The sequence below is a fragment of the Heliconius melpomene genome, chromosome 1 (assembly GCF_056956725.1).
Source record: "Heliconius melpomene rosina isolate 202511_hmr_F chromosome 1, ASM5695672v1, whole genome shotgun sequence".
Taxonomy (NCBI): Eukaryota; Metazoa; Arthropoda; class Insecta; order Lepidoptera; family Nymphalidae; genus Heliconius; species Heliconius melpomene.
The window spans coordinates 2,727,107-2,871,285 of NC_140389.1; the positions used below are offsets into that span (position 1 = coordinate 2,727,107).

Sequence of the window (144,179 nt, forward strand, 5' to 3'; positions counted from 1 at the left end):
TATTACCCGACCAAACTTAATAGTTGTAGGTGAAGTTAAAGTTTGTATAAACATATACATACAGTAACCGTTATAGTCGTGTTGAATTAAGTTGGCTGTTGAAGTTACGAACTTGGGGTTAACTTAGATTTATGCTACTTCGTTCAGTAGGTATTCGGAGCTTAATATAAGTAATTTTTTTTGGAGGATGGATGTTCAGATCAGATTCTGGTTCTCGTAAATCCTGTCGACCATACGAGACAATCTTGGTACGACTGCTCATATTGTAAAAGCGACTGGTGTCAAAGTCAAATTCCACGACCGCCCCCAAAGTCGTGGAATGATTTTTAGTTGAAATTATTTTTATTTTGAAACTAATAAGGCAATCCGCGACCTCCGCGTTCTCTAATTTGGGCGGAAAGCGGAGAACGTTGTCTTGAGATCAGGTTTTGTATGTCTTGTTATATGGAATAAAGCATGTTATTGAAACTTTTCCCCATGATATCACAAAGAAAGGTGTAACTTTGAAGTTAACTTAGATTTATGATGCTGGGGTGGATTCGTTTAATACTTTTTTTTATAGAGGTAGGTACTAGGTGAAATAGTTTGTTGAAATTTATTGGTAGGTACCTGTACGGTGTAGGTTTGAAATATTGTTGAGGTTGGTTTTCATGCTGTTAAAGTGTATTATGACATAAAAGTAAGAGTCTTTTTATATTATTTCAAGAAACTTATATATACAGAAGAAATAATATTCAAAAGTTGGAACATTCTCCAGAATTCAGCGGAAAATGAGTACAATATCTCGAAGGTTTGAGGGTACGTAGGAATGGAGTGTCTTAACACTAGGTTACCTCTGCCTACCCTATTCAATGTAGGGTTAAGCGTGAAACATAAGATATACATAATTCCTTTATAAATGAAGGTGATATGACCCCTTACTCGCAAAATGCTAGCAATCTGTTTAAATAAAAAAAATAACATAATTACTTAATTGTATCATAAAATATTTTATGTTAAAATGTCTATTAAGTTTATTATATATAAATACTCTTAGTGAGCAAATTATCCCTCTTATACCGATTTTACGGTAAAGGCGGGATGGACTGGTTCTCATATAAAGGTATGTATTGCGGTCCTGTCGATATATTTCATAAGTTTTATATATACAATTTATTATTTTGAAATATATTTTTTCTAGTATACGGAGCTTCACAATTTTCCTAAATTTTGGACAGTGAGTAGAATATTAAAAGCAACGACCGGATTTTGTCCACCATTTTCAAATCCTGCACATATCAGAGAAGGTAGAGGGAACCTAAGAACCCATTGTTAAGACATTCTGTTCGCCATTAATATATTTCCGTCCCATAATTTCCATTGAATTCTTGAAGGATTACGTATTGTGTGAAACTAACGCTGCATTTTGTCTCATTGAAGGAGCGAAGAAATTAAAATATTTAATATCCTCGAGTGGCCCAACCCGCACATTTGCGTTTATAGTCGCATGTTTGTGTCTATCTTGTTTCTAATTATTGTTATAATTGTTAATTTATTTCACTTAATCCAATTTATCGATACAAACAACAAACATCTCTACTATTTATATTCTACTTTATCGTAGGTAAATTAGGTTAGACCGTCGGATCGTTGCTCGTGGTAAGCTTTGTATTAAAACATTAAAATAGTTAATACTTTTACTGTTATTATTAACGGTCTTCCGTCTAAAGCTTCTAGCACTTAATTTGTTTTCTTGGAAAATCTTTTCCTTTAGTTTCTTAGGTATGTATTTATGTAGTCTTTTACACTTAGATCTTATATGGATTTATGTATATTGGGGAGACTGTAAGGTTGGACTACTTACGGATATCATGTTGAGATGTTATCAGGGGGGTCTAGAGCAAAAGCGTCTCATCGCATCTCATCGGAACTGGGTACCCCTGGGTACCCCTGGGTAACCCAGAGCAGTTATCAAGAAGAGTAATTTCAAATTTTAGTCTACGAAATCCATTTTCATTGTTTTAGATAATTTCAAATGTATATTTCATTAAGTTTTCATATTTTTTGCATGGAACAAGTAGAAAAAGGCGTGGAGTCGTACTTCATACAAATAGATGTTTCAACGCCCCTCGTATTTCACATACATACAGATTTCAATAATCCTGCCAAATGCAAGTTTACATTGCCTTAGAACTTTTAGATATGATTCTACAGACAAAATAAATAAATAATAAAACTGAACTTATTTTTGACATTTTTCAAGTGTTATTCCACACTCAGAATAGAAAAATACTTATTTAGAAAACGTATAAAATTTTGAACGTAGCGGGATTTGAACCCGGGCCTCTTGGAAACCGTCCAAGCGCTCTGACTACTAAGCCATACGTTCTCATCAGGCTACGTCGAAATTCTTATTCTAATCAAATTCTGGTGAAAATGGAAAACGGAATGTCTTAACACTAAGTTCCTCCTGCTTACCCTTCTATATGCGGGATACAGCGTGAAACTGAAAAAAAAAAACAATCCCAGTTAAAACCATAGCATGTTAAAACGAAACTTATCTCTTGTAAAAATCTATAATGTAACTTTAAAACAGAAGACGGTAGTTAATATATTTTACGGTTCTTCCAGCTTCTGTTTGTGGGCGTAAATTAAATCGTAAAATTCGAATTTTATGTAGGTATAGAGAAGAACATCAAACGCCAAGTCATTTATGGTAGCGCCCGTATAACCCGCACCCAAATTTCCTAAAGACTAAAAGCTCTTGAACTGGACAATATAGGGTTCAAAACCAATGTATTTAGAACTATGTTAGAACTATTTTGAACTTTAGTTCTTAAGGTTTTAGCGCTCATATTTAATGTTAGACAGTTCATACAAATCTAGTATTTCTTTTAGTAATGTGATTGCAATTGAACGTTTTATTTTCGAATTTGTATAGCGTGGGTTAGGAGTTTTCAAAAACTCTTAATTAATATTAAATAATGCGTTAGCAATTTGTGTATTCCCAGGTCCAACTTTTTGCTATATGAAAAGATTTGGTTGATTTTTAATTAGAGTTTTAGGAACATTTTAAAATTTTAACAACTTGAGATAAAAACAAAAAAAACGGACAAGTGCGAGTTGGACTTGCCTGTGTATTTGTGGGCAGGATATTTTATTTTTCTTCATAAAACCTATATAATATAAAATAATTTTTGTTGTTTTTTATACAGGCTCTACTTTTAAACCTTATAATATTTAAAAGGGCTATAACAAAGCTATAATCTTGATAATAATCAGAGAAATCGAAACAGTAAAATCGATATAAATCGTATAAGCACCAATTGTTATCGATAACGTATCAATATGAGAGTATTAAGTTTCATTTATGCTCTTACAAGAGATTGGTAGATAGATATTAAGGAATATTATTAGTATGGGTTTTGTAAGAGTTTGATCTTAACTGCATTCTATAAGAAAAATTTGTAAACATATCTTTTCTTAATAACAATTTTGTTTTTATAGACATAAAAAAGTTAGAGATTATATAAATTTCATTCGATTCTATTGAAATTTAACCTTATAAATTCCTATTTCTTTCAATTCCAAATTTTTTCACGCATAGCAGGCTAAGCAGACGGGAACTTAGTGCTAAGACGAATTTCAATAATTTGAAGCCGTCTTGCCGCAGCGGCACACGGGTGAGACTGCACCGCGATAGTTGTGGGTTCGATGCCCACTCGAGGAAGTGAAATATTTATTTACGTTTATATATCCATTTCTTCGCTCTGGTGTCGAGGCAAAGCGCGGCGAGAAGCGAGAAGCCACTCAACACGCAATGCCTACAGAATTCGGCAAAAAGTGAGGAACAGAGTATCTTAACATTAGGTTCCCTCTGCCTACCCTGCTGTGTGCGAGATACAGCGTGAAGCTGATTTGATTTTTTGATCTCTATTGGTGCTCCCTTATACTTCCCAACCTACTTACCCAATTTAAACTTTCTTAATCCATTAGTTTGGCTTTGCATTTCCTTTTAGTAAGAAAGAAAGAATTTATACATATAAATTATTTCAACAAAACAACAACTTATAATATCCTTATTTACTCTACAAAACACAATAATCTGAGCAAAAAGTTATTTCATATATTAAGTTAATTAGAGTAAATAATAAAAAACTTGGCTCTCACCAAAATCCGTTTTCGTACAAAAGCTCAAAAAGCTCTTGAACAAAAAGACTTCCAAACCACAAATAAACACTAATAAAGACGCAAATGAACTGTCAGTCGTGTCAGTAATGTTATATGACGTAATCGTTTGTTTCGAAATTTTAATACAAAGCTCGACGAACCGCGAATACGGGGCGAAATTAATTAATATTGAATTATGAAAACAAATGAATAAATTACTTAATAAAACGTCGTCATCGTGTAGTGTGATGGCGATGATGGTAGTGGGTTTGATTTTTACTCGGGAGAAGGTATTTATTTCTATTGTGACAAATGGCAGCGTTGAGTTAAGTAGCGACTCCATACGCAATGTCTTAGATTTGGTTATAAAGTGTAGAAGGGAATGAAAATGAAAAAAAATATGATGAGTAATGCAAGGTCGTCTGTTCTTAAGTAAAATAATAAAATTACATTTTAGCTTCCTTTTTCCATGTAAATTAAAATCTAATTAATAATTAAATAAATACATTTCTTTTTACACGTATATTTTTTTAAGAATGAATGAAGCCTACGATATCTAATTTGACTATGTATTTTTAAAAAACCGATAAGGTGCGAGTCAAACTCTCCGAGTGTAAATTTCCATTTTTCTCTCTCAAGTTCTCATTTCTTGCCAAATTTTATAATTATAGATCTTAGGGAAATAATAGGCTTTGATTGTATCGTTTTCTACCTTAAAATATTTACAAATTTGCATATTTCTATTTCTAATTTTTTCTTTTATTTGTATTATAAATTTTCTCTGCTTGCAAAATTTCATAACTGTTGGTCCACAGGTCCTCGGTCCTATACGTTTCGACGCGCGATGTATTCCATACAAAATGCAGCAAAAAGGATGCAAAATAGTCGTGTTCTAATGGACCGTAAACCTAACTATTTGATATTAATTTCAGCTTCCTACATCCCCTTGCTTTCGAGATAATTGGTATAATTTCCTTTGTAGCCTTTTGAGGTAAGGAACCCCAAAAAAAGTAAGAAATATTAACATCCTGATGCAAACTAATAAAAAAAAACAAAAAAATTGAGACAAAAGTGCTAAAAATCAAAACGCCCGATATAACTTTCAGGGGTAGTATAGCATTTAACGTAAATTAATTTGTAAACGGGGCTTTCGCTTTGTGCTAGTTTCCGTAGAGGAGAATTTTACACTCGAATTATCTTTGGAAATTAGTATGTAATAGCTTTCCTGTTCCCGTCCGAGCCCTAATTGTGTAACTGAATAGTGTATTTTAACGTTCCAGTGAATCTCTGCTCTGGAACCAGGTCTCATATATTTCATATAGTTTCATATAAAGTCTGACTGGTGGTGGGTCACTCGTCAATTTTTATTTACTGGTTCTGGTAATAAGACAAATGTACGAAGAGTGGTGAACGGAGAGTTTTCTTGTTAGGTTCTCTCTGCTAACCCTGCAATATGTCGGCTTAAAGTTTAAAGTGCCTAAAATACCTTTAAGTAAATTATGAGGACAGATTAAAAACGTCTTTAAAAATTATGAATATATTTTATGTATTTTTAGAAGATTCTTACAATTTTGATATTTGATTTGTGTCCTCAAATATTATAATTCTGATTCTACTATATGAGGATTTGACCTCCTGTATTTAGGATTGGTGTTATTTTAAAAATATTTTTCTTGAGAATTGAACCTATGACCCTTAATAATATTTAGAACTGAACTGAGAACTGAGTTATCTATTAAATCTTGTTTCCACAATATATTATAAGCTACTGCGCTCGTTATACAATTTGTTCTTTAATACAATTTTAATATAGTCCCAAATGAAATTTACATAATAATTATAAAACGCGGCACTGTCGAAAATGACAATAAGATTATAAATATTAATTAACGTTCCTACGTAATATAATAATATAAACGGATTACAAAATTATGTATTGAAATGTAGGTAATATTACTCGTATGTATTTACCGTGTTTTTTAATTTTTTGTATATTTGAATACTGGTAAAAATGTTTTTTTTTGAATAATAAAATATATTATTTTTCACAAGACATCCTACACTGACTACTTACAATATTTAGTTTTGAAAATTTTAGCTTTGGCTTACATTTGTTTTGTTTTCTTTATCTTGTCATCGCTTCGAATTAAATTTAAATCTTTCGAGACCACAGTAATCACTCTGTTCCTCACATTCCGCCAAAGTTTTTGAGATATTGCGTGTTGAATGGCGGAGCTCAACGCCGCGCATTGTCTGGACACCAGAGCGAAGAAATGAATAACAGGCTCTGTAGTAATATACTACAGTCACAATGAATGTAATTTAAAAATAATATGATTTATACTCAGTATATCCATACCTATATTATAAATTCGAAAGTAACTCTGTCTGTCTGTCTGTCTGTCTGTCTTTTCCGCAATCAGGCCCAAACCGTTAATTTAATTGTGATAAAATACTCATATAGAGATACTTGAGGGTCTCGGGATGAACATAGGATACTTTTTTTTTCTCATATTTGTAATATTTTCGATATATACCAATAAATTAAAATAATTAATTTGACAAGGAATTTATTCCGCCATGTTAATAACAATCATCGCTACGCGTTGCTAAGCAACGGCTTACAAAGTTTGTTGTTTTAAGAAAACGTCACCCAAAGTGAGTTTGCTTAATGCATACATGGCGCGCGCCGATATAGATTTGTTTAATGTATATTAACAAAAATTAGATGATTTCTATAATTTGATATTCATCCTTATGAAAATAAATATAATAGTCACTTTTAGCATTTCATGTAGATGGAAATTATAGTTTACTGTATAACATTCTAATAAATAATTAAGATGTCACTGATTCCAAATGACCTAGCCTACGAGTGGTATTGTATGACCGACGCGAACGGGCAGATGACTTTGATGATTTTGTAAATTTTTATATATTTTCGAATTACTATTATTTTTTATGTAATTATTTGCTGCTTATAATTAATTTATCTCAGTTCGGTTATCTATACCGATGTTATACACTTAAAATATCGTAATTATAATCATTTGAGATTTTATTTAATAATGTTCGCAAAAATTAATAATTATTTAATATAGAAAAATGTTTAGTACGCGCGCACGGCAAACTTTAGGTACTTTTTCTAATATTAAGAATTTCCTTTAGTTACTTTTTTTGTTTGTTCATTTCGGTTACTCAGATATTTTTTCTAATAATAAATCTCCACTTATTTTATTATTTTTTAACTTATTTTAATTATTTAGGCTTAAATTTTCGCGAGCGTAGCCGCGTCCGGGCCCACTAGTTGTAGAATAAAGTGTAAAGCAATATTTAAATTGTGCAAGCAGTGCTGAAAGTTCATAGTTTGAGGAAGAAATTTAATACATACATTAAATTTAAAATGAACCAAGGAGACATCTTTACCAAAATTATTAAATTTTTGATGCCTTCGTGGCGCAGCGGCACAAGGGTGTGACTGCTACGCGACGGTTATGGGTTCGATCCCCACTCGAGGAAGTGAAATATTTATTTACGTTTATATTTCCATTTCTTCGCTCTGGTGTCGAGGCAAAGCGCGTTGTTGAGATCCGATTCCGCCAATGTCTCGACATTTAGGTGGTGTGAGGGGAACGGAGTGTCTAGGCACTACTTTCCCTCTGCCTTCCCTCCTACATTAGGGATATAGCGGGAAGCTAAATAAAAAGTTATGAAATGAACTATTTTTCACCTGCACTCTCTCCCCTTTCTTTATTTCAAATGTCAATAAATATCGTTGAAATTGAGTAACAAAGAAAAAGTGCCCTAGAATAACTTCAAATAGATCCATACAGCTATTAAAATAATTGAAAAGGTCAAACTTTCACGTTTCCCAGACAGGTGTGTTTAATTTATCAATTATCCTGGCAGTTCCCCTGGCAGGGTAGCAGACATAATCCTATTAACACTGGATTCCCCTTTATGAGAGAATGTATAATTTTTGAAACTGCATGACGAATAGCGGAACTCAACCCTGCGCTTTGTCTTGTTAGCAGGGAGAGGAAATTAATTCCCTCGATTGGCAATCGAATGCAGAATCAATGGTTATTATAATGTTTATATTGTATCTTAACTTACTACTTACAGTATCTTCCAAAATTGTTAATAGAAAATGACTTAATTAATTTTCACCAATTTTAAATACAATTTAGAAATAGGTCCCTAGGTGTTGTAAAAAAAATCTAGACAATATAAGGACTAATACTCACATACATATATATATACAAATGTTTAATAATATCGATAGTACAAATAAGGCATTCATTTTTTGTGGACGGGTGAAAGGTTAGTAGTCGTCGGTGTCAAGTGACATTTCTGAGGGTGTCGCATGTTGCAGGTTAAGTGTCGCGACACTTTTGCCTTATATTGATATATTTTTAGGTTTTTTTATTTTAACGATTATGCATATTTTTCTATAGCCTTTATAAAAAAATAATTTAGCTGATACCTAATATTCCTTAAAAAATACTTTAATAACAATTTGAAGCTAATTTTCTATTCAGTTTCATTCTTTTGCATAGTATATTCATTTGTAAAGCGCTGCTTATAACGACTTTGATGTTACGTAGAATGAAAGTAGCACAAAGGAGTAGAATTATAAAACGTAATAGAAATCTTTTAAATTTTCAAACTTCATAATTAATTTATATTATAACAAGATTCAGTATTAAAGGTTCTTGACGCTGTCGTAGAGCTAGGGAATTATTTTCTTTTCCTTAGCTCTCGAAAAGAAACAAAATAAAGCATGACGTTAAGTTCCTACACTAAACACAAAATAATATAAAATTCTGCGAAAAGTGAGTAACGGAGTTTTTACCATTAGGTTTCTCATGTTTCATGCCTACTTTGCTATACACGGAATACAGCGCCAAGCTAATAATAAAACGAAGCGTAATCCAAGAAATTATTTAGAATTTAATGGCTGAATCCATGGAGAGCTAAATGGCTCCTTCTGTAAGTAACCATCACCTCGCAGTGTGCGGATCCCAGAGTGGAGGGATTTGCGACCGAAGTGTAGGTTTGAAATGTGCAATAACGGTGGCCTCCTTTGTCCAAGATCCCCAGAGTAAGTGACAGTAACTGCTCATGGTTTCCTTCCAATTGTTCTGTTCCATTGTTTTATTCCTTAGAAATGGAAAATACTGTTAAAGCGAAATGTTGCTAATATTCCTATATAAAGAAGCTGAGAGCACTTTTCTTTTTTAGACAGCTCCATTAAAATACAGCTATTATTACTTTTACATATTTTTCTTTAAAAATACGCATTTTTTTTGAGCATTACGTGGTATCCTGCATGTAGCAGTTTCCAATTTTCTAGACTTTGCGTATTCGATCGCGAAGCTCAACCCCGCTCTATATCTTATTATCTGAACTTGGAAATATAAAATAATTCATTCCTCAGAGTGTCGAATGAAAAAAATCGAATCTACAACCATTGCGTTGACAGTTAGACGGTGTTCCACTTCACCACGATAGCCTCTATTATTTTCTAGTGTAAAATGTCTTTGGGGAGTTTTACAAAAGAACATAATTGCTTGAACGACGACAACAAGTTACCCTCTAGACAGATAGGCTTTGGGGTTGAATTTTTCATTATATATGTAACGTGATGGTGGAATTTGAAGGGCCTACCTCAACCTTAAAAGTGTTTCAAATTATTTTCGTCGTCTCTTTGGTGTACTCGTATATGAAAAAAACATTATACGTATTTTCTTTTTGAAATATGTCTGTCATCTATACTTTTGTTTTGAATTTATCCGACGGACGATTTCTTGCTTCTAGTATCAAGTAAATGTTTTTTTATTATATTAATATTTTATATTGAGCCTGTTATGGCAGAACGGTAACGTATAACACCAACACGTTCGGTATGGATACGATCCCACTCGGGGGAGTTTTTTTTTATTTCCTCACATTATTTGATTTTACAAACAGTGGTGTTGAGTTTTGCTACTTTTTTATCTTCACCTTAAGTTTTTAAAGGATACGCTTTTACTAAGCAGAGTAAGCAAAAGGAACCTAGAAGCCTAGTGTTAAGATACTTCCTTCCCATTAAGCTTCTTCCATTCTCCACGATGAATTCTAAAGGCATTTTATGTTGAGTGACGGAATTCAAAACCGGCTCGCTCCCAGAGGGAGGAAAAGGAGGTAATAAATATTCCATTTAAAGAAATCGAACCCACGACCTATTACGTTTACAGTCACACGTAGCTCCATGACTGGTCTATTCAAAAATAGTAAAATATATTTAAAAAAATGTTCGTATTTTACTGTTTTTATTATATTTAGACGAGTTTTATATTTTGCAATGGCTTTAACTTTAATAAAATAAAAAGATTTATTCCATACGTTATTAAAATATTTATACAGCAATTTTTTAATAAAAAGTTTATTTTAAAGCTTTCACATTCACAATTCATGTAAAACAGTTTCGCTGAGCTATATTCAAATTTATAAACTTCGAAACTCTACACTGGAACTCTACTATCAATCATAGGGATGTAACATCCTAGACAGATGCAGACAAAGTATTGGTTATCATTCACTTTATTATATTGGTAGTGCTACTGTGAGCGTGGCCTGTTATAGGTTCCCACTTGAGGAAACAAAATATTTTATATTTTAATTTCCTTACTCTAGTAACGAGGCAAGATGTGGAGAAAATGTGAGATCCGCCACTCATCCCTCAGCCTTCAGAATTCAGCAGAAAGTGGGTACCGGAAGTGTCATTATAGGAGCAGAGTATCTTAGCGCTAGGTTTCCCAGTCCCAGTCCCAGGTTCCCTTTGCCCACACTGACACGAGTATACTGAGTAAAGCAAATACTACATAACAGAGTTAAAACAATTCGTTCGTTATATATAACACAATTTTGAAGATATTGCGTGACGAGTGAAACCACTCCAATAAAAAAAACCCGAACTGAAATTCGAATCCACAATTAACGTATTTAAACGCTGCGCTATACTAGTACACCACAAAAGCTTATTATAACATAAATAAGCCTTACTACTTTTAGTGAACCACGGAAGCTGTGAAGATCAACAAATAATAGAAGCTTATCAAAATAGTAATTTCGAAGTAAAAAAACTAAATTCTTGGCCACCTGCCCACCTACCGTGACGTACGACGTGATGTAAGAACTTTGCGCTTGTGCAAGGTCAGTTGCTGTAGTGCGGTTAAGTTGGTAGATGAAGTTGAAATTAAGTGTTAATTCGTGTTTAATATTCATTATATATTTTATTACGTTAGCAAAATTTTACTTGGCTAATTTGAAATAATAAATATTTGAATTTCTATGAATAACAAAATGTAATAATAATAAAATAATCTTGACGTTTTACAATAATAACTTGGATTTCTAAAGAATTCGAGGCCAGTCGGAGCACAAGCGTGCGATTGTAAGCGTGACAGGTTGTGGATTCGATTCCTATTCGAAAAGGTGTTCTCATATCCTTGCTCTGGTGACGAGGCAACATGCGCTTGAGTTTCGCCACTCCACACAATGCTTCCAAAAAAAGTGAGGAACGAAAGTGTCTTAATCGGAACGGAGTGTCTTTACATTAGGTTCCCAGGTACCCTCTGCCTACCCTGCTATGGCAAGATAAAAAAATATAAAACAAAAATTCTACATCTCAATTTTCAACCTATACTGTAATTGCACCTGGGATGAGTTGAAAAAAGCTTGATCGGCAAGTGACAACTGTGGGACAGAGACAACTAACGTCTTCCATATGTTAGACAAGGATAGGTAGATGGTCAATCATGCTCCCATTACTTGTTGCAGGATCCAGCATCCTAACAATAGTTATTATAGTTTTCTTAGAATATCTTTTGATAGTTGTATTGTGAGCTTTCGTGTTTGTTTATCTTCTTGGTGTTGAAATTATACGTTAAGTGTGGTAGCATTGTGGTAGAGTTAGAATATTTTTTTATTAGGATTTTTTTTATTTGTCAGAAAGTGGGGAACGGAGTGTTAAGACACTAGGTTCCTTCTGCCTACCCTGCTGTGTGCGGGATACAGCGTGTAGCTGCAATAAGTATATAGAAAATGAAGAATGGAATGACTCAGAATAATATTTTCTTAAGAAAAATAGAAATAATTATAGAGACTAACTCTTACTCTTTTTCTCTTTTACTCTTTTTCTTAATATGTAATCAGATATATTATTAACAAATAAATAATTTAAATATTATTGTTTGGAATCCCACCCAGGTAAATGTATTCTTTATTAAAAGCTTCCTTTTCTTTCTTTGGTCCAGATAAAGCGCTAATACTACGATTATGTTATCAATAACAAACAAATCAAACAATTTAAAAAAACAAAAAAATAAATAAACATTTTAATAACTTCCCCTATTCAAAACAAAATATATACGTAGCGTGCCTAATCAGTTTATTTAGTCAGACGAAAGCTCGATAGGGCGTCTTTTGCCGAAGCCCTACAAACTAAGATTAGGGCACAGACTGAAACGTGTGTATTGCGTTACAATATATCGCCGTATGTATGCATGTAGGCGGTGTGCTTAATTGTAGAGCTATTGTGACCCGCCCTTGCGTCGCCTGGAGCTTTTTCTATAATCGATTTTGCATTTCTTTTTTGATATTCGCTTTATTTCACATATAGCACCTAGCAAAGTATGAGAACCTACTTTTAAAACACTCTATTCTCTACTTTCCGCTTTCGAGACACTGTGGGTTGAGTAATGGAGTTCAACGCCGCGCTTTGTCGCCTCACTAGAGCGAAGAAATAAAAAAAAATTACTCCCCCGGGTGGATATGGAATTTACAACCACGTATACAATTTCATAGAGCGTTAATCATGATTTTAGGTTATCTTCATATAATAAGTATACCTGTTGTAGAACTTACTGTTTATAATAATTAATAACAAATCTATGGTGATTAAAATACATAAATAAACAACAGTAATACGTTTTTTTTAGCAGGGTAGGCAGAAAGTATATGGTGTCCAGACACTCCGTTCTGCATTTTCTACTCTAACTTAAAAGACTGTAAAAAGTAACTGCAATTACGCCTTGTCAAGTAAAATAATGAAATAAAAATACTTAATTTCTCTTCATTCCTAGTAGTCTACGAACCATCGCATTTAAAGTCGAATATATAATAATATAAAACATTCCGTTGTAAAAAATGTTTTAACACTATCTTCTGCTGCTTTTAGCCATTTATCCACTAAAAACATAACACTAAAAGAAAAATCCATAACACTTTTACAAGAAAAACACGTAAAAAAGTCTTAAATTTCCTCTAAAGTTCACAGCATCCGATACTTGAGATGAGTGTGCAAAAAAATATTATTAAAATCTTCTCCCTTCTAATCACCTTTGACCTTTAAATACTATTATTTCCACTCCAGCGGGGCTTTGGCAAAAAAGTTGTGACGAACATTCATTAATTTGAGCATCCGTAGTAAAAAGTAATTATTTTCAACGTTTTATATAATTACTTCGCTTCGCTTCGAAGTGAAAATGTTTTTTTTTTTCTGTAAATATTTTAAGTGTGACTGGTGTGTTTCTTTTTTGTTAAAATAACGTGGTTTTTTTTTTGTAGCAGAAAAAATATTGTACTTTCAATACTCTTGCAATATCCATAGAGAAGACATTATTAATAAAATAGGTAATTTAAACAATCTTCTCATTTTAACACTCTGGCATTACAAAGAAAGCGTTGAGTTTTGCCATTCGACAAACAGTATTTTAAATAAAGAAACCAGTGAGGACACTACGCATTATAATATAAAATCTATAAATAAGTTAACAAAGTAAAGTAGAAGTGTCAAAAATTAATAAAAAAATTGTTATTGTATTGTGGGTTCGATTACCACTCTTTAACGATTTAATATTTTCATTACTTCGTTCTGGTAACGAGGTAGAAAGATTCGTTGAGGTGAGTCATCACACAATGCCATCAGAATTCTGCGAAAATTAGGGAACGGAAGTGTCTTAATAGGAACGGAGTGTCTCAACACTAGCTTCTCAGATTCCCTCTATCCAACAAAAAAATGTGTTATTTAAATTTAGAAAATAGACGATAGGACATCGTCAGATTGTAAACATGATAGCTATGGATTCCCTATCAGAAGATTAATTATTTTAGACTCGATGACGATATCATTTCCTCGCCCCTGTAAGACAAGGCGCAGCGTTAAGTACCGCCACGCAATATGCAATATCACGAAATCGGATGTCAAGTGGAGACTGAAGTGTCTTTCCATTACCTCGTGTACAAAGATACTACAGTAATATTACACATATATCTAGTAATAATATTAATTCAGAAGATAAACCATTTTAATAAGCAAAAAATATCTTCCAATATTCTGTATTTCTTTCTTTTCTTTGTATTTTATTTAATAAAGCGCTAAGTATATATTACTCGAAACTAATTAACAAATTGATAAAGTAAATTAATCAGACGTAAAATTAAACTTAAACGAGTTGAAGTCAACGGTATTCGTAAGAAATGTCACTTTGAGACGACTTTTGACTTATGTCTTATTTAAATATTGTGATATTATAGAGTTTGAAAGGTATTCTATCTAATAATTTTTAAGAGTTAGATTACGACTGTTTGCATATACTGGCAGTACTACTAACGCAATAAGCTATAGTATTTTTATTCTTAAATGTATTCTTGTAAATGTAAAGTGATGTGACTCGAAGAAATCTAATATTTAATATTTTCCTTTTGGTAGCTCTAGTGGTGAGGGAAAGCGCGGAGTTAAGTTCCGCCATGCAACACACAATGACTTTTCGTTTCGGCGGAATTCGGCGGAAAGTGGGGAAGGGAGTGTCTTAGCACTAGGTTCGTTTTGCCTGCTCTGCTCTGATACGGGATACAGCGTGAAGCTGAAAAAATATCTATATTGAAAAAGCAACTGTCTTTCTTGGCGGCCTTTCGAATTGACGGTAGCTTTATGCTCATTCGACAATGCAGAAGTGCTTACAAAAGTCTAGTTAAATAAAGAATATTTTGAATTTGAATTAGTTTTTGATTTTGATAAGCATAAAATATATAAATTCAACATTGAAAAACATGAACGGTATTCGCCCGACATCAAGATATATTTTTTGAGCTACCTGTCATATTTTTTGCTACTAAGTGCTAAATCTCATTAAGAATGATTAATTATACGGTAGCAACGTTACTTTGAGAAATTTTCACGAGAATCATTACGAAGACCTTTCATATACCTGAATAATAAGTCGCTAACTTGTTTTTGTGTGATATTGCCAAAAATTACACGAAATCCGTTGAAAATCATAGAATAGTATCAAAATTTAAAGATTCTTCTTTGAAAATTATATGTTTTGTCAATATTATTAGGCTTTAGCTTGTAGTTGTATTAGGTATATAACAGAGTAGACAAAGGGAACCTAGTATTAGGACACTCCGTTCCCACTTAAATTTTACTGCCAAATATACGAGACATTGCGTATTGAGCGGAACTAAACCCCGCGTTTTGTCTTAACAGAGCGGGAAAAAGACAATTCAAACGCTGTCCTATTGGATCACAGAAACCTCTACATACAAATAAACATTCCCACCAACAAAATAGCTACGTGAAATGAAAAATTCATACAAAAAACATAGAGTAAGGTATATTCGAGCCCCTCATGTACCTGAGTGCCAATTAGGCAGGTTTGTTATTGGGAATACCGGCGTGGATGCGATGATACCCATTTTGAATACTTGCTTCTGGAGATATATGTCGATGGTGTAATATATCACTATTCTCTCCATTTATTATTGTGATTTTTGTAAGATAGAAATTATTTAATAGTTTTGTTTTTAGATTTATGTTTTTCCGAGTTCGAACACGATTTGAACCAGCACTTCTGGCTACTATGCCACACGTTCTTATGAAGCTACGTTGAGATTCTTATACGTTTGTTACAATTTACTTATATGTTTAATATAATATGTATAAAACTTGGGCAATGCGTGGGGTTCGTACTATCTTAATGCATTAGCATCAGTTTCTCGCTGTATTCCGCACATATAGGCAGATAGCCTAGGAAGCTAGTGTAAAAACACTGAAAACTGAGAACCGCTCATCAAAGCAATCCGTTCCCGACTTTCCACGGAATTCCCACAAATTTGAAGAGTGAAAAAATGAATATATTAAATATTTCATTCCTCGAGTGGAAGTGGAACCCACAACTGTCGCACTTACGCACCCTTTTGCCACCGAGCCACGACGTCAAACAAACGTCAAATAGACGGCTTTAAAATAAATTACAAAAATGTTAAGAATCTCTTCCACCAAAGAAAGTCATTAAGCCGGTGATATTCAAGACTAAACTAGAAAGAAAACTCTTTATACAGCAAAGTACAGTATTTCTAATTTTCAAACTCAGTCGGACAAAGTGCAAAAACAAATAATTACGTTTTGCCAAGTTCACTGCGTCGAGTATTAATAGAGTGTTGGGCCAACTTTGGTTTATACTGGCCTATACAGTTTATAGTACGGTCGACGAGTTGTACGGCTGTCTTGAAATTAGCTACAAATTACTGCGCAGATTTGATTTTAGGATTTTTCTTACTTTTGATTATTTTCTTACGAAGGATGAATGCGCAAAACTTCAGAAAACATATCTTCTAAGCGATCACGATTCGTCAATTGTACTGTACAATGTATATGTCTGTATAAATTAAACAGTTAGAGCTATACTTGAGTTTAAAATTATATTTCGGGAAAGCATCTATCATTTCATCAACAGTAAACGCGAAGGTCGTGGGTTTGATCCCGTCTGAGGAGAATGAATTCATTTTATTTTTTTAAATTTCGCAGCTCCGTTCGACGAACCGCGGCATTAAGTTCCACCACTCAACACATTGTCCCGAAAATTATGCGTTACGTGGGGACGGAGTGTCTTAACACTAGGGCCTCTCCGCTTATCTTGCTGTAAGTGCGATACATTGGGACGCTAAATAAAAAACAAATAAAATAATTAATTTTCGAAATTCCATAGAATAGATAAAATAAACTAAAGCTTTCATAAGTTCAAACACCTCATTGGTCAATATTGGCACATTGGGCCAACGTTTAAAATTATTATGGAAGTACTGCAGTGCGTGAGCGAGATAGATATACTTTTTACATGTACTAGAAAGAGATAGCACACACGGCATAGAGTAAGTGCACATTGCATGCGTAAATAATGTAATGTATATTGATGTTTGCTTAACGATTTGGTTTGGTTTGCTTTTTATTTGCTCTAAAATGTAATAGAAGTTTTAATTTATCTGTGCATTTTAGCCAATTGCTTAAAAAACATATTTATATAGAGAATGGTTGATAAAATATGAAAAATTGAATGATATGATAACCTGGGCGTGGAAATGGGGGTGCGGGGCCTGCCCATCCCTGAATAGTTTGGTGCCCACCCCAGAATTTTTATTAAAAAATAAGCCTGTAAAATAAAAAAAAGACCTCAATATGAAAATATCAGTACAAAGCTGAAGTCAAGGCTCCCTCTGGAAAATATCTCTAGATACATCCATGTATTATAGTATTACATCAATATTGTAAAAAAATTGCAACTATAATTTATCAGACTTTTTTTTCTCAAGCGTAGTGATGGCACTTCGTTTTTTACTTTTCGTCGAATTTAGAAATCCTTATTTTTATTATAACCTAATCCACAATGGCGAAAAACAACACCGTTATGTGCATCACAGTAACAAGATTTATTTTTAAATTTCTTGTTGAATATATATTCCCCTGAGTGAAGATCGAACCCACAATCATCACGTTTACACCCAGACATTGAACAATGCGTCACCATAGCGTCAATATTATTGTATTTTTACTCTGTGTGATATAACGGCGGGAAACCGTTCCCACTCAGTACTTGCCCGAACATCGCTGTATACGGTTGTTACGTCAATTGAATTTTGAAATTCGAATGTCGTATTTGACAGATTAGCTTTTTAAAACTTTTTTGCTCTGATAAAATACGTGACACAAGTTCAACTTGTTTTGACACTGTGTGAAATGTGATTGTTTTTTTTAATTGGATTTGAATAAATATGCTGGTGAGTTAAATTTTTCATAAATAAGATCAATTAATTATTTTTTCCTTTTTATTTTAATTTAAAATATGTATATATACCTAAACGAATATTTTAATGGTTCCTATTTATTTTGATAAGGCATATCAGTTTTTATAATTTAATTATTTCTGTTTCCGTGAATTTTGGCTATAATTATAAAAAGGTGCGTGACAAAAACTATTTATTAATGTGTAATTATATAGGAACTTACAAAGATATAACCTTAAGCTTAGAAACTTTTAATATTTGTTTTTATTTATATTATTTCTTTTGAATAGTTAATAAAGTAATAAATTAAAAATGCTAGCATTTATGTCAATAAATGTTAAAATAATTTAATATGCTTTATACAATTCAAGAGAACTAAGCGAAATAAGTAACAGAGTAATGTAGATTTTCTAAATAAATCTAATATTTTATTTTCTCTAGTAATAAATAATCAAAGCAACGAACAGCTTAAGATGAAGAACAGAGTGTCTTAATAGTAGGTTCACTATGCGTGAATATTTTATTCCCCGAGTGGGAATCAAACCCACAACCGTCGCGCTACAGAAGATAGATCTCTACCTTTACTTTTTCTTGCATAACCTACCCGGCTGGTAAGTAATGTTAGGATACCATCGATTCATATAATAATAATAATAACTCTTTATTGTACACCCAAAAAAGGTACAGAAATACAATCAAAATGAAACAGGATAAAGCCCAAATACCTATTATCAATATTTGTTCTAGATAATAAAATAAACTGAAAATGGGATTAAATAAATATATCTAAGCCTTATTCTGGTTATAATTTTGTTAGTCTGGACAAAAAATATTTTATTTTTATTATTTCGTGTTTTAGGCATATTGGCGGGGTAGGCAGAGAGGAATTAGTGAATAAGACACTCTTTTCTCCGGTAAAATGTTTTGAAATCTCGATGGCTTTGTATTAAAGCAATTATGTTACAATATATATTGTAGACGCTAATGTAAAATTCTAATTGTGGGTTCGATTCCCATTCGAGGAAATATCATATTTAATATTTTAAATTAGTTCTGGTAATGAACTTTTGCAAAATTTGCAATGCCTCAAAAAGCAGAAGAAGCTATGTGCGAGATAAAACGTTAAGTTAAAACACATATAACAAGGTAGGTAGAGAGAACTTAGTGTTAAGACACTCTGATAAGATGTATTACAATCTTTGCGGCTCTATATTCAAGCTAAAGTTAAAATATCAATACAAGTATTATATTTATAACATAATACAATTATAATTCCATATTGATTTACATCATATCAGTGACTGTCAGTTGCAAAATTACTTAATGAACTCTAGACGTTACTTTGGATATTAGTTTACAGTTTGAAATGTAAACCGATATGTGTCGTCATGTAATTTAGTTGCAATTTTAGATTAATGCTAGAATGTGCTATAAATTATGCTAAATATTTACGATTTCAATTAAAAATTTACAAAATCACTTAAAAATATTTTTATTTCTTTTTTTACACGTATTTTCGTGTACAATCTTTTACAATTTGTACTTAAAAAAAGACAAGACAAATGCGAGTCAAGCTCGCCCACCGAGGGTTCCGTATAAAAATTGGAGGTGTCGAGCTTTTTCTGAAATTCAAGCTTAGTTTAGCCAGAGCCCTTTCATCTGATACTTCACTTGAACTAGTGGCTGTAATACCAAATTTTGTCGCTCCTTTTAGGGTATTATATAAGTATTAAAATTTATCAGATGAAGCCGCGCGTGGGCCGCTAGTTAGAGATAAATAGATAAGGTAGTGACAAGTCACTATCACGACACTAGAAATATATTCAACAAGAAAAAAACAAAAGTCTACGCTCGTTATAAACCTTATTAAGCTTAACATATTTTTATGGTGCTATTTGTATAGACTTGCTCAGTCGGTTATTACGGAAGCCTGTTACTTCTAGAACCATTATTAACTGTTTACTGAAGTTAACTCGTTTCTAGTTCAATGTAGAGATGAAGTACAGAATGTTATTATTATTAATAATATGGTATCATTGCTATGTGAAAGACACTGAATTAAACGGTCGTTTTAGGTTTGAGTCCTAAGTTTCTATAAACACGAATAACGAATAATAACGAAATAAGAAAAATTAAAATAATTCTATAATAACTCCAGTAAAATAAGAACCCAATTACAATAGACGTAGACGTAGACATGGTCCAACTGAGCCACAACGGTGTCAATAATAGTTTCTAAATAAAATACTAATATCTGTTGACATATCAAACTATTAATATTTAAATATACATATATACATAGCCTCACGCTTTATTCCTAGCATAGTCAGAGAGAACGGAGTGCCAAATGCTACCGTCTCTACATACCTCTTTCGCCTCGTCCACTATCATCAACCTCTTCATACAAGCCCTTCAGGGGATCCTCATGCTTTTTACGCGACCTTCCTCCAGTATCTTTCCGAAGGTCAACCGAGATCTCCCCCTACCTCTCTTACCGCTTTTAATATTTAAAGTTAAGGAGTAAAAAGCAAACGTACAATCAAAAACGTGGATTAACACACGAGTTCTATAGAAAATCAATTGACTTCACCGTAAATAGCTTAACAAAAAATATAAAGAAGCACCTGTTGTATAACAAAACCTTTCCCATGGTGACCGAAACGAGTTTTGATGGTAAAATTAAAAAAAAAACAAGTGAAACGCCTCAATGAAGGATTTGGGTAACCTTTTTATAGTAAAAAATGGGTTCCACGATTTATTGTATGAATGCACCTGTTTTTGAGTTTTACGAAGTTAATATATTTGTAGATTTTTTATTTTTCTTGAGTTAATGTAGATTATATAAATATTTTTTTTTATTATAATATAAAGGATTTTATTCTTTTGCATCTGTATTTTGTTAGTTTTATGAGCGTAAGTTTTTGGGAATCTTTTTTATTAAAAAAGTTAGATAATGATCTGGGAAGCTCGTTTTAAAATAATAAATTGCATTTAATGAGTATCGCAGGAATTCTGATTCGAAGGAATGAATTATTTTTATGTAAAAAAGCAAAAAAAGTAAGAAGTGTCTGACTTCCTGTGCCTATTTTGGGAAAAAACCTGAACCTATAGTTTTTTTCAGTATAACATGCAAAGTAAAGCATATTTCTATCAGATTATACTGCATTTATTTATTTATGTAGGTACATATATTTATGTAGAAGCTTAAATATTTATTACTAAAGAGATTGATATACAGATTTTGATTAAAATTTTAAAATTGGACAGTCCGTACGTATTGTGCTGTCATGTTTAAGCATCATTCAATGTATGAAACATTTTATTGATGAAATTTGAATGGAATAATGTGACATAATCGATATATCTGAATGAATTGAACATCAATTGTTTATAAACGACTGTAAATAAATATAATTTTATATATCTTATTTTTGTGCACTACGAGGGATTTTTGACAATTGATGGTTTATGTCTAAAGTTACCTGTTAAGCATCACTAGTAGTGATAAGTCATACTCGTAAAAAACGTAATTACTTCGATGGAGAATCGAACCCCTAGCCGTTTCATTAACAGTCATAGTGCTGCTTTGCCACGACTGCATCGCCCGATATTGATATATACAAATTCATGGGAAAAAGTACATAGAAATGGAAATTATCGAAAGCTTCTATCACAAAACATGATAAGAAAGCTATTGAGATATCCAAACATTCAATACATTTTATCTTATCTATATTTATCTAATAAACTTAAAATAAAATAAAAAAGTAATGTCTGGATTGGGAAGTGTCAGATTCCGCTCAAGAATACGTTTATATATTATATGTTTTTTTATGTATTCGGTGTAGTTTGAAAACGCGGCGTTAAGCTCCGCCACTCAACAAACAATATATTTATGAAGGCCAAGAAATGAAGACCAGGATATTTTTTAACAATTTTTTTTTAATCTTTTAAATAAAAGAAACTAAGAAAAGGTAATAAAAGTTTTTTTTACCTGTTCTATCTCAGTATCCGAACATTTGTCTGTAAATGGAAGATTTATCGATTACCGTCGAATCGTAAAAAGTATGTGAAGTCAGCTACAATTCTCGGTAGACGCATACAAAATGCACTGCAGCATCTTAATTTAAGGCTTGTTGCTTCCAGACTGCGCTATCGTGGTGCATCTGGCGTATTATTAATTTATTTGGATAAGTGTAGGTTCGAAGGAAAAGTTATTATTATTATAGGTGCACCTTCACCCTTTGTTCTGTATAAGAGAGTAGGTGGAACCTATTGTTATGGTACTCTCAATGTCCACGTTGCGAGTGAGAGTGACGTAACTGAACACCGCGTTTTTTTATTACTAAAACGAGAAAATTCTTTAATAACAAATAATAATGAATTGTATCTGAGTGAAAGGTAAAAGGCATTCCAAATATTTTTTTTCAACTAGTGTTATAAAAATATTTTTTGCTTAGTTGTTGAATGGTCAAATTAAAAACAAATTGATTTATACTATAGAAAATTTCTTTTACCTGCCTGAATCAGGCTCAGAGGAATTAAGATAAACATAATGTCGATTGTAGAGAAAAAATGGAACTGTAGACCTGGCCATATGATATTAATTTCAGCTTGAGATTTGTACCAGTTCTTGAGAAAAAAAAGGTTTTAACAGATGGGCGGACAGACATACAGACAACAAAGTAGTCCTATATATATACCCCAAAAAATATTAAAATTTCCAGCCATATCCTAGAAAACCCTAAAAAAGTAATGGAAGAGATATTTAATGAAGATAAAAATGTGATTAGTAACAATTAGCGCACTTGTCTCGTCCAATTTGTTTAATGGTGGCAATTTGAACTCATTCACAAGATTTACGTAAAAGGTTTTTTATTTTACTTTTTCACACAAAAAAACGTATTTATTAATTTATAGGAATGAGAGAAGAAAATAAAATGAATTTCGTACTCTATACTATACTAGTGACATGCCCTGGCTTCTAGACCTGTTTTTTTTAATTTACTTAACAGTAGTAAATATATTTTTACTTGTAGTTATCAAAGAGGACATTATTCCGTTAGTTTGTGAATGACAGTTATTAATCAGAGTGCAAAAGCTCTATTGCCTTTGGCGAGATCAAAATGGGGAGCACTGAATATGTCCCAGAATATCTAGTATGAGAATTTGATGGCAATATTAGTGGCCTAACCTATACGTACGTACCTTATGTATACTTATATATGAAAACAGATTTAACTAGATATAGGTATGAAAGGCCAACTTGTACCTGCAAATCGAAACATGCTGCTCTCGACAAATGGACTGTATAATTCTACAGTTAGAATCTACAGTTCCTGAGATTACAGTGTTCAGCCAAACAAAATATTTAGCTTTACTAAATTTTATAATAATTAAGTAACTAAAAGAAATAGATTTCAGTACATGTTATTAAATGATAATAATTAGGTAGAATATTTGGAAGGTATTTAAGAAGCGCAGGTTCGATTCTCGCTACGATCAACTTATTTAACTAAAGTAAAAAAAATCCTTATTATGAAATAACATTTTGAAATATGATCAAATATTAAACATTATAGATTTCAACCCACCATACCCCATTTTAATAAATCAAACATAATTTAAATTTCTAATTCCTCCATACAAATTACCTATATCCAGTCTAAGTAAGGCACCGTGTGAATTCCGGTTATGAATATATTAACCTCAAAATACGTAATAAACGCTGAAACATGGACGCCAACATTTTATGCTAATATGAATCGCTTAACATGACTGACGGACGGATGTTTTACTAATAAATGTATTATATACTCATAAGGCTAACACTACATAGTCGTTTAAGCATGGTGGTTCTGGGTTTGACCTCTAAGAGGGGAAATTAATCATTTCTTTCTCAAACCACGGCGTTGAGTTCCTCCATACAGTATACAATGTCTGGAATTCTGGTGAAAAGCAAGAACGGAGTGTCTCAACGCTATGTTCCCTCTGCCTTTATTATACGCGAGACAAAGCGTAAAAATATATTAATATCTCAAATAATATACAACTAGGACCAATTATCATGCATATCGTACAAATTTACAGAATTTATTACCTACCTACAAATCAAAGTTTAAGATTTTTTAAATAAAAGAAGTTTAAAATAGGAAGCGATGGTAAAATTATAAAGTCGAGAGTCAAACTAAGAAATAACAGACAACGGTAATACAATGACTTATTATAAAGTTTTTTAAAGTAATATATTTAAATCATCTTCAATATTATTCAGTAGTCAGTGCAGTAATATTTAAATGGTACTTATAAATAATTTTCTATGATTTTAATAGAAAAATACACATTAAGATTTCAGTTGCACTTAGAATGCTCTTCTAAGAAAATAAATAACATTAAGAGATAACTACTAAATATACATTTTTTACGTTTCAATTTTAATTTAAAATTATTGTTTGTTTTTGTTGTTGTTTGTGTCGTTAGAAAGACTACTTTAAAAATAGGTATTAAAATTAGACTGTTCTTGGCCACATATCTACTTAATAATTATATTTTTTTTGTTAATTTTTACAAAATCCATTGGATAAATAGAATCATTCCTCCGAATGGGAATCTAACTCACAAATAATAGCCTCGTTAGAAGAAATTATTTAAAAGAAATTCAAACAAAAAACACAATTCTCTTGAAAACTATTAAAAAAAGTAGCATTTCTCTAATAGTTTATGAAATTGGGATTGCTACCTGCGAGCTGCGGCTACATCCAATATGTAGATATTACATTTGATTTACAAAAACAATTTTAAAGATGCTTACATACGGTCGACGTCTGTGGCGTAGTTTAAGTTTAGCTGAACTAATGATTGTGGGTACTAATCTTATTTGTAGTAAAAGTATATAAAATACTAGCGGCCCGCCCGCGGCTTCGCCTGCGTGAACTACGTTATTATTAAAATCTGTCTCCATGAGTAAGTACCTACTTAACGTCCTATAAGTAACGTCCATGCAAAATTTGAGACTCCTAGCATTTGTAGTAACGAAGTTTCAACCCCAAAAACAATCCCTTAGAAGTCGAATATAGCAAATTCCCGTCTTAGCGAGCACCTACGTCCTATAAATAACTCCTATGCAAAATTTGAGATTCCTAGCACATGTAGTTTCTGAGATTTTGTGATGAATGAGTGATCTTTCGATTTTATATCTATAGAAGATTTAATTATTGTTCTAGACGAAAAGCTTTGTTTAATAATTTTTGTATTGTATCCACTGTACTTCACCCACTTGTACTATAAACAATATTCATTATCTTTAGATTTTCTTATACAGTTTCCGCATTAAAAACGTAATTTAAATTATTTCAGATTTTATTTTTCCTAAGCACGCAAAAAAATAACGTATTAGAAAAATCTAGTAATTTCGTGTCTATCTAGGTGGGCAGTAGAAACAAGGGCGTGTCAAACGCAGATTTATCCTCCCTCTTTTAGTGTTACTCTTATTAAAATAAATTCAGCAGTGCTTGCTTGCATCACAGACATATTTATTAAAAACAATTCATAGGTGGCCCTAACAACATTCTATGCTAATTGCTAATTAAGCTTTCCTTCGTTATTAGATACGTTAGTGCACCTGTTAGTGCTTATGCTGAATGTGCCATACATATATAAAATATATGTAACATTATACCTTGTAAATTGTCACGTTTTAGATTAGACTCGCAGGGTAGTCAAAGGGAACCTAGTTTTAAGATACCCGTTCTCAACTTTAGGTCCAATTTTCGGGATATTGTGCGTTGAGTGGCGAAACTCAGCACTACACTTTTTCTTGTTGCGAGAGAAAAGAAATGAAAATAATTCATTATTCCGAGTAGGAATCAAATTCACAACCGTCGCGTTTACAGACACTCTTTGTGCCGCTGCGCCACCACGACGTTATCTATCTATTATTAATAACCTATATGAAAATTCAATTTTATTAACTTTTTAAAATAAAATATTATAATATAAGTAATAGGTTCACTTTTAATAACAACAAGTATATTTTAACTATAAATATAACTACCTGTTACAACAAAACCGCATTTCTATTAAGAAAATGGGGACCATTCAAATTTTACCCCTTTATTGTAGTATAACCTTAAAAAAAATTCTAAGTATACGAGCAATTACTTATATCGCTTTCCTTCGTTATTCATAAAACGTGTTTTGTCAATAACCCTAACATGTCTTTCAACTTCCATTGAACGTCCTTCCTATTGTTATTTATAAACGATAGGGTTTGTGGTATTTAGATAGCAATTGACTATAGTAGACACCGTCGTAGCGCAGTGGTAGTGTCTGATTGTAAACGTGATGGTCGTAGGTTCGATTTAAACTTGGAAGAATATTTTGTTTTCGTTTCGCTCTCCAAAGGTAAAGCGTGGTGTTCTGATTCGCCACTCGATGAAGGTAGACAATGGAATGTGTTGACACTACGTTCTCCTAGTTATATACAGAATGAAGGTGTGACTGTAACGCGACGGTTGTGGATTCGATCCCCACTCGAGGAAGTGAAATATTTACATTTATATTTCCATTTCTTCGCTCTGATGTCGAGGCAAAGCGCGGCGTTGAGTTCTGCCACTCAACACGCAATGCTTCCAGAAACCGCCAGAAAGTGGGGAACGGAGTGTCTTAACATTAGGTTTAACAATTATTTATTTATATTTTTATCTATTTGTATATTACTACTTTTATTAATAATACAACATTTTATATCGTAATTTTGTTAAAAAACTTTTAATTTTACACGATTTTATAGTAATGTATGTGTTAATTCGGGCTTTCAGTTCGGTTCGTAGGGCAGACCTTTGGGAGTTAACAACTAATTGACAAATTGTAAAGGATTCGCTTAAAATGCTACGAATGTATGTAAAATTTTATTTCATATTAAATTTGTTGTTGAAATTGTTAAATTAGAGCTTTTTGTCTAGTTTTCTTTAGTAATAATACTGACTACGGTTCCTAGTTTTGTCTGTGGAAAGGGAAATACTCGGTTTTCCATTTTACATCTTAAGGACCACGTAAAAAAAAGCAAAATATATCGTTGTCTTTTAAAGATATCTATTTTATTTGACCACATATAATAATATAATAAAGCTTTGAACCTAGCGGGATTTGAATATGCGCTTCCTGGAAACTGTGCTAGTGCTATATTTAACCACTAAACCACACCAAGTTTACCACTTAGTACAAAAATAAATTCACCAAATCCTAGCTATTATAATTTAAATTTGAAAACAATAATAAAACATGGCATTCTCATGTAAATGTATTCTGGAGCTACCTTGTAAATTACGTGCAGCTATTAAGGAAACATAAAGGAGACCTAAATGTTCTTAGTGTTGCCAGCCCGCGGGCTCTACTTGGTATTAACACATTAAATACTAGTTGGTGGATGGTAGCTTTTGATTAATATTTTAATAAGTGTTTTCATATAAAAAAAATGTTAAGTAAAATGTAGTTTTTTTTATTGTTAATCAAAGTACAAAAGTGATCTATTTGGACAGAAATGGAGAGATTTTCAATATAAAAGTTTAATTTGATAAGTCTAGTATCAAAAAATAATAATTTCCCGTAGTGGGAATCGAATCTACAATCATCTCATTTAGATAGATAGTTTACATAAAAATAAAAATCATCATATTTTAGTTTTTTTAAAACTCAGCACCGTTATATATATAACATAATCTACGGATGTAATATCACCTTTAAATAGATATCTCTAACCACACCGCAGTTAGTATATAAGACATAACCGCGTCAGTGTGGCTGCAGTAAAATAACTGTTATAGCCTTACTGCAGTATAAGTTTTTTCATAATATTTATCTAAATATCAACTATGAGATCGACATAGTGAAATTAATTATCTATACTGGATGAATGTAGGTTCGATTTCCGTTTAAGGAGTCTTTAGGTATATGAGTAACTAGGGAACTTACCTCCAGCTATACCTTAACTTCTATAATCACAGCCACCCTAGAGCCTACCCTAGGCAGGAGAAACCTGTGAACCTAATGACACCCATTTGCCATTGAGATACTTTCGATCACCACTTTCCCTCGAATTCTGGAGGGATTCGGCTCTCATTTCACGTTTATATCTTTCAAGAAATATGTACATGTGAAAATAAATAAAGATTATATATAACTAACTACATATAATATGAAGTTTCTCTTAAACACAGTTATAAGTACTTAGTTTGAGAAGATAATTCTATAGAAGATCTCATTACGAGGTTCTGAGGTTTAAGCAAAAAATGTAAAAGTCGACAAAAATTGGCTCAGTTAAAATATTAAAGCATTTAAATAAAATTTAAGTTACAAGACATGATTATACATAATGATGTATTTAGCAATGACACCTTTTCGTGTTTTTCTTGACAATGTCCATTTTAAAAACTACTATATCTTTTTGATATTTTATCTTTTTTAGCTTTAGTGTGAATGTGATGTCGCATATAGCAGTGCAGGCAGAGGAACCTGGGAACCTAGTGTTAGGATAATCCGTTCCCCGTTAGAATACGATTTATGTTCCTAACATTCCGCCGAATTCTTGGGGCATTACGTGTTGAGAGCGGAGTTCAACGCCACGTTTTGCCTTTTCACCAGAGTCAGGAGATGAAAATGTCTAATATTTCATTCCCCCGTATCAGAATTGACCCAACCAGGAACTGTTCGACCTGTTACCTGCCGCCGAATTTTCCAACCGCACTGTACGTCACAAACTTAAATACCATCCACACCACCTGGATACGTGGCACTCCACTACTGTGCGGTTTCGTAGAAATTTCCTTCCACGCGCCACCGAACTGTGGAATGGCCTACCCGCGGCAGTGTTTCCAGGTCAAAGGCCGGCAACGCACCTGTAGCTCCTCCGGTGCTGCACGGGGTCGTGGGCGGCGGTGATCATCATCAGGTGACCCGAACGCTCGTTTGCCTTGTCCTTTTTCCATAAAAAAAAAAAAAAAAAACAACCGACAGACTCCCTGGAATTTCATCTATTTGATAGTTATTAAAACATAATGATTATTACAATTATATCTTTACTTATAACACCTTTAGCTTGTAAACTTCCTTATCTCTGTGAAATTACTGTCTGAAATTATTATACGAACTGCTATTTTTACGTCCAGTCGTAAAACAGCACCGTATCGAGTAATTACTCGAGCAATGAAATTAGTGTTTGAACATTATCGTTTTATTCGTGAGAGTAAAGAAATTGATGCGAGAAAAAAGATAAAGGCAGAATGTTTTGTCACTAGATTATTTTCGGTTTCACGCTGTATCCCGCATGTAGCAGGATAAAAGTAAATGCATGAAGTAAATTGCAACAATCGTGTAAGAATTTTGACATAGCTTGAAAAGAGCGTATGGCCTAGTGGTCAAAGCACTTGGACGTTTTTAAGAGATAACTCTTAGTTCTATTTACGCTAGGATAAAAATATATACTTTTTCTGAATAAATGATAAGCAAATATTAGAAAATTAGATATTTAAGGTTACATAGAGTTTTACTGAATGAAATTTTTGTTCTATTATATAACAAAAAATCATTGAATGGTTCAAAATTCACCAACGTCGAATGTAGTATTCTTCAGATATGGGTGAAGAAAAGTCATTTCGGGTCAAGAGTTTAAAAGCTTTAAATTTGAGCTACTCTCAGAGGATTACAGTGATTACGTTCTATATTTGAAAAAGTTATATTATATAAATATATTATTATAACTAGATTTTTTGTTTACACTGGAGAAAAAAGAGAAATGTATACAAAGAAAAACAAATTCTTTCACTTTTTTTTCAGCTTTACATTGTATCCCACAAATCCTGTGTAGCCAGAAGAAACCTAGTGTTGAGACACTCCATCTCCACTTTTCGTCGATTTTTTAAAGCATTGTTTGTTAAGTGGGGGAACCTAACGCCACGCCACTTTACCTTGTTACCAGAGCGAACAATAGAAAATATTAATAAATCACAATTAATTTCCTCGACTGGGAATCGAACCCACAATCTTTTTGTACTCACAAGGTAACTTTTGAGGCCATCATAACGCAACAGCATTGCGTGTGACTGTAAATATATCGGCTATGGATTCAATCTCTACACGAAGGAAATAATTAATTTGATTTCGTCGCTCTGATAACAAGACAAATCGCGGTGTTCTGTTCCGCGTTTCTTAACACTCTGCCTATTCAAATACGCGGGAAAAGCGTGAAACTGGCTGCTGTGCTTAAACAAAAACTTTTTTACTTAGCAATCCTATTTCTGTTTCAACTTAACTTCAAACTTGAACCTGGCCATGAAATAATTTTCTATATTTACTACATAGCGATGCGTCTCATAAACCACAAACCGCCGGATAAAAAGTTGTCCGTCCATCCGCTTTCGTAATTCCTTTACTAGATACCTATACTAAACTTGAATGTCGATAGGGAATACGTTAGTTATTTAATATATTAATAAAATCTTTATATTAATATAATATACGAATAAAAACTTCCTTTTGAAACGGGAAAAATAAAAGAATTCTTCAATTTGTAGTTCCTGAGGTTAGAGCGTACAAATACTATCATACAAACTTTAAAGCTTTATTATATTAGTATAGATAATATTAGTTTCAAAAGAACATTGTCAGACATAAATACTCGCTATTTATTGAAATTTTCAAGTATACTTTTGTAAAAATTATTCTATATAGATGCTAACAAAGAAAAATATTAAAATAATATTTAATTAATTGTTAATGAATAAAATATATATTTGCCGACAAAATGGCAGTAATCGATTAATTTATAGAGAGAAATAAAAAACTCTCACAAACTCGTTTCTTAAGAAGACGACGACGCTAGCGACAGTAGTAAAAAAGTTTAATTTGCTATACTTACTCTTATTATCCATAGTAATGTCGATATGTTATTACAAGTACAGTTAAGATCGAGTTATTGTATGCTTTTTCTCTATTATTGTTCAATAGAAATAATGCAATATGAACTAAAGTGTTAATAGATTCTTTTTAATTTTTTATGTAGACATTTTTTTTAGGCAGAGGGACTAACCTATCAGGACACTATTTGGCTATTAAGATATTTTTCGTTCCCAATTCAACACTGCGTTGCTTGCCTAGTTACCAGGACGGGGAAATGAAAATATTAACGATTTCATTCTCTGTAGTGGGAATTGAACCCGCAACCGTCGCTTCACGTTTACAGTCGCACACATGTGTACTTGCGCCATAACGGCCTCAAATAATATTTGTTTCAATAATCTTGCATGTTCCATCGACCGGAAACTCTTACATTTTAAAAATATAAATATAGCTTTGAGTGAGATTTAGTTGCATGGGGTCCATGGTCCCGACATTAACTACGTATTAAGTTTAGCATCGCTCTAATCATGGATTATAACGTCAACAAAACCTAGACCTTAGACACTCCTTTCTCCACTTTTATCAATTTTTAGAGAATTCGTTTTAATATACATGGAAAATAATAACTAAATATTAATTGACAAAAATAAAAAATATATATTTCTTGCCTTTGGTTAATTACCCATGTGCTTACTGCAATAGTAAAAGGAGGTTGTTGCGGCGCAGCGCTAGTGTCTAATTGTAAGCGCGATATTTATGGGTTCGATTGCCACTTGAGGTTATCAATTATTTTTATTTCTTTGCTCTGGTAACAAGACAAATCGCGGCGTTAACTTCCGCCATTCGATATCCAATATCTCGAAAATTGGGGAACGGAGAAATAATTTTTCTTTTACTTTTGAATATTTAATATACAAAAAAAAGACAAAATTATTAATTTATAATACATATTAGTATAAGTAAAAATAATATATAAACAACTATAAGAGGTAAATGAAAACAATGCTAAGTAGCTTCATTATTCATGGTAGCGTCCCTCCGTCCTGAGGAATGAGGAATAAGGTCGTCTCATGACTTAATTATGAATAGAACTACTATTTACTTTTACAATAACAGAGAGTATTAGGTTCGATAACCCGTCCTTAAATATACCTCCTGATTTTTCATTATATGTCAAAAATATATTACATACTATTTTATTTTATCAACATTACAAATAAAAGAAAACTATACTAATAAATAAATACACAATAATTTAACTGATAATCCCTTTTCTTAAAAGCGGTTAATTATTTTTTTATAACTTGCAATTATTGTACTGTAACACCCATTTCACATAATAAAAAAAAATAGCTTACATTGAAAGGTCTTCAAAGGTGGCTCCATTGGATGAGTGAAAGATGGTTTTATAGAGTTCAATATACTGTGCTATGAACTTATCAAATACAGTAGACACGTTATATACAGTGTGTTATAAAATAATTAAGTAGGAACGCCAACGTGGCGCCGTGCCGTGCCGTTTGGAATAATATACATACGTGTTTGATGGTTGTGGATTTGATTCCTATTCGGGGGTGTATATATACATTTAAAATTTAATTTTCAGTATTGGTGAAATAAAATGTTGCATAATATTTAACTAGAGTCGGTTAAAAATAAAAATATATGATACTGAATGTTACTGATAAATATTAATAGTTACTTACTTTTTATAGGTTTATAGGATCATTTTCTTACCAAAATAAATAAATAAAACAGCTTCACTCTGTATCCCGCACACAGCAGGGTAGGCAGAGGGACCTAGTAGTAAGACACTCCGTCCCTCGCTTTTCTCCTAATTCAGAGCGAAGAAATTATCTTATTCTAGAAATAAGCAAATTAAGCCCTTATATTAATCTAATAGAGGAAAAAACAAACATAATTTATATTTCCCGATAATGACACAGAAAATATTCTCACTTCGCTATTCTGTTCGGTTAAATTTAATTCCACCCATAAATAGTTTCAAACTACATAATTCAACGCAACATCGATAGCAAATCTCAACGAAACGATCCTTAATCGATAGTCTATTTGTGAACATCCTGTACCTGTAGTGGCTTAGCGGTCCACATCCGTTACATATACACCTGCTGTGGAGCTTTCGAGTTTAAATATTAACTAACATAAAACTATATAACTAGACTTTAGTTTAATATTTAACTATGTTCGCCGATAAAGGTTTATATAATCTGGGATTATGTTGTTGTTTATCGGTTATTAGAAAAGATTTACATTTATTTAGTGATATACTTATTTTTTTTAGTACTTAGTTATTTGCAGTAGACTAGAGAGAACTAGTGGTTAGACACTCCGTTTGAAGAAGTATTAAACGTGGAGCAGTGCATTCAATGCCTTCCACTGCCACTTCTACCAAAATGGAAAATGAAAATAATTTCAATACATTGACTCCCTCGAGTCAAACTGAAATGTATCTGCTTAAAGTCAAAACTCCTCTTATCTCTAAGGGAATGAAAATTTTCATATATTATTAAAATCTCTCCATTTCTTCAAAATGACATTAGTAAATATTCTAAAAACCATAAGAACTGCCATACTATAGAAAAATAAACATAAACAAATTATTAAATATTTCATATATAAACAATTACTGAGCTATAATTGTATAAACATACATACATACGAGCCTCGTGAGTGCGTCTCAAGTATTTTATGCGCGGGGATAAATCTGTGACTCGCCACCTGGCTATTCGGAATGCGACCCTATATGTATAGTACAAGTGACAAGCTTACAGGGATATTATTATAAGATTTTTAAAGAAAAATATTTCTTAATTTTAAAAAATGTGTTAAGCTTTTGATTTTTGGTAGATTTATTTATTTAATAGAAACAAATTGCATTTTTATGAAATATTTATATTATTATCTATATAAAGTATCGTTGAGGCCGTGATGGCATGCGACGAGGAATTTGGCGAGAAGTGGGGAATGGAAGTGTCTTCATGTGATTAGAGTGTTAACAGGAGAGTTACGCAAGATGTCTTATCAAATATGCGATGCGTTGGGAACGGAGCGTATTAATAATGGGGACCCTAATACCCTAATAATGGGACCCCCATACCCTGTTATATGTAAAAAAGCAGCACTTTTAAGTTATAAATAATTTTAGTTGATTTACTAAAATTGTTATTATATACTGACCCGCTTAGGCTGTTGTAAATTTAGTTTTAAAAAAATAAAATGAAATTGTAATGTATTTTATGTTAAAATATAATTATTATAGATACTTATTTATTTATTCACCCGAAAAAAAACAGTTTGTCTTTAAAAATCCATAATAAATTATCATTCTTACGCTTTAAATGTCATTAGCAATTACAATAAGTCTACCAAAAAAGAAAATCACGCACCATCATATAGTAAATCTAGAAATCGCTTTCGCTTACATTTTATATCCATTTCGTTCGCACGAAGCAGGTGTTACTCTATCGAAAGTTTGATTAAAACAAGGCTACAGTCGCAATATTACCACCTTTTTTTCCATAGAAGCACTCTAATAAATTAAATTGGCCTTCGAGCGTCAACTATTATGAAGAAATTGAGATTTTTTAATTAAAGCACAAAACGTGTATGGAGCAATTTTTTATGCAAAATTACTTTATCATTTAATTAAATTTTAACAAATAGTCTTTTTTGATTAATTACTTGGAAAATATATTATAGTTGAGTTATTCTGATATTTTCTTTATGCAATCTTTTTTCATTCATAATATATGCATTTAGTGTTTTTGAGTCCAGTGGTTTGAATGCGACGGTTGTGGATTCAATTCTGGGAACTAATGACGATTCGGTGGAAAGTGGGGAATGGAAGTGTATTAATGGAAACGGAGTGTCTTAACACTAGGTTCCCAGGGTCTCTTTGCCTACTCTGCTAGGCGTGGGATACAGTGAGAAACTAAAATAAATGGCTATTAAGTTTATTTAAAAATTTTAGTTGCAAGTAGATAATACGTACGTTGTAATTCTTAATATCGTTGAACCAAGATCCATGAGTCGGGATTTATTTTACTCTAAAGGAATTGCACGTACGAACAGCGCAGAGCAATAACTTATTACATGAAATCTTATTACTTTTTACATTTACAATTATTTGTATCTTCTTACATTTTAGAATTTTAGGTAAAGATTTACCTACTGTTAAGATAATTTCCTATTTTTGCGAAATGAAATATTTTCTACCATAAAAACATAATCTCTAGGAAGAATCGAACCCACAACTATCGCGTGTGAAAAAATATTCCCACGCTTTGATAAGATAAAGTGCGGTGTTAAGTTTTCGCTCTCCGTTTATGTTTAAGGCATGTTAAGTTGCGGAATTAAACGCCGCTAATGAAAAGGATATGTTAAAAATTTAACTATTTGCTATTAACTTACTAAGTATTTAAATAAGTTAATCTCACGATAAATATACCATAAATCTCTTGACAACAGCTTCCTAATTAATTGAAAACAAGATAAGAATTTTTATCTTAAGTCAATCTTATCTTAATAGATCCAATGTAATTTAATATTAATATTGTAATTATCTAATTATATGTAGAATGTTGAGTGTATTTTCATTGGATTATAACTTTTTTATTTATTATATACTTACATTATTGAGGCTGACGTGGCGCAGTGGAACATCGGCTGACTGTAAACGTGATGGTTATGGATTCAATGCCCATTTGAGGAAATAAATTATTTTCATATCTTCGCTCTAGGTATATGACAAAACACAGTGTTTAATTCCGCTATTCAATACAGAATTTCGAAAATGAGGATAAAATTATGCAACGCAGCAGCGTCCTAGCAAAAACTCTCCGAATACCCTGCTATATGGAAAAAAAAATATTGTGCTGTAAAAGTGACGAAATAAAAACATTATATTTCCCCTAAAAAGAATCGAATCCACAGTCGTCATGTTGATAATCATCTGCTGTATCTGCTACAATGGCCTTTTTTTTCAAAACTCCTATATCCTACCTAAAGCTCCCATATTAATTTAAGCAACTATGGATTTTATAAAAAAATAAGATCTGGTAGTAACGGGCTCTTGGACTATAATATATTGCTATAAATGTCACATTAAATCCAATCAAAATCGACAACACAGTAGTTTAATGAGCGTTTTTATTGGTACACCTATAATTTGGGCGGAAATCAATAAAATTGTAAACACCAATGAGTTAATAGCTACTCGTTTTGATGTAACTTTATCGTTTTAATCTTAAATCTAATAATGTTAAAGTTGTGAGAATATTTTGTTTTCTTTTAAGTAAAAAAAAGTTCTTTTACGTCTCGGTGTAGGTACTACGTTGGGTTTCTGCCTATTAAAATTTGTTAAAAAAATTGTGTTGTTGTTTGTTGTTCGGGCTCTTCCACCGGGTAGGCGTTTTTTAAGCGCCCGAAATAAGCATTTATTACGATTTAAAAGACAAAAAATAAATGTAGAAATATGATTTTTTTAGGAATTCAAGGGACCATAGATCTGAGTATATCGTTTGAATTTCAACTCGATATCTTCAAACGTTCCTGAGATAAAAGCTCTTGACAGCTGTCTGTCAAAAACATACAGACACAACAAAGTGATCTTATAAGGGTACCTTTTTTTAGTAACGGAACCCTAAAAATTATTATCTCATAGTCAGTTATTTCCTCAGTTGGAAGGTATAAACAATTCATCATTACCATATTCCTAGTATAAATATACCAAAACTCAAATAGTTATTGTTGACAAATGAAACGGCATTTTAGTTTAAAATAACTGGCAGCTGCAGTCTGTTTATATTTAGTGGAGGTAACTTAACGCTACTGTAATAATGGATATCTAATTAAAGTTTCGGATTCTGTTATTATATTTCCTTTTGACGATATCGTTGCGTGGTCGGAAAGAGAGAGTATGTAATGGTAACGGGTTCGATCTCAATGAGGAGGATCGTCCATATTAAGAAAAGGGTTCGGTCCGTACATACATCTTGTCTAACATGATCCTGCTAAATGTGCGTGATGAGTGAAAATACCAGAAAACATATTTTTTAATTTTTTTAATTTATGAACTGTTCATCTAAGTTAATATCGACAATAATGACAAATTGAACTTCTTTAAATAGAAAAAATCACTTATAATTTTATTGATTTAATTTCTTCTGTTTATTCTAAGCATCCTTAAACGTTCCATTTTTCAGTCCAATCCAGATTTTACTAGAAAAAAAAACATTGTTGTTAAATGTGTTGATACAGCCTCACACCCCACAGGCAGTAAAGGAAATCTAGTCCTAGGAGTGTCCATTCTCCAATCCCGAATAGAGTGGCGAAACTCAACGCCGCGCCTTTATTCGTTACCAGAGCAAGAAAATGAAAATAGTTCATTATAAAGTAAGTATAGAATCCACAACCGTCCCGCCAATACACTAGCCCCTATACAGAAAAATCAATCAAAAAATCTTAAAAATTACATTTAATAAAAACTTGAAAATTATTCAAAAAGGTCGAAAATAATATGAAGAAGACATTTGAGACGTCGTGCCTTAATTTGCACGTAGCTTGAGACTTCCTAATTTTCGTTCCAAAAGGATTCTTATTGGAACCAATTAGGTACCAGTTTATTTTACATCTATACAATTTTGGAACGGATCCAAGGCGTGCTTGTAGAATAACTCGGCTCGACTACGATATTATCATTTAAAATTATTTTGTTCGTTCAATTAAGTTCTGGATCGTCTTTAGATTTTCTGTCATAAAAAGTTTTCTTTTAAGTATTTAATAAATAATATTGATACTTAATTGGGGGTGTTGTGGCACAGTGTTACCGTGTTTGTAACTGCGAAGGTTATGGGTTCGATTGCCATTTGGACAACAAATTAATAATGATTTACTATGTAGTTCCACTGCTTTGGTAGCAAAGCAAAGCAGCGTAGAGTTCCACAATGTGTCGAGAAATAGGCGAAAAGCGAGGAACGGAGTGCCTTAACACTAGGTTACCTCTGCCTACTCTGCTGTGTGCGGAAGAAAATAAAAAAGAATATAAATAACCGATACAAACAACATAAGAGCTTTCACATCTTTTCACTTAAAACATGTAAAGGATTTTTATACAGTATCGTTTGAACATAAATCGAAACGTATTAAATAATGTATGGCATTCTCAAGGGAAAAGCTCACGTTACTTTTATATGTGCATATATGGGATGGATTCGCACAGTATAGTAATTCTTTTGTTAACAATACAATATAGAGGCCGTAGTGATGCAGTGCTACAGCTTTGACTGTAAGCATAATGATTGTGGGTTCGATTTCCAATTCGGGGAATGACTTAGTTTTATTTCCTCGCTCTGGTATAGAAGGCGCGGCGTTGATTTTCGCCAATTAATGTGAAATTCATAGAAAACGGAATGTCTTAACACTACTTCTCCCTGCTATAAGAGGGATAGACTATGAAACTGAAAAAAAACATAGCTAAAATAAAATTCCAATGAACCCGAATCTATAATATACATTTTAAGATAAATTTATTTACCTCATAGACCACGTAGAATGAACGCTAATAAATAATTGAGATCGGTTGCAAGTCGGCAATTTCTGGTGCATTCGCTCTAAACTATCTATAACTTAGAAATGGTAGACTTGTATTACTTCAGCTTTCAATCATTAAATATATTATAAAAACAGATTTAATGATAAAGGGAACTTTTATCAACGACAAAAATGTAAATATATTAGAATACGACTTATGACAGTGTTTTCTTTTTATAGCTTCACGCTGTATCCCGCTCATAGCAGGATAGGAAGAGGGAACCTAACGATAAAACAATTCAGTTCAAGTATTCCGCCCAATTTTTGAGTCATTACGTGTTCACTTCAATAAGTCCTCCGAATAGGAATTGACCCCACAACCCTCCCATTTAAACCCAATCGCTATTCCATTTCGCCACTGCAGGCTCAAAAGATTACAACTCAGATATACAAAGTTAATAATAAAGTTAAGTAAAATAATTACACTACATTTGCCTTTGGCGCAACAGTAATTCATTTTCATTGGTTTCCGAAATTATTTATGGCTGGTACACACATACAAACATACATATATGATATATGTTACATATATATATATATATGTATATGAGGTAGGTACTGATATCGCTGTACGGTATAATTTTTGCGGTTTTCATAATATTCGTTGTGACTTTGCATATTCACGATTTTACATCACCATGTATATTTAATTAACTTTTATATATTGTAAAGAGGCTATCTTGGCGAAGTAAACACGACGGTTATGGGTTCATACGAAGTTATTTTTATTAGAAGTTATTTTATTTTTTGTTTTATACATAGCAGAGTAGGCAGAGGGAACGTGGGAACCTAATGCTAATACACACAGTTCTCATTAAGACTTCCGTTCGGCACTTGTGTTGAGTGGCGGTGCGCAACGCCGCACTTTGCCTTTATACCAGAGCGAGGAAATTAATTTATTAATATTCCATTTCCCGAGTGGGAATCAAACCCACAACTATTGCGTTTACAGTCACACGCTTATGACCCTGTGCCATGACGGCTCATTCATATTCCTACTCTCTTTTAAAGCGGGGTGTTGAACTCCGCCATGCAACACAGGAGGTCCCGAATTCAGTCAAAAGAAGAACTAAATATTTTATTAAATATACAATTTATAACTAAACTAATAAAAATAATTTGTTACAGATAAACTCATGCTAATTGAAGAAAATCGTCCAATGCCGTTCCCATATGGCTATACAACATAAAACCTATAAGAATATATCAAAATGCTTAAAGAATCAGTTTCTAAGAATATTAAATATGAATCAAATGAATCGGATTCATCGAGAGAGAAGATAGAAGAAAGAGAAGATGAAGATTTAAATCTGAAGAGATCGAGATCTATAGTAAAATCAAGAATAACAAGTAGAAATGCAAATACATTGTTCCTTCTGTTAAGGATATTTCTAAAAATAGGAGTAGTTGTAATGAAGTGGACAATTATGTTTTTACTGTTTGGTAGTTCTAGTGGATTCACACAACAGAAGTTTGCGATTGAGCCTCAAGATCAGGTAAGATGCTTTTTTGTATGACTAACTATGCGGGGTACGGGAGTGTCCTAATGGAAACAGAGGGTTTGTGCGGGATACGGAGTGAAAAAAAAAAACTAAAATTAAATGTTTGATGGTAAACGCTACGATTGTGGGTTTGATTCCCCTTAGAAAAGCAAGTTAAGGGAGGTATAAACCTTTTAAAATTGGAACTGCTAGATACAAGTCCACTAGACCAATGGCGTTAAATCCGTAGTGTCAAGACAATGCGTTCTCCGCTTTCCACACGAGTGATAACGAGTGGCGAAACTACTAAAAAATATATTAATTACCGAATGAAATTAATGGCAAAAAACAAGTCAATTTTTATATGTTATACCAATCAAAATTTCTAAAAAAAGTTCCAATAGTTTCAATACAAAAATAAAATTCAACTAAAATTGACTTTGTGTGTATTTCGTTGGTCGGATTAATAAAAAAACAGCTTTTAACCTGTTTATATGAAAATTTAATAAAAGTTAAACTTTGGTTTTGTATTTGATTGAACGAATTAATTCGTATTAATAGAGTTTAAAATACTCTCATCGGTTGTCGGCCCTCCTGACAATATGGCCTGCCCATTGCCACTTCAGCTTGCAAATTTTGAGAGCTATGTCGGTAACCCGCGTTCGTCTACGGATTTCATCATTACGAATTTTGTCACGTAGAGAAATACCAAGCATAGCCCTCTCCATCGCTCGCTGAGCCACTTTGAGCCTGTGGATAAGGCTTGCAGTGAAGGACCACGTCTCAGCGCCATATGTTAACACTGGCAACACACACTGGTGACAGAAGGATGAGACCGCGTCCCACGACGTCTCGCTACCGGCCATGGCCTTGACTACGGCCGGCAGGGAAAGGTCGTCCCCGATGACGTCGCGCAAAGCGCGACGTTGAGACGCCCAGGCTGTGCACACCTCCAAGTAGTTGGGATTTGTTGGTTCTGGCGCACGCGCCAGAACCAACAAATGCGCTAGAACCACGGGAGTGTGCCAGACCCCGCGCGTCGACTTGTCGATGCGTCGAAATTAAAAAAAAAAAAAAAAAAAAAAAAAAGGTTTAGCCCCCCATTTGAATCGATTGCGCCGGGTCCCAGAGCTGTAGCTCTAACCGTTCCAAAGATAGTTTTTCGATTAATTAAATGCCACTAGACGCGTCTCTTATCACTCACCCTCATTAAGCTCGGGCCCGGCCTTATCGCTCGCTTCCCCGAATTGCTAACAACGAACCTACGTCACAGTGCAGTGTTGCTGTCTCTTTCTTGCATTACTTATCACCTAACGACACCACAGTGCCCATCTCTTTGTCGCTATGTTGCATAACAATTTGTTTATTAAAAACTTCTCATTTAATATGCAATTTCTATCATTTTAATCTAATAAAAATGTCTAACCTAACCTAACCTACCGAAATCCTGCAATTTCTCTCATTTTAATCAAAGCGCCAGAAACCACGATACAGGACTGTGTGCTAGAACCCGCGATATTAAATCGCTTTCTACAAATGATTTTCTTATTACAATCTTTGTGAATTTATTTAGTCTAAATACTTCCATTGTATTTTTTACTATATAATGTTTCAAATAATGGTGCGCCGATGTAGCAATCTTTTGTTTATTAAAAACTTCTCATTTAATATATATATTTTTATGAAATGTAGCAAAAAGAAATCGAAATGAGAGAATAACAATGTAAAAAAATGTTCAACCTAACCTAACCTAAGAATAAAACTCTTGATTTACTAAAATTTTACTTTGTTTTATTTTCATTTGAAACGCATTTTAATAAAACCAAATAATATTTTTTATCACTTTAAACAAAAAGACTAAATAAATTAATTTACTAAAATTTTACTTTGTTTTATTTTCATTTGAAACGCATTTTAATAAAACCAAATAATATTTTTTATCACTTTAAACAAAAAGACTAAATAAATTAATTTACTAAAATTTTACTTTGTTTTATTTTCATTTGAAACGCATTTTAATAAAACCAAATAATATTTTTTATCACTTTAAACAAAAAGACTAAATAAATTAATTTACTACAATTTTACTTTGTTTTATTTTCATTTGAAACGCATTTTAATAAAACCAAAGAATATTTTTTATCACTTTAAACAAAAAGACTAAATAAATTAATTTACTAAAATTTTACTTTGTTTTATTTTCATTTGAAACGCATTTTAATAAAACCAAATAATATTTTTTATCACTTTAAACAAAGAGACTAAATAAATTAATTTACTAAAATTTTACTTTGTTTTATTTTCATTTGAAACGCATTTTAATAAAACCAAATAATATTTTTTATCACTTTAAACAAAAAGACTAAATAAATTAATTTACTAAAATTTTACTTTGTTTTATTTTCATTTGAAACGCATTTTAATAAAACCAAATAATATTTTTTATCACTTTAAACAAAAAGACTAAATAAATTAATTTACTACAATTTTACTTTGTTTTATTTTCATTTGAAACGCATTTTAATAAAACCAAAGAATATTTTTTATCACTTTAAACAAAAAGACTAAATAAATTAATTTACTAAAATTTTACTTTGTTTTATTTTCATTTGAAACGCATTTTAATAAAACCAAATAATATTTTTTATCACTTTAAACAAAAAGACTAAATAAATTAATTTACTAAAATTTTACTTTGTTTTATTTTCATTTGAAACGCATTTTAATAAAACCAAATAATATTTTTTATCACTTTAAACAAAAAGACTAAATAAATTAATTTACTAAAATTTTACTTTGTTTTATTTTCATTTGAAACGCATTTTAATAAAACCAAATAATATTTTTTATCACTTTAAACAAAAAGACTAAATAAATTAATTTACTACAATTTTACTTTGTTTTATTTTCATTTGAAACGCATTTTAATAAAACCAAAGAATATTTTTTATCACTTTAAACAAAAAGACTAAATAAATTAATTTACTAAAATTTTACTTTGTTTTATTTTCATTTGAAACGCATTTTAATAAAACCAAATAATATTTTTTATCACTTTAAACAAAAAGACTAAATAAATTAATTTACTAAAATTTTACTTTGTTTTATTTTCATTTGAAACGCATTTTAATAAAACCAAATAATATTTTTTATCACTTTAAACAAAAAGACTAAATAAATTAATTTACTAAAATTTTACTTTGTTTTATTTTCATTTGAAACGCATTTTAATAAAACCAAATAATATTTTTTACATTAGCATTTATTACATAATAAATAATGTTTCATATATATTTTTTTAAGGTAAAACTAAATATGTACATATAAAAAAATACATAACATTTTATAATATATTTTCTTAACTAATACAATAAAAATGACATCTTAATACTATCTTAACTTATAATGACCCCAAGCTAATGTATCTATTGAGTTATGCAAAATATGTCGCTTGGTGTCGTTGTATGACAAACAAATTTTATTATTTTTTTGTGTAAATATAACATGTTTGATGCTTCTAAATCTATACATTTCAGCAAGTTGTATTTTTTTATTAAATAAACATGATTTATAGTCACTAACATTTTAATTTCTTAGTTACACTTTTATTAACCCCTTTAGCTTTGGTGATAGTACGATCTTCAACACTCATTGCATACATTTTTGATCGCAATCCAACAAATTCAGTAAGAATTTTTCCGTTGTTCTCGTCTTTAAAAAATCCTAATTTCTTTTTATTTACTTGAGGAAAGTGAAATTGATTATTTGAAGGATAATCAGAAGTATTGAAATATGAATTTAAATCTTCCTTAATTTCTTTGTAAAAATCACCGCAAAATATTTGATATATCAGACTATCAGTATCAGTATATAACAATTTTATGTTGGTAAATTTATTTTTCATGTACTGATAGTGAAAGTCATACATTAAAGTCTTGGATATCTCTAATATGCTAAAACCTAAATGTATGGGCTTATTATAAAACAATTTAGTTTTGCGAAGTTGGACTGCGACCAAATTTTCAGAAAAAATGGAAAGACTGTGGAATTCGGGGCGAGCAATGAGACTCTCAACATCTTTGATTTTTCCATGATTTTCCCAATGTGTTAATAATTTTACGTTTACTCTTTTTTCGATATTTTCCATTGTCTTTCCAAATACAGAATTATTCATCAGCTTATAAAAATCTTTTTCAAAGTCGGATGTTGCTAAAGTTCGTAATTGAGTGTTTAATTCAATATATTTTTTTAACCAAGGTTTTTGCTTGAATTTTAATACTCTATGAACTTTTTGTACTCGCAAACCATATTTCTCACATTGCAAAAGGTTTCTATAATGTATAACATATTTTTTTTTGTTATATAAATTAGTAACTAATTTAGATTCTTTCGAATTACCCACACAAATATTTTCTGGACACAATGGAAAGTCGGAATGAGCATCATGTAAGCTATCGGGGTATTCTAGATCTACTTCTAAAATATATCCAATATCAGAGGTGATTGGTACATTATAATTTACATAAGGATCTTCCCATTCAAAATTAGACAAAGGCAAGTATTGAGACATAGCCCACCCATATAAATTGTTTGCATCAAGATAAATTAAATATGAAATAAGATCATTACTATCAAAAGTTTTCATGTGTGGATTATTTGCTTTTGCATAGCGATTACTGCATTGCGATATGCCTCCTCTAATACTGGATTTGACAAAAGCAATTTTGTCAAAATCTGTCAATAATTCTAGTTCAACTTTGGTATATTTTAACATAGCATCCCAACTTAACCCTGGAGCGGTACAGTAATGAGCAGGATCTAAATCGTAAGTCTTCATGCAAACATTTCTAAAATTTTCGAAAATATCACATAAAAGTATTACATCAGTTTTTAAGTAAAGATTAGAATAGTCAGCCATACTCTGACAGTCTTCTTCTTCTTCTTCTTCTTCTTCGTGTCAATGAATGGAGAATTCATATCACATTTTGCCAGTATTTAGCCACGTCGACTGCGGCATCTGTTGCTTCCATCAGATCGTCATGTGAGCAGGTGAATGGACATTTCGGGCAGGAGAGTAAGTGTGCCATCGTTTGTGGATCGGCGCCACAGTCACAGGGTGACCCATCCCTCAGTTCGTACCCCCATCTCACGAGAAGCTCTTTGCATCGGCCAACCTGGCTCCGTAAACGATTAAGTGACTTCCATGTTGGCCACTGCAAGTTGTAACCTGCGGGTAGGCACTCTTTGGGGGGAACAAAGCCTGAAGGTGGCGAGTAGATTGTCTGCCATAACCGTATCCTAGCGCGACTCGGAATGCAATCTAGAGCTTTGGTAGCTTGAATAAAACTGTGGCGACTTTTCAAGCGGGCACGAGGTGCGGTGTAGCCAAAGAGTGGGTGCCGAGGGTCTTTTTCCTGACGCATTTTTTCGACAGAACATGCCACCTCACGTCGAACCTTAGGAGGCGCTATTCCGGCCAGAGGGTAGACCTTGTTTAATGGTGTGGGCTTAAGGCAACCAGTAATTATTCGACAAGTCTCATTTAATGCTATGTCCACCTCCTTTGCATGAGCGGAACGGTGCCAAACTGGACACGCATATTCACCCGCAGAGAAAGATAGAGCGAGGCCTGTTGTACGAAGTACGTGCGGAGATGCCCCCCAATGTGTTCTCGTTAGCCGACGGAGCAGATTATTTCTTGCACATACTTTTTGTTTGGTATACAGGCAGTGAGCTTTAAATGTTAAAGACCTGTCCAGTATAACTCCCAGGTATCGTGGTTGTGGACAGTGTTGAATTTGAGCACCTCGCCAAGATATTTGAAGAGGCCTGTTTGCTTCACGATTCCTCAGGTGGAACGCACACGACTGAGTTTTAGACGGGTTGGGTTTAAGGGCGTTATCGTCATAGTAAGAGTCGAGTGCGCTTAGGGCTGTCTTCAGCAAACTTTCCACCTCCTCAAAACATGGCGCCTGAGCAGCCAAAGCAAGGTCATCGGCATAGAGGAATTGATGGGTGTTTGGAGTTTTTGGTTGATCGTTGGTATAAATGGAAAATAAGGCCGGGGCTAAGACACTCCCCTGTGGGAGGCCGTTTTTCTGACTGCGCCACCTACTTTTGTTACGATTAAGGTGAACCTGAAATCTTCTGTTGTTTAAGATATCTCTTAGTATGCGGACGAAGCCTTGATCGTTAGTTATGTTGTGAACTTTAACTAGGAGTCTACGAATGTTGACGGTATCGTATGCAGCTGTTAAATCAACAAAGACAACGCCAGTTATTCTCCTGTTTTCAAACCCGTCCTCAATAGCCTGTACAAGATTCAAAGTTTGCCTAGTGCAGGACTTGCCAGGACGAAAACCAGCTTGCTCTGGGATTAGGTGTTCCTCAAGTAAAGGCGTCAGGCGGTTTAAAAGCATCCTCTCAAAAAGTTTGAATGTATGGCTTAATAGCGATATGGGGCGGAAACTTTTCGGATCATCTGGGCTTTTACCTGGTTTTAACAGAGCTATGATTTTGGCCCGCCTCCAGACCTTTGGGATTGTGCAGAGATTCAGGCATGAGTTAAACATTGCTAATAGCCATGAGATAGCTACGGGACCCAAGTGTTTAATTTGTTCCGTAGTAAGGTCGTCCAAGCCAGCCGCTTTTCCATTTTTTAAAGATTTAATGCTTGCTACTATTTCGGCTAGTACAAAGGGTTTGCTGATGGCATCGGTATTGTCAGTCGGTGAGATAAGTGGCTTTAGTTCCCTGGGCAGGCGGTGGGGTGGCTTTCCATTTAAAAGAAGCTGATGGGCAACTTGATTGGCAGTTACTTGACCAGAGTTTGTAGCATTTGGGGGGTCGCCAGTTAGCTTTTTAATGGTGTTCCATGCCTTCTTGCTGTTATGGGTCATGTCAACGGAAGATATAAGCTGAATCCAGCTGTTTTTTCGGCTTTCAACAAGTGTCCGCATAAGTTCCTCTCCAGCCAGAATGGTGTCCTCAGAAAAAGGGTCTTTGGAGTAGAGCGATTCATAGGTAGAAAGCAGCTTAGCAGACTGATCCTCAAGGCCTGGGATGTACAAGCACCGACAGCCGCGGGGTATGTGCTTACGAGCTGATTCCCAGATGATATCCACAAATAAATCGTAGTTCTGCGGGGTTGGTTCTACATCTATCAGCTTAGACTCCACGTACTCAGAAAAGGCCCGCCACTTGGCTTTCCTGAAATTAAACCGTCTTCTAAAGGGAACCACAACAGGAGTTATCGCTGCTTGAATTTGGCAGGAAATAGGTCTGTGTTGCGTGTGTGGGATGGGCTCATGAACTCTCTTTTTACATAAGGAACTGATGTTTTGACTTGTAAATATAAGATCTGGATTATATCCCCGATGCCAAATTCGACTATTAAATGATGCTGGAAGTTTAGAGTCATGTAGTAGGGTGAAGTTTTTAGCTTCAGCCCAGGCCTCAACCGCCTCACCATCTTTGTTAGTAGAGGAATAGCCCCAGGACGAGCTATGGCTATTAAAATCTCCAATAATAATGTGAGCTGGGTGATCAGTAATTTTTATGTCGATTGGGCCAAAGGGAATGTTTGGGGGTTTATAGATTGATGTGACACTACAGTTTCGGAAATCAGCGGTGATAATTTCTATATCATTTTGGGTGGCTACGGATATAGCATCGACAATCGCAGCTGGGTTAGCAAACATTGCGCTTCCATATTTTTCATGTGGGATCTCGGCTATAAGTGTCATGCCTGAGATATAGGGTCTTGATTGGTTTGCATCTCTATGTGTCTCCTGGACGCACAAAATGTCGCAAGCGGTATTTTTACAGAGATTCGCGAGTAATTCGGATTTTAGGGAAGAAAAACCTTCGATGTTAATAGATATTACCGTGAGAGCTGCTCGGTAAGGGTTAAGGTTAGATTCGTCACAATCGGCGTGGTCACTTGTTTGGCCCTGAGAAGGGCAGTTACTGGCTTTTGGAACATTCCAATTCATTGTGGGGACAGGATCAGTCAGCCTAGGCCCTGCGTTACCGGACCTAGCTGCTTCCAGGGTGCGCCACGTGGAGGCTCCTATCCTACTCTGACAGTGGAAATATATATATTTTTGATTTATTTTTTAGTTGTTATTGTGGAATTTTAGACATGCTCAAACTTGTAACAGATTTGCTATTACTAACGCCATTGTTTCTTTATTAGTCATAAGTGATAAGCATACAGTTTGAATATTATCGTTATCCGGTATTTTAATAGGTTTGTTCCGCTACATTGTGCAAGTTAGTATAATAATTTTCCGACTCACCAAAATTTACTAAGGGTATTTCTATTGGTTTTCGATCTTTAGCAATAAAATACAAATAAGAGTTTGTTGATAAAGTGACCATTTCTCTCTGTCGTCTAATTTAGTTTTTATAATATTCAAACTGTATGCTTATCACTTATGAAATTGAAATGAAAATTTTAGAAATGTTTGCATGAAGACTTACGATTTAGATCCTGCTCATTACTGTACCGCTCCAGGGTTAAGTTGGGATGCTATGTTAAAATATACCAAAGTTGAACTAGAATTATTGACAGATTTTGACAAAATTGCTTTTGTCAAATCCAGTATTAGAGGAGGCATATCGCAATGCAGTAATCGCTATGCAAAAGCAAATAATCCACACATGAAAACTTTTGATAGTAATGATCTTATTTCATATTTAATTTATCTTGATGCAAACAATTTATATGGGTGGGCTATGTCTCAATACTTGCCTTTGTCTAATTTTGAATGGGAAGATCCTTATGTAAATTATAATGTACCAATCACCTCTGATATTGGATATATTTTAGAAGTAGATCTAGAATACCCCGATAGCTTACATGATGCTCATTCCGACTTTCCATTGTGTCCAGAAAATATTTGTGTGGGTAATTCGAAAGAATCTAAATTAGTTACTAATTTATATAACAAAAAAAAATATGTTATACATTATAGAAACCTTTTGCAATGTGAGAAATATGGTTTGCGAGTACAAAAAGTTCATAGAGTATTAAAATTCAAGCAAAAACCTTGGTTAAAAAAATATATTGAATTAAACACTCAATTACGAACTTTAGCAACATCCGACTTTGAAAAAGATTTTTATAAGCTGATGAATAATTCTGTATTTGGAAAGACAATGGAAAATATCGAAAAAAGAGTAAACGTGAAATTATTAACACATTGGGAAAATCATGGAAAAATCAAAGATGTTGAGAGTCTCATTGCTCGCCCCGAATTCCACAGTCTTTCCATTTTTTCTGAAAATTTGGTCGCAGTCCAACTTCGCAAAACTAAATTGTTTTATAATAAGCCCATACATTTAGGTTTTAGCATATTAGAGATATCCAAGACTTTAATGTATGACTTTCACTATCAGTACATGAAAAATAAATTTACCAACATAAAATTGTTATATACTGATACTGATAGTCTGATATATCAAATATTTTGCGGTGATTTTTACAAAGAAATTAAGGAAGATTTAAATTCATATTTCAATACTTCTGATTATCCTTCAAATAATCAATTTCACTTTCCTCAAGTAAATAAAAAGAAATTAGGATTTTTTAAAGACGAGAACAACGGAAAAATTCTTACTGAATTTGTTGGATTGCGATCAAAAATGTATGCAATGAGTGTTGAAGATCGTACTATCACCAAAGCTAAAGGGGTTAATAAAAGTGTAACTAAGAAATTAAAATGTTAGTGACTATAAATCATGTTTATTTAATAAAAAAATACAACTTGCTGAAATGTATAGATTTAGAAGCATCAAACATGTTATATTTACACAAAAAAATAATAAAATTTGTTTGTCATACAACGACACCAAGCGACATATTTTGCATAACTCAATAGATACATTAGCTTGGGGTCATTATAAGTTAAGATAGTATTAAGATGTCATTTTTATTGTATTAGTTAAGAAAATATATTATAAAATGTTATGTATTTTTTTATATGTACATATTTAGTTTTACCTTAAAAAAATATATATGAAACATTATTTATTATGTAATAAATGCTAATGTAAAAAATATTATTTGGTTTTATTAAAATGCGTTTCAAATGAAAATAAAACAAAGTAAAATTTTAGTAAATTAATTTATTTAGTCTTTTTGTTTAAAGTGATAAAAAATATTATTTGGTTTTATTAAAATGCGTTTCAAATGAAAATAAAACAAAGTAAAATTTTAGTAAATTAATTTATTTAGTCTTTTTGTTTAAAGTGATAAAAAATATTATTTGGTTTTATTAAAATGCGTTTCAAATGAAAATAAAACAAAGTAAAATTTTAGTAAATTAATTTATTTAGTCTTTTTGTTTAAAGTGATAAAAAATATTATTTGGTTTTATTAAAATGCGTTTCAAATGAAAATAAAACAAAGTAAAATTTTAGTAAATTAATTTATTTAGTCTTTTTGTTTAAAGTGATAAAAAATATTATTTGGTTTTATTAAAATGCGTTTCAAATGAAAATAAAACAAAGTAAAATTTTAGTAAATTAATTTATTTAGTCTTTTTGTTTAAAGTGATAAAAAATATTATTTGGTTTTATTAAAATGCGTTTCAAATGAAAATAAAACAAAGTAAAATTTTAGTAAATTAATTTATTTAGTTTTTTTGTTTAAAGTGATAAAAAATATTATTTGGTTTTATTAAAATGCGTTTCAAATGAAAATAAAACAAAGTAAAATTTTAGTAAATTAATTTATTTAGTCTTTTTGTTTAAAGTGATAAAAAATATTATTTGGTTTTATTAAAATGCGTTTCAAATGAAAATAAAACAAAGTAAAATTTTAGTAAATTAATTTATTTAGTCTTTTTGTTTAAAGTGATAAAAAATATTATTTGGTTTTATTAAAATGCGTTTCAAATGAAAATAAAACAAAGTAAAATTTTAGTAAATTAATTTATTTAGTCTTTTTGTTTAAAGTGATAAAAAATATTATTTGGTTTTATTAAAATGCGTTTCAATTGAAAATAAAACAAAGTAAAATTTTAGTAAATTAATTTATTTAGTCTTTTTGTTTAAAGTGATAAAAAATATTCTTTGGTTTTATTAAAATGCGTTTCAAATGAAAATAAAACAAAGTAAAATTGTAGTAAATTAATTTATTTAGTCTTTTTGTTTAAAGTGATAAAAAATATTATTTGGTTTTATTAAAATGCGTTTCAAATGAAAATAAAACAAAGTAAAATTTTAGTAAATTAATTTATTTAGTCTTTTTGTTTAAAGTGATAAAAAATATTATTTGGTTTTATTAAAATGCGTTTCAAATGAAAATAAAACAAAGTAAAATTTTAGTAAATTAATTTATTTAGTCTTTTTGTTTAAAGTGATAAAAAATATTATTTGGTTTTATTAAAATGCGTTTCAAATGAAAATAAAACAAAGTAAAATTTTAGTAAATTAATTTATTTAGTCTTTTTGTTTAAAGTGATAAAAAATATTATTTGGTTTTATTAAAATGCGTTTCAAATGAAAATAAAACAAAGTAAAATTTTAGTAAATCAAGAGTTTTATTCTTAGGTTAGGTTAGGTTGAACATTTTTTTACATTGTTATTCTCTCATTTCGATTTCTTTTTGCTACATTTCATAAAAATATATATATTAAATGAGAAGTTTTTAATAAACAAAAGATTGCTACATCGGCGCACCATTATTTGAAACATTATATAGTAAAAAATACAATGGAAGTATTTAGACTAAATAAATTCACAAAGATTGTAATAAGAAAATCATTTGTAGAAAGCGATTTAATATCGCGGGTTCTAGCACACAGTCCTGTATCGTGGTTTCTGGCGCTTTGATTAAAATGAGAGAAATTGCAGGATTTCGGTAGGTTAGATAAGGTTAGACATTTTTATTAGATTAAAATGATAGAAATTGCATATTAAATGAGAAGTTTTTAATAAACAAATTGTTATGCAACATAGCGACAAAGAGATGGGCACTGTGGTGTCGTTAGGTGATAAGTAATGCAAGAAAGAGACAGCAACACTGCACTGTGACGTAGGTTCGTTGTTAGCAATTCGGGGAAGCGAGCGATAAGGCCGGGCCCGAGCTTAATGAGGGTGAGTGATAAGAGACGCGTCTAGTGGCATTTAATTAATCGAAAAACTATCTTTGGAACGGTTAGAGCTACAGCTCTGGGACCCGGCGCAATCGATTCAAATGGGGGGCTAAACCTTTTTTTTTTTTTTTTTTTTTTTTTTAATTTCGACGCATCGACAAGTCGACGCGCGGGGTCTGGCACACTCCCGTGGTTCTAGCGCATTTGTTGGTTCTGGCGCGTGCGCCAGAACCAACAAATCCCAACTACTCCTCCAACGTGTGCTGGGCCGTCTCATCGAGGCAGTCGTCGCAGTGGTGGCAGCGAGCGTCGGGCTCCCTCCCAGCGATCCGACACAGGTAACCCCCGAAGCAGCCATGCCCCGTGAGCACCTGTGTGGTGCGGAAGGTTAGGACGCCGTGACGCCGCGCTAACCACTGGCGGAACACTGGACGAACCGCCTCGATCGTCAACCGGCCGGCAGATGGTGTCGCCAGCCGGGATTCCCACACCTCTAATGCGGTTTCCCGCGCCTCCTCCGTGCGTGCCTGGCTTGCCGGTTCCCCGGACACTAGGCCTCGACGCCGGCAATAGACCGACGCCAGAGACAGAGCATCCAGATCCCACGGCATGACTCCAGCCAGCACGCACGCCACCTCACCGGAGATGGTCCGGTACCCCCGTATCGCCCGGATGGCCATCACCCTCTGCGCACGTCGCAGCAGAGTGATGTTGTGCCGATCCAGGGCGTCCGCCCATACGGGAGCACCATAGAGCGCCATCGATCGGACCACTCCGGTGTACAGCCGATGGCTAGAGGCGCTCGGCCCACCAACATTGGGCAAAAGGCGCGGGAATCCGCTGGATTCAAAGGGCGCAGGACCGGACGGAGTGGTGAGAATTAGGGGAGGCCTATGTCCAACAGTGGACGTTGAAAGGCTGATGGATGGATGGATGGATGAAAATACTCTCTGTTTAGTGACGGTTTCAAATATATTTTTATAAATAGTTTTTTTTTAATTTAAAATACTCTCACTTTAATAACAATTTTAAATAAATTAGTTTATTTGAAGTACTGTAATTTAGTAATTTATGATTAGTGCTTTTAGTAAAAATATTAAGTAAGGCGTAGTGGCACATCGAGTGACTGTTAACGCGACGGTTTTGAGTTCGATTCTCACTCGGGGAATGAATTACTTAATATTTTTATTCCCTCTGGTGACAAGGCATAACGTAGCGTTGAGTGCCGCCAATTAATACGGAATATCACAAAAATTATGGAAAAATGGGGTAAGTAGAGTCTTCACACTAGGGTACACTAGGTTCCAGAAGGAACCTAGTATATGTTATATTGCTACCTAACATGTTATATTGGGAAGCCAAAAAAATATAAATAGTTTGAGACTTTACCTATTATTTTAATACAATAGATAATAGAAAACTTGTATAATAAATAAGTAGTAAAATTAGAATATAACTTTATATTATAACTTTAACAAAAAAAAAACTTTTTCCACTATATTTTCACGTTATTATACGTTGTTACCGAAAAGTATTCTTAGAAAAAGACCTTGAAACATTCCTGAGGCGTGGAATTTTTAATATCCGCCCATTCTCAATACAACCTACTTCAGTTAACTTGCACTGTTTACATAAAATGTAAGGAACTGTTTACAATAGATTTATGTAAAAATATTGTTTTTTTTATTTTGACATAGGCATTATGTAAATTTTACTATCTTATTTTAGTAATATTATAAATGTGAAAGTTAGGTAGGATGGATGTTTGTTCCTCTTTCATGCAAAAACTACTGAACTGATTTGAATGAAACTTTACAGTTATATAGCTTATACATAGAAATAAAACATTAGGTACAATTTATGTAGTGTTTTTGTATAATTTGGTTTGAATATAAGAATAAGTTAAGTTAGTAGTATAAAATAAATATTCGCTAGTATAAAAAACAATCGTCGATACAGTCACATATTTTTAATAGCACAATGAAACGTAATGGTAATGAAACTTTAACTCCCTTCCTCTATTTAGCGAATTCTGGAGGTATTGCTTGTTGGGTGGCAGAGCTCAACGCCGCACTTTGCCCAAACACCACAGCGAAAATATTAAATATATCGTTTCCTCAAGTGGAAATCAACGAACCCATAACCTGTCGCCTGTACATTTGTTCTGCTTTGCCACCACCGGCATCAATATTATAATGATTATCAAATTACAATATATTTTCTAATTAATTTCGAATATGAGAGGTCATACACGTAACATATTGCGCGATCAATTTCCATTAGTAATTGACTTAATCACAGCAAATATCTTGAATAATGTGAGCTGAATAGTAACATTAGTAGTTTCTAGTAAATAATTAAAGTGATAGCCAGAGCATTTCTACCACAATTGCCACTCGAGGGAATGTATTAAAAAATATTTTATTTTTTCTCAATAATCCATCAAGACGCGAGATTGGAACAGCCTGACCGTGATGGTTGTGGATTCGATCCCCATTCGGAGGAATCAATTATGTACGTTTCCCCGTTCTGGAGGACGGAGTTTTTGGTCACTAGGTTCTTACTGTCTTCCACTATTATCCAGAAAAATATGAGAAGCTTCTAAAGTTTAAATTAAAGCTACTTGTCTTTCTTTCTTCACTACGAATCATAAATTTATTCCTTTCTAGCCTCACTGCGCTGTAACGAATGTTTCAGTTATTTGTAATGCCTAAACTAATAATGGTATTAAATAATTGGTTTCCATTAATTTCAGTTTACATACTGGAATTAAACAGCCTGATAAATTAAACTAAAACATGTTTAATTACAGGCGATCTAGAACAAATAGCTTAATTTAATATCCCGAAAGCTAGTGTTAAGACAGTTTACTTTCCCGCTTTCTGCCCAATTAGAGACAGAAAATAAACAAAAAAAAATAATAATAAGAAAGTGTAACACTTTCTTCACCGAGTTACACCACTTATTTATCTTCTTCTTTTAAATATCCATATATTCTATTAAAAGCAAAGTTTAAAAAAAAATTATAGTCCAGGTACATAACATTATAATAATTATGAAATGTGAATAATCTTACAAGTACAAAAAAGGATTTTATACTATAATTTATCTTTTATCTCAGCTTTCAAATGGAATTATATTATTATAATATACTAGAAAATGTTAATATATGAAACGACTGTGCACCAGCCTTTATACAGGGGGTTTGTAATCTGGTTGAAAACTTTGATTTATGAAATGGAATTCCCTAAATTAATATTCTGAGGTCCGCAACTTTGATTTTTGGCTGTTCCTAAGGGAAAGTGATTTATTTATTAGACGGCGCCCCTTTGATTTAGGGCGGCTAATTGTGATGATTGAAATTTGTTACGTTTTGTATGTACTCGTACTTACCTACAACGGTTTAAAAATATATATTTAATAAAATACCTACAAAATAATAAGATTTGAGGCCGTCGTGACGCAGTAGCACATGGGAATGATTGTAAATGAGAAGGATGTGGGTTCGATGCCCACTCGAAGAAATGAAATATTTATTAAAATGTATACTTTCATTTCTTCGCTCTAGAGTCGACGCAAAGCGCGGTGTAGAGTTCCGCCAAATAACACGAATGACTGAAATTGGTGAACGGAGTGTCTTAGCACAAGGTTCCCTCTGCCTACCCTGCAGTATGAAGCTGATTTTGTTTTTGATTTTCTTACTCTACTTCTTCAATAATAATATATTATTCTTATACTCATTTTTCTTTTCAGAGTGCAGTGGTAGGATCTCGAGTGACATTACCATGTCGAGTAGTTAACAAGGCTGGGCAACTGCAGTGGACTAAGGATGACTTCGGGCTAGGAACACATCGACATTTGACCGGCTATGAAAGATATAAGATGATTGGTAGCGATGAAGAAGGTAATTTGATTCTTTTAAGCTTCACGCTTTATCCCGCGTTTAGCGGGTTATCACGTGGCGGAGTTGCAAGGCGTGCTTTGTATTGTAACCAGAGAGAGGAACTGAAAATAACTGAACTAGTTAAACAAAACAGTGCGAAGTGCTGTAGTTAAAAAGAAAGTTAAAATGTTAGTTAAATTTTTAATTGATATAAATTACATTAAAATATTTTTAATTGTTCAAGGTGATTATTCGCTGGACATCCGAGATGTGGCTTTAGAAGATGACGCCTTATATCAGTGTCAAGTCAGCACCGGACCTAGAGGTAAGTTGGTATAAACTTCTACCCTATACAAAACTAGCTCTCATCTGCGACTTCGTCTCTATAATTCTGACCGTAGGGATACTTAATAGGTTAAGTAGTATATCAAAACAATAAACTTGATATAATTTTTTCTTTCTCAATAAATAGACTATCCAGCATAAAAATATTTTTTCTATTCTTATAGTTCCTGAGATTAGCGCGTACAACCAAATAAACTTTTTAATATTAATATTTGTGCCATTAAATCAAGACAAAATATAATTTCCCATAGAGACTGTGAAGGAAAAACGCCTGACGTAATTTAATGGCAAAGACTTTTTTAATCAGATATGTATGTATGCACAACAAGTATTTCGTTTTTCCTAAATAACGTTTTGTCTTCTATATTCGGCTTTGTGAATTACATGAGTAAGTACATTTTATTGCTACTTTGATTAATACAATAAATCGAATCGAAAAAAAGAAATAGAAACAGTAGGTCGGAAGTTCGATTTCGAGAGAATTACTCGTTTCGGTTTGGTAGACACAAAAAGCGTCGTTGAGTTACGCCACGCAACACACTATGTTTTGAAAATTGGATGAAATGTGGGAAACAATGTTTTCTAACACTACATTCCCTCTATCTACTTACAATGTTAGAAAACGGTTAACCGTAAAAGAAAATCTGCTTTAAATTAAAATTGAATTCACTACCCCCTACAAATACACGAATAGGTAATCAAAACTAAGCTTCCCCATGAAAATTTATAGGAAAAAAAACCATAAAAAGTACTTAAAACCATAAACCCTATGATTAATTTTCACATAAAGACATGCCTAATGGGGCAACCACCCCAATTATAACGAATAGCCCCTAAGCCATGTCCACTTTGTTTGCGAGGATCCATACCTAAAATGTTAATTGTTTTTGCTACGGTTTATTTAGGGTTCCCAGTGTATTTAGTGTACACGTGTCCAGCATCAGCTGGGATATGACTCTTTTCAGATGAGGCCTTGGCTCTGGCTTTGGTTGGTTTTCATGCAGTGGCTTCGAAGATCCTTTTTGAAGGGTGATGAGTAATGTTTTTGTATGGGATTTCAATTATGATAAGCTTTTTTTGTAAAATATAATTATACTTTGCATTAAATTTGTAACAATTATGAATTAAAGGATTTGTTAAGGTTTACACTGTGGGTTTATATAATGAAGTTTAATTATTTTTTTCTGTAAAATATGGAAGTGAAGAGTGAATCAATGAAGTAAAAAGATCAAATATGATACTTCGATAACTCAAAACAGTCGTAATTTCAAGTTGGCTTCATCCACATTTTGTTTTTTATTCGTTTTCAGTTTTTTTCATTGTAAATATATTTTTGTAAGTTTTTTTTTTTCTTTTATGGTTAGAGTCCGATAATCATATAATTATAAAAACTAGGGTAGAACTTGGTGGAACTATTTGTTATCATTTCAAGTGATAACAAGAAAAATTGCAACGATGACCTCTCACACTGAATAGACAATGTCTTTTTCATTGGAGGTATATTGGGAAACGGAGTGTCTTAACACTAGTTTTCTTCTGAATATGAATGCTATATTAGGGATATTTTTTTTAATGGCATGTTCGCTTGTATGTGTGTATGTCCGCTGTCATTCTTTCTTGTAACACATAACTCAGAAAACCAATTTTAATAAATAGTAGAGTTTTATTTATAATTAACATATTTTATTCACAATAAATGAGCACTAAACGCTTAAGACACCGTAGTGGCTATTAAGTGGAAGTCTAACAATCTTATTGTAATATGACAAAGGGGAATCCCAGCGTCGCCTCAAATGTGATAGCGAGGTGTCTCTTTGGAGTCGTTATCATTTTGAATTATTCAAAAGTTCTTCAATACGAGGTGATATATGTAACTGGATGTGAAATTAATTCTAATTTGATATATTCATGTTTTATCTTTATTTTTGGTAGGCAAAGACACTTTTTCTTATAATTGGCTAGTGAGAAAGCTCTCTGTTTTTTACTTTTCACCTATGTAGATATTGTTAATTATTGTAATCTAATGTCGTGATTTAGTTTTAGTATGGAATATTATGTAAATTAAAAAAAAAGTAAACAGTCGTGTGAAGGGATTAATTATATTCATTTCCACATATAGCAGGGTAGGCAGATGAAACCTGGGATCCTAGTGTCAATACACTCCGTTCCAATTAAAACACTTCCGTTCCTCATTTTCTGATAAATTCTGGGGACAAAGCGTGTTGCACGCCGCGGTTTGCCTCGTTACCAGAGCGAGTAAATAAAATATTTAACATTTTATTTCTTCGAGTGGTAATAGAACGCACAACCTGTCGTGTTTTACAGTTAACTTAAAAATCAAGGCTCTTCTAGTATTATAACTATCTTAGAATGTCGAGGGCACTTTTCCAACCATGTTTTTCATCTTACCTTCCAAATTACTCTGATAAGAACTTTTCTCACCACCAATTAATAATTGCATTTTGAACTTTAACCTAAGTATATTAAGTCTATATTTATATAACTGAAATATCCGGTCGAGGAAACAATCTCATAACCATAAAGTTGGAGATGACAAAGAGGGTATTTATATTTAAAAACGTAAAAAGATTTCAGTCTGTTGAGAAACATAAATAATGAAATAATGAAAATGTAATGGTTTTTGTCATTGTGATTTTTAGTACTATAATGATTATTAATATTATGAAAATATATTTAGAGAAAAAGTTTTTAGGGAATATAGAGATTATTCGTACTATAATATGGAAATAGGGGAATGGAGTGTGGGACACTATGTTTTCTCTGCCTTCCCGATGTTCTCTTTGAAAATCACTTATCACACGTGTCTTTGGCTAGTAGCGGTCCAAGAAGAGAACTATGAGGTTTCAGTGGGTATTATGGTCGGTCTACGTTAGCCAAGCCTGAGTCCCACATATGCCAGTTTTCTCATGATAAAGAAGATGATAAGGTTATTACTTCCTCAAAGAATAATATGATAATAATAATAATAATAATATAACACTTTATTGCACAAATAAGAAGGGAATAAAATACAGTACATGATAAATATGATTAACAGTGCAATGGCGGCCTTATCACTAAAAGCGATTTCTTACAGGCAACCAAAAGAAAAACGAAAGGATTAAATTTAGTAAAGAAAGCAGAAAGGTGCAAAAAGTACTACGATATATATAAACCAATACATAAATAGCGAATACCAAATAGCTTTATATATACATATATATAAACAAACATAACATACATACATAAATAAATACATACACACACACATATACATTCATACATATATATATATATATATATACATAAATAAACAATTAAAGATAAATATACATACTCTTATAATATGATTAGACAGAACAAGTAAAATTTTATTCAAATATTTAGGGAATAAAATATTTATACTTTACATCAAATATTTATGAAAATTGCGTAAGAAAAATTGCCGCGTATCATTAATGTTTCCATATTATTTACTTATTTACGCTGTATTCCACATTTAGTAGGATAGACATTTTCCGAGACATGGTAAATACCATGATGATTGGCGGATCTCAACACCGCCCCTTGTCTTGTTGCCAGAATGAAGGAATAAAAGCAACTCATTCCCCCGAACGGAAACGATCCCACTGTGCCTCTACAGCCGCAATTAATATTTAATAACTCTATATTTATTTCAAGCGCTCTTTGAAATCCCTTTTCCGCTTTACAACTATGTTAAAATAGCCTATGTTAAGTCTCCACTGTAATTTAGACGAAGAATATTAAAGTAGTTAAGCAGTTTTCTATAAACTAAGTTTCGTTCAAAACTAACTAAATTACAACTATTCTGGTTCACAGAGAAAAGTTTAAAAATACTCGTTTCGGTTAACCGCAAAATAGTTGTCTAAAGTTAAAACAAAATAATATTAAACGCATAAATTCAACCAGTTTAAAGCCAACAAGAGGCGAAATACTACAATTTGCTTGAAAAACATTGGGAAGTTATCAAAAAATTATGTATATAGCGTAAAGTACTCTACTTACTTTATTACTATGCTTTTTCGTTTATATGAAAATTTTACTTTAGATTTTTAATTTTCAAACTGATGTCTATTTTTTGGGGGTTAGAATGAAATATTGTGGTTGTTGACTAGTTGGTTAGTTGTATCTTTAGGAAGACGTGGGTTCCTTTCTTAAATATATTATTTTCAGAAAGGTTTTACAATTTCACGTCTTTTTTCGCATAGTAGACAGGGAGTGGGGAACCTCGTTTTAAAACTAGAATTATTCGACATATGGTATATTGAGTGGGGGAACGCGCTTTGAAAATGGAAATAATTAATTCTATAGAGTGAAAATCGAGTTCATAACCGTTCTTGACACTATATTCTTTCTGGGTACCTAGTTATATACGGAATTCAGTTCCAAACTTACAAAAAATGATAATATAACAATTATTAGCTTATAACTCGGCTCTATCTACCCTCAAACGCAATGAAAACGTTCGTCTCTTCTCATTTCGCTCTAAGCTAGAACAAAATGTTATTAGCACCGTAACCTCAACTCCAGAGTCACGACAAAGTACGAGTGCATTTCAGTGAAAAATATACGAAGTGAGGCCTCGAGGCGTCTGGGCGTCTCGAGTTCGCTAACTAACCAAAAACTTGGCTGGCTGTATAATGTTGATATTTACATAGCAGTGTTGTTACTTGGAAATGTGATTAACTTGTGAAGAAATTAAATTATTGAAACTAGGATTCTTAGGTCATTATGTGTGCAGCTTTATAGAAATCCAATATAATTAAAATACAAAATAAAAGCAGAAGTAACTTAACAATATAGCTTTTTATCCTTTAATATTTCTTATATGAACATTTGTTGTTTAAATATATGATTAGACTGTTATAAAATAATAGATTATTGTACCACATAGTAAAAAATGAATGCTTATAAAAATAGATAATTTGTATTAACGTGTGCTTTGTTTAGCTTTGGTCTGGTCTGGTTATTATTTATTTCGACACAGATTTTTTTTTTATGTTAACCCGTTTTATTTTTTTTAACTTCACTATAACATAGCAAGGTAGGCAAAGGGAAACGGGAAAGTGTTGTGACACTTCCGTTGCACTTTCCATCGAATTCTGTTGCATGGTGCAACTCAACAGTGATTTGCCTAGATACTTCACAATAAATAACTTTAATTTTCATTCTAAAAACGTCCAAAAGTAAAGTTCTATCAACACACATAACATATCCAGTATTTACACTATAATTGTTAGATTTTCCTCCCACCATCCAAAGTTGAGGCAGCAATACGTCCAAAACTGTAGAACGAGGTCCAAGATAAATAAAATTAGAATTTCCTCTAAACAAGAGACCGGATACTAAACACACAATAGTCACATCTGCCACTGAACTAGATAACTTTCTACTAAATTTGCCACTCTGTTGAAATTCCAGTAGTTTTGTGAACAGCGGTGCGCTTTAAAAATACTTTATCGGTTGATACGTTCAGGGTAGAGAGCTCGTTTTGCTTGTAAGTTGAGCTTTTTTGTAGACTTTTTGGTTAAGATTTATATATATTTATTTTGTGTATAGTCATATAATTTAAAAAATATCTATGATGTTGAGGACAGTCAACAGCGTTGAGTTCCACCTGTGAACATTTAATTATTCGAAAGTGTTGCGGAAATTGGGGAGCAGAGTGCTTTTAACATTTGGGTCTCTCTGTCTATCCTGCTATGCGTGAAAAGCGTAAACCTGAGATATGATTTACTTCCCCACTTTCTGCCGAAGTCTGGTGATATCGAGTGTGAAGAACTCCATATCGCAGTTTGCCTCATTATCAGAGCGAGAAAATGAAAATATTAAATATTTCGTTTTGTCAAGTAGGAATCGAACCCAAAACCAGTCGCAAGATTGTGCCCCTGCGTTACGAATGACTTCCAACAAGTAATATAAAACTTATTTGTACTTTATAAAGTGAAGTTATCTATTATTTTTTATTTCAACGAATTTGATACTAGTTTTGAACTTTCATAAATGTTTGTTTATCAAAGATATTTTAATAAAACTGCAATGTTGACTGAAATAAATCCTTTTTACATTTTTTTTATTCTAGCGTTTACATTTTGCGGAATTAAGGGAAATATAATATTAAATATTCAATTCTCGTTCTTTAGACTAGTTGCTGTTAAGCTGAGCTTAACGCTGCGTTTGTCTCATCAGAGCTAAAAACTTAAAGAGTGTATATCAAGTAATGTAATGATCTCACTAGGTTCCCTCTGCTTAACCTGAAGGCATAAAGCTAAAAATAATAATCATTATTCTGAATAAAAAGCAAAATAACCAAAACAAATATTAGAAATACTAACAAATAATTAAAATAACATTTTTGGTAAATTCTCAACTTTAACAGATTATAAAACACGCCGTTAAACTACCCGTTAGGTACATATCGACCAACTTTGCACCTCAATTTCAACAGTTGCGAACATTTGGTCCTTTTCCTAATGTATTTAAGATCACAGTTTATATTCGGTTTTAGGTTCCCGTTTTACTGGATGGAGATATTATAGCACGTAAATGCGCCTTCTTAATTTATGATATACGGATAGTTAGAAAATTAAATAATTTCGATTTTTGTGGCTTTAATAAAGAACCCAGTGTCTAAACTACTTTTCCTCTGAATTAAAGTAATGGATGATATGGAAAATTGGAAATATATGGCAAATGTGTAAATGACGTACAACAGTCGTACAACTGTTACGACATTTTCTCCACTCTTTTACATCCATTTTTGATGTCGTCGGGTCTTTCAAGCTAGATATTGTGCCAGTGCTCCAGGAAGACTTTTTAATATTTCGATATCACAAAATAAGCAAAAAAGTATAACGCTACTTACTTTAGCTCATGGTAACAAAACAAACCTCTGCACTCTGTTCCGCCAGTCAACACTCAATGTCCCAAAAAATATACAGAAAGTGGAGAACAGAGTATCCTAATACTAGGTTCCCTCTATCGACCCTGCTATAAAAAGCCAAAAAAATATTTAAAATCAGAAATTTATACTACAATAAATGACCTGTACAGTATATATCTATAGCTTATCTCAAACATTCCAATAGGACAGTGAGCTTAAACTAAGCTTTTAGTTCGGATTTAGTATTATAATGAAATTATGCGGCGAGTTAGTTTTGTGGCGACGTCGGATTACGAAATATGGGAGGGAGGATGGGGGGTGAAGTTATTGTTTCGTTTATTAGTTGACCGCAGCTAAATACTATTGGACGTATACGATTTGTTTTGGATTGTTAATTTTGAATTTATTTATTTCCAGCGATTTAAAAACGCTTCACTACGCTTCGCTTGAAGTTATTGGTGTATTATAAGAAAAAAAAACACAAAATACATACTACAATACAAACTTAAATTGTTATTATATGTATAAGTCAAATTCCTTCTCTAGATTTAGGTCCAAGGGAAGTACCCTTTAGGTTTTAATTACGCGTCAAATCTCATACAAACTATTGAAAAACAATGCATAAATGCTTTTATCTTTTATTTGCGTTGACTTAGAGGCTTGTTTTTTCTGTGCTTCAAGAAGGAAAAAGAAGAAAGAACGAAGGCTATTAAATATTAATTTCAGCTTCATCTCGGTAATCATAATGTTTTCTAAAAAGAATTAGAACAAATATCAGAACCCACCCATAGATTATTTTAAAAATAATAATCGCACTCTAAGGAAAGGGAAATTTAGGTATATAAAATGTAATGGGAAATGAACCTGCGCCTCTTGGATCTGTTTAAACGCTCTAGTCGAAGGAGCTCTATCTAAAATTATTATATGCTTGTTAAAAAATATATTTTGTTGTTAGCATCACTTCAGGAATATTTTAATGAAATTCCTATCCGTCTAGAATTTTCATAAGGATAACAATTTGATAAGGGAATATGCTATTAATTATATAAATGTTTAAGTATAAATAACAAAGTAATTGACGTGCCGGTGCCGTCATGTACAATATTTTTATACGTTTTTAAACATACTAATGCCTTTATTAATAAATTTTAAATGTATTGCATTAAAATACTGCCTGAAACAGCATTTTCTTTTCATTATTATAATATAAAAATTTTACTCTTTACCATTATAAAAAGTAATATAACCCTATATTGGAAGCATGGCAATTTATCGAGTGTTTACGTTCAATTTCCAACAAGACCTGTCTAGCTTAAGTTACGATAATAGAATTGTAAGTTACTATGAACTGGTATTGATCTTAGATTTATACTGGTTATATGCTTTAGAAACGCGTGGTAGTTTCGAAATTGATTATATAATAAAATATATTATATACTAACCTAACCTATATAAAACTAATTTAAACAAAGTTGAACGAATCTCAGGAACTATTAATTGGTTCAAATTAAAAAAACTCATGACCTATATATATTTCATATAATTTCTTATAGGGGAACCAGCGATTCGATCAAAATCAGCACAGCTAACCGTACTCGTGCCACCAGCAGCACCGAAAATTCTAAAAGGACCGATCATAGAGGCGGTGGAAGATAGAGAAGTTATATTAGAATGTATATCAGTGGGAGGCAAGCCTGCTGCTGAGGTGATTATTTAAAAAAAAACCATATAAACTTTCAATATCTATTTCATGCCATTAGGGTGAAATTTTTTCAAAATCCTTTGAAAATATTTTTGGGGGTGTAGAATTTCACGTTTCTACCATCAGCGGTTACGGCTGTGCGTGTGTCTTACCTCAGTCAGTGGGAACATCTCTTTTTATATATAGTATAGAAGATATATAGTAATTTATGCAATTTTTATAGATAACGTGGGTAGACCATGATGGAGGGGTGCTAAATCAAGGTGTGACTTACACAGTGGAATTGATGCCAGACGGACGTAGATTCACTGCTCGGTAAATATATATTTTATTAATATTATTATTGTTTCATTATTAGCAAAGACATTTCACATTTTCTTATAATGAAAGTAAACTCTGTAGAAACGTGATAGTGATGAGTTCTATCTCCGCTTACGCTGTCTAACTATATTTAAAATATTTTCATTTCCCCTGGTACACCGTGCCTGTACGGTGTTTAATTCCGCCACTCTACCTACAATATCTTGCAAATTTGGCGTAAATTACAATAATACAGGTAATTTAAATGGAGCACGTTAACATTAGCTAACTACGAGTAGGTTCCCTTTCCATGTACAATTTGTTCAAGCGGAAAAAAGAGTGAAGCTGTTTTTTCTTCAATTTTTTCTCTTATATTGTTATTATGCTTCGTCTTTAAGTATAATATCAAAAATCAAATAGTTGTAATGAATAATTTCTACAGTTCAACGCTTCGTTTACGTCCTAGAAGACAGAACCACGATCAAACTTATACTTGCCAAGCACAAAACACAGCAGACAGAGCTTACAAGGCAGCTACTATAAAATTAAAGGTAAGTCATGTTTTAAAAAATATTATAGAAAATTAAAAGATAGACAAAGAATAAAGAGAATAGAGATATCGGACAATAAACGGTCGTGGGTAGTAGAGTATACTCACCAAAATCCGTGTCTCTGTGCTTACAAAATTAAATTAAGACAACAAATAAAGCCTAATGACCATGTGAAGCGAAGAGAGTTTTCGTAAATGAATAATTGAACACCATTATCGTCTTCTATTTAACCCAAATCTTTTGTTATTTTTGAGACACCTTTTTAAATATTAAATTTAAGCCTAAAGTAGTAGGTTCATGACAGATTTTCTCTGTCATTTTCTCTGTTGGAGAGTGACAGTAGCCGGTAAAATTCCGGTGACATTTCAACTATTTAAATTATTATATTTATTTAAATGTATATTTCCATTTCTTCGCTCTGATTTCGAGTCGAGTCGCCATTCAATATGTAATGCCTCCAGAAATCGGCGGAGAATGAGAAACGGGTTCCCGGGTAGGTTCCCTCTGCTCACCTTTCTATGTGCGGGTTACAGCGTGAAGCCGATTTATATTTAAACGTAAAACAAATTAGCTTCTATAATATAATATCCATTAAATCAATTCCAATAGAAAATCAGTTGAAGTACGAGCAATCAGCAATAAAACTTTGATAACTGAACTATCGAGCTCAGTAATCCGTGAATCTATTACACTTACAAGTTTAACAAACTGATGAGTGCGACTTAAACGGTTACATAATAACTTTATGATTTTGAATTGGATTTTCTTTTAATTTCTGCGTCTGGTGATGAAAAGTTTTAATTGGTGATTTAATTTTTAGATGATATTTCAATCTCTAAGCCTATTTAATCCTTTTAATTATCAAATTAAGATTGTAACTTCTGGTGCAAGCGTGTGACTGAAAACAAGACAGGTTGTAGGTTCGATTCTCACTAGAGGAAATGCAATATTTAATATTTTCATTTCTTTACTTCGGTGTGGAGGAATATGTTAAGTTTTGCAAGCCTCCAGAATTCACCGGAAAGTGGGAAACAGAGTGTCTTAACTCTAGGCTCCTTTTGTCTACTGCCTACATGCAAGACGTTGCATGTTGAATGATGGTAATCTCAAACTCCGGGTTTTGTATAAAAATGTTCGGCCAATAAAAATAGTTCATTTTAACAAGAGAAAATTGAACCCACACCTATCGTAACATTTAGTTAAGTTAGCCATAAAATTACAAATATTATATACTAAAAGATTAAAATATAAAATATATTCTCAACCTACAAGTGAATCCTATTTTAACGGCAGCGCTAAGCCGTCAGATCGTGGACCACTGTGTGACATAAAATAAATGAAAAATAAAACAAAGCTTCTGAGCGAAAATTGGATATGTAATCCTGGATACAGCTAGGCTTATTGACGCCAGTATCTTAGATGAATGGAAGTTGGACTTATGGTTTTTTGAGCTTTTTTTAGTTTGAGCTTCCGCACATAGCACGGTAAAATTCCTCTTCAATCCTCCCGAATTTTGGAAGCCTTGTGTAATGAGTGGCAGAACTTAACGCCGCGCATAAACCCCAGAGCGAAGGAGTGAAAATATTTAATATTTAATTTCCTAAAGTGGGAATCGAACCCAGAATCTGTCGTTTTTAGTAAGCAAATACAATGGTAATATAAACATTCCTCTTAGTGAGAACCAATCTACAATCGTCCAAAATTTTGCAACTTTGTTCACAAAGGTAAGAGCCAAATATAATTATATAATTTGTATAAATTTATAATAAAGCTCAATCCAAACGAGAAATGCTTCCGTAACTGAAATCTCGAACTAATTTGTTGACCTATCGGCAATAGGAGACTCTAACTAACGATTCAATATCAAAATACCCTTCACAAGGGCTCTTTAATTAAGTTCAGTAAGTTGTCTGTCTCTAACAAACGATAAGTTGCATAGACGCCATAAACTTGAAGTAGATAGAATAAATTCTTTGATAATATTCATTTTGGTAGATAACATTCAGACCTTTGTAAGAAAATTACTAAATAAATTAATATATGGTAGACTCTAAAACTATCGTTTGAGTAGAATCCAATTTTATCTATTTTATGGTGAACATAGTTATGCCTAGAGTTAACTCACTCCGATCTCTACGCATCCCCGTGTAATAAGAATTTGTATTATTAATATTTCTTATATTATATTTCTACAGATGTTATGAGTTAATTACTTCCATAAATGTTTCCCATAAATAATTCATACATTTCAGTACACGTATGAACGGACTAAATATTCGGAATAATCTACATTATTTTAACTAGCGGCCCAAACGTGGCTTCGCCCGCTTAAACCTTTGGTTATATTATAGACAAATTATACAAAACCTTCATATTAATAGTAGCTTTCAGTTCATAATTTCATCTAGGTAAATTCGTTCAGTAGTTTTAAATGAAAGTGGAACAAACATACACCTTCACAAACTTACACATTTATAATATTACGATTAACTAACAGCACCAATATATTTTATCGTTACAAAATACAAAACGCTAAACATAAACAGTACACTAAGTTGGAATCGAACCAGTAACTCTCATCGTCAGCCCCATAAAAAATACCCATAAATTGCGCCTTAAGTCGAGCCACCAATAAAAGGATAAAGGAAAAAGCGTAACGAAATAAAGAAACAGACTGTGGAAAAGCCACAATTTTTGTCTTCGCCGAATAACGACCGGCCAATATAATTTGACCTCGCTATTCTCTGTGACATTGTAAATTGTATTGGTCTTACTATTGAATGTAAAAACTGGGAGGTCTTGGGATTTTGGTTAGTATTTACAGGATTTTGTACTAGCAAAGTGAAAATAAAACTGATTAATATTGTAATTTTGGTTATGATTGTTTTTTATGTTCGTCAAATGAAAATAATTGAGAATTAACTGTGCATATACGACTGTCATAATATAAGCTACATTCTAAGTGCCCGAGCCCTAGCCCAGTCCCATCACGAAGACTGAACCCTTGATATATGGACTATCCAAAATAAACTTCTGAGATTAACGCGTTCCACCTAACAAACTCTTCAGCTTTAAAATATTAGTAAACATAGAGATGCTTATAGTAATTAAATTATTAAGTGAAATTAACAAATAATGGTCATTATTTATTTGGCGATCTTTAAACCATTTGCACAGGACCAAAGCCGATTTTCCCGATTCGGAGTCGAACCCAAAACTTTCGTGTCAACCGTAACTGTGCTACGATGGCATCTAAATAGAATAACATAATATTAAATGTAATATAAGAAAAACAATATGCTAAAAATCTGCCCATTCGTTCCCATAAAAAGTTATTCGTAGAAACTGTACGACCTTCATTTAGCATAATAGGTTGGAATTATAAAAACTGGAACAATACGAACGAATGTTTATTTTGGTTTTACGATGATTACTTCGTATTAACAACTTGTTAGACCAGAATAGTAGCTATCATACAAGTAGTGTAACTCAAAAAAGATGAAATGTAGAATAATGTTTAAAATTATATTCGTATATATTTGTTTAACGTTATGTTCGTAAATATTTACACTACTATATAAAACAGTATGTGGCCGTGGTAGCGCAGTGGCACAAGGATGTGACTGTAGACGCGACGGTTGAGGGTTTAATTCCCACTCGGGGGGAAAAGGCCGGCAATGCTCTCTCTAGTTCTCTAGTTCTTCTCTAGTTCTCCTCGTCTAGCTCTTCTGGTGTTGCACAGGGTCGTGAGTGGAGGTGATTACTTACCGTTGGGTGACCTGAACGCTCGTTTGCCTTGTCCTTTTCCATAAGAATTCGGTTTCACAGTTACGTACGCTTTTCACTTATATATCCAAACTATCCACAGAAATTTATAGTAATGAAACATATATAATAATTTCCCTTTGAAGGAAGATACTTTCAACAGAATTATAAGTCTCTGAGTACAGACGAGGAACTCGTTATTATTTATTATTTTGTATACTAGACCACTTTGCCTCTAGCCCGCATGCTAGTAGTCTAACTGAAAAAGAAATGGATGTATTTCTACATTCCAATACAACTCGACCAAAAAGGAGACATGAGGGTAGTAGAATGTAAAATATATAGTACTGGCTGGATCTCAAATATTTCAGTTTAAAATTTAGTATTATAAATATTCTGGTTCTTTAAAAATAGTTGTATTTATATGACTATGGAGATATGTGAATTTTATTTTTTGTTTTTGTGTATTTTTAAACAGTATCAAAGTTAATTGAAATATAGTAAAATTTCACTCTGATTTTTTATTTTTCTAAGAGAAATAACCGCTAAAGCTGTTACTTGTGGTAACTAAATAAGACAAAGTTATATATACACTCTATCAATTTTTTGTTTTGTGCATTTTATTTTTTCATCTTATTTTCTTTAAATATTTATTTATAAGGCAAACGTTGAGGCGTTCACTTCCGCCTCTCGAAGTTTAAATAGTCTGAGAGGTGGGGATCGAAGTATCTTAACATTAGGTTCCCATGTTCCCTCTACCTACCCAGCAATGTAATGTACGGAACACATGGTGAAGCCTAAAAAATCTACCGACAGACATTTCTCACTATAAAAAAAGACGTCACCAATTTCTAATACGTCAATTATCCCTATAATTACTTGAGTAACTTAATCCTGTACTATTGTAGTTTAGTAAGTAACATTTTGTCGCGTTTTATTCATCCTACGGCTTCGTCTAGACTTTTGATATAAGATACTAATCCATTAAGTGAAGCTATTAAACTTTAGTTTTCTGTAAGTGATACTTTTACACTCTATATAGAATAATTTATATTTACACTAGCTTTTAGTTCAGGCTCTGTTCGCATTTCCAAATGGAAACACTAAAAGTAATGTATGACACACTATGACCATCATCTAAATGTCCGAGAAATTTTTGACACCAGGTATAGTGACAGTACAGACTATGTGTTCGATAAAATGATAATCTAACACTAAAGTTCATGAGATTTATGACTAAACCAAACAAACTGTTCAGTTTTATAATATCAGTATAAAAGTATATATTTAAACAAAATGTAATGGGTTCTTAAATGGATTCTTAAATGGATAAATAGAATAAATGGAATGAAATTCTTGAATTCCTAAATGGATGGATTCTTAAATTCAGGTATCGTAGTGTTTTAGCACTAGATTTCCTCTGTTTATCGTTTGATATGCGGGATAGAAGTTAAAGCTATAATTTTTTTCATAAAATATTATCTAGGAGTCCAGTCATAACGCAGAGGTACGATGCATATCGTTGTGGATTCGACTCCCACTCGAGGAAATGACATTTTTTATATTTTCATTTCTTCGTTCGACATCATTCTTTCGATACTCAACACGCAATGCCTCCAGAAATCGGGAAAGGAGTGTATTAACACTAGGTTACCTCTGCCTGCTGTGTGCAGGATACAGCGTGACACTAAAAAAAATTCAAGAGGAAATCTTAAAATATTTCTTTCAAAAATAGTTCCTTCAAATGGCACCCCCAGTTCTCTTTTGGTTGTAACACAATCCAATTACAAGACATTCAGCAGACCCGCTACGGAAATTGCTGAAAAATTAAATAGAGTATTCGCGCTTTTTATATTTTTCTTTCACTTTTACGGGCGGTTTTATGTTTTAATTTTTGGATGTGTTTTTTAATCGCGCATTTGCTAATTAGTTGTTTTTGTTTAGTTTTCATTGTTTATTTATGTGTAACTGTATAAATGAAAAACAAATATAATAGGAATAACTTAGTTCCCCATACATTAACCAATTTTAGAGATAAAACTCACCGCCACGTTTTTTTTTACCAGAGCGAGAAAATTTAAAGTATAACTGGTATTAGTTTCATAAATGTGTTAAAATTGAACAGTTTTTAGGTGAAGAGGTAAAAGAAAATAACACAGTTATTTAAGATTTTATTCTCTACTTTTTATTAATTTTAAAAAAATATGAATAATATTTATGTCTTGAATAAGTTTTAAATCGACAGTTATTACATAAAGTCAGGAAAGTAGAGTTTTACTTCACATAGTCACCGTTTTTTATTAAGAAACTTTAGAGAGAACAGAAAAGTTAATTACAATACTAAAATTAACTAAAATATTTTTCTTTGTTGCAGGTCCAATATGCGCCAAAAGTTCGAGTACTTATAAAATCGAAATCGCCGAGTGGCAGAATTCAAGAAGGGCAGAAACTGATTTTGGGTAAGTTTTTAAAATTATTTTAAATAATACATCTTCACGCGTTAACACGTTTAATCTTGCGTGTTTGTATATATAATAAACTTCGAAAACTCCTACATATTTGTATCGACCATCGATTTCAAATCTAATATCACGGCTTTGCTTCATAAGGTTTTTGGTTAATTACATATTTGAACATAATTAATAGGTGATTATAGTGCAACTCCTATAATATAATAGGCGTGTTTTAATTACAATACAATTATAATACAGTTATCTATAACTGAAATTAACTATAATTTCTGTTAAGCATTGTTTTAATCTATTCCTTGTAATTATAGAGGGTAGCCGGGGCGTTGGTGACTCCCACTCAAGGGAATTATTTAATTTAAATTATATTCATTTTCATGTTCTATTAGACAATGTGTGGCGTTAAGTTCCGCCACTCACAGAGCAATATCTCGAAAATTAAAATTACACGTTGCGTGGGGAAAAGAGTATTTTGACACTACAAGGATGAAATAAAGGGTGAACTAAAAAAAAAGTCATCAGCGCTACATTTTTTCTTTATATTTCATTAACCTGTGAATATAGAAGGGACGTAATGTTAAGTAAAATTTCATTGAAAAGTATAGTAAATCCTTGAAGTAATGTTGTAAGTAAGGACTTCAAGATCGCAATTGTATGCTTTTAACTCGATTTTCGCTTAGCTGTTTCACAGTGTTACAGTTAAGTAAAATCTATCGAATGGTACTAAAAGTACTGAAATATAGAAGGAACTGCAAAATAAATTAGTTTTATATAAGAAGGCAGATAGAAAGATAGAGATGACACTTTTAATATAAAAATTGAAAGAACTGCAAGATTAATAATGTTTTCTTTTCTTTTATCTCTTCACGCTTTATCCCGCATATAGCAGAATAGGTAAACAGATTATCAGATACAGTGTTATAACAAAGATCATCTTTTAATTTTATATAATTTTTTCACCTGAATGTAATGTTAAATGAAATCCGCACATAGCACAGCATAGCAAATAAATTAAATGAAAAATGTAAGATTTAATAAGTCATTCCGTTAGTGACATTGTTTACGAGGCACAGGAGAACAAGCGTGCTACGTTACAAGTTGTGGATTTGATTCCACTTGAAAAACTAAAATATTTAATACTAAATATTTGGTAATTAGGCAATGCGCGACTTAGAGCTCAGGCATACATCATCACCATTTCCAGAATCTGGCAGAAAATGGGAATAGAATGAGAAACGAGTACCCGAATGGGAATTGAACTTACAACATGTCACGCTTCCAGTCACATGCTTGTGTCTCTGTGCCAAGACTGGCCTCTGAACAATAAGAGTTTCCTATAATTTTAAAATATATATTTTTATAAGAGTAAAGTTTTATTTAAAAGCCGTCTCTTCGCAGGATGTCAGGCTGCAGCTAATCCGAACACCCTCACGTACAAGTGGTACGTGAACAACGAACAAGTGCTCACTGCGAGAGATAATGAATTAGTAAGTTATTTTGGTTTTTTCATGCAATTTACATTTTCTGGTTTTTTGGTAATAATTTGAGGGTGTTGGCGCAGTGGCCCAAGTGTGTGATTTAAAAAGCAATGGTTTTAAGTTCGATTCGCACTCGGATTGTGCTTAAGCTATAATATTTTTATTTATTTACATTATCTTTGCGTTTACAGATGACATATTTCTGACTATCTATTGGTGCTATAACAACAAATACAAAATATAAATAAAAGGCATTTAAGAGGGTTTCCATACAACAAAAGTGATGTTTTTCACCTTATTTACAGATTACGTAATAATTCGTAATATCATACTTGGCTGGTTTCTTTAACCAAATATTACCATCAATATTAGAAACTACTACTGACAAATGAAACGATATTTGATATTTTCAAAGGCACATACACGAGCTTTAGATTTCTATAGATCAAAATGCGATATCGACTTTACCTGCTCTTCTAAGCAAAGTATTCTAAAAGGAAAATCCGCAGCTTTTTTATTATTCCCATATAAAATACGTTGTATATTCTTCTTGCAACTGCAAGCTTGCAATGTTAATATTTAAGTCACTGTAGCAGTAAACAGGATGAGAAATGGCCTTACCTTATCTTTAGTTTTATCTTTGTAGAAAACATTTGGGCCGGTGTTTGACTGGAATTGAGAGAGTTGTAGTAGGTTCGATTCTTGCTCGGAATGTTCCTGTCGAATAATAATGCTTAAATAAGTTTCATTTCTACATTATCTTAAGGAAATGCGTGTAGTTGACTTCCACTAGACAACACTTTCAAAATTGGGTGGATAGATAATAATTAGATACTGAGTTTTTCATACTTCCTATGTGAGAAAAAAACGAGAAAATAAAAATCTATTCTTAAAATAATAATCTTTAATTGTTTACAAATTTTTAAAGAGGACAGTGTAATGTATTTGTAATCTATTGATCATTTCTACCCTTCCCTTCCATATTGTGTGTAATATTTGCTTTTTTGTGAAAACTATTCGCATTTAATAAAAGACTGTGAAAATATCGATATTATAACTGTAAATATTACCGCGAGTAGGTTTTAATCCAGAACCATTCTGCTTAATCAGGCACAACCCAAATGCGGCACGATGCGCCTGATATACTTTTAAGCTACGTAAATTATGAATGTGGGCTATATTTCTTTTAAAAAAACAACATATAGCTACATAGACATAGGAAGCTAGTGTCAAAACACTCCGTTTACAACTTGTCGCCCAATTTTCGATGCGTTACGTGTCGAGTGGTGGACCTCAACGCCGCGGTTTCTAGTAGAGTGAAACAATATAGTTGTAATTTGTTTTTAGCTTCACGCTGTGTCGCAGGCAGAGGGAATCTGGGAGCCTAGTGTTAAGACACTCCGTTCGCCACTAAGACATTTCTGTCCCCCACTTTCCACCGAATTATAACGGCATTGCGTAACGCCCCGCATTATATTGTTATCAGAGCGAGGAAAGGATAAAAATAAATATTTCATTTCTTCGAATGGGAATGGAACCCCCAACCTGTCACGTTCAAAATCCCACGCTTGTGCTCTTACACCACGCCTGGCCTCGTTTTGTAGAATTTTATTATATTTATCTAAAAAGAAAACAGAAGTTTTCCTGCAAACTATATACGTGAATAGCCTTAAGATAAGTTGTAGACACGTCTCGTAATAATGTCGTAAAAACACAAACATTATTGTCTTTAAAAGACGATTAAAGATAAAACTTGGATGTTAAATTTTAAAGTTACTATATTATAAAAGCGAATATATCACTGACACAATAAATGAGACCATCTAGGTGCAGTGGGGTAGGGTCTGGTTGTTACTGTGATTGGTGTAGGTTCGGTAGAACTTAAAGTCAAATAATTGTATTCATAATAAGAAGCTACATGCTTCATCTTTTGAACGACGAATTGAAGACAGAGAATCTGGTAATAGAGGATTGAGACACTCCATTCCCCAGTAAGACATTTCCATGTCTCACTTTCCGTGGAATTCTAGAGACTTAACGCCTCGCGTTGCCTCACTACTATGCTTTATTATTTTAGGACTTTATTTTCAATTTCTACCACTCTCCATTTCTTTATACACATTCTCAATGTAAAACGGGAAATCCCGTTTTCCCCTATTTTTATAGAAATTATGGGATATCCTACCTTAGTTCTACCTTAGGTCCAGTAATTTTATTTCTTCTGTGCGTTGATTCACAAATAGACCAATTTTATATTTAGAGATGGCTGTATTCCCTTCAAGATAATATAACAAAGGAAGTTAAAAGCTCTTCATCTCATTTCCATTAAGATACAAAGCCATAAATAAGGAACCTCGCGATAGTTGAATTTAGCACGAGATGAGAAAGTCTCTTGGTTAAGTCATTTTATTACGATACCAAGAAAATATTTACAGTATAAATCCTCGTCTTATATATCTACTTATATATCTGTAATCTACTAAAAAAAGGACAAAAAACTTCCTTAGTAGATTCAGGCCGCCATGGTGCACCAGCGTGACTGTGACTGTCAATAGGTTCGATACTCACTCGGGGAAAATAAATCTATATATATAAAATCGAAAGGTCACTCACTCATCACGAAATCTCAGAAACTACATGTGCTAGGAATCCCAAATTTTACATAGGAGTTACTTATAGGACGTAGGTGCTCGCTAAGACGGGAATTTGCAATATTCGACTTCTAGGGGGTTGTTTTTGGGGTTGAAAGTTTGTATGAAACTTCGTTACTACAAATGCTAGGAGTCTCAAATTTTGCATGGACGTCACTTATAGGACGTCAAGGATACTCATGGAGACAGAAATTAATAATAACGTAGTTCACGCAGGCGAAGCCGCGGGCGGGCCGCTAGTATTTAATATTTTCAAGATTTTCTCTCCTAACAATATCAATTTTTAGAAATTATAACAAATAATGTATGATCACTCAAACTCTACTACCCAATATTAATTACTTCAAACACTTCAGACAAAATAACTTACCCTACATTATCTATTCCCATGCAGAAAAAAAAAACACTGTAATTTTCCAAAAACCACTTAAAATTTCCACAAAAGACGTTGTGTACAAAGAAAACTTTAATCTTACTATTTGTAGGTTATACCGAATGTGTCCCGCAAGCATAATGAAGCGACCGTTAAATGTGAAGTACAGAACGACGTTGGCAAGAGCGCCGAGTCTAAAACCTTGGAAATTTCATGTAAGTTCTTCCAATTATATATGTATAGAAAGTATCCGCATTGAATAGGAAACGAATTCTGTGGATTTTTTTTTTGCTAAATTTTTCTGTGAAAATAACGGAAGAGTTTCAAATATACGTGTATAAATAAATGCATTGATAAAATGTGATCGCTTTTAATAAATAGAAACAAAAATGAAAATACTTGGTGATTTATTTCTGGTAAATTCAAATTAATTTGAACGACTTTAGTTGTTATAATATTGAAATTGTATATAATTAAAATTGGTATTAATCCAGAATGGCCGCCGTAAAAATGGCGGATTACATTTTTTATAACACTCACACTTTGTAAAATACAATACACCATAAAAAAACTAGAGAATTAATTTATTTTCTAATGAATATTATATTTATTCTTATTTTTTTTTATTTAAGATATTTCTTACTAGGCTTACCAATATATAAACTTATTTATATTACTATATATATATGTATAAAAAATATATGAGATATACTTTTGTATCCAAGGCATATGCAACATAGAACGTTTTGTCGCAGACCGCGTACATTATTAATAAGAAACTCAGTACTAAACTTGAAGACTAGCTTTGAAAGACTTCTAACTTTAATGCCTTCCCCCAAGCACTGTTGAGAACTGTTGCCAAATTATTTACTGTAATTTCTGCTTTGACTTTGTCAGTATTTAAAATTTTTAAATGTATAATAGTGGCAGTCCGTGAACTATAAAACGTAAACCCCGTTTTTTTTTTGATTATAGGGTTTTCTTTTCTTATATTAAAGAAAAAAATGTGGCACTCAAGTCCAGAAAATGCCAACAAGTCTCTTTAATTCCGGCATCCAACACGGCAGAACCCCAAAAACGTGGAGCAAGAGTGACGTAGTATTGTTCTTCATGAAGGAAGACCGACCTCTTGAGGAACTATAGGTCGATCTGACTCATGAGCCACGTCTACAAGCTGTTCTTCAGAGTTCTGACGAATAGCCGCGCCGGCAGATTTGACAAGCATAATTACAAATACAAATTACAAAGTAGCTTGTACTACAATATGTAAACAGTATTTAAATGAAAAATATTAATAGAAGCTAACTTCTAATTACACTGTTATTCTCGAAGCGCGAGAAAACTCTAAGAGACAAGCGATAAAGGAAATTCGCGCACATTTTTAAGCCTTCAAGTTTTCAAATAAAGCAATTAAGTTTATCTTCCTCGTGAGAATAAATAACCGGTTAAGTGTCTAATTTGTTTTAAAATCTTTTAAGAAGATTATTCGTGCCATTACACTTTATGGTTTTAATAGTATAAAAAATTAGACGATTTTTAAGTATTTTCGTATAAATATAATAGCTGTTCAGATTAAAGAAAAACAATCTATATCTATGCTGACTAGAGGTCATCTAAGTGAAGGTGATTGTAACGCGACGATTGTGGGTTCGATTCCCATTACTTAAGAATTATTTTTTATTTATTGGAACGGAGTGTATGTGAATGGTCTGTGCGGAATATAGCATGAAGCTGAAAATCTATCTATGTTAAAATAATGAGACTGAATAGTTCAGTTATTAATATACTCTAGTTTTGGGACCTTGCGTGTTGAGTAGCGAAAGTCAACGCCAAACTTCGTCTGCCAGGGCATGGAAATGATAATAAAATAATTGTAATCATCCCCCAGAGAGAGATTCCTCCTTCTCCTCCTCTATCTTGTTTAAAAAAAAAAAATTTTTATTATAACTTTTATTTTTATTAGATGGACCAGCTTTTAAAACAAAGCCTCACAACGTCGAAGGAGATGTTGGAACTTCAACTACGTTGACATGCTTAGCTGATGGCCACCCATCGCCCAAAGTGCTGTGGCTTAGATACGATCGTGATAAAGTTGTTGTAAGTTATTTTTAACAATTATTTATTCAGGTAAAGCGCGGCGTTGTGTTCCGCTGAGGAAAGTGGGGGAACGGAGTCTCTTCATACTAGGTTCCCAGGCTCAGTCTGCCTACTATGCTTGTATACATGTGCTTGTGCTTGTGTACATGTGCAGAATAAAGCGTGCAGCTAAAATAAAATAACTTTACACTGTAGGTATTCCATATAATAGTGTAGGCAAAAGGAATCTAGTGTTATGACACTCCGTGCTCTATGCATCGCCCATTTGTTGAGTTATGTGCTATATGCTATCCTGTCTAAAAATTATATATTTCATATACATTTGCAATAACAGAAATATCTGGTTGTAGAGAGTTGGTAAATTTGCCAATTTAACGGTGACAGTGAACAAACAGACGGCTGGACAATATTGGTGTAGAGTGAGTGTGGAAGGCTATCAAGATATAGAGGCACCAGCTATGGTATATTTGAAAGGTAAGCTATTATATATACATTTGATATCTTTTTATTTCCCGAAGTTCAGACCTCCACGAAAAGTGGAGAACGGAGTATTTCAGTACTAATGTCCCCCCTGCCTACTCTGTTTATCAGATGTAATCTGGAAACGTAATGCAAAGACTATGCTCCAACAACCGCTGAATTCTGATTGATATTTTGGAAACTCTTTTCTTAGTGTCCCCTTATAATCCGGAAGGAGCGCCACGTAGTTTCGGTTTTGTGATGTCAGTCAGTTTGTCAGTGACGGAAGAATTGTATTAGTTTATTTTATAATTATATAAAAATATATTTAGAAATTTGGATATCTAGATAGATATTTGAATTCTCTTTGATATTTGAATTCGAACCAACAATGTGTGTGTATATAAAATGTATCGCTAATATGATTAGTCGCTCATTCCGTCGTGCCGGCCGGTCACTAATACATACCATTTACAAAGATAAATAAAACTAAAATGTTTTTTGTGGTTTTAGTGCCATAGCGCATCGAGATCACGTAATAAAATGATATGCGGTTTTCAACCAATATTTAAACATTAATTGTCAATATTTAACGTTACACCTATTTGATTAATTAATTAATCAATTAATTTGTATACGCCTATCCATATTCTTAAACTAGCCGACCTGGGCGGCTTCGCCCGCTTGAACTATACGAATATTTATTAAATATATTTATGAAATTATTTTCAGTTTAGAGGGTGAATCCTAAAACAACACGGAACATGTGTTCAATGAAATATTTTTAAATCTAAATTTATTTTTTTATAAAAACAATGTATGGTCCTCGTGGTGTTTGGAATATAACAATATAGGCAGAGAGAACTTATTGTCAAGGCACTCTTTTCTTCACTTCAAAACTAAATCAAAATAATGCAGGTTGAGTAGCGGAAATAAAGCGTGTAGGTGAAAAAATCTACCTCTGTCATGTTACCGAAATTCATAATAAATAAATGAGAACATTTTTAGGTCCACCTAAAATCATGTCCAATCAGACACAATACGGCGTTGAAGGCGATAGTGTTCATGTAGAATGCATCTCATTCTCAATTCCAAAGCCAGATTTGGTCATATGGGCGTTTGGGGGAAGTGAAATAAACTCTTTTCATAACCAAGTGAGTATTAAATATGTAATAATATAGTAATTGTATAAGAATTTAATCAGTTTCTTGTAAAACAATTTCAAAAGATAGTTAGGTCAAGTCGTGCTACGTTAGAATTTTTAAATGTTTCTAAATATACCTATAGCATTTTTTGTAAATGTATTTAAGATTTTGGGAGATGGATTATTTTATATTTGTTTAATATCGTATATCAAATAATGTTTAAAAAAAAATATAGTTGAAATTTTGTACCTTAAAATGAAGAGATTTTTTTAAAATATTTACCTATATTATCGTATACCTTACCATTAGCTATAACAAATATTAAAGTCAAATTTTAAAAGTAAATAAATAATCTTCTGTAACAATAAACATAACTTTAAGAGATATCATAAAACATGAACGATAAACAAGTTCCTCATAAATTTTGATAAATTTCTACGAAGAGGACAATAGCACAGGAAAGTGCCACTGTTGCACAGTTGGAAAATTTCTGACTATTCACAATGAGTGCGGATTCGAAATAATTGCTGTATTTTTATATTGTTTTGATGAACATAAAAGATGCAGCGTTGAGTTCCGCTACTTGGGGAACTCGATGTTATACGCTTTTTTATAACTAGCGTTTTCATGTGGCTTTATTTACATATCATGTGATGTAATATAGCCTTAAAAAAAAAATAATTCGAACTAGTAGTTCTTGAGATTAGCACGTTAATGATAGATAAACAGTGGATTACCATTAATTAACTTGCCCTACACTGAATCGTCAAGGGAGATACATATATACTGTACAGATAATAAAGATATTAATATAAAGCAGTTAATTTATATTTATTTTATTTGGAAGGATTTTTAAGTTTTGAAATATTTCAGGATTATGTATTTCTAGAAGAATCTCTAGCAGATGGCATGACGAAGTCTACTTTGGTCATTCGTAAGAGTCTCCCCCAACACTTTGGTGCCTACAACTGTACAGCATCAAATGCTTACGGAAGCGACAGCATACAAATTAATCTAGTACCTGATAGTAAGTTAACATAATATTTTATTTTATATATTTTTATTATAAGATTTATTCTTTAGGATCTTTTAAAAAAAAACTGTAGAAGATACCATATAATGTAAAAGTAGTACAGTAGTAATAATCTAAATTAACATTACACCTAACAAAATCACATAGTATTTTCATTTTTAAATTATCATGCCCTTATAAGGTAATGTATAACTGTCATTTGTTACAGAATCAATGCCATTTATGGTCATGATAGGAGCTGGCGTCTCGATAGCTATAGTCATACTTATTATAATGCTGACTTTAATGCTTTGTCATCGTAGAACCCACAAATCTGAGTCTAAGAAACCCGACATTACAGAAGTTGGTAAAACTTTCGATCAATTCAAAGATAGCGATCGGAATTCAAACATAAGTGACTTGAAGTTAGAACTGCGTCAAGTGGAGGGGAGCTGTGATATGGTAAGTCTATGTAATAAATTTGTTATTTTTGTAAATATTTATTGGTAGGTTAATTAGATAGCGTCTAATTTTTCAGTCACACATTTATTCGCGATGGTTATGGGTTCAATCTCCACTGAGGGAAATTATTATATTTAATGTGTATATCTTCATTTCGTTAGAAAAAGCACAGTGTTGAGCTCAGACGTTAACGATGAAATAAGGGCGAAAAGTGAGAAATGGGGAGTCTTAACAGAAGGTTCCTTCTGCCTATCCTGCTAAGCAAAAGTAAAGCTAAAGAAAGGTTGTTTTAGTATAGTGCTTTCGATCCAATGTCTAAAGCAATTTCAATGAAATTTTAATAACTTTAAGTTAATTTTTTAATTAATTTGAACTGCTTTCGTTTTTTCATAAATTTTATTCTGAAAAATCTTAAAATAGAAGTGGTTATTGCATGAACTTACTTTTACTGCAAAGCCATTGTTAGTATTTTTTAAATCTTAATTTTGTCTTTACACAATAATAGTACAGGTACCTACAGAAAATGTACTGAATAAAAGTCCCAGGCCTAGTCACACAATCATATAACAACTCAGTCTACACTAATTACTTCTAAAATACCAAAAATTTTACCATAAAATTAAATTTATACCCAAAAAGGGTACTAGACCCTAGAAAATACTATAAATCCTAACCCTTCCACAGGATATATCAAACAATGAAGAAACGGAACTACATTCCACGTTACAACTGACCACGAACTTGGGTCTGCCGCTCGCCGGGCCGGTCGACGCCGGCTACGATAATGAACTTATGAAACAATATCAACGTTATAGTGGCGACTTTAATCCTATGCATAATGTACATTTTAAGGTATGTATAAGAAAAATAATCAGATTTACACTGCATCCCCCACACATTAGGCTAGGCAGAGGGAACTTAGTGTTTAGACACTCCGTTCCTCACTTTCCGTCGAATTGCCTCGACATCAGAACGTAAAAATGGACATATAAATTTTAAAAATAAAAAAAAATCATACAGACATATTAGAAACGTTTTCATTTCGACATCAACCCCAAAAAGAAAAACAACACCCAAATAGAAATTCCATATAACCCATCAAAAACCACTATCGTACACCGAAACGCGAAACCTATCCGTATTAAACAGACACCAGACAAAATACAAAATCGTGCTTTGGCCCCATGCCATTTGAAAATATTAAACTGCTGTATATCAGAATTTAAATCCACCTAAATATATCCTTGTCTGTAAACAAATAGGCAACGGTCTCGCCACTCTCGTCATGTGTTATTGTGACTGTGTGAACTGGATGGTAATGGACTGTGATATAACAGTTTGGAGATGTATTTTTTTTTTTAATTTATACATTTTTTATAATAGGCAGATAAGAGATATTCCCTCTCTTTCGGTTTGGTGGGTGGTGTAACCTAACGTCCCTCTTGGTTCAGTCTTCTTCTTTTTCTTCCTGGCATTAATTCCGGTTTTTGCCAAGGTCTGCCTTCCTACTCATTTTCTTATTTTTTACAAACAGCGTGGTAGAATACGATATCATAAGACTTAACCGACATAATTAACTACTACTATTGAATTTAACATTTTTTTTTTAAATATTTTAAAATTATTATCTCTTCATTGCTATAATTTACAAGAAAATAACCTCATTACATAGCGTTATTTATAAGTAGCGAGTTTATAGTTTGGCAAAAGGCAGAACTTTGATGATAACTAAAGCGGACTTGCTATCGGTTTTAATTAGTTGGATCACGGTACTCGGCTTCTAAGAAGGAAATCTTGTAAAATGGGGGGAACCTCATGAACTACTTGTCGACGGTATAATTTTAAATGTGACTTGAATATTTTGAAGAGACTAGGTAATTTTATAATGGATTTTAACGAAAGTTTGTTTATTAATCATCGTTATTCATACGATTTTATTATTCATAATTAAAATTTTGTATATGACGAAATAAAATAGATCCTTTTATTTTTTATTGTAACTTAGTATTTAAACCTATGATTCCACCTCGACAGCATTTCCAATAAACAAAACTTAATCCACCAGGCTCAAGACCAAAGTAACGGCTACGTGCCATACGTGGATTATTCACGGGACTACGCCCCTCCACAACCTAACGACTCGCTTAGTGGGTCTCTATCAAGAAGTACCACCGATGCTTCTACGTATCAGAGCCACTGTGGGTCACTGAATCGTCAAGGCAGCTGTGGGAGGTTGGGGATGATTGGGCCAGATGGTAATTGTAATTACGATTTTTTATTTTTTTATATTTTTTTTGTGAAAATATATCTTATTAGCTACTAGATTTTCTTATTAAAGAAAACTGTTACATGTTGATTATTATTACATAGATAAAGTATAATTTACAATTACAGAAACCTATTTCCTTTACTACAATATCATTTTTATAATATATGTATATTTTTATGGAATATTTTTAAATAGAAAAGAAAGACGATACAGTAAAATATTTATTCATTTTTTTGTATAAAAGTTTTTTTTGTATTTGATACACAAACTTATTTTATTTAAATGTTTTCAATATATTAAAAACAATAATTTTCAATGCATAAATTTTAAGTTGCAACTTTGCTTAGTACGAGTATCTCTGTCGTTTCGCATCTGCTACTGAATACTTTGAAATACAAGTTTTAATTTGCGCAATTTATGTTCTTTCATGATATTATTATAATTGAAAATTTAAATGTATTGACTGGCATTGTACCTATTATTTATTATTTCACTTACTTAAAGTGGTCATAAAATAATGATAAATTATAATATACTAGATTGGGTACAAAAATATATTTTTTTCATGTTTGAAGCTTCCTAAGGTCCTATTATATTTTGTAAGCAAGATATAAAATAAATAATGTAGAGTATGTGACTACGTATATGAGTAATATACATTTTTATATAGATGTAAACAGCTATAGTCAAGTAAAAACACACTGTTTTTGTAAAATCGAGTAATAATGGTATTTGCCCTGCAACAGTTATACCCATGGGAAATTCAGGAGTAATCCTAACCAGTGGAGTTGATGTGAGATATGCTGCGACCTACGGGAACCCATATTTGAGAGATACTAATGTTTTCCGTAAGTAAATTGTTAAAATACATAGTCATATTTTACTTGGAAAAATCTAGTTTTCTATTCGGATCTTTCTATTCGATACAGAATCACTTCATTTGATTTTGTTATATATAAAACTTTGGAAATATGATATAATATATGCAGTAATAAATGTTCTAAATTAAGTTCATATTGTTAAATTATGTTAGCCAGAGTACTTACCAAAGTCAATAACATAAAGTATGCAAACTCTACTTGTCCACGAAACTTAAAGTTGAAATGGTTTCACTTAAAATTAAAAATATCTTTATATTCTTTTAGTTAATAGAAATTTTGATTTTTATTGAATAAGTTTTACCTTTACAGCTTACGTACCAGCAATTAATAATCCTGCCAAGAATGCGCCTCCGCCGTATTATACGTTACGCAACACTAATCATATACCACCTAGTAAGTTTAAAATATAATTTTATAAACAATATTTTTCCAACTTTCATTATTATTTAACATCTTGTAAAATATCTTGCTAATTGAAATTGAAAAAAGGATATCTATGATAAAAAATAAAATAAAAGCAGGATTTTAAAAAATGTATTTCATTAGGCTCATCAGTGACATCACCATCGTCATCTTCGAATTCAAGACCGTTCACATCTCCGCCCATTTCTTCGTCCAGTAGCAACAATGCCCAGCCTCAAGTAATCCTCTTTTAAATAAATTATTCAGTTGCCTTATTTATGAGTCTGTAGACATAGTTTCACTCTGTAAGTCACACATAGCGGGAGAGTGAACCTATTAAGGCATTTCCGTTTCCCAATTTCTGCCAGATTCTGGAAGCTTTGCACGTTGAGTGGTAAAACTCAATATTGCGCTTTGCCTCGTTGCCAGAGTGAGAATATGAAAATATTATATTACATTTTTTTATGGAAATCGAACAGATACAGTCACACACTTTTGCCTGCACCACGACCTGACCTGTTTGCTCATTAGGCAATTTCAAGATCTTTCTAAATAGATTAAATAACAAATTGAAGAAATATTTTCGAGAAACTAAATATTGACAAGTCATATTTGGATTTCAAATTTGTTTTGATAACAGGTGCCTAAGCCGCCGCCTCAGTCTTCTGGTGCGTTATACATCCTTCCACCTTCTAATCCAGGGAGCATGCATTCATCTCAAATATCTACCAAAGGTAATGAATAAGTATTAAGGTATATATTAAATAATAAGTTATTTTTCTGTCATACCATGATATAAATGTGTATAATATATATAAAATCAGTCATAAAAAAAATATTTTTAGTCGATAAAGTCCATCTGGACTAGTTTGGACATGTTATTTAAGAGACCATAGAATTACGTACCGATTTTAAAATGACTCTAAACAATATTGTGTAGCTATTTATTATTTTTAATTATTTTTCAATTAGGTATAGATATTATAGTTATAGTTCATGTAGGTTTAATATTTTATGTTTCTTTTCAGGATCAGGAACTCACGTGTAAACAGTGTTATTTTATAAAACGCATCAAATTAACATTGGGTTTTAAACTGAATAAATTTAATTTAATTTTAATATCTATTTAGAGTCGACAATTATTTAGAAATATCAGCTGGTATTTCGATTCATAAAATAAAATTTATTACTTACCCCCTTTACTTAAGCTATTTTATATCAAACATACGATCTAGTTATGTAAATCTAATTGTTTTTCCTATCAATTTACTTATGAAATTTGCATTATTCGACTTTATTTTTATGTAAATCCTAAAATACTCAGAGAAGCCTAAATTTAAAGCTTTAAGTATAGATGTCAAAGATAATAGAATTAAGGTTGATTATTATAATATTATAGTAGTTATAATGCACGAAATGAATAAGACTGTCTTAAGACGAAATGTAATGATTAACATGACACAAAAAAATCCTTTTTGTGTAGGAATGTTCCACTTAATTTTTTTCTGGGCTTTGTACAAAAAGCAATGAAAGCTTTGTAGGTTAATGGATAAAATTTAAATGTCTTAAGGCCGTCTTGTAAAATGTCAATTCATTTTAAAAGTTAGACTACTGTAGAATATTTCATGCCGTTAAGTTCATAAATAATATATGTACATTCCATATTTTGTACAAGTATATAAATATTCATATGAATAATATATTTCTTTTAGACGATTATTTTCATATATATATATAGAAATATATATTTTTTTTATTTTTGATTTACAATTAACATAACGTAAAAAAACGAAAATAAATATATATTTTACCCCTCTCTCCTCTCTCCTTCTAGTTATTTATGAACTTAATGTGCAACTAATTATTATTGAGACTGATGATTTGTAAACTACGTCTAATGTAATTTTAATTCATTTTTAAGAGCATTGCAATTCTGTTTTATATTTTAAGCTTTACAAAGGGATCTCATGTAAATAACATATTCATTCACATTTTATACAAATAAGGAACAAAACGCTTTACTGTGAAGTTTTCATTAATAAATACCAACCATATTATTTTATAACCATTTATAAAGTTTTTCAACGATGAATGTTTTTTTTTTTCATATAAATGGATCATTATAATAAACATTATGAACGATATTAATTTTTATTGGATGTCGTGTCATTTTTAGTATTTTTCTTTGAAATATCATAAGTTTTGATATCAAAATTCAATCAATATTTCATTTTCATTGTATTACCGAAGTACATTTTCAAATCCACAATTTTATTCTGTTAATTGAAAATTGTGATTCACTTAAAATTTGTATGTAAATAAAAACTTGTATGTAATAACAAAAATATTATTTTGACCATTTTACTTGTAGTTATTATGAAACTGACTTGAATCTAACTTGACTTTTGAAATGGCCTCTTAAAAATAATTTTATGGAAAAGTCAAAAAAAGTCAATGTCCGACTGCTTCCAAATATATAAATTTGAAAGCAGTCATGCGTGTAATATTATATTTTAATATATTTTATGGAATTATTTGTGAATTAGATAATTAATTTCAATGATAATATGTGTATTTCAATATGTTTTAATGATGTGAAAATAAAAAAAATATATATAATCAGCTCTTTTATTTTCCTCATGAATGCTAATATAATATAGTAGTAAGATAATTATAATATTTATAGAGATATTCTTTAACAGGTTTAAGAGGTATGGGCTTAAATCTTGGCACACTAACATTTTTATACGGGAATTTGAATGGAACATAAAAAAAAAAGATGATGTTATGTCTTAAAACTAGGTTCCCAGGTTCCCTCTGCCTACTCTTATATGTATATCCATTTGAATCGAGTGTATTTAATCATCGTCATAATCTAATCTACGATGACACAATCCGTAATTGTTCAGATATACACCCATTACATAAAAATATTTCATATGTGAAGAGGACTTCACAAAAACAGTTTACTGCTAAGAAATTCTATAATTTTTTTACATAATATTCTCACATGGCCAGTCGTGGCGCAGGGGCACAAGGTGTGTATGTAAAATCGATTGGTTGTGGGTTCTATCCCCACTCGAGAAATGAGATATTTATTTAAATTTATATTTTCATTTTTTGCTCTCAAATGGAGTATCTAACACTAGGTTCCCTCTGGACCCTGCTGCGTACGGTATACAGCGTGAAGCTGATTCTCACATTATTATTCTGTAAGTTAATCTGTAAATTTACAAAAAGAGATAACTGTTATTTACCAGATTTCCCGAATTTTCATTATCGGAAAATGAATATATGGAATAGGCATGTCTAAGCATAATCATTTTAGCCGACAATACCGGTTTAATGACGGAATTCAACGCTGTACTTTGTCTGTTGTCAGAGCCGGAATTTTTTTTTTATTTTTGATCGGAGTCGAACCCATTACAATCGTATTTACAGTCGCCGTATTATCTTTAATAATATAAGCACAATATGATGTAAAATATAATAGAATAAAATCAAAACATTTTCAAATATTCGAATATCCACTTACACCACCCACTGCGTGTAAGGGTACTTGAGAGAGTGATTATGCCCCTTGCAAGGAACTTATACGATTTTAGAACTAACCCTTCTTTAGGGCGCTAAGAGTCCAGGCCCTTGTCGATTTCTTTTGTAAGATCTCGTTTTTTGAATGGATTATGAAAATGGAGGTTGTTATAGAAGAAGTTGGTGAATATATGTTTAATTATATGGTAACATCAGCTATATATTAATTTTAGTATATGCTTATAAATTCAAAATATGTTTTTAGCTACACGCTGTGTATAACATCCCGTATTTAACAGAGTAGGTAGAGGAATCTAGTGTTAAGACACTCCATTTCACGAGCGTTACCGAATTTTAGAGACATCACGTGTCGAGTGGCGGAATTCAACGCCGTGCTTTGTCTTGCTAGAATGGGAAACATAATTTGAAATTAATTCATTCCCATTTTAGAGAAAGATTTCTAGATCTTCTCTAATGTAGATATTTATTTTTAGTTTCTTTATACTTCTAGCAATCTAATAAACTGAACTTCGAACTGATTGACTGAAAATCGAACCTACAACCTATCACGTTTACGGTGATACGTTAACTATTAATTTAAAAAAAAGCCTAAATATAAACTTATTTTAAAATATAACTTCTTTTAGATCCAGATCGCAAGACATAATTAGCAGCTAGCCAAAGCTCATACATATAGTAACAGCGTAAGTGATATAGCCAAGCTGAGTCAATCAAGTCAACTCCAATTCTGTTATCGGACTTAACCAGACTGGTCCTAGGAGAGATTGAATATAAACAGACGATAGATTGGTATGCTTTCAATTTCGTCTTAAGTTTCTCGTACATCGAATATTGAGGATCATAAAGAAAAGTTGGTATAAGAAATTACACTTGGGTTACGGATAGAAAAGTGGGTTTTGATAAAAAATAATATCTAAATATGAAAATAATATTATAGATAGTTAGGTCCTTACAGACCTATGACGCTATGTCTCAAAAATTGGCCAGAAAGTGGAGAAAGGAGTCTCTTAACACTCAGGTTCCCAGATTCCTTCTGCTTACTCTGCAGCTTTGGGAAGCTAAAAAACCCACCCCCAAATTAGAATCTACCAATACCGTGTTACACAATATTAACTAACCAGATAAACTAAACACGTCAGGAATACGATTATCTCATTATATACAATTATGAACACGTTAATAATACCATTGACAGAATTTACTTGAACACAGCATTTCCTCTTGGTCTTGTTAGAGCTTCCGTTACTAATGGTGTTGGAATAGGATTATTCTGTTAAATTAACACTTTAAAGATATTATTATTTTTTTTATTTTTTTTTAGCTTCACGCTGTTAAGACACTCCGCTTTCAGCTTTATTGCTACTGTAATTTTTCACTTCTTACCAAACTTCTAAATTTTAGGTCAACGGGAAAGGCCCTTTAGGTTTTGATTACGCTACAAAATTCATACAATATAATGAATTAAATACAATATAATAAAAACAAATCATAAACGCTTGTATCGGTCTCATTAATTTTCTATGCTCCTGGGCACTGTAGACTTCGATAGTTGATTTTAATTTAATATTGCTAACTCTAGTTTTACGCTGTATTCCGCACATAGCAGGTAGAGGGCACCTAGGAACTTAGAATCAAGATACTCCGTTCCCATTACGACTCTACCGTTTCCCACTTACGCCGAAATCTCGAGGCATTGCGGATCGAGTGTCGTAACTGAACGCTGCAAAGAGTAAGCCGTTATAACTATAATTACTTAAACTGTCACAATATAAATAATAAACATTAAAACTTTCATATATTTTAACGGAATATATCGAAATATATCCATACAGATGTTATTATTAAAATTCAGTTTAACAGTTATGCCGTAACAGAATCTAAATTGCATACACACTGGAGTGCGGTGTGCAAATATTGTACAAATCATTGACCGGAATCGTTCAAACACGAAACATCCGTTGGCTTTGAGCTGTCGACAGTAATACTGCAGCACTGTGGATAGTATAACATATTATGATATGTAAACACCTCTGTAGCACAGTAAGAAAATGTCTGGCTATAGGTAGTTTTAGTGGGTTCAATTGAAATTTCATAGTATATATTGAAAATAGGAGCTTCACGTTCTTTCTGCATAGCAGAGAGCAAAACATGAGTCATGCAGTTTTTGCCCTAATGCGTTTCGCCCTACCAAAGTAAGTGAATTCCGCGCACAAGCCTGCGACTGTAAACGTGACGGGTTGAGGGTTCGTTTTTCACTCGAGGAAATGAAATATTTAGTACATTTTTGGTGAGTGCTGCAACTCTACATGCAATGGCTCTAGAATGCTGAAAAATTGAGAACGGAGTACCTTAATACTAGGATCTCTCTGAATTTTGCTGCTACATAAAGGACATAGCGTGAAGCTAAGAAATTAAAATAATTATAGTACAATTTTTTTCTTATAATCATAGTATCATTGATTACAGTAGTACCGAAGATAGTCTCCTTTGATAATGATCAAATACGTGACGAAATTCACGTAAGAAAGTATGTATGTTTGTATGTAAAAAGTTAATGACGAGGACGAGGAGATATTACAAAACAGTATTAAAAAAAGTTACAAGTTAAAGACAAGTAGTAAATAATTTGATGGGTCAGACAGGTGTTTCTTTCTTTCTAGGTCAACCGCGTTTCAATATTTACTTAATGATTTATAAGAAAGCTAAAACTGCGTTTGTCATTTGCGCTTACCTACTTACATAGGTATAAAATAACTTAACAGTTTTTGCAAGCAAAATAAAATCCCAAAATAGTATTTAGGCCATAATTGTATAGATAACCGTAATAAAAGGGGCCGTTAGTGATTAATAAAATAAAGATTCAGAGTGGAAAATATTAAAGAAATATTATGCTAATAATCTTAAAATTCTAAACTTAATTATTTTAATACTTAAAAAAAGTATTAAAGTTCTGTCAACCCTAATTAACAGGAAGCTTATCAAAAGTTCTACTTTCGTTACCAACTCGCTAGTATTTGATTCCTGAAATCGACCTACAAAGTAAGTTTGCAGAGCATTCCATTATATAGAACAAGTTTTTACAAACATTCCTCCAGCAGAGCGAAAATCTTAAAGTTAAATTAAAAAAATATCGAAGCTTCTTGCACGTCTAACTCCGAATCTATTCGAATTTACGACAAAATTTACGACACAGCCATTCAATTTACGACGCGAGTTCAGTAGTTCGCCGCGATTTACAATCGACTAATGAAGTTAATTTAACGTGATCAAAGTTTTTATTGTCCAAGATTGGATATTGATTTGGCTCTAACAAAGTAACGGATTAATTAGTCTCTCAATAATTAGTTTTTTCCATAGAGCAAGCCAAGGTCTGGGTAAGCTGAATAGTTAATAGGTGTTCTAGGAATTGGTTTGAATGAAAATCGATTTTTTGCCATTGTAGAGCTGTACGCTCTGATGTGTGATATTTTTATTGTTATGACGTCATTGAAGTCTTGATGGTGCAGTGGGACAGCTTCCGATATTCTACCATTCTTTTTTTTATTCTATCTTAGTTCTACCAGAACGAAGAATGACATGTCTTAGCACTAAGTTCTCTCTGCCTACACTGCTACTCTATATGTGCGTATAAGAAATCGCGTTGCTGAGAAAAATAAAGTCAATAAAAAGGAAATATGTAGAAAAAGAAAGAGCCTTAACACGTTATTTTCTTTAACCATCTAGCAAAAAATAGAAGACAATATTTTTTACCAAAACTATGACCAGTTCCCAATATAGGTGCAAATAAAAATTTGGGCAAACAAAAGTTCAGGTCAGGTATTTTCAGCTACGATATACTTTTTACAATGTAAATTCTGAAAAATTCTCAATTTCCCCGATCACCCTCCACTCGTCAGTGGTACAGTGGAGTTGTGCGCTCTAATAAACGCAAACAACATTGATTACACCGTTCACACCAGATACTAGAATGTAGGAAAGAACCAAACTATTATTATTTTGACGCACAATAGATGGTTCCGATGGGAATTGCTTACGGTTGTCAGTTTTTATTTTTTTAGACCATTTATTTGTGAAAATTCTGTTATAGGAATGTTTTGTATGACTTCACACATTTTTGGGCCTTTAGAGAGAGTATGTAGGATACTGTCCTTTTGTTTAGCTTCATGTTGTAAGCCACATATGTAAGCGTAGACGGATCCTAGCATTATGACAGGTGGTTCTCAATTTCTGGACTATTTTCAAGGAGTGGCAGTAGAATCCACAACCATCGTGTTTACAGTCAGCTGATGTAAATATGTAAACGTTTGCTAAAATCGAATCATAAATTTTAAGAAATAAATTGATTAAATTGCATTAATGTATGTTTTTAACTAATATATCTATGCGTTATATACACTTCGTTTTCAATAAGACACCTCCGTTCTTCCCTTTTCTCAAATTCTGGAGGCATTGCGTGTTGAATGCCAGAACTCAAGTAGTATTATAAACATTTTTAAATATCTATATTTACAAATATAAAAGTAAGGCAAATCATAACAAATTTCCTATTGCAGTGTAATTTCATAAAATATTAAAGTTAAAGAAAATTGAGTTATAAATGTCAAATAACACAAAATGTTTACATATAGAGCCTATGTGTTATTCTGATCCTATATTACTATATAGTTTTATCTAAATTTGTTCAGTAGTTTTGCGTGAAAGTGGGGCAAACCTCCACCCTCACAGACTTTTAAAAACTTATTTTGAACGTATCGTTTCGAACTTGTGGCCTCGTGTTTTATATAAATATGATAATATCAATTCAAAGTTATAACCAAATTATTTTTTTAATTTTAAAAGTGATATTGTATGTCTTTGTGTTAATATTATTTATTTTTGGCTTTTCAATGGCACAAATAAAACCTCTTCTTAAGACACTCCTCTACTTTCACCGTTTTTATATTACGTATTATATAACGTAACTTAGCTCTGCACTAATAGACATAATAAAATACTTTTCAGATAACATATAAAAAATTTAACATAGCGGGAATTTTTATGTTGTCTAAAAATCATTTATCTTTACTAAGTGTGGAATAACTCTTTAAAAATATAAAAATAGACAGAATATAAATTAAATGGCAACAGGCTATACGTAACTTCTCTTATACAATAATTCATATTATACAGAACCAAAATATGTCTCTTATTGAATAACGCAATCAGCCAACAGTCTGTCCAAACAAAAGCGTCCGTACAAATATTAATTGCATTACGTCGGGCCTCCCGGAAACGCATCTGAGCCTTTCTATTGAGAGGGTTTTGGTAGGTACGTTTTCTAGGGAAGTTTGCTTTGGGTGACAAAATACGACCTTGGGTTCAGTTAAAGAAATGGCGTGGGAACCTGATAGAAATGAAAGAAAATTTTTAGAGATTACTGGTATTTCAATTTGGATTAGGTTTTTTTAGCTATCGAACCCACCCCCGTCCTGGTTACAGACCCACGCATGTGTTTTTTTTTAATGACATTAAAAAATAGATAAATATCAGCTTCACGTTATATCCCGTACACAGCAGTGTTTCAGTGTTAAGACACTCCAACAGAGTGTTTTAGCTCTAAATTCGCTCTGCCTAACCTGCAAAGTAAGGGATACAGCGTGAAGATAAAAAATATTTATTTATATACATTTACTGAAAATAAATACAAACACTATCAACCAATAGTCCAATAGTCTGTCCAAACAAAATCGTCGCTACAAATATTAATTGCATTACACAGTAAACGCATCTGAGCCTCTCTATTGAGAGGGTTTTTATAGTCAACTGTTCTAAGTAGAATTCGTTCGAGAGTACGTGTCTGGAATTTAATATAACTGAGTTGTTCATATTCTTAATTGAAAATGCTTAATAAAAATATTATTATAAGGAATTTTTATTACTATTGTCGTACAATTATAGCGAAGTTATATATTAGTAGGGGTGGGTTCGATAAAGTTTTAGCTAGACAAGGAACGACTAACGAACAGTTACGAATATTTTATAGACATCTTAAACTGTATTTTGCAAGAAATTGAGACATTCCGTGTGGAGTAGCGTAACTCAACGCTGCGCTTAGTCTTGTTGCCCTAGCCTGAAAATAAAACTAATTCCCTACCGAGAATGGGAATTGAACCCATAACTATCACGTTTATTGTTATACGCTGTGTCAATACGCTACGATGGCCTTTTTACTAATACACAGAATTAAATATTAAAAATAAATAAATACTTAATTAAATAACAAATAAAAATAAGGTGAAGAAATATCTCTAACTTATTCTTGTTTATCTTAACAGTAAAAAATATGAGATAAAAAATAAGAGTAAATTCAATTCTTCATAGTTTAGCTTAAATTTATTTTAGATTGTACAATGAACAGCAGTTACTTTATATTCTCTTTTGCTGGAAAATCTAAGTTAATACAATTTAGTTTCAGGAAATTATGCTGCTACTCTAGTAGAATAATTAATATAACTAAAAATGAAATCTGCTTCACGCTATATCCCGCACACAGCAATGTTCGCAGAGGGAACTCAGTGCTAAGACTCTCCGTTCCTCACTTTCTGCCGTATTCTGGAGACATTGCGTGTTGAGTGGCGGAACTCAACACCAACACCTTCCTCGACAACAGAGCAAAATGATTAAAATTACGATATTTCTTAGATTTTCTATGAGAGTTGTATAAAAAAAATATGTTCTTAGATTCGTTACGAAACAAGCTAACATAAATATAATAAATTGGCTAGTTTTCCCTTGTAATGTCACCATCGACATTACAAGAAAAAAAATCTTGATGATGCTGTATTTTTTGGTTGGACTATTTTTCAAAATATACATGGAGCATAAACTCTATCCAATAAATCAAGTTTTGTTCAGTAAAATATAATGCAATTTTAAACATAAAAAATATACGCATTGAATAGAGAACATCCTCTTGGTTTTTATTGGTTAAAAAAATTGAATATAATATTAATAATAGAAAACCCTTACAATTGGACTGTAATTTCAAAAAATATTCAATTATATATACGAGTATATACACGTAAACACTATATAGGAATTTCCAGCATTACATAACTAGCTTCTATCATTTAATATCTGTACACCCGAATATACCTTATTCCAAGGGTGGATAAGCATCAAAATGGTTTGATCCAATTAACCCCATCCACCGTACATCTCATCGTCATGCTGGACAGCGTTTATCTGACGGCAATATTGTTTCACCTGATCGTAAAAAATAATTGAATTGCGACGAGGGCGTCATGGTATTATCATATACGATAATGTATCCAGATCTGGATAGCTGGCCGTTTTGTGCCTTTAATCTGTTGAAAATTGGTGGTGGTTAGGTATACCTGGGAAAATATTTTAGATTTTTTTTTAATTTTGAAAAACCCTCTACCTACTCAAAATCCAATATGATTCCTTGAACTTCCTTCCACGCGCCACCGAACAGTGGAATGGTCTACCCGCGCCAGGTCGGTACGATATGGGTACCTTCAAAAAACGCGTCTATCTCCACCTCAAAGGCCGGCAACGCACCTGTAGCACCTCTGGTGCTGCACGGGGTCGTGGGCGGCGGTGATCACCACCAATTGACCCGAACGCTCGTTTGCCTTGTCCTTTTTCCATAACAAAAAAAAAAGATTTGAAGAAAACGTCAAAATCGACCCACGCTAATGTACAGCTGACAAATAGATATTTATTTTATGTAGAGTTTTTTTTAATAGTTTGGAAAACGATACATAAACATTTCCCCGATTGGGGATCGAACTCAAATCCCTCGTGTTTGTGATCAGACCAGACGTCTCCCAAACGGGGAACTCAAAGAATACTAAATAGCGCACTCTCCTACGTCATAAGTTGTCAAATAGTCAGTTAAAATTATTATTTACCTACATTAAGTTTGACTTTAATATTTAAGTTAATTAAATAGTGCTGCCAACAACAGAATGAAAGCCGCTTATATAATTGGGTCGAAAGTGAGAAAATCTATACAATGAAGAGGGCTCTACAGCTCTAAAGAGAAGAAAGATGCAATAGATGCATATTTATCTACTTGTGTACCTAAAGATTATCATAATTTTAAGCTTTGATATTATTTCTCTAACTTGATTTTGTAAAAATATTTAATTATGTACTTTGAGAGACAATGTAGGCCTCGGAACTGAACACCGCACCATATTTAACAGAGAGAAAAGTGTAGTACATACATATACTAGTATATGTGCAACTTCCTGTATTCTTTTAAGCTTTATATTTAGCAGGGTAAGCAAAGAATAAGTATTGAAACACTACGTTTTCAATAGTTAAAAAAAAAGTTAAATTCAGCTTCACGCTGTATCCTGCATATATTGGAGTAGACAGAGGGAAACTAGTGTTAAGACACTCCATTCCCCACTTCCCGCAGAATTTTTCAAGGCATTGCGTGTTGACTCAACGCCATGGCTTGATTTTTTAAATTTTTTTTGAAATATTGGATAACTCAATTTAGTGGACGAATATACATACGATTTTGAGGTTGTATGCAACAGTTCAAAGAAAATATATAAAAAATATCAAATTTAAATATAAACTATTCCTTACTTACAGCAGTAGTTGTCTACAGAAAGAGAAAAGTAACTCGGGAAATTGTATTTTACTTGAAGCAACTCTTAAATTAAGTTTTTATACTCGCAAATTTTTACGTTATCTCAAATCGGAAAGTGTTAAAGGAAAGTAGAAAAGAAGGAAATTTTGTTCTTGTAATAATTGGATGAGAAAAAGAACTTTTCTAGATATATTCAATTTTGAAATAGTATAGAATATTTATGAATTATTACTATTACTAATATTGACAACCGATGGGGAAGAAAGGTCCTCGAAGGGCAACCACGTTTCAGCAAAAGGAGTACAGGCCGCCCTCCAACCAGGTGGACCGACGACCTTAAGAAGACAGCGGGAACCCGTTGGATTCAAAGGACGCAGGACCGGACGGAGTGGCGAGCATTGGGGGAGGCCTATGTCCAGCAGAGGACTTTAAAAGACTGATAGATGGAATATTGAGTATTGAGACAAAGTATGACTGTAAATCACGATAGTTGTGGGTTGACTATTTGAATGCGGGATTAAGCGTGAATCCTGTATTTAAATGCAGGAAAATGCGTGAATCTACTATTTAATACAAATTATATTTTATGTTTTTTTCATAAACATCAATAAGGCTTACATAATAAAGATATTTAGATACAAAATATAGAAGGCGAACACGCAACGAGATCCATCAGGCACAATTACTGGCGGCTACAAGGAAAGTCACTCTGCCAATTACCGTTTTAACGGCCGTAGACATAATTTGAAAATCTATAATTGATGAGCTTTGTTTATTTGAGAAGGTTATTATTTTCATAGTTCATTTTTTATTTCTGTTGTTTTTTTTTATTAAGGGATAGATAGAGAGGGAAATAAGGAGTTGAGAGACTTCCGTTCTTCGCCTCTTCGTGAGTTTGACAGCCTTTTTACCGGGTCACAGATATGTCAGTTCAAATTCGAAAATGGAAAACGGAGTGTCTTAGCATTAGGTTTTCTCTGGTTACGTGCAGCTACCACTGTATAGTGCAGGTATACATATAACAAAATTGTAACTGAAGGCTGTTTGTATATGAAAGACATGAAAAAAAAACTGTTATTGACGACATTTATGAATGTAATATAACCCAAAATATTTTTTTTTCTCCCTGTCTGTTTGTCTGTGCGCTTGTACGCGCTAATCTCCGAAATGGCATAACGGATTGAAATGCAGTTTTCATTATATTGTCTTTGTTTTTAATGTTTTAAAGTGTTTTGTTTGACAAAATTACTATGTATTGAATTTGGCTACTCTACAATATAATGTAAAGGTATATTCATTAAGTATAAAATAAAAAATAAAGTGTCTCAACACTAAGTCTTTCAATTTATTCCATAAAAATGAAAGGAAAATTATCAGTAGGTAAGATGAAAATGAATGAAAAAAAAAAGTATATCGGTACAAGCTTACTCTTCTTCGAAGGAAATTAATGTTTGTTTTGTGAAATTAAAAACGGCGTGTACGTACAGCCTTTCACTTAGGTTTACACTAAAATATTATCATTTTATAGGATTTTGAATCATATTATAATAAAAATAAAGATTAAATTGATGTATTTTATTTTAGATAAAACATTTATATTAGTTTATAGTATGTTAGAAGGTTTATAACCTGGAAGTTCATGTTTACCATTTAAAATTGAATTTTCTATAAAATATGGTTTATAAATATAAATAAATATACGTGTTTTCTTAGTTTTATGACTATACACTTAGATACGATGGCTATGGGTTCAATCCCAGTTAGGTAAATTATATTTAAAATATTGCTTTCCCGGTTGTAGAAAGAAAAACAAATTGCGGCGTTGAGTTACGCTGCGACTTTAAGCGCTATGTCACTAAAATAGACTGAAAATGGAAAACAAGGTTGTTTGAAGATGCGATAAAAAAATAAAATCTGTTTCTTGAACGTTCTTAAGTATACAATATGAAAATATATTCTTAAGCCTTTGAAAGGGGATATTCTTTGCGATACCTACCCTTTTATTCTCGATAACAATAACTTGTGTATATACCCTTAGTAGTAGAAGACGAGTTATAGGGGACAATAAAGACTTCAAATTAAACTGGAACGCAACGGTAGCTGGTTCGATTACCACTCAGAGGAATAAATTATTTTTATTTCTACGCTCTGGAAAGAGTAAGTACGCCATTCAGTTACACTACTCAATAAACAATGTAAGGTTAGGAAAAATTAAGCAAGAAAAATAGAAAACGGAGTGTCTTAACACCTATTTACTTATATTAACCATGCCACATACAGGATGTAGCGTGAATAAAAAAAAACCATATAACAATTTAAGCTTAGACGTTTTTTATCCAAAATAATTCCTCAAATAAGCCGTTCATTTATTCTAAAAACAGAATCAAGAAAATAATGTAACAAAGAGAGAACAAAGTGTGACATTATCTTTTATAAGGTCAAAAGTTCCAAAGTAATATTGCCATTGGCAAAATAAAGTCCTACTTCAAAAGTTTTCGAGTAAATTACAAGAACGATTCCCAAAGGTAACTTATTGGTACCCAGAGCTTGGAGCTTTTGCATGTTGGCCCAACGTTAGTGTGTTCTTTAGAATAATATATATGTACCCTACATATATACATATAGTATTTTAATATATAACCTTTGTAAGAATGAAAATCTTGTAATTTTTTTAATAATTGGATCTTTTTATGTGTACTTGGTAGGAAAATAGTTTGTTGATGATTGTCGATTGGTAAAGAATTTAAAACTTAAAACGAATAAGGGCCTGATAATATTTGATACATTTTTTTTTGTAGCTTCACACGTAGATAACCTTTTTAGATCTCTGTCCCCTATTTCTGTTTCCAATGAACTGTGTTTCCAATGAAATGAATTTCACCAAAAACTATTATATGTGGGAATTCTTTAAAGCTAAAAAAATACTTACAATATAGGTACTTCTGCTTTCTAATATATATTTCACATCTAAATACTCTATAGAATAACTACCAATATCACCATAGAATGTCCATTAAACCTAACGTCACAAGTTATACCGCCTAAATGCGTCTCACTACGCTACTATAAATTTGTACTATCAGTTTATTTAATATAGACAACTGGTGTAATTGCTATCAATTCTAACTACAATACAATGGAATCTATATAATATAAGTAAATCTGTATTATATGTATATATCGATATGCATAGAACTTGAATCCGCTATGAACCGACAAATCTACATAATAATGAAAATCATACGCAGGATAAGCACAGGGAACCTAGTGCTATGACACTCCGTATGTACTAGGACATTTCCTTTCCTTACTTTCCGACGAACTCTGGAGGCATTGTAAATGAAAATAGACTTAGTAAATTAAAAGGTTCCCTCTACTTAACCTGTCTGCTTGGTGCGGGATATTATAGCGTGAAAGCGCGTCATACTTATTATATTACTAAGATATAGGTTTCAATATTTTTCCTTAATCGATAATCAATTATATTTTCTTTTTTTTGTATAATCTAAGCACCTGTCAGTTCCATTTAATTCATTTGAATGCGCCCTCAAACAAATTCCCATATCAAAAGGAAACATTAAGCTATATAAATAAAACGTTCGATATCTTTTATCCGTTAATACGAATAAAGCAATTATTGTTGCTTTTACCCGGTTACTGTTAAGATTGTTTGCCACTTTAAAGAGATAATATGATGCGTTATAGCTTAGTTGAGTGGTGTCAGATTGTACTTATGATTATTGTAAATTTATTTACATTATCTCAGTTTTGTTAGGAAAAATGCATGCAATTTTATGAAATATGTTTCTGTCTAAAATGAGATTAAACGAAGTAAGAGGTCCATTAGTTGCATATAAATTTATATTTTTAAGCGAATATCAATATCAACATCAGAGCGTCAAAAAAATTTAAAATATTTATTCCAGCAATATTCCATTGAAAACTCAAAGAACACATCGAAATTAGAGACAAGTGAATTACGTAAAAGAATATCAACTACAATACTCTTTGCTGATTTCAGTAGAATTGCTATATTTTGTCAACAAAATATAATATTATGAAATACGCGCAGTAACCGTAACAAACGGTGGACGGAGCGCCTAAGGAGATTGCGGCGCTGTAAATTTGATCTCAAGCCGGTCGGTTTATCTTTTGTGATAGCAAGTATTTTATAACAAAGAAACGTTAAATGTTCTTTTGCATTACAAACGACAAAGTGATATAAAACTCTAATCTTTTTCCGATAAACAAGCATTTTACGATGTTTTTTATCAATATTTCATAATAATATATTTGTGGGATTCTTCGAAGTGGTAAAAAAATAATATTTTTCATGTATTTCCCTCGTTTTATAGGTCAGATGGAGCTAATGATAAGTAATTCGGTTCATCGTTTTTCCATAGTTTGAAATTCACATAAGTGTGTAATTTTTTAAGTTTTAAATGAAAAAATCTATTGTTTTTAAAATAGCACAATGGAGACGTTTCAAAGGAAAACACTTTTTTATATAAAAGGAGTTTTTAGTCATAACTAACGCATAATATGTATGTTTGTTGGCGTTTAGTGCTATCTGTGGCATTTGACAGAACTTTGCTAACTTGTGTACCAATTTTAATGTTAGTAAACAAAAAAACAGCAAAATCATCAACAGAATCTCCAGTAGAGTAATTAGTACTAGAAATAATATAATCGTAAATAATGTAAATTTAATTTGCAATTATACTGTTTACTATACAGATTAAATAATATATATTATTATGTACGTATGTTGTTCATAAATAAATTAAATTCGACCAACCGTTTATCGCCTAAATACAATCTAATTATATGAATAATTTATTTTCATTAATATTAATGAAACAGGAAATATAATTAAATTTTGATGCGTATAGATTTATACCATTAAATATGAATCGCATTATAATAATGTAATAATCATTTCAATAATGAAATTTGTTTAATGAGTTATTAGTTAGCTTTTGTTCTCCAGTTTTGTGAAAACCTTTTGTACTAATTTACATCTAATTGTTTAATTAATATATCCAATTTCAGTTGTTTCCTCTAATAATAGTCATTCAATATTAATAACGTATTTTACTTTTATTAACAATGCAAATCAACATTTTGTATATACAATATTATATAATATAAATGAATGTAAATAAGCTAGATAAATTTCTGGTCCTTCGAGCCGGATACAGTCCAAAACCAAAATGACTCGGAATCCGTTTTCAATAAAAAATCACCAATCATTATGTTATTCTGTTAAATAATCGCTTACGATTTCGAGGGGAAGTAATCTAAAGATTCTCTTTTAATACGGTGAAAAATTGGTGAAGATTTATTTTATTAAACGAGGGGAACGACGAGGAAACGCAACGTTCAATTATAGTAATTGGAGATTTGAATTGTATACTAGCTCGAGTTGCGTTATTCTGATTGTTGGATTTGTGGTAGTCGAAGATTTTCTGCTTCAAGAGGTCTATTGATTGAGAAATCTTCGTGTAATTTATTATACTGTCCATTTTTAAACATTTGTAGTACTTTGGGAAATATAAAGAAATGAAGAGTGATCACTTTCTTTGCAACTTTTGTTGAGAATGCCAACACTTATTTTGAATTATTTGTTAGTACAGTTAGTAGTTAGTATACTAAACATAAATTAATTAAACTTATTAAACTAAAAAATAAACATAAATTTCAGATGAGAGTTAAAAATCAAAATGAAAATATTGTTATCTATACTAATATAATAAAGCGGGAGAGTTTGTTTGTTTGTTTGTTTGTTTGTTTGAACGCTAAGATCTCTGGATCTACTGGTCCGATTTACATTGTTTTTGTTTTGTATGAAAGCTGCATTCTTCAGAAGTGCTATAGGCTATATAACATTACATTACACATATATACTAATATATTTTAAAGTACATTCTAATTTGACATGCAATTTATTCTGCCATGTTAATAACAACCGTCGTTGCTACGCGACCGCTACCGCGACGTTTTGATATTCATCCTTATGAAAATAAATATAATAGTCACTTTTAGCATTTTATCTAGATTGAAATTATAGTTTACTGTATAACGTACTAATAAATAATTAAGGAGTTGTCACTGATTCCAAATGACCTAGCCACCTAGCGGGCGGCACAGTATGACCGACGCGAACGGGCAGATGACGTTGACGGTTTTAAAAATTTTCATACATTTTCGAACTATTGTTAATTTTTATGTAATTATTTGCTGTTTATAATTAATTTAAACTACACTTTGGTTCTCTTCTTATTTTATTTGATATAGCCCGCTAAAATTATCCTATTTAATAGAGAGAAATGTTTAATTATTTCGTAGAGTCGATATCTATGTACGCACGCACGAAATACTTTAGGTACTTTTCCTAATATTAAGAAATACCTATCCTTTAGTTACTTTTAATCCTTTTGTTGGTTCATTTCAATTACTCAGATATATTTTTTCTAATAATATGTATCTACTTATTATTCTTTTTAATTATTTAGGCCTATATTTCCTTACTAATTCTAATGAAAATTGAAAATAATTTCATGAATATATTTAATAAATATTCTTATAGTTGAAGCAGGCGTAGCCGCGTCCGGGTCCACTAGTAAAGATATAAAAGGTTAGGTTTCGTTGTCCGGAAATTGAAAAATAACGTATATCTAAGTTAGACATCATAGTTGGTATATAGTCATTGCGTGAAATATTGTATAGAAAATTTTCATAATGCTAAAATTTTTTATAATAAGTAAGTACCTTTTTATTTTTTTTTCTGTTAAACAGATATATTACCTAAAAATATTTATTTACATATCTATCTATACTAATATAATAAAGCGGAAGAGTTTGTTTGTTTGTTTGTTTGTTTGAACGCTAAGATCTCTGGATCTACTGGTCCGATTTACTTTGTTTTTGTTTTGTATGAAAGCTGCATTCTTCAGAAGTGCTATAGGCTATATAACATTACATTACACATATAAACTAATATATTTTAAAGTACTTTCTAATTTGACATGCAATTTATTCTGCCATGTTAATAACAACCGTCGCGTCGCTACGCGACCGTTACCGCGACATTTTGTTATTCAACCTTATGAACATATATATAATAGTCACTTTTAGCATTTTATCTAGATGTCATTATAGTTTACTGTTTAACATTGTAATAAATAATTAAGAATATGTCACTGAGTCGAAATGACCTAGCCTTCGGGCGGCATAGTATGAGTATGACCGACGCGAAAATATTCTTATACTTCACGCAGGCGTAGCCGCGTCCGGGTCCACTAGTTGTAATATAATATTGAAACGTAGTTCAAATTAAACGGAACATGAATATGGAAAGTGTAAAAAGTTAATGCGTATAATATTAATGTATTATTTGCCATATTTAACCATTTTGAAATAAAATTTTCAAGCAATTTTTTGCAACAAACAGTATATAGCGTATAAGCCTTTCAGTGGGTACAAGTTTAATTCTTGAAGACAAAATTAAATTTCACAATTTTATGCGTAGATAATAACATTAGCATTTATACTATATATTAAGACATAGTAAATTTAGCAAAAAAAAAGGTAATATATAACTGCCACAAGTAGTAGACCGCCATGAATTAAGTCAGAAATTTCTTCTAAGCATTTTCAGTGGACATTTTTTCATGGAAACCTCTTGGATGGGTGAAGAGCCATCCAACCGGCCAGGGCCCTCGTGTAAAGGAGTTCATTGTTCCATAACATAATAGCTAGCGCCATTTTGTGTCGCCTTTCTAAGCAAAACCATGTATTCTGGAATGCGTAGTTTTTTTTAATATTTGAAGAACTGTTGTATTGATATAACCTAAATTTACGTAAGACTAATCTAGCTTATTAAGTATATTTATATTTTTAATTTCTTTTACAATTAAGATGATATATTGATATATCTATAGTTTTTTTTATTTTTACACTGTATCCCGCAAATAGTAGGTTAGGCAGAGGGAACACACAACATTCCGCTTCCCAACTTTCTGCCTCGTTTTGCTAATGCAAATGCTGATGCTAAAAGCTACCTAGACACCCTAATCTAAGCATTTCCTAAGAAATAAACAGTTCTACTAATATTTAATAACATATATGTATAAAACATATATAAATGTCAATTAAATAACCGTTCCATTTTCCGCACTGACATTAACCATTTAAAGCTAAAATTAAATTCACTAAATGTCAGCCGTATCAGCCACTACACAGTACTATTTAGTAGTGGAACGTGGAGGACGTGAATAGCCTATGTATATGTACATAGATATATAGGAACCTACCTTTTGCCTACTGTGCATTCATCAGTTTAACCGGGTTTTGAAAGAAAGTTCACTTTAATTTTAAATTTTGCCTCTTTTCTGTACGTTTTACCTTTTATATATTCGTCTTTTTGTATCATAATATTTTTTTAATTATTTATTCTATTTTTTTTATTTTTTACTCTACTAGCAGGGTAGGCAGAGGGAACCTAGTGTAAGCCCTGTGTTCATCACCGTCTGCCTAATTTTGGAGACAGTGTTGACTTACGGAACTCAACGCCTCTCCTCGATTTGTTACAGGAGCAAATTAGTGAAAACATTTAATTTTGTCGTTTGAGAATCGAATCCACGACCATCGTGCTTATAGCCACACTGAATCAGTATAACATTGCTACCCGGGAGAGGTGATTTCATTAAAGTTATTTAATTATATTTCCCTGTCTGCAAAATTCTGGCACCGTATAATTCAGCTCTAAATAACTGATATCTCTGATTAGAACGGAGTGTCTTAACAGTAAATTCTCTGTACCTACCCTTCTAAGCATGGGATAAAGAGTAAAGCTAAAAAAAAATATTTATTTCACAAACTTAGAAGTCGTATGGTTTTATTATTTGGCCCTTGAAGCAACTTTTATGTAGATAAAGAGATGTGCTTTATTATATTAGGAACGTGAGGAAATATATATAACAATGTTCTTTTGTAGTAGCATAAAAACCAAATGAATCTAATGACATTTAGCAGGGTAGGCAGAGGAATGCTAAGAACCTAGTGCTAAGACAGGCGTTAAGACGCTTCCGTTTCCCAATTTCCCCCGAATTCTCGAGACATTGCGTATTTAGTGGCGGAATTCAACGCCGCGCTTTGAAATAAAAATATTAAATATTTCATTTCCCCGACTGGGAATCGAACTCACAACCGTTGCGTTTAGTCGCAGGCTTGTGCCTATGCGCTACGACGGCCTCTACGGAATAGAATATTTATTAATATATTAAAAGTAAACAACGTTTGTATGTTTGTATAGCAAACACAACCCTGTGAACCTTTTTTCCCCTTTCAGTTAAAACTATTTTTATTGAATTCTAAGTGATATTGCAATTTATACAAAACCTTCTTTTAAGTAAAAGTGATTTTTCTTGTCGTGAATTTTCTATGAGGTGGAGTTAATATTTTGTTTTGCTCTTTAGGGACCTCCATGGAGTTATGTGTTTAAACATGGATATACTAATAAATTAAACGTCAAAAATATACATTTTCACACATAATGCCACAAAATCGCTTCAAAGATCTAGTTCTGAATGTTTGGTATTAATTTCAGCTCGATACCTCCACGAGATCTGGAGAGAAACGACAAATGGACAGACGGACAACAAAATGATAAGGGTTCCGTTTTTACCTTTTGAGGTGCGGAACCCTATAAAACAATACATTAGTAGCAAATACCATTTTTAAAAGATATTTTAATATAATATTATTGCTTTATATCCCCAAGGATATTATTATATTATTATTATTATAATCCCTTGAAGGTCCAAACACCAAACGAATTGGGGTCAATAGAGAAGAGAGAACGCACGGTGACGCGACCGGAAGGCGGAAAGATTTAATAATCTATTTTACAACTATTTTGATTTGTACGATCTTGGATGATACTGTATCGTACTCCTAAAATACAAGTGATGTTGTCCATGGATGGTTTCCAAGAGAAGCGGGTTCAAATCTTGTTACGTTCAGTTTTTTATACGTTTCTTAAATAGGTATTTTACACTTCAAATATTTTAAATATATGTTGTACTTTGTTAAAATTATATGGCATTATTTATTCAAAAACATTGCTAATTATTATTTCTCTTTTGTCTCTTACTAATAATTTTATATTGCTCTGTTAAACAAAGCACGGCGTTAAGTTCTGCCTCGAACCCGCAATATCCCGCAAATTGGGCCAAAAGTAGGGAGCAGAGGTGTTATCATTACCCTCCGCCTATCCTGCTATACGCGAGATACAGCGTAAAGCTAAAAATAATAAACATTTACTATTTAAAGTCTCCATCAAGTTATTAAAATTTGTTTCTTTATTAGATTTTTAATTAAGCGTAAAAGCTACAGCTTTACGGTCGTGCTCCTAAGGACTTTTGTTAAAGACGTAATATCTTTTTACTTAATCATCTTAGTGCTTCAAATGGAGGTAGAACTAGCAATCTGTTTGTAGGAAAAGAGGCAAGTTCACTTGCATTTCTTTTGCAACCCTTTACACTAAAATAACGCCTTTTAATTTTTTTTTTCATTTTCACGCTGTACCCCGCATATAGCAGTGTAGGCAAAAGGGACCTGGGAACCTAGTGTTAGGACACTGCAAAGTGAAGTAATTTAAATATTAAATATATTAATTCTTCGAGTGGGGATTGAACCCACAAACTGTCGTCTATCCTATATCTTATAAAACAAAGTCGCTTTTCGTGTCTGTCTGTTGTTTCTAACTCTTCTTCTTCTAAACCACCCAACGGATTTTTATGCGGTTTTCACCATTAGGTCGAGTATTTTTCGTAGAAGGTTTATATATAGTTTATTATTTGTACATTCTTATGTAAATTAACATAAATACGATAAATGTGTCTAAAGTCCTACCCGTTGAGACACTTTCGCGCATAGCGCATGCGCGCTTTAATGGTAAGTACTACATGAAAAAAATGTACTGGAGTATTGTTCCTCTTAATAAGATCTACAAAAAAGTCCGCGACGGCATATTTTTATCTTTTAAGGATAACGTGTAGTGATCATATTTCTGTCTAAAAATAGTAATTTCAATATATTTTTTATTGTGAGGGATATTTTTCCATAATGGTATTAATCCTTATCCTTTAAAATATTTTATTAATTTTCTACGTTAAACGAAGATAAAATTTGCTTTTTACACAATTTCGAAATTGCGAATAGTTTTAGAGAAAAACGCATTTAATTGTTGACACAGCACGCCGTTGACTCATCAGCTGTGCCGACTCAAGTTTTACTTATCCCTTACTCTCAGTATATAAATAAGTATGTTAGTTACGTTGGTCATTTAATGTAGATGAACTGTCTTTTACTGTTTTTTCATTTTAATAAGTACTTTAGAAGTTATTAAAATACTAAAACATCCTTGCTGCGAAACACGCCTCGCGACGTTTTGCTTATTTATACAAGCGCGTCATGAGCAGCCATCGGTGGTTCAGTGGTAGAATGCTCGCCTGCCACGCGGGCGGCCCGGGTTCGATTCCCGGCCGATGCATTCTATTTAATTTTCCTCACAGGCAGCCACGTAGTGCTTGCTTTTCATCAGGGACAGAATACCCTCTTCAGCGTTAACCACAAGCTCGAAAAAAAACCCGCCTGCCTCGAAGCAACGAAGATTTAGATACGTTTGCACGTATTGGATAATTGGAGTTAAATGTATTATTTCAGCGCGATATATTTGGTTTCATATTTTTTATAGTAGTTATTAGTTATTAGTAGGTAGGTTTTTGTTTATAATTTCTTCCGTTTAAAAATAGTCATTTAACTATCTAAAAATAGTCATTTAAATATATTTTAACAAGTACTTGAAAAGATTAGTAGCACAGATTTAAACGGTACCTACTAAAAAATCCTTGCTGTGTAAAACAATTGGAAAATCCTTATTGAAACTACGAAAACGCGGGTTGCATTAGGGTTTAATTAATTTTCACATTATCTTAAGTGCTTTGCAAACATACATTATATGAATAATCCAGTAGTAAAAGCGGGCGAAGCCGCATGGAGGTCGCTAGTTTTAAATAAAGTATATATGACAGACGTACGTACATAACGATAATATAAGGGATTTTTTATTTTCATTTGATTAGGGAGTCTTTAAAAATAAGCTATAATACAATGTTGAACCCATGTATTGATCACAAGGTATGTAATTGTAGGAAAAGTTTATAAGCATACATATTTTATTTCATTTCCTAACTTTGGTAAAAAATTAAGAGGAGAAGTTGAGTTTTGTCACCCAACATGACATGTCTCTAAAATTCTGAACGAACTGAATATCTTAAACCAAGATTCCCTCTGCCTACCTTTCTATAGAGAGGATACAAAAGGCAAAAAAAATATCATATAACATACTTTAAATAAAATAATGATGTCAACGCAAGTAAAATAAGATTTTTAATGATTTTAAAGATTTCGAGCGAACAACTTAAGATCCCAACTACGAGAGAGGTTATGGATCTGCATTAAACCGGACCGGAGAGCGTCTGGAGTGGCACTTCTAATATAAGATTGAATTACAATATTTTAACGAAATATCGCTGTACCCACTCTGCGAACTTCAATATAAATGAATAGGATCAGTAATTACTTTATGGTAGTGGTTTTGAGTTCGATAATTATTGTGCAATAGGAGATATATTATCTTCAGCTACAAGCTTTATTCCGTACACAACAGAGTAGGCAAAGAAATCTGGTGTTAAGGTACTCTGTTCTCCATTTTCCACTCCATTTGTTTTTTCTGGGAGAATTGAGAATTAAGTATCGGAATACAACCCCGCGCGTAGCCTTGACACCAGAGCGAAGAAATTAACACAATACATAATTCATCTTCGAACCAGTCGCACATTTGTGCCCCTGCGTCACGGCTTCAAAACATCTGGACAAATAAAATTTCTTTAAAATTCTTTTATATTTCATATAGTTATGTTATAAAACTATTGAACTCCTTGACAGTATTTTTAATAATTGTATTCGATACGTCGTGCTTCAGAACAAGAGCTTTATCTGTAGAGAATAGAGAAACTTTCCTGTAGATGCTCTCCGCTTATTTTGAATCGCGACAGATGTGTGAACTTTATCTTGAATTGCTTTGGCTGGCCTCGTTCCACGGTGGTAGAGACATACATACTACATACTGTCTACATATAGTTTTTTTATTTTTTCCTTAATAATAAGAAGATTTCAACAGGATTTGAATCTACAACCATTATCTCTGCAATAAACATTTAACACCTGCTCTACATTACTTATTAAACACCTAATTCAAATAGCAAGCATCACTTTTTAATTACAAAACGCCGTAAAAGATACTAGAAATATCCTTCCTTAATCAAATTGTTCTATAATTGACCTGACACCTTGCCTCATTGTTCGGGATCGTAGAAGATATTCTGTGTAAAGACTTTTTACGCTCCATTATTACCGTCACTTTGAGAGATTGCACCGTTTTACAAGAATTCGGGACGCGATAATGAATTGAATGGAAATTTCTTTTTAGTGAAATGATAAATTACTTGTCATTTTGATTAAGGAATCCACGATTAAAGGCGGCTAAATTTTGTTTGCACAAAAGTGTTCGTGTAATGATTTTGTGAAGCCTTTTGTTTTATAATGGTAATTAAAATCGTTTTTGTGTTGATTTTATTCGGGTTGTAAGTTCGATATACTCGATGGAATTACTTATTTTCTTTCTTTGGTGACATGCGTGACGTAGAGTTCTACCACTTAATGCACAATATCTCAAAAGTTGAAAGGAAAGTGGAAAACGAAGCGTCTGAAATCTAGGTTCCCTCTGTCTGCCTAACTATATGTGCAATATATCGTGAAGCTAATGAAATGTTTTTTTTTGGCTCAGTGGAAAAAGTACAACAATTGATTTTCTCACATAGTCTCAATCTAGAGTTAGAAATTTCATCAATATATATGTGCCCTCTTTTTTTTAGGTAATAGCTATATACAAAATTTTAATAAACAATTAAACTTGATAGACGTTACTTGAAGACGATATTTCAATAAATTACTTTCAATCTCTGTGATAATTAGAAGGCTTCGTAAATCAATCCTGATAGAAAATAGGCTGTGATAAAAACATACGGGTGTTGTTTTCGTTATTGGTTTACACTGTTTTACTTTAAATTCACAGTGCCTATAAGATAAAAACGCGGCGTTAGGTTACGCAACGTCTTTAAATGGGCAGAAGTTGAAAGTCGGTAGTCTTAACACTATGACTGTCTGTTCACTGTTCTATATATTTGACCTCTACTCCTAACACTTTTTGCAACTGGACGATTCAAAAGTGTTTTAATAATCAAAAAAAAGAAATGAAAATATTTAATATTTTATTTCCCCGAGTGGAAATCGAACCAAAAATTGCGTAAACGCACAACGCTATTGAAGTCGCACGCTTGTCCACCTGAGCCACGATGGCCTCTACGAATTTCTGTAAATATCGTGGAAACTGTAGTAAAATTCAGCGGAAAGTATGAAACGGAGTGTCTTAACACTAGGTTTTCTTTGCCTACCTTGCTGTGACGTTAAAAAACATTTCGCATGCATTTCGCTGTATTCTACTTACAACTTAAGGCATAATAAGTATTATGAAAAAGTTACAATTTCGTATGTTTCCATACCGACTTCATCAAAGTCCAATGCAAAAGGATTGCCGATTCATTAATTAACGGGCACGAATATTTATCGTCGGTGCAGATAATTCGTCTTCACTTCTATGGCCCCATTCGATGAGCCATCAGGATCTTCTGAAACATCGATGCCTAAATTTCTTAACAAAATTTTAGGATATTATAGAGAATGCGAAGTAATTTGGTTGTTTATATGAAAAAGGTTGTTTTTTGTATACGATTATTTAATATTGTTGAATATAATTTTCATAAATAAATCTTTTAACAGTCTTCTTTCTGATATAAATAGGGTTTCTTATATAAAATATATTTTTGGCGAAAAAATAAACCCTTATATTTTATATACATATATTTATATACAACCTTATATGTTATTAGGAAAGATTTGGGAAACCTTATACAATATATCTGTGAAGGCTTCAGAATTTTAATGTTATTTTGCAAATATATTTTTTTCCGGTTCACGCTTTATCCCGCATAAAACAAGGATAGCTTAACATCAAGTGACCTCACTTTCCATACGATCTCGAGAGGTTGGGTTGAGTGATGAAACACAACACTGGTAAAACATATTAGCTTTACTTTACTCAATTTATTTGCTGAAAGGAGGAAAAGAAAATAATTTAAATACAATCATTCGCCCGAGTGAGGTTCAAACCCATATGTCTGTCAACTGTCAAACGCTGACAAACCACTGCGCCACAATGGCCTCAACAATTGCTATTGATAATGATATTATCTTTCTTTTTAACTTCATCCTGTATTCCGCACATTGCACGGAAATCAGAGGGAACCCGGGAACCTAGCGTTAAGATACTTCCACCGAATTACCGACGCATTGTTCTACATTACGCAGAAAAGAGAAGATATAACCTTGTGATATCACATAACATTCTCCATTTTATGTATAAATATTTCTAGCGACCTCAAAAGCCGAGAACACTATAATTATACATGTACAGGTTAATAGCAAGACATCCCTAAGGTTAGATTCTAAGCAATAAAACTTGACGCCGCAACGAATGGATTTAACATGTTGTGCCCCTCACACAGCGACTCTAAATTTTACTTTAGCCTACTTAAAGGGTGGTTGATGTAGAATTACTGGATGTGATTGAGAATTTTCTTGAATTAATATAAGGATTGGCATTATGGTGAGGCCGTTTGGGTGTAAACGTGACAATTGTAGGTTCGATTCGCAGTTGGGGGAAAGTATTGTTTTTCGCTTTAGTGAGAACAGAAAGAGTGGCGTTGAGTTTCACCATTTAACACGAGATGACGAGATTTCGAGAAATGGGTTTCGATTTGGGGTTCGATTTGTTTTTAATATTTTGTTCTATTACACTTTACTGCATTATACCCATTTTTAATAGCATCTAAATACTTAATGATACATCCTAAAAAGTTTTAGCTCACACTCCGTATCTCAATTTCCTCTGAATTCTTAATGCATCCACGCATATCCTCAGGATAAAATACAAGCACTAAAATCGATTTGTCTATTTTTTATCACCAGGCACCAAACCCAATATCAACCTAAGAAGTACACTAACTTGGAATTATATTTCCAAAAATTATGTTTACAAAAGCCTCTACGTAAAAAATATGCTATGATATGTATATTGACAAAAATATGTCAAATTACGTGACGCCTTGTACCGCTTGTTATCGTTTGACGGAAGAGGAATATTGAAATGTATCTGATATCATGAATATTATTTTGCATTTGACATTTTATAGACTGTTTAGTTAAGAAGAATTATTTTTTTTTTTGTTATTATTATTGTTCCACCACATCTTTGTGTGTTCTCCATACAACGTGACATTGGTGAATTGATTAGTGCTCAACTGGCACGCTCGAAGCGCCATAAATAAAGAACCGAACCGAAACGAGTTCCACCACTCAACACACAATTGGAATCCTGGAGTAATTCCAGAATTCGGCGAAAAGTAGGGAACGGAAGTTTCTTAAATGTCTATTATGGAGCGTCTGAGTACTACATTTACAGGATTCCTCTGCCCATCCTGCTGTGTGCAGCATACAGCGTGAAGCTAAAAAAGAAGAAAAACTTCCTTTCAATGTATCATTAGCGAAGCGAAATCAAATAACAGAACAGAGCAGAAAGTTTTCACTTAAATCTCACTATTAATATATTTTTTAAAATAGACTTTTCCATACATTTATAAAACTTAAATCTTTGATACAACCAGACAGTATACTCACGTAGCTTGTTTTATGTTAAGAGAAAAGTTTCCTTTGTAGCGTCGGTGCGTACGGAATTAGGCCTCCTTATAGACACTTGTTACGTCCCACTACAATACTTCATATGTTATTAAGTAATTGTGCTGCAAAATGTCAAATATTTAGTTTAAATTTTTATCTCCAAAAAGAAATTAAAGAAAGTTTAAGTAACTATATGAAAAATAAAAGTATTCCAATACAATTATATGAAATAAAATTGTAAAACAGGTTTGAATTTCAGCCGGGAAAATCATCTTTCCAGGAAACCGCAGTGAGCATGCACACGCTCCAATACTGTGACCGGATATCGAATGTACAACATCCGGTGTAAAGTAAATTGATTTATGTTTATAATAATAGTAGTTTGCTTTTGCTATATTTCGATTTTTATATAATTATCTCTAGAAGTCTTTCATACATTCTATGTCTATTTTTGAAGGAAAGATTCTGGAGTTAGACCACTTTTTGACTTGAAAACCTTTTCGTTGACCTTCCAAGATTGATAGGACGAGGCAAAAGAGGTATGCAGAGGCCTCAGCGTATGGTGATCTGTTCTTTCTTGCTACTACTACCAGAGAGAAAAAAAAAGAAAGAAAAAATATGATAATACGTTGAGAGTTATCTCACTATAGTAGCTCTCTTTTTTTATATTTTTTCAGGACAACACTGTATACGATTTATGTACATAAAATATAATTATTTACTTTTTAATTACTTATTTAATCTACATGCCCGTAGATCTATACCGAGGTATCATCTATTGTTTCCTTTGTTCTCTAAAATAAAGGTATAAAGAGGGTCTATTATCGCATTTTATAAAGTTATGCACCACATACTATAATGCAAATTAATGCCTTGGCTGAGACGTTCAGGGGTTTGTAGGGTTGTTACTTTTAGGGAAATCTGAGTAAATATATTTTATTAAGCCGGAATTTTCCTATCCATTACATACTTTGTTATGTTTTATTTTATTAAGCAAAAAACCGTGTAAAAGTAGTGTGCAGACACTCTGTTCCCATTAAGACACTTCTGTTTCTCACTTTCCGCCAAATTCTTGAGATATTGCCTTAAGTGGCTGAACTCAACACTGCGTTTAATGAGGAAATATTTCATTTTCATATACTATTGTTACTATTTTGGGTATCGGAAATTTAGTAAATTTCTCTACAGAGAGAGTAATAACATAAATAAATTGTAACGATTGTATTAAAACTTCGACGTTCAAGGTTCAAATGGACAAGGCGCAAGTTCAAATCAGCGTTAAATTTTTTATACGTTTTTTAAAAAAGTATGTTATCCACAGATAACTTTATAAATAAAAAAAATACACCACAAACGTGTGCCAACCCTACGTAATACGCATTATCGAGCGAACTAAGCCCGACGCCTCATGTATTACCACCCTACGATCCAATTACTACACTAGACAAGACTACCCAAATCCCCTAACTTACATTTTTACATAGACACGTTATAAAGGAGAGATTAAGAGAGAATATAGTGATATAACTCTCTGTTCTGTACTATCAGTTTATTGCATATAAACAAACGCGACGGTTGTGGATTCGATTTTCTCTTTCGATTTTCTCCCTTGTTCTGCTACCAAGGCAAAACACAGCGTTGAGTTCCACCACTCGACACGCAGCATCTCTAGAATTTAACGGAAAGTGGAGAACGAAAGTGTATTAAAGGGAACGCAGTGTATGTGCTTAACTTAGGTTAAGCTTGAAATTAAAAATAACATATATTATATCGTTTGCTTTATATAATTTTCCTCTTGTTCAAAACTCTTTTGTTCGCGTGTCAGGTTGAAGCTGGATTTGTGGAAAGGACGTATCTACACAATATGGATATAACATGTAAGTTCTCTAAAACAAAATTTAAAATGCCGTAATTATGTACTTGGCGAAAGGAAACTCCGCTTTTTAGGGTTCCGCTCTCCAGACCATTTTTGTCAAGGTCGCGTGGAGGTATCAAATTGCAATTTATATCAAAAATTCACCTACATTCCCTTGGATTACAGAAAAAAGTAGAAAATTCTTCTAAGTCAGAGAAAACAAAATATTATTTAAGCATCGTTTTTGCTGTATTTTGTAAACTCTCCGCGTAATCAAGACCTATAGGATACTTCCCGTGGACCTACAGTTATGAAAAAAATGTTACATGTGGGGTTAACAAAACTAATGTCGCACTTTACCTAACCTAACTTGAGAAAAAAACTTAACGAATGTGGCCTTTACACTGAGACAGTTTCTAATTTCTAATAGAACGACTAGACTCGGGAAAATGAAACTAAAATGAGTACTTATCTTAGACGTTTTACATAGAATATAGTATAGTATATTTGTAGTAGTATAGTAGTGTTTGCATAATTTTATTATACTTTTCCAATATAAAATAATAGAATAGATATTGAATTCTTATTCAGATATTCGGGACTTAATGAAACGATTTTTAAAAACCCTGTTTTAGTACTCCAGTACACTCCTCAAGGAACCTATATTAAAAAATCTTTTTTTTTTATCACTGTCTTGACTATACTCTGTCAGTCATTCACTCAGTAATGGAATAGCATAATTTTTTTTTAGCTTTACTCTGTATCCCGCACATAGCAGGGTAGATAGCGGGAACTTAAGTATCTACTTTTAAGACACTCCATTCCAATTAAGACATTTCCATCCATCAATTTCCGCCGAATTCTAGAGGCATTGCAGAAATGAAAATATTCAATACTTAATTTCCTCGAATGGGAATCTAACCCATAACCTACCGCGTTTACTCCAGACTTTTATCTATACTAATATAATAAAGCGGAAGAGTTTGTTTGTTTGTTTGTTTGTTTGTTTGTTTGTTTGTTTGTTTGAACGCTAAGATCTCTGGATCTACTGGTCCGATTTTCATTGTTTTTGTTTTGTATGAAAGCTGCATTCTTCAGAAGTGCTATAGGCTATATAACATTACATTACACATATATACTAATATATTTTAAAGTACATTCTAATTTGACATGCAATTTATTCTGCCATGTTAATAACAACCGTCGTTGCTACGCGACCGCTACCGCGACGTTTTGATATTCATCCTTATGAAAATAAATATAATAGTCACTTTTTGCATTTCATCTAGATTGAAATTATAGTTTACTGTATAACATACTAATAAATAATTAAGGATATGTCACTGATTCCAAATGACCTAGCCACCTAGCGGGCGGCACAGTATGACCGACGCGAACGGGCAGATGACGTTGACGGTTTTATAAATTTTCATACATTTTCGAACTTTATTTGTTGTTTATAATTAATTTAAAATACACTTTGTTTCTCTTCTTATTTTATTTGATATTGCCCGCTAAAATTATCCTACTTAATAGAGAGAAATGTTTAGTTATTTCGTAGAGTCGATATCTATGTACGCACGTACGGAAAACTTTAGGTACTTTTTCTAATATTAAGAATACCTATCCTTTAGTTACTTTTAATCCTTTTGTTAGTTCATTTCAATAACTCAGATAATTTTTTCTAATAATGTGTATCTACTTATTATTCTTTTTGATTATTTGAGCTTATATTTTCTTACTAATTCTATTAAGAATTGAAAATAATTTCATGAATATATTTAATAAATATTCTTATAGTTGAAGCAGGCGTAGCCGCGTCCGGGTCCACTAGTATAATATATTGATATCATATCCATATCGATATGATAACAAATTACAACATTACTTTTTGTCTAGACAGACTAAAGAATCATGTATTTTAAATATAAATATTACTCCAAAGAGATTGCATTCAACAGTGATCGCGTGCAAAACGCAAAGCTAGTCAGACACTCCTTCACTATGCTTTGAATGTGTACTATTGTCTGTTTGTAACGTAAAATATAATAATGGTGTATGGAAATTTATAATATCTTCTTACAAAATAAATAAAATGAAAATTGGGAAATTCTGCATTGTAAAGGAACGAGCTTTGGTTTTTAACTCGAATTCGATCAGTCGATATAATAAAATAACTTTTAAATGTATTGTTTATACTAATGTTTAAAAAAATGAAGTTTCTTTGGTTGAATGCATTAACCTCAAGAATAGGGGGCTAGAATTTTAAAACAAAATTGTCGTAATTTATGGGGGCCATAAGCTAGAGTAAATCACGTTCATTGTCTCAGGATAAGAGTTACAGTCGGCTCTTAGATTGTATGATGTCATACACAATTCTTATTTATTTCTATTTATTTCCATAAGAATATAAAAAACCGTAGGTAAAATCTACTTTAAATCTAAACATTTAAAATTCTATCCAAAAAAATTATAAATAATTAAAAAACAGCAAAAAAATACAGGTGAATAATAAGTTGAAAAAGTTTCTTCATCCGACTACGGATTTCTAAAAGAACTTTTTGTAATATAGAAGGAAATTTTCAAACATGAATAATATAAATTAACACTTTACCAAGCCAGTTCACAAGTTACGCTCCGGGTTCCTCATAAAAATTCTACTTAATGACGTAATTAATGTTCTCTCGCCTTGATTGTGGAGTTCTTGGTATTTCTTGGGCGAATTGGCTTTTTTGTAAATGTTCGCAATGTACAGTAGGTAAATAGATTATGAATTTATTCGTTTTGGGTGTCGTTTAAATGGTAAAAACGATAGTGATAAGATTTTAAATTTTCTTCGCTTAGAGTGTCTTAACACTAGGTTCTCTCTGCCTACCATACTGTGTGTGGGATACAGCGTGAAGCAGTTTTTTTTTGATAGTGATAAAACTCTGTTCATAGCTTTATTTAAATAGAATTCTATTATATCAGGAAATTGATTGATAGGTTATTGGGAAGCAGAACCGATGGAAATTGAATCTTAAACCGTCGAGTTTAAAGAAAATCACTGTGCCGCTCCACTATGGACTTTGGATTAAAATATAGGAAAATTAAAAATAATCATCTAAAATTCTATTGGTATCTAATATTCTATATAAATCTATATATATATAAATAATATCAACAGCTTGCGGTGGATCAACAACGGCCCCTCGTTAGCAAGTATGTATGTATGTAGATAATGACATTAAACTCACGACACGACAACGATCTGACAACGTTTGGTTAAGCCTTTGGACAATCAGTACTAGATACTGAAGAGATTGACGTGTTAAATACAAACGTATGTATGTCTGTATGTAAATTTGATCATTTTAACATAGATACTAAACCAAAAATGAAAATATTAAATATTTCTATCCCCGATTGGGAATCAAAGCCGCAACCGTCGCCCGTTACGCTATAGTTGCACGCTTGTGCGCTCAAAATGGATATGGTTAAATTATTTTTATTTTTCTCCTTCTGGTGCATAAGACGCGGCGTAGTTCTGTGGTAAGTGGAGAATTTTAATTTCTATTTATTCTTAATTATTATTATTCTATTAATTCTTATTAATTATTTGCTCTGACTATCTTATAGTATAGGACTATCTCATTACATACATAATGTCTATTAAATTCAATTAAAGTAGTGGCCGATCAAATTGTACTTGAAATAAATTGGGTGCTCAAATCCAGTAAAACTGTTTATTTAAACCTTTTACGTGAACTAAGGATTTGCAATTTTCAACTTTACGAATGAGTAATAAATATTATTATTGAATAAATATTAAAAATGTGTACTGTATTAAATAAACACGATCTTTCAGCTCATTCCATGAAATTAATTCAATTGATTGATACACGAAATGAAGAGGAGTTCGATTATGCTTTATGTGTTATTGTTAACCTGTATGTGACTATATATTACTTACTAGCGGCCCGCTCGCGGTTTCACCCGCGTGAACATGTTATTATTAATTTCTGTCTCCATGACTACGTCTTAGTGACGTCTATGCAAAATTTGACACTCCTAGCATTAGAAGTTTCATACAAACTTTCGACCCCAAAAACAACCCCTTAGAAATCGAATATTGCAAATTCCCGTCTTAGCGAGCACCTACGTCCTATAAGTAACTCCTATGCAAAATTTAAGATTCTTAGCACATGTAGATTTTGAGATTTTGTGATGAGTGAGTGACCTTTCGATTTTATATATATATAGATTATTTTGTATTTATTTTGAGTAGACACAGACAGACAGTCGTGGTACAGTTAGACATCTGTCTGTAAGCATGATGGTCGTGGATTCAAATCCCACTAAACAGGTTGTATTGCTTCTTTCTCTCTGTTCTAGTGAGAAAGAAGCAAGAAAGTTAATACATTAATAATTGATTTTTATCATTAAGTAAGATCTTTAATTTTCACGATAATTACATTTTTTTTTTATTTATAAAAACTATAGAGGCAACTACAGAGGACACAAACTGTGCTTGTAAACTGACTGATTGAGGGTTCAATCCCCATTCGAGGTAAGAAATATTTATTTAGGTTTCTTTCTGGTGTCTAGGCAAATCACGGCGTTGAGTTCCGCCACTCTACATGCCGGTTAAATAGTTTTTAATTTAAATTTCATCACCAAACTTGCAATGTTTTGAATTTGGACGGAAAGCGGAAAATGAGAGGTCTGTCTTTTGTCTATTAAAAAAAAATCTCTGGCTGAGTTTCTTGTACTGGTTTTTCTCAGGTTCTCTTTTTTTATTTCTTATTTTGGAATTAAATTATTTGCCTTTGTATTGACATTAGGTTCTTTCTGCCTAACCTCTTGTAACACCTGAAGATAACAATATAAAGCATTATTAATGCCGATATAACACTGTGCAATCTATACAATACCCTACTATCCAATTTCCTTTCATATAACACTTTTTATACAGCCTTACCTTTTTATACAGGATCTGCTTGAGAAATATGACGCTAAATAAGAATTATAACCTACCTGTCCAACAATTACAAATAATGCTACTATATTTCATAAGGTCCTACATAATATTTCAATGGACCAGTTCAAGCAAGATTAAAGGCCGGAAGTCCAATAACGACTGTCTCAGCGCGAGTGTTAACAACGATATTTACAGGGATTCGCGATCAGCTCAATAATTCAGGGATTCCACTGTTTCAGACTGAGACCAAATTTTGTGGGCTATTGTGCGAGTGCTCGATAATTTCTGCTGAATTCATAGATTTAATGTCGGATGTCGAACGAGTTTGCTGATTTAGAGCTTAAAATTTAATGGCGTTTCATAGTGGAAGTTCTTTTAGTGTTCTTTTTGGGTTTTGGTTTTATAGTTAATTTAGAATTTCGGTTTGATTCTAATTTGTCACGTACTTGAAAATTGATAATAAAAAAATATGTTGATAGTGAAAATATTTACACAAATAAGAAAGAGAGAAAAATGTGATGTAAAATTCTGTTTTCATACCTTAAAAGTCAAACATTTTAAGGTATGGCATATAATAAGAGTTTATCTATTTTTTTCTGTTATTATATTATGTGATCTTAAATTATTACACTAAAATGAAACCGTGAGATTTCTTAAAATATATTTCTACTCAATTATCTATGAATTACATATTGTATGAAATAAAAAATATAGGCTTTTTTTTTAAATAATAAGATTAAAAAAAAAAATTACGTATTCTACACAAAGTAGCTTTAAAAAAATACTAAGATTTTTAATAATAAAAAAAAAATAATAATAATTTCCATTATACAAGAAAAGGGAACCCAAACCGCTCGTCACCGTACCGTATCTATACTAATATAATAAAGCGGAAGAGTTTGTTTGTTTGTTTGTTTGTTTGTTTGTTTGTTTGTTTGTTTGTTTGTTTGTTTGTTTGTTTGTTTGTTTGTTTGTTTGTTTGTTTGAACGCTAAGATCTCTGGATCTACTGGATCGATTTACTTTGTTTTTTTTGTTTTGTATGAAAGCTGCATTCTTCAGAAGTGCTATAGGCTATATAACATTACATTACACATATATACTAATAAATTAAAATACTTTCTAATTTGACATGCAATTTATTCTGCCATGTTAATAAGAACCGTCGTCGCTACGCGACCGCGTTCGTTACCGCGTCATTTTGATATTCATCCTTATGAAAATAAATATAATAGTCACTTTTAGCATTTCATCTAGATTGAAATTATATTTCTATAGAAATTATATTCTTATATTTCAAGCAGGCGTAGCCGCGTCCGGGTCCGCTAGTAAAATATAATTCTTGAAAGAAAAACACAACCTGAAAAAACATAATAAAAACTATAATAACAATAATAAATAAGCTCAAATAAATGAATAACTCGAGAATACATCCCCAAAATCCGTTTAAATTTTGATATTCGTTTATTGAGAACGTTATTCTGAATCTGATAGCAGTGCGTGCCGATGTTGCTGGTGGTGGTACCAGAGCTTTGGAATTATTTATCATCGCCCATGTGGATATTATCTCTGATTAAAGAAAATGCTTATTATAGACTGCCATTTATTGATAAAACTATAATTTATTAAAATATTCATTCGTTTGTGAATTTTATATGTGTTTTAAATGGCTTATGATGCAAGAGTGAGTGATGACGAAATTGAAGATTTGGTTTTATTTGAAGCTTCACGCTGTGTCCACATAGCAGGGTTGGCAGAGTTAACCTTAAAACCTAATGTCAAGACTTCTATTAAGATATTTTCGTTTCACACTTTTCGATATATCTGGAGGCATTGCGTATAGATTGGCGGAACTTAACGCCGCGCGTTGCTTCGACACCACAGCGAAGAAATGAAAATATAAATTTTAAATAAATATTTAATCTCCTCGAGTGGGAATCGAATCCACAACCAATCGGTTTTACAATTACACTTTATGCCTCTGCGCTACAACTGGCCTCAGTATTTGTATCAGTTAACGGCTTAATAGCGAAAAGCATCCACCAACATCTTAAGGGATGGAAGCCTAGCACTGACTAGCCTGCTGTATGCGGGATTCAACGTGAAAAGTGATAAAAACAATTCTATAACAAAAAACCCATTAATTACATACATAATAAGTATAATGTCAGTATCCAGAATAATGCCTCAAAGAGAATTGGTCCATGCATCAAGTAAATCTGTTGTAAATTACATTCATGGCACGACAAATACGGCCAGTCTGCAGTCTCGTGTTGAATTTATTTGTTCGATTGTATTGCCTTAAATATATTTGTATTCTCACTTTGCCAACATTTATTTAGCATTAAAAAGTCTGGTGTAACTTATTAGGGCTTTGGGCGCTTTGGATTCGTTATTACTTGAGAAGTCAACTTTGTTTATAATTTTGTTGTATTTAAAATTAAATAAATTATCTATATATATAATAAAACTGTAAGGGGGGTAAAATCTGTACATTGAATATAAACTAAAAAAAACCTTTCCGGGGGACTTTATACAAGTAATAGAAGAGAAAAATATAATTTTTGGAATTCTTGTCTGTCTGTCTGTCTGTTGTGACTCTTTAACGCAAAAACTACTGGACGGATTTAAATGAAACTTCTTTTGTCGCATAGCCATTAGTCTTCGCCTACATATAGGCTATAATTTATTTTGATAGCCCGAATACCTGATGTGAGACCCTAGCAGCCCGCCTAATCTATAAGAGATATCAATACAACGCTTTAGGAAAAGTTATTCAGCGTGATGAGCATTTTCTGTTGAAATAAAAAAAAATTGGATCCAACTTTAAAAAATTGCCAGAAAAGATATAAAAACAACACTTTTCTACATTCCCATACAAAAGATCCGTATTAATACTTAAAAGTCAATTTGGACTTTAATACCGTACTATAAAGTTTAAATGTTAGTCGCTGGATTCCGGGAAGGCAAAACAATTGACTGACGTTAATATCGTATAAATATTATAGCTCCAGATCCCAGAGTCGCCAGGACTATTAGTCTTACATGTAGTTAAGACATATGCTTACATATTATATGCTTACTCACTAATTTGAAAATAGGATCCTTTAAAAGGTAGCAAAAAATAACGGTATATCTCTTTCTGGGCAAACGATGAAGCCATCGGATTGATCTGGTTATATATGAGGGATCTTTAAATAGTCCGTAAATAATATATTTAAATTTTAAAGAACCTTTAGGAAGTTTGGCAGAAGTAAAGGTACACGTGAAAGAATGTGAAATATACATTTTTTACTTTAAAACATATATAAAAACGAGAATTTCTATTTTAATGTAACTGGAAGTGTGCTTTAAGTTGGCACTATCTCTGAAGGTTTTTTTAAGTTAGAGAGTATGCATACAGTCTTAAGTATAAATTAGATTTCAGCTTTGCTAAAATGATGTAGGTCTGGGGGCCCTGGGATCTCAGTCTTTTAATGTCAATATTTGTCAATATTTCTATGGTAAAATGTCACTTGAAATGTAAAAGTCTCTTTGTTGTAAATGTGCATCTACATTATTAAATCTAAAAGCCACAAATTTTATAAAATTAATAAAGTGTTGTGTATTTGTGACTTACTAAATATGCCTTCTATAAGGCGGTGGACAAATTTAGGCAGAAGAATCTAATCGTACTGCCCAGAACGTGAAGATTGCAATGAACGTGAAAAAAATCGATTGAGACAGACCCGTAAAGCACGATAGTTTACTACTACTAATAATGGTGCAAATTTGAATCGAGCTCCTTTTTGTTATATATATCAATTGATGCCAGCAGTGCCTACAGCTGTGTTGCTATTGGACCTATGAACTCAGTTAGCCAATATTGTAAGGTTATTGTAAAAATTGAAATTTAAAAATTGTTATTGTAAAATAAAGCCAATAGATTGTTTTGTGTAAATTGATACCGTAACTTCCACCTCCAGAGCCATTGTACTCATTGGTTTTAGGAATAGGAGCATATTCCATATACACTTCTTAAAAAATATTCAACAATACAACGACTGCTTTCAAATGACTTCATTTGGAGTAACAAAAGCAGTTCGGGAAAATTTAATGCTAATTTTTAAGTTTTGTCATAGTATCTGCAGTTGCATGTATGTTAATCATAACTATTATAGCCCATACGCATTACAATACATTTTTCCCTCAACAGTTACAAGGTCAAATATATCATAGAGCAGGTTTATTGTTACCAGTACCAGATAGCGACTACAAGTCTTAGCAAATTTATTTTATGAAAAATTCTCCACAAGAAATCAACCTACGTTGTACACATAACAATTCACTGAAAAGGTCAATAGTTGAACAATTACAAAAATTATTTCACGAATACAATTAACTAATTATATTTTTCAAAAGTGCAATGTTTTAATGCATCTTCTATCGATGAAGTTGCCATTGTTGAAATTGGAGAAAATTTGGAGTCACGTGAAATAATCGATTACAACGTATTAAGGAAACACATCGCTCATATGATGCACTGCAATATCCCATTATATTTTGGCAAGTTGAAGATGGCTATGATTTCCCAATCAAGATGATAAATGCAGGTAATTGAAATATTTTGCTTATGAGATGCTATGTCATCTACAATATCACTTACTAAACACCTTAATTTGATTTGACAGTTGAATTTAGAAAGAACTTTAAAAGATCTACGGATTTTATTATCAGGAGATTTTCGCCAAACATTGCCAGTGGTTCCACGTTCAAAGCAAGCTGATGAACTGAAATCATGTTTAAAGTCCTCCAAATTGTAGAAACATGTCAAGGTATTACATTTAAGCGAGAATATTCGTGTCATGATGCAAAATGATTAATCTGGAGACATATTCTCTAATTAACTCATTGATATTGGTAATGGCAAACTTCCTATAGATGCACTGATTGGCTGCATCACCTTTCCTGATCGTTTTTGTCAGTTAACGTAATCCAAAGATGAACTCATTCATCATAAAGTGCTTCCAAATGTTGCTGAAAATTATTTATTCCATGGTTGGTTGAACGGAAGAGCTTTACTGGCTGCCAAACACACTGATATAAATGAATTAAATTTTCAATTTCCAAGATGTAATTCCTGGCGTAATGAGGACATATAAATCAGTTGATACGGCTACTAATGAAGATGATGTCGTGAACTATCTACCGGAATTTTTAAACTCACTTGATTTGCCAGGGTTTCCGCCTAACAATCTTCATGGTCCATTTAAGTGGCGGTTGGCGGTTTTTAATTGGAGCCACCCCTTTGTGGGGAAAAACCGAGGGGAGAGTAAAATAGAAGGAGTAGGATAGGTAGAAGAAGGAGAGAGCTAAGGAAAGGAGGAGGGGAAGGGGGGGGGACACCATTCTTCCGGACTGGATGAGGATGTAAGAGTGGCGGCTCGAGGATCCGGGGTCGCGTACCCGTATGCCCACAAACAAATATCGGACAGATATTAGTCAGGACATCCTCTGGAATAAGAATGAAGAACGGAAAAGCGGTGGGACCTGACGACATTCCGATCGAAGCGTGGAAATCGTTGGGCTCTCTTGGTGTGCTCATGCTTACTGACCTTTTTAACCATATCTTGAACACTGGTAAGATGCCGCATCAGTGGCGGCTTAGCTTTATTACCCCTATTTACAAGGGAAGGGGCAGTGTTCAAGATTGTGGTAGTTATAGGGGCATTAAGCTTATGAGTCATACCATGAAGCTCTTCGAGCGCATGATCGACCTCAGGCTCCGCCGAGAGTGTACTGTCTCTGCGTCTCAATATGGATTTCAGCCAGGATCGGGCACCATGGACGCCATTTTCGCCCTCAGAACTTTGATGGAGGCATACAGGGAAAAAAGGAGAGCTCTGCATGTGGCCTTTTTAGATCTGCAGAAGGCCTTTGACTGTGTGCCTCGTCAGTGTATCTGGTGGGCATTGCGATCCAAAGGGATCCCTGAGGCCTATATTGAGATTATCAGAGGCATGTACTACGATTCCGCTTCTATGGTTAGGACTGCTGTTGGCGACACTAGACCCTTCCCGATTACAGTGGGGGTTCACCAGGGCTCGGCTCTTAGTCCGTTCTTATTCAATGTAGTGCTCGATACTGTCTCGGCTCACATCCAGGACCAGCCTCCATGGCTGATGATGTATACCGACGACATAGTACTCATTGCCGAGAACCGACTGACGCTGGAGCGTAAAGTGAACCTCTGGAAGGGTACGCTTGAGAACGGCGGTCTTAAACTAAATGTGTCGAAGACAGAGTACATGGCCTGCGGGAGCCGGGACTCGAGCACCATCCTTAAAGGTCCTGAGCCAGCCGTTAAGTCGGAGAAGTTCAGGTACCTTGGATCCGTTATGCACGAGTCTGGAGGCATCGATCACGATGTCCATGGCCGGACAAGCGCTGCCTGGGCCAAATGGCGGGAGGTCACTGGTGTGGTCTGCGATCGCAGAATACCGCCCAAGCTCAAGGGGCTGATATACAAGAGCATCGTCGGACCGGTTCTTTTATACGGCAGCGAATGTTGGCCAGCACTATCTCGGCACACTCAGGAGCTTCACGTCACGGAAATGAAGATGCTGAGGTGGATGTGCGGCGTAACGCGGTCTGACCGCATACGCAACACATTCATTCTAGGTAGTCTTGGGGTTCGTGATCTAGCGGATAAGCTTCAAGAGCGTCGCTTGAGATGGTTTGGCCATGTTACGCGCCGGCCTAAGAACTATGTCGGACGCAAGTGCCTTGCTATACCAGTTCCTGGGACGCGACCTTCCGGACGCCCAAGGAAGCGCTGGTTGGATGTCGTGATGCAGCACATGAGAGCCAATGGTCTAACCACCGAGGACGCAAAAGATCGTGCAAAGTGGAGTAGTTTGACTAGGAAGGCAGACCCTGGCAATAGCCGGGATTAATGCCAGGAAGAAGAAGAATCTTCAATTAAAGCTTGTATGTGTAGTTGTAATTTTGCGAAACTTTGTAAAGGCACACGATTAGCGATAAAAAAATAATGAATAACGTAATAGAAGCAATCATATTGAAAGGAAAGTATAAAGGAGAAGACTTTTTGATGATGCGGGGCATCCCAATGATTTCGACTGACAAACGACTGAGCTTAAAAGACTACAGTTTCCAGTACGGCTTGATTTCGCAATGACTATAAACAAATCCCAGGGGCAGTTATCAAGTGTTTGTGGTATTAATATAGAAAACTCATGTTTCTCGCATGGTCTATTGTATGTTGCCTGTTCCCGTGTTGGAAAACCATCTGCTCTGTTTGTTTACGCGCCAGATAACCAAACAAAAAATAACGGGTACCATAAAGTTCTACAATGAAAATGAAACTGAATTTAGAATAAGTAAAAATAAAATATAATAAGTAGGTATCATAATAAGATATCGGAAATTGTTATTTTTATTGTAATTTTTAATGAATATTACAAGAATTTAAAGTGATTTAAGTTTTTTTTTTTGATATTATATAATTGTTGACTTATCAACTTTCTTTATTTTTTTATCTTACTAGCTGACCCGGTGTCCCGAATAGTAGAATACATATTAAAAAAAAAGAATCGACTGTAAGGCGATACGAAGTTCGCGGGTCTGCTAGTTACTAATATTTTAATTCCTTCGCTCGCAGGAAAAACGCGTCGTTGCGATATGTTGACTTGGCGGAAAGTGGGAAACGGAATGATCGAACACTTGGTTCCCTCTGCCTACCCTAATAAAGCACGAAGCTAAAAAAAAGAAAAAAGAAGTAAATAAATTAAATAAGATACATAAAACCTTAACGAAACTTGGCACTGACGTCTCTATTTAACTTGGCAAACAATATCTTGGCGTTTTTACAAATTAATTAAGTTTTAGTACGATTTTTTATCCATTAATATGTAAATGGATGTAGTTTAGCGAAATTAGTTCGTGTATTTCGAAATTTTAGGTCATGATCCATTATTAACTAACAATGAACCTGGATATTTAAACAAAAAAAAATAGATATTATTCAGGTTTACCAAATTTCAATATTAAATAAAAAGGTTTAAATAAAAAGATTTTTGAAGAAGAAGAAGAAGGTGCCTAGTGTTAAGAAACTCCGCTCCTCACTTTTCGATGAATTCTGGACGCGTTGCGTGTTGAGCAGCAGGACTCAACGCCGTACTCTTACTTCGGCACTAGAGCGAATAAATGAATATATTTAATCACCTCAAGTGAGGATCGAATCCACAACCTGGTGCGGTTTGCGCCACGAGTGGTTACACTGTATTTTTCTAATATTGCCTAAAGGTCACATTAGCAAGTTTAAACTAACACTGCTTATTTAGTGCACATGGTAATTGTGGGTTCAAGTCTTACATGAGGTTTTCCCTCATTTACATATAAATTAAAGATGTTTCTGTGCGAGAGGGATAGCAATACGTCTAAGGGAACCTTTATATAACTCTACGTAAAGGAAAATTAGGGAATAAAAAAAAAGAGAGTGACATAGATTTAGACACGAATAAAAACAAGTCTTGATGAGGAATTGAACTGGAAAAAACTTAGAAGAAATATTTGGAAAAAGTATAATTGTTAATTTTTCGTTAATCTCGCGTAGTGTTTTCAATTGATATATTTAAAACTAGCAGACCCGCGAACTTCGTATCGCCTTACAGTCGATTCTTTTTTTTTAATATGTATTCTACTATTCGGGACACCGGGTCAGCTAGTAAGATAAAAAAATAAAGAAAGTTGATAAGTCAACAATTATATAATATCAAAAAAAAAAACTTAAATCACTTTAAATTCTTGTAATATTCATTAAAAATTACAATAAAAATAACAATTTCCGATATCTTATTATGATACCTACTTATTATATTTTATTTTTACTTATTCTAAATTCAGTTTCATTTTCATTGTAGAACTTTATGGTACCCGTTATTTTTTGTTTGGTTATCTGGCGCGTAAACAAACAGAGCAGATGGTTTTCCAACACGGGAACAGGCAACATACAATAGACCATGCGAGAAACATGAGTTTTCTATATTAATACCACAAACACTTGATAACTGCCCCTGGGATTTGTTTATAGTCATTGCGAAATCAAGCCGTACTGGAAACTGTAGTCTTTTAAGCTCAGTCGTTTGTCAGTCGAAATCATTGGGATGCCCCGCATCATCAAAAAGTCTTCTCCTTTATACTTTCCTTTCAATATGATTGCTTCTATTACGTTATTCATTATTTTTTTATCGCTAATCGTGTGCCTTTACAAAGTTTCGCAAAATTACAACTACACATACAAGCTTTAATTGAAGATTCTTCTTCTTCCTGGCATTAATCCCGGCTATTGCCAGGGTCTGCCTTCCTAGTCAAACTACTCCACTTTGCACGATCTTTTGCGTCCTCGGTGGTTAGACCATTGGCTCTCATGTGCTGCATCACGACATCCAACCAGCGCTTCCTTGGGCGTCCGGAAGGTCGCGTCCCAGGAACTGGTATAGCAAGGCACTTGCGTCCGACATAGTTCTTAGGCCGGCGCGTAACATGGCCAAACCATCTCAAGCGACGCTCTTGAAGCTTATCCGCTAGATCACGAACCCCAAGACTACCTAGAATGAATGTGTTGCGTATGCGGTCAGACCGCGTTACGCCGCACATCCACCTCAGCATCTTCATTTCCGTGACGTGAAGCTCCTGAGTGTGCCGAGATAGTGCTGGCCAACATTCGCTGCCGTATAAAAGAACCGGTCCGACGATGCTCTTGTATATCAGCCCCTTGAGCTTGGGCGGTATTCTGCGATCGCAGACCACACCAGTGACCTCCCGCCATTTGGCCCAGGCAGCGCTTGTCCGGCCATGGACATCGTGATCGATGCCTCCAGACTCGTGCATAACGGATCCAAGGTACCTGAACTTCTCCGACTTAACGGCTGGCTCAGGACCTATAAGGATGGTGCTCGAGTCCCGGCTCCCGCAGGCCATGTACTCTGTCTTCGACACATTTAGTTTAAGACCGCCGTTCTCAAGCGTACCCTTCCAGAGGTTCACTTTACGCTCCAGCGTCAGTCGGTTCTCGGCAATGAGTACTATGTCGTCGGTATACATCATCAGCCATGGAGGCTGGTCCTGGATGTGAGCCGAGACAGTATCGAGCACTACATTGAATAAGAACGGACTAAGAGCCGAGCCCTGGTGAACCCCCACTGTAATCGGGAAGGGTCTAGTGTCGCCAACAGCAGTCCTAACCATAGAAGCGGAATCGTAGTACATGCCTCTGATAATCTCAATATAGGCCTCAGGGATCCCTTTGGATCGCAATGCCCACCAGATACACTGACGAGGCACACAGTCAAAGGCCTTCTGCAGATCTAAAAAGGCCACATGCAGAGCTCTCCTTTTTTCCCTGTATGCCTCCATCAAAGTTCTGAGGGCGAAAATGGCGTCCATGGTGCCCGATCCTGGCTGAAATCCATATTGAGACGCAGAGACAGTACACTCTCGGCGGAGCCTGAGGTCGATCATGCGCTCGAAGAGCTTCATGGTATGACTCATAAGCTTAATGCCCCTATAACTACCACAATCTTGAACACTGCCCCTTCCCTTGTAAATAGGGGTAATAAAGCTAAGCCGCCACTGATGCGGCATCTTACCAGTGTTCAAGATATGGTTAAAAAGGTCAGTAAGCATGAGCACACCAAGAGAGCCCAACGATTTCCACGCTTCGATCGGAATGTCGTCAGGTCCCACCGCTTTTCCGTTCTTCATTCTTATTCCAGAGGATGTCCTGACTAATATCTGTCCGATATTTGTTTGTGGGCATACGGGTACGCGACCCCGGATCCTCGAGCCGCCACTCTTACATCCTCATCCAGTCCGGAAGAATGGTGTCCCCCCCCCTTCCCCTCCTCCTTTCCTTAGCTCTCTCCTTCTTCTACCTATCCTACTCCTTCTATTTTACTCTCCCCTCGGTTTTTCCCCACAAAGGGGTGGCTCCAATTAAAAACCGCCAACCGCCACTTAAATGGACCATGAAGATTGTTAGGCGGAAACCCTGGCAAATCAAGTGAGTTTAAAAATTCCGGTAGATAGTTCACGACATCATCTTCATTAGTAGCCGTATCAACTGATTTATATGTCCTCATTACGCCAGGAATTACATCTTGGAAATTGAAAATTTAATTCATTTATATCAGTGTGTTTGGCAGCCAGTAAAGCTCTTCCGTTCAACCAACCATGGAATAAATAATTTTCAGCAACATTTGGAAGCACTTTATGATGAATGAGTTCATCTTTGGATTACGTTAACTGACAAAAACGATCAGGAAAGGTGATGCAGCCAATCAGTGCATCTATAGGAAGTTTGCCATTACCAATATCAATGAGTTAATTAGAGAATATGTCTCCAGATTAATCATTTTGCATCATGACACGAATATTCTCGCTTAAATGTAATACCTTGACATGTTTCTACAATTTGGAGGACTTTAAACATGATTTCAGTTCATCAGCTTGCTTTGAACGTGGAACCACTGGCAATGTTTGGCGAAAATCTCCTGATAATAAAATCCGTAGATCTTTTAAAGTTCTTTCTAAATTCAACTGTCAAATCAAATTAAGGTGTTTAGTAAGTGATATTGTAGATGACATAGCATCTCATAAGCAAAATATTTCAATTACCTGCATTTATCATCTTGATTGGGAAATCATAGCCATCTTCAACTTGCCAAAATATAATGGGATATTGCAGTGCATCATATGAGCGATGTGTTTCCTTAATACGTTGTAATCGATTATTTCACGTGACTCCAAATTTTCTCCAATTTCAACAATGGCAACTTCATCGATAGAAGATGCATTAAAACATTGCACTTTTGAAAAATATAATTAGTTAATTGTATTCGTGAAATAATTTTTGTAATTGTTCAACTATTGACCTTTTCAGTGAATTGTTATGTGTACAACGTAGGTTGATTTCTTGTGGAGAATTTTTCATAAAATAAATTTGCTAAGACTTGTAGTCGCTATCTGGTACTGGTAACAATAAACCTGCTCTATGATATATTTGACCTTGTAACTGTTGAGGGAAAAATGTATTGTAATGCGTATGGGCTATAATAGTTATGATTAACATACATGCAACTGCAGATACTATGACAAAACTTAAAAATTAGCATTAAATTTTCCCGAACTGCTTTTGTTACTCCAAATGAAGTCATTTGAAAGCAGTCGTTGTATTGTTGAATATTTTTTAAGAAGTGTATATGGAATATGCTCCTATTCCTAAAACCAATGAGTACAATGGCTCTGGAGGTGGAAGTTACGGTATCAATTTACACAAAACAATCTATTGGCTTTATTTTACAATAACAATTTTTAAATTTCAATTTTTACAATAACCTTACAATATTGGCTAACTGAGTTCATAGGTCCAATAGCAACACAGCTGTAGGCACTGCTGGCATCAATTGATATATATAACAAAAAGGAGCTCGATTCAAATTTGCACCATTATTAGTAGTAGTAAACTATCGTGCTTTACGGGTCTGTCTCAATCGATTTTTTTCACGTTCATTGCAATCTTCACGTTCTGGGCAGTACGATTAGATTCTTCTGCCTAAATTTGTCCACCGCCTTATAGAAGGCATATTTAGTAAGTCACAAATACACAACACTTTATTAATTTTATAAAATTTGTGGCTTTTAGATTTAATAATGTAGATGCACATTTACAACAAAGAGACTTTTACATTTCAAGTGACATTTTACCATAGAAATATTGACAAATATTGACATTAAAAGACTGAGATCCCAGGGCCCCCAGACCTACATCATTTTAGCAAAGCTGAAATCTAATTTATACTTAAGACTGTATGCATACTCTCTAACTTAAAAAAACCTTCAGAGATAGTGCCAACTTAAAGCACACTTCCAGTTACATTAAAATAGAAATTCTCGTTTTTATATATGTTTTAAAGTAAAAAATGTATATTTCACATTCTTTCACGTGTACCTTTACTTCTGCCAAACTTCCTAAAGGTTCTTTAAAATTTAAATATATTATTTACGGACTATTTAAAGATCCCTCATATATAACCAGATCAATCCGATGGCTTCATCATTTGCCCAGAAAGAGATATACCGTTATTTTTTGCTACCTTTTAAAGGATCCTATTTTCAAATTAGTGAGTAAGCATATAATATGTAAGCATATGTCTTAACTACATGTAAGACTAATAGTCCTGGCGACTCTGGGATCTGGAGCTATAATATTTATACGATATTAACGTCAGTCAATTGTTTTGCCTTCCCGGAATCCAGCGACTAACATTTAAACTTTATAGTACGGTATTAAAGTCCAAATTGACTTTTAAGTATTAATACGGATCTTTTGTATGGGAATGTAGAAAAGTGTTGTTTTTATATCTTTTCTGGCAATTTTTTAAAGTTGGATCCAATTTTTTTTTATTTCAACAGAAAATGCTCATCACGCTGAATAACTTTTCCTAAAGCGTTGTATTGATATCTCTTATAGATTAGGCGGGCTGCTAGGGTCTCACATCAGGTATTCGGGCTATCAAAATAAATTATAGCCTATATGTAGGCGAAGACTAATGGCTCTGCGACAAAAGAAGTTTCATTTAAATCCGTCCAGTAGTTTTTGCGTTAAAGAGTCACAACAGACAGACAGACAGACAAGAATTCCAAAAATTATATTTTTCTCTTCTATTACTTGTATAAAGTCCCCCGGAAAGGTTTTTTTTAGTTTATATTCAATGTACAGATTTTACCCCCCTTACAGTTTTATTATATATATAGATATAGATATATAGATATAGATATAGATTAATAATTCATTCCCCCGAGTGGGGACCGAACCCACAATCGTCGCGTATTATTGTCACATGCTTGTGCCACGACGGTCCCATCATGCAATATTTTGAAAGTAAAACAATGCGTGGAGAACGGAGTGTATTACACTTATTTATTAAGAAAACGTATAAAAATTTGAACCTAGCAGATTTGAACCCGCGCCTCTTTGGAAACCGTCCAGCGCTTTGATTACTTAAGCCATACGTTCTCATCGAGCTACGTTGAAATTCTTATACCCCTGTTACAGCTTATTTATATTGAAAGTATCTCTATAGGGAGATTTTTACAAATTTCCGCTACCCAAAGATAAAATTATTTAGAATTATCGATTGGCAAGAGAGACACTCCTGAGCTGACGTTCAATTACAATAGCCAATGAGATCCCCAGCAACATAAAAACTATTTTTATCTACCCGCAAAATAACGCAATTATATATAGACCATAAAATCATACTATAAGTACTATCTACTTGCTATATGATCAACGCTATTCACCGTGTAAATCAACAAGCGTGAAAAATAGTAAAACACTACTCTGATTTCAAACTACCCTCCAATCAATGTAGGAATGACATTAAAAATCGTCCTTATAATTAATAAAATAAGATTGAATTTCAAATGAAGCTAGTATTATTGACTAATTGATAAATCAAAAGGAAATTTGCAATATGGAATACTTAATTAGACGTTATTATGTAAGATTTAAGGTTCAATTTTGAACGTGGCGTATTATAACAATGTATGCACTTTGAAATACATTTGATTTACTCTATATTTAACTGATGATTGTTTGGTCATGGTATGTAAAGTTAATTGATTCATTGATGAAATTAAATTGCAAGCTGTTTACGCGCTTCATTATTTTTGAAGCTTTATTGCGCATATAGTTGTATGGCGGAACTAAACGCCGCGTTTTGTCTTTGCAAAGCGGTATATAGAAAATAATTGCCAACCTGCGTGGGGAACGAACTCACAAACAACACGTTTACACGCTGTATGACTGCACTATGATGGCTTCGCTTTATTATTATTGTTAATGGATAACTTGTGAGGAGAATCAGAATGTGGATGTTTCCAGAAATTAATTTCAATTAATTTGTCGTATTCTCAGAATATAATATATAAATTGGTATGTTTACTTTAAGCCAACTTCCATGGACCTCGTTAATGGAAATGTTTTTCTATCAGAATTATATGGAAAAGACTGAAATATGAATCTTTAGCTTTCAGGTTAATTATTAATTAAGAAAATATATAACTATAATCTATATTATACATAAATACACAGATAAGAAATATATAAAATTATTTCGTTACTGACTAATTGACGACAACGCACAGAAGAATCTACTGGACTTAAAAAGCCGAAATTTGTCTAATAATTTCTTATAATTAATAAATGGGAAGTATGGCACAGCTCTAAAAGAGGATTTTACAATACGAGTATTCATTTAGTTACGGAGTCCTTAAAAAACCCATGCAAGAGCAGTTACGGGTACCAGAGAAAAAAATAATAATATAAAAGTAAAATATGACTTTTTTTTGTTTTATGCATACATTTTTTAGTGGCGGAACTCAACGCTGCACTGATCGCGTTACCAGTGCAAGGAAATGAAAATAACTCATCATCCCCCTAGGAATCAAACCCACAACCGTCGTGTTTACAATTCTAGCTCGGTTCACCAAATGTAGCTTTAAAAATAAAATAAGTATACAGCGAGAAAAGTCAAGTAAGGAAAACGATCAACCGCATCGGACATGTCGTGCACACGCCTCTAGATACCGACTTTTTCAAACTTTGCTTTTTCTTCCTGAAAAATGTCTATTTGTTTTTTGTTTTCGAGCTGATGTCTTTCTTGTGTATTTTCTTTGGGATTGTTATTTCGCGTTGAATTGTACATTAAATTTCATTATAATGAAGCCATCGAGGCATCTGTCTGGACGGTGGTTGCGGCTTCGATATCTACTTGGTATAATAACAATATATTTTTTTTATGTGGAAAAATGCAAAGTCAACGCATTCAAAATATACGTGTTTATACCTGCATTTTATAAATAATTACAAAATTATTACTCAAATTATTACTTACTAGCGGCCCGCTCGCGGTTTCACCCGCGTGAACTATGTTATTATTAATTTCTGTCTCCATGACTACGTCCTAGTGACGTCTATGCAAAATTTGAGACTCCTAGCATTTGTAGTAACGAAGTTTCATACAAACTTTCGACCCCAAAAACAACCCCTTAGAAGTCGAATATTGCAAATTCCCGTTTTAGCGAGCACCTACGTCCTATAAAGAACTCCTATGCAAAATTTGAGATTCCTAGCACTTGTAGTTTCCGAGATTTCGTGATGAGTGAGTGACCTTTCGATTTTATATGTATAGATAATACTTATAAAGAAGAAAATCCTAGAAATTATATGTATAGATCCTTTATAGAAAAAAATAATTATAACCATTATTTGTAGTTTTGACCATTTTTTTTCGATATTCCTATAAGAACACACACCCACAGGAAAAATAACATTTTACGTTTTATAGTTAACGCAAACTCAGTTTTGTCAACGATTTTAAAATATAGCTCATAATATTATACGCGTTTCGTCCGTAAGTTTCGTCGCCACAAATTATGAAAATTCAACAGGCTCCAGCTCCGTGTTGTTCAAGAGGGCGCTAGTTCAAATCTGTTTGAAACTTTTATACAGAATTTCAATTAGTTAATAATACTAGGTGGGAATAATTACTAAAGTAGTAATTAGTGAAAATAATTATTTTTTAATTATTAATTGTAATAATTATATATAACAACATTATTATTTTGGAGGTGTATCGTTTTGTAACAAGAAAAATCGCGGCTTTGAGATCTGCTACACAACCCTCAATATCTCGGGTGATGCCTTGGAAACGGAGTGCCTTAGCACTAAGTTACATCTGCCTACCCCAGCAAGGTACCAGAAACAGTATGCAGCAAAAAAAAACACTATACCACAGAGTAAAAATTAATAGAAAACTGTCATCAGAATGAAATGTGTGGTCCAAAATGAAAGTAGGGAGCCATGTTTAATATTTCACAGCACTTAGCCTAAATAAATTTAAAATAACCATTTGCGAAAAAGAATACTTTTCATCGAATAAAAGCGTCAAGTAGAAAATTTTCCACGAACATGAATAGAGTCCGTTGTGAAAAGAAAATGCTTTATAACATTAGTTTTAATGTATCTCGGTAGGATTTTAAAAACCATTATAAGTTTATATGGAGTAGACATTTCTGTATAACGTCGAAATAGGTGTCTGTTCATTATGTAAATTATGGAGGAAGCTTAAAAATATCCCTATAAATATATTAATAAATGTTTTTTTTTATATTATTTTTCATTTTTTATTGTTTTATTTTACATTTCTAAGGAGAAATTTACAAATTTAATATATTTTTTTTAAATGAATTGTCGACCTTGCATTTAGCATGTAGGGTCCCCTAAACACAGTCCTTTAGGAACCTAGCAATAGCAAGATAGTCAAGAAATTAGATTGTATTATTAATGAACTTATATTTATTCATTAATATATATTCCACTTCACGCTCTATTCTGTACGGCAAATAGGCAAAGAGAAGTTAGTGTCAAAGTACTTCGCTCTCCGTTTTTCGGGAGAAATTGAGACATTTTGTATTGAAATTTTTTCGCAGTAAGACACTACTCCACTGCGCCACAGTGAAGGTAAAACAGATTAATTGAACATTCCACAAGAAATTCCTAAATAAATATTATTAATTTATTAACATCTAAACAAAATACGTCTATTTATAAATTCCATAATATTACACAGGAAATATAAATGATTTATTTATGTAATTTAAATATAAACGATAATTGTGTACTTACTGTGTTTGTTGGGTAGTATTATTATTATTATTATTATTTAGCGTAGCATACATAAATTTTTGACGCATTGCGTGTTGAGCGAAAGAACTAAACGCCGCGCGTCGCCACGTGATGTGAAATGAAAGATTGCCGACTGGAAATTGAACCCACAACCCTCGTGTTAACAGTTTCAAGCTTGTGCGCCACATGGCCTCTAGTCCTTACTCAAATAATATTATAATATTTCATTGTAAAAGTATTTTTATACGAACAATACTGTAGGAAAATTAAAATATTTTTATTTTTTTCTTTACCATAGAATCTCTCTGTGTTTTTATGTATTAGGGAATACCAGAGAAAACTAAGATTTAGAACCATTCTATATTTTGCGTCCGAGGAGCAAACTTTGGGTGTTTAGTTGAATCAATAACATTTTGTAATCACAGTCAGACGTAAAAAAATAATAATTTACTTCTAGTATACTATGTTATATATTATAGTATATTTATGTATTAAGCCTTGCTATTTGCTATGACATTTATAAATTCATATATAAATAATTACAATATGAGTAAATACAACAGTAAGAAGAAGAGTTATCTATCAAAGCGATTTCTAAATTCGTCTGAAGAGCACCTTAAATCTATTTCTAAAGCACGGGCTAAAAGGTCAGTCTATTGTTACGGGCTATTTGTCAAATTCAAGGTCGAAGATCCGAAAAATCCTTTCATCAAATACCTAGATGGATTAAGGTTCACAATACATGACGGTAGTTTAAATTGTGTACCTAAATACATTATATAATTTGTATATATATATATATACAAACGTGGTATTTATTATAGAGGGTTCCGTACCAATTTCATGATTTTCTAGTACTAAAAAAACGTTTTCTGTGATATAAATTTAGACCTTTAAATTTGCATTTTTCGATTTTTTTCCTTTGTATTGAAATTGTGACTTCCTGCCATAATTCATTATTATAGGTCGACAGGGTCCATAGGAAAATACCCTATAGTTTTGATAACGTGGCTAATTTAATAAAAGTTGCAACAAAACCGACGGATAAACATTCGTATCTTTTGATTGCGTTGGCTTAGAAGTTTAACTTTATTTGTGCGAGGAGAAACCATAGACTTAGATATGAATTGATTTCATTAATTTCAGGTTGATACGAACTTGCCACGGGATCATGAAATAAATTATGTTGACAGACGAATACACAGACAGATGAACAGCAAAGTGATCCTATAAGAATTTTGTTTTTATTTAAGGTGTAAAACCCTAAAAATTGATTCACACAGTTATTGAACTTGCTACCTTCTTATTAGAGCATATTACGCTATTTATTATATTAAATACTCCTAAAAATACTAAAAAAAAGCCGATTACACCCATCAACCCCTCTTATAGCTTAATTAACAATCTGTTAACCCCGTAAACGTGATAAGATATTTCGTACCCTACCCGAAGCATCTTGGAAATTTATGTTTTCTTTAGCGCCAAGCTTTTGTGTATATATTCTTTTATTTTTTTATAAATAATAGGAGAAGTTTCATAGGAAAGGAATAAGGTCTAAATGTGATTGTGATATGTAGCCTAAAATAAATTGTAAATTGTTGTAGGTTTGATTTTCACTCAAAAGAATTAATTATTTTTGTTTCCTGGCCTGAGAAACGAACTGTCTAAACACTGGGTCCTCTCTGCCTACCCTGCAAGACAAGCGGGATACAGGGTGAAGCTAAAATTTTGTATAATATTTTTTTTAGCTTCACTTTACATCCCGCACGTAATAGGGAAGGTAGAGGGAACTTGGGAACCTAGTGATAGTATAGTATAATAGATTGAAATTCATATTTTAATAACAACTAACATAGCAATATCATCATCCGCTTAAAATTAAAACCCTCACGTCTCAACTTTCATTTACATAATAGCGTCACGTGCACATATAAATTATATTTACGTGCAATGTTTAGAGTATAAATAATTATAAATTGCTTTAAGAATACTGTATTTTATTTTATTTGCTGTGGACAGTATATGGTAGATAGTTCGCCAGAGATTTTAGGTTCGATTTCAAGTAACTATTTACTAAATTAAATATTTTATTATGTAATGGCGAACATAGCGTTGGATCCTCAACGAGGGAGTTATTTTCATTTCCTCTCTGTAGTAAAAAGAGGCTTTCACCACTCAGCAAACAGTATCTCGAATTTTCGTCGAAAATGGAAAATAGAAAATCATGACACTAGATTCTATTTGCTATAACTATTCCCCGAAACATTTTTAATATACTTTCATCATTATCATATCGGCCTTTCGACGCCCAATATTCGAGTAAAGTACCCCAAGTACCTCCACGCCAATCGGTCATGCAGTGCCTGCATCCAGCGGCTTCCCGCATATTCTATATTGAGTGACGGAACTCTACTTATAACTTTAACTATCAGACCGGAGCAACGAAAATAACCTTAAATCCCTTAAATTTAAATTTCTCATCAAAGAGATGATGTACTCCAAAAACCTTATCAGTAAAGTGAATCCGTAAAATCCCAAAAGCAGAAATAACCAAGGAGGTTATATCTGTATATTATCGTAGCTCTAAATCCACCCAATAAAATTAGTACGTTCTGCTCTGAATATTGTAAGGATGGCCGTAACGATGTCGATGTTGGAAGATTGGATCTTTACATAATAAAGTCAATGATGAATCCAATTGTAGATAATAATTTGTTTAATATTTTTTTTTACTTGTTGTTAAGATTTGCTTGTTGTTTCTAAATCTAGTGCTATAACACTCCGTCCGCACTATCCGCTGAATTTTTATGGCATTGCGTGTTGAGTGGCGGAACTTAACGCCGCTGTTTTGTCTTGTTATCAGAGCAAAAAAACCAAAACTATAATCAATAATAATTCCGTCACCAAAATGGAAATCGAGCTCACAACTGCCGCGTTACTGTCACACGCTTGTGACACTGTACCACGACGACCTTTGTTTATATATCGATTTGCTTAAATTAAGTTTTTTATTCCCAAAATTTACATTTAGAAAACGCTACCGACACGATGGCCCCAACAGCAATTTACATAATATATCGATATCAACCTAAACCCAGCACTACTTCATCGTCGAGCGCCCAATCGTCTCTGACGTATTGCTATTCATTCATTCTCTAAGTCAGACACCTATTTATTCTGTAAATCCTGAAGCCGTTCACAAAAGCGGTTAGGGTGATTCGAGGACCCCTTCAAAGTGGATACTTTTGTTTTTCCTAATATTAATCGTTATATTTCATTTAATATAATGTATTATTTATGAGGGTTCATGTTTTATTTAGGATGGAGGTTTTGATGTATTTAATTTTTTTTCTCATTGCTTTCAAGTAATGAGACTGCTATCGCTCAGTTCTGCGTTTAGTTCTGCACCTTTGGGACGTAAGTTCCGAAAATGGAACGGAATCTGTAGACGAGAGTCTTAATATTAGGTTCCTTGTCTACCTTTCTATATGTGGCGTACAACCTGAAGCTAAAAAATATTAAATGTATTATGAAACAGTAAAAATGTTTTGAAATATATTTGAAAATTAATTTCCTTTACCCTTTATATTAATACTTACGCGCCATATCATTAAAATTTTTCATTTATACAAACACATACATTTATATAAAAGTACATACAATTCTAACTTTTATATGTCCCTTATAAAAATAACCTAAACAAATACGACGGCAATTTAACAAAAGTTTTAACGTTTTGCTAAGCTAAAGCGTTAGATCCACATCTAAATCGGCTGTAACCGTCAATGGCTGACCAATGTCGGCTGGTGGTCCGATAGTTAGTGTAACGAAAATATGGCATCCATTTATATAGTGTTTGGCGTAAGCTATAAGCATTGAATATTGTTTTTAACCGACTGAGACCAGAAAGAGATATTCAATTTTACTGTTGATTTTAGAATTCCGTACTTCAATAGAAAAGCAATGGACCTATTGTTGGATCACTTTGAAGTTCGTCTACCTGTCAATCTATTCTACTCGAATATTCAGTTTTATTGATTGACATTGTGAGTCTTAACACAAAATTCAATGGAAGGATTCCTCACATATGGAGAAAAGCAAGTAAATGTAAATTATTCATTCCCTCAAGCGAGAATCGAACTCAAAACCATAATCAAATACGGTAACGGTCAGGCGCTGTGCCACTGCGACGACCTTATATTATGTGTATGTTATAATACATTAAACGTTATTTTTACTCACACTGGTGTTAAATTATAAAATAAAATAGTTTTATGTAAGAGAAGAAAGGCAAAGAGAAATTTTGATTTGACCTTCTGTAATGTAAAAAATATGAGGGCACGAGGTATCATTAGAGACTGTAGCATTTGACGTTCCATTCTCTCTGACTACTCTTCTTTATTATATAAAGCTAGTTTCCATACAAATCTGCCCTAAATCATAGCATCACAATCCGCTCTATTCTATAACTTAATGCAACATAAAACAAAAGGGCTCTCGTCAATCTTGAAGGATTGGAGTCCCTATTTTATTTGATTACCTGTCGCTAGTCTGGATTATGGCCAATGTTTTACAAATATTGGCCCAACTCAAACGGATTGATGAAGGTTAACGAGGATGAAACCAGTTTTGATATATTGCCGTACGATTTGGGAAGTTTTTACTCATAGTGTTAGTTACATGAAAGGTGGTGATGAAAATGTTTGTTGAAATCGACTGAAAGTGAAGAACAGAGTACCTTGTCTAAGTCTAGATCTAGGTTAACCCAACCTAGAAACCGAGAAATCTATGGAAAGTGAGTAACGAAAGTATCTCAATGGGAATGACGTGTCTTAACATTGCAGTTTCTTAGGTTCCCAGGTTTTACGTATTACGTATGGGATACCGGATGTGTGAATCTAACAAAATATAAACGTGTAATCTGTAATGGAAATCGAATCCGCTATCCTCACTCTTCAAGGACGGTTCAATTCAAAAAGAAAGCGGAGTTAGAAGGACCTGGCGCCCTTCACCATCAAATATTAAGAAT

General features: G+C 32.8%; 1 protein-coding gene across 1 annotated transcript; it reads left to right on the top strand.

The window, feature by feature from the left end:
• Positions 1–18,078: 18,078 nt before the first annotated feature.
• LOC146540961 (irregular chiasm C-roughest protein-like) lies at positions 18,079–88,117 on the top strand. Its single transcript, XM_085187919.1, has 22 exons — positions 18,079–18,252; positions 39,895–40,262; positions 56,105–56,255; positions 56,479–56,559; positions 65,037–65,188; positions 65,409–65,500; positions 65,928–66,036; positions 72,176–72,260; positions 73,668–73,756; positions 76,884–76,986; positions 78,735–78,868; positions 79,219–79,342; positions 80,336–80,481; positions 81,346–81,499; positions 81,714–81,946; positions 82,631–82,798; positions 84,012–84,201; positions 84,962–85,063; positions 85,406–85,489; positions 85,643–85,737; positions 86,139–86,232; positions 86,527–88,117. Exons 2-22 carry the CDS (start codon positions 39,978–39,980, stop codon positions 86,544–86,546), a joined length of 2,691 nt encoding a protein of 896 aa, XP_085044045.1. The 5' UTR covers positions 18,079–18,252; positions 39,895–39,977; the 3' UTR covers positions 86,547–88,117.
• The last annotated feature ends 56,062 nt before the right edge of the window (positions 88,118–144,179 follow it).

Coding starts and splice junctions, on each gene's coding strand:
- LOC146540961 (XM_085187919.1), top strand. CDS start 39,978: ATGCTTAAAGAATCAGTTTCTAAGAATATTAAATATGAATCAAATGAA. Junction 56,560..65,036: donor AGTCAGCACCGGACCTAGAG/GTAAGTTGGTAT, acceptor AATTTCTTATAG/GGGAACCAGCGATTCGATCA. Junction 81,500..81,713: donor AATTAATCTAGTACCTGATA/GTAAGTTAACAT, acceptor CATTTGTTACAG/AATCAATGCCATTTATGGTC.